The sequence below is a fragment of the Tasmannia lanceolata genome, unplaced genomic scaffold (genome assembly GCF_043159265.1).
Source record: "Tasmannia lanceolata isolate RefF3 unplaced genomic scaffold, GAP_Taslan_0.1 ptg000037l, whole genome shotgun sequence".
In the NCBI taxonomy this organism is placed as follows: domain Eukaryota; kingdom Viridiplantae; phylum Streptophyta; class Magnoliopsida; order Canellales; family Winteraceae; genus Tasmannia; species Tasmannia lanceolata.
This window is the reverse complement of record NW_027518714.1, coordinates 23,219,354-23,336,710: the sequence shown is the minus strand read 5'-3', so window position 1 is coordinate 23,336,710 and position 117,357 is coordinate 23,219,354. Positions and strand designations below refer to the sequence as shown.

Sequence of the window (117,357 nt, the reverse complement as noted above, 5' to 3'; positions counted from 1 at the left end):
CTTCATCTTTACAAGAAAAAAGCATGCACTATTTACAAGCATCATTCAAGCAAAAATTATGTGCTTTTATAGCTAATTTTTTATTAGGTAAAATATAGCGGATTAAAATGCAAAGTATTCAATATATAGTTATAAAAAATATCTATAAGGTATTTAATAGGTATAGAGAAATTTGCATATGTGAGTTATATAATAGCTATAGAGAAATGTAGGGCCTCTTTTGATGGCTCTAAAATTAGTTTTTATGGACAAATCAGATGATTTTAATTTAATCATATTTGCAAATAGGACATTAAGGCCCTTTAGAAGCCATTAACTAATTTATTTCTAGGACAATAGTAAAACAATAATTTACAAATAATTAAATTTATTGGACTGCAAAATTAAAGTGCATCCTAGCAAAAACCTTGGAGCAACAACGCCCCATTGATCCATTACACTCATTTGGGACATCCTTGCGGCAAGAGCACCCTTCACTTTAGCATTCGCTCATATTTAACTTCAAAACCATTTGCTCTGACAAACCGACAAGCCGTTCTGCTCGTGTGTATGTGGGCAAGAGCATGGTTTTAAATTTCGGCCGAAATCCGATCAAAATCGAAACCTAAATGTTGCGAAACCAAAATTGCCAAAATTTACCAAATTTTGGTCGAAATTTCGGCAAAATTTTTGATAAAATATTAATTTTTTATTTCTTTACAAAATTTTAGCCCAAAAACTGACATTTGAGCGCTTCTTCCAAATTTCGGGATTTCGGTGAGGACAGAAATTATACCCGAAACTGAAATTTAAAACCTTAGGCAGGAGATATAGTGAAAATGGTTCACTGCTTGAGGATAAATTCACTTCCTTTAACGTTGTTCTTTGCCTTTAAAACTTACGAATAACTGGGATTTTATCCCTCAGAGAGGGGCAAATATCATGCCCCTAATAGATTTTGTGTACAATGAAAGCATCCAAGAAATTTTACGAAAACAAATTTGTAAGCATTTTTTAAACAGTAGTGCCACCTATGGAATGAATTAAGAGCATTAAATAAAAAAACTTAAATCATATATGGGGTGACATCTTTTTCCTTTATAAGAGGGCCGGGCTGCAAAATTACTTTTACGAAATTGTCTAGATGCTTTCAAAGCAATTACGTAGAATCAATTTTGCTGCCTCCTCAGCCCCTCGTTTTAGGAGATAAGTGCCACCCATGGAAAATGAAGCACTTACATATCATTTTTTTGAAGTCATCCAAAAAGGCCCTAAAACTTAGTATATAGAGAAGAATAATGATATGGTAACCGAGTTGGGAACCAAGAATAGAACCGAACCGATAGTCTCTTCACGAGTTAACAAGGACTTCCTCTTGTTGTTATTTTGTTTTCTCAAAATGGCAAAACTAACCCTCCCTGAGTCAAAATTAGATAAGTTTCAAGTCCAATAATCGGCTGGGGGCCTCACAATCGGTTGTAACAATCGCCTAAGCCTTGTTGCACGTATGGATTTGTTCGGTTCAACCGCACTCTTTCAAGATAGACTAGTAAGACGAGCTTATCTTGATGAAAAAAAACGACCAAACGACCATGACTTGCTTCTATCGTGGCATGGATGCTTAGTCATCAATATTATCTGATGATGGGCCACCCCATGGAGACCTAGTAAGCACAACTCCGAAATTTATAAAATATTTAATAGCTTATGAAAACTTACATTAACGAGATCTACATGACCTATGAGGGCCATGAGGCCATGCCTAAGTTCACCCGTTAAATAGATATAAGGTAATTTATAGCTATAGAGATATTATAGGCAAGAAATAGCAGTTAAAAATAGGAAAATGATTTATTTTTCCTTTTCTTTTTAACTTGGACAGCCCCCTCTAGTGTAAAAGAGTAGTCATGAATACACTAGAGGGGATGTCCCAAGTGACAAAAAGGGGCGAATATTTCATGTCGTGATGATACAATTGTAATGTTTTGAATAGCGTTAGTATGTACAGCCCTTAACCAAACCTTATAGTTGTTCCATCCTAGCAGTCATACTATGCATGTACACCTATCATTCCAAAGAGAAGGTGATCAATGCAAACCAAAGCCGAGGTGGAACATCCCAAAAAGATACAACAGTTCTTAGCCTAATTGTGCCTTTTGATTTAAATTTTCAGTTCACAATGAAATGAAACTTGAGGATATGATTAAATGCATAAGTAAAATAATTTTCTGTTGGGCCATGGGGTCAATAGAGGAACCCTGAAAGTTTAAGTGAGAGAAAATAGAGGAACCAACTGTTGGATTAGAATCTTGTTAAGAGCCGCCAACAAGAGAGAGAAGTGACTCTTTTAGCTTAATGTTTTGAATAGCGTTAGTATGTACAGCCCTTAACCTCTTCAGCGAGTTTTTTGCTTACGCCTTTGGTTTGATCAAAGTAACGAAGTGCATGGCCCCTCCTTGGTGGTGGCCCATTAGATCAATGATCTTTTCCTTCATCAGTTCATCACAATCTCCACTACCATACTATAAACCTACCATTTATGTCTCAGTTACATTAATAAATTACATGAAACATGTGTTTTATCAAAAATATTAAAATATTACAGGAAGGATTATTTGGGGCTTGTTTGGTTTGAAGGAGAGGCCTTCCTAGATAGAAAGGGCTTTCCTCGGAATTCACATTTACTTTCTTAAAAAAAGTTTTTAACTATTTGGTTTAACAACTATGAAACGAGGAACATGTTACTAGAAAAGTATTTCTCCAATTTAGATGCTTGTAACCTGTGAATGGAATATGAACACATCATTTATACTTATGAATTATGATATAACATGGCTAGTGGTGCTCGTATGTAATAATACTAATGGGAATACTAGAGGGCCTAATATGGCTAAAATACAACGAACCAGACTAGTTATCGATCTACTATTGTGGTTAGATGGAGGGCCATCGTCCAAAAACCAATGGACTCACATATAAAGGAAAGAGTTGTATGTATTATAGTGTCCCGACATAGAGGGCCTAATAGCTGGAAAGACAATGAACTCACATATATGCTAATTAATAATCTACTAGTAGGCTTAGTCCCTTAGGACACTTAGAACGATTGTCATATTATTAGTAAGTGTTCTAAAGATAATACCTCTAAGTTGGACTAATTCAAAGAATAAGCTACCTCTCAAGTATTTCACTCATTGCTTTCTCAAAAGTACTTCCGATGCTCTCTCCACTTGATTAGATGTGTCTTTATTTCTTGTATGTATAACTTGTGTGAAAATGATTTTTAGAAGGGGATATACAAGTTTTGGGGGTGATTTAATGGATAACTCTGGTAATTAACGCTTTTGTTTAGATTCGATAGTTGTAGTTGTCCGACAACCCTCCACAGGTGTTTAGATATGACCTGCTTTGCCAAGGATAACAATACGTTCAGATGATTATATAAGTTGAGGGTCAGCAAGACGCTAATAGTGAAATTCCTTTCTCCGATGGTCCCTAGCAATTCCCATATAGTGCTTATTTTTTTGAAAGGGACATGATATATCCGCCCCTTTTGATCACCAGGAACACCCCATGTCAGTGTATCAGTGACTAAAGAGGGGCTGTTGTACTTATGTCAGAAGAATTCAATGCACCTGATTGCCACAAACACTGACAGGGGGTGTTCCTAGTGATCAAAAGGGGCGGATATATCACTTCCCTTTTCGAAATCCATGTGTGTCCCAAAAATGTGTTTGTGACCCTTCCATAGGGGGTGGGAAATTTTTTAATGGAGATACCCTCATAAGGCCACAATCTTAAATTTACAATGAGGAATGTGGCACCATGCTGCAACCCAGTCCTCCCTGCCTAGTCAAAATTTATATGGGGGTCTCAATAGTGTGTTGTGACACTACCTAAATTGATGAGGGTCACAACATTGTGCTGCAAGCCTCCTAAACTGGTAGAAACCCAAAGGGGGATCACAACATTGTTTTGCGACAGTCCCATCTGTTGGTGCCGAAATCCGCTCTCGTCGACGTGCTCTGATAGAGTTTTGATCCATGCTCATCCTGAGCTCAAAGAACATGCTTTAGAGGTCCCGAAGTTTGGACACCGGGAGGACACTCCGACACTCAAGTCAGAAATCGGCAACAACCAGGAAATCCAAACAATGGAGAAGCAGAGTAACAATACTAGTGGATCTTAGATACATACCTTCGCTTTGCGTGTGGAGGTCCTTTTATAGAGGTGGAATCCTAGGCAGCTTAGTGTGGACCCCGATCCTGAGAGATAGGTGGGGGACGGGCCCCCTACGGCCTCTGGATCAACCACAATGTGAAGGAGAGCTCTACTAAGGAACTCTCGAAACGGATGCCACCCTCATAGCATAGCGCGAGTGGCGATAAATGAGATACCTCTTGATCCAAGGATAAATCCTCAAACCAAGACGTACCTAAAACAATCTCAGAGTCGCCATCCATGGATAGGCCATGGAACCCTAAATACAAATATGCTCTGTATACCATGGATAACCAGAAATATATATGGGCTCGTGCCTGGTTAAGAATGGAGAAGGTCCGAAGAGCACCTCCAATTCGTCCGAGTGCAAGCACTTGGTCTTTTATGCCATTTATTATTAACCTTGAAGAGTTTTGGGCGAAAATCATGTAAAATAGGAACAAATATCCCCGAGTGGACGTCTCCCTAAACATGCATGACCCGGGAATAAAATGATAAGCACACACATGATAAATGAAAGAAGTGTCGCCTAATCACAACTAGGTTATAAGTGACATACCTAACTGGTGTCTAAGTTCTGGTGGACAAACACACCCATGCTACAGCTAAAGGTATAAGGTCTGTACAGGAAAGTAAGAAAACACAACAAAATATACAACACAACTCGACATCACATACAATACAACAAGACAAATCCATAAACTTTAAACGTACTCCTCGACTCTTGGATGGTCTGAAGTTCATTCAAGCCGCCTACGTATCCCCGCCTCCACGATAATAAGAGTCACGTAGTTCTTCACGCCTATTCTAAGCTATGATGCCTAAAACATCTAGACCTCTATCCTAGATTCGACCTAAAAGATCGGACTAGTTATTAAAGCTTCTTGTGTGATTATTTAAATTCCAGTGGATTGTGGATTTTAGGACACCCTATATGCCCTAACTAAATGCAGGTTAGCCCTGAGCTAATGCAGGTGGTTCCTACAACCTATGTGTAACTAGGTTGTGTGTCCTAAGAAAAATAATGGGATCAATAACGCATCTTAGATCTAGTCATCAGTCGGCGATGTGAATCACCAACTGACTGGACGGAGGCGTAACAAACTCCTAAGTAGGACAAACTCTTAACTCTAAAACAAGCACACAACAAACAAACAACATATCAAGGACAAACCCCTTACTCTAAAAACTCTCTATCTAGGACAAACTCCTAACTCAAGAGGAAGAGCTTTTCAAAAACACGTTTTATTAAAGATTTTAGTATTTTTAAAAAGGTTAAAATGATTTATTTACAAAATTTGAGATGTTTTTTATAAAAGTTTGACTGAACTTGGGATAAGGATCCCAAGCTACCTATGTACCTCGTGGAAGAGGATCAAGCTAACATAATTCGGAATCAAACTTTCTTAACTACTACTAATGACTTTTAAAAGTTTCAATTTCTGATGTTTTTAAATTTCAAGTTTTCGAACGTTTTTGGATTTTGAATTTCAATATTTTTGGACCTTTAAATGTTTTCACCCTTAAAAGAAACACGCAAGCATAACCACAAACTAGGGCAAAGTCCTAAAGCAAAAGGAAAAACCCCAAACAAGCAACTAGCGTCTCAAAGAGACGATCCACAACAAGTAAACTAGCGTCCCAAGAACAGTGAAAATGATCTAAGATCCCAAGCAGGTAAGCTCTAATAAAACTAAGATAGTCCCTAACAAAGAAGAGCGACGCAAGATCCCAAGCAGGTAAGCTTTAATAAGACTGAGATAGTCCCTAACAAAGAAGAGCGACGGCAACACTAAGGAGAAACTCCTAACTAATAATACTAAAGAAGGGGTGCAAATGAGCCAGAGACTCTCTAATATCGCTACCAAAGATGGGGCTAGTGAGATTGGGCAAGTCTCCTAGACACAAAGGTGGGCTCCAAGTAACCTTATCATTGTCCTTGCAATGAATAAAAGGGGGCAAGTTATTTTACAGACCAAGTCGGTCTTTAACCTAAAAGGAGGTGTTCTACTTGAGACTTGGATAGTCTTCTATGGGTTGACTCACTAATGAGACAAAGCTTGTCTCCAAAAGATTTTGACTTTTCTGCTGAGACATAGCTTGTCTCCCTAAGGGTTGGCTTCTGCTAGCGCTATCATTGCCCTTGCAATTAATAAGTAGGCTTATAGGCAACTAACAGACCAAGTTGGTCTCCAACTAGTAGGGGGTACAAGTTGGGGTACAACTTATAGAGGGTTTTATAAACAAGACAAAGCATGCCTCCTATAAGTGACTTTCTAGTGTGTTCAAGGTAAGCTCCCTAAGGGATAGGCTCAAAATTACAAGGCTTGTCTTCAAATGAGAACTGTCTTAATGAGATAGAGTGTGTCTCCTAAATGTTACTCACTAATGAGACCACAATGATCTCCTAAATGGATGACTCTAGATGACTCTTTCATGACCCTTGCAATGAGGGAAAGATTCTATCTAAAGGTATCTAAAAGACTTGGAAAGTCTACTAAATAAAGAGGGGAGCACTACTTGGACTGAGCAAGTCCCCTAAGGATGGGCTTGGGCTAACGCCTTCATCGCCCTCTTATTAGGCATTTTTACTCAGATTTTGACAAAAGTTTGCAGGGACATTCCTGGGATCCTAACCTACCTTAGAGTACAATATGGGACTCTAAAACATTCATTTGACAGGTTTTCTAATCAAACGAAGTTATTGGGGTTTGGTCAAAATGGGGTGTCTACACTTAGGAAGCTAAGCCTTTCTTGGAGAGTTTCCAATTGGCCGACTTCCCTAAGAACTCAGTTTTCATATTTAGCCTGAGTTTCCTCACGGTACCCGGTTCCTTATTAAACCCCTAAGTTTTTAGGAAGGTTACCATGCTAGGTCCGGTCTTTCCTTAGGGCACTTTCGCTTATTGGAGGGATGGATTTTACCCCACTGTCGCAAATTGATGAGGGTCACAACATTGTGCTGCAAGCCTCCCAAACTGGTAGAAACCCAAAGGGGGGATCACAACATTGTCTTGCGACAGTCCCATGTGTTGGTGTCGAAATCCGCTCCGGTCAACGTGCTCTAATAGAGTTTTGATCCATGCTCGTCCTGATCTCAAAGAACATGCGTTAGAGGTCCCGAAGTTTGGACACCGGGAGGACACTCCGACACTCAAGTCAGAAATCTGCAACCAGGAAATCCAAACAATGGAGAAGCAGAGCAATAATACTAGTGGATCTTAGATACATACCTTCACTTTGAGTGTGGAAGTCCTTTTATAGAGGTGGAATCCTAGGCAACTTAGGATGCTTTGGCTTTCTTGGAGACTTTCCAATTGGCTGACTTCCCTAAGAAGTATGTTTCCACGTTTAGCCCGAGTTTCCTCACGGTACTCAGTTCCTTATTAAACCCCCAAGTTTTTAGGAAGGTTACCATGCTAGGTCCGGTCTTTCCCTAGGACACTTTCGCTTATTGGAGGGATAGATCTTACCCCAAACATATGCCCCCCCCCCCCCCCAAAGACTTCCTGGTACCGATCCTGGGCTGAGGATGTAGTTTCTGGGATCAGGGAATTATTCTCGTCCTTGTGCCGAACCGCCGGCTTTAGTGGGAGCCAAACTCACATGCTTGCATCTTGACCAAGCTTTCTAAAGCTCAGTAGGAGTCTGCTTAGATTGTGGCTCGAAGAGAATCCATATAGGTATGAATCTCGGTCCGACACCCTTGTTTGATATGAACTCTGGGAAAGGTCGGCGCTTACTTGTCAAAGCTCGGCTGAGTCGTAGACTTAATGAAATTTCAAATTTTTTGGTGGGAAGATGAACAATCATCCTCGCTTGGCATACAAACAATCACATCCTTGGGAGATGGAACGACGCTTCCCTCATTAATGACAGGAGTTCCGTTTGTAATGTTGTCATGATGGGCATGGGTGCCGTTCTCGCGGTCCATTCAATGCATGCCACATGGAGAGGGTCCCATATTACAAAGCGACGGGGCTGCTCCCCGTGCAGGCTCATCCCTCTTCTTTTTAAGATGGCTCTCCCTATTATTTCTCTACATTTCAAGGCTTTTAGAGAGAGGAAAAGTTCCAGTGTCCCCCTTCCTTTATCTAGCGATTTTCATTCTTCTCTTGTGACCCTTTCCATTCCTGGCTACTTCTTTCGTCTCTGGTGAATGTCTTTCCTTCTTCTTCCAATGAGTTCTTTTGTTTCCAGTGAACGCATGGCAACCAAAGTTCCCTAGAGTCTCATGTTCCTCTTTCTTCGACCTTTCCCTATTCCAGTAATTTCCCCCTCTTCCTCCATCTTCTTTTCCTTTTGTTTCTGCTTTTCCGGAATGCGGGTGCCACAGATTCTCAAAATCCAATAGATATGGATTTCGAGATGGAGATTAAACCCCCTCCATCATCTCTGATTAATCTGGTAGAGAGTGAGGAGGATGGGATGGAAATGAATGATGACAGAGCAGATGGAGATGGTGAGGAAAGGAACATAGAGTACAGAAGTCTGGGGAGGATTCAGAATCCACCCAAAGTGGTTCCGGTTCTCAACCTCCAACTTTAGTTTTGTCATCTGGGCCTAGACAATACGTTTGGTATGATTCACGGAGAGATTAGTAGAAGGCTTGGTAGGTGAGTGCTTCATGCCCCTGACTTAATGTCCGAGCCTTTAGTAGAGTCCGTAAATAATGAGGATCATATTCTGCTCGGGCTGAATGTGCTCCGATAGAGTTTCGATCTGTGCTCGTCCTACGCTCAAGGAACATGTGTTAGAGGTCCCTGAGTTTGGACTCCGGGAGGACACTCTGACGCTCAAGTCATAAATTGGCAACAAGAAAGGAATCCAAACAGAAGAGAAGCAGAGTGACAAGTACTCGTGGATCTTAGATACACACCTTTGAGTGTGGAGGTCCCTTTATAGAGGCGGAGTCCTGGGCAGCTTAGGAAGTTTGCCTCTCTCTGAGACTTTCCAACTGGCCAACTTCCCTAAGAAGTCGATTTCCATGTTTAGCCCGAGTTTCATGGGACTCGATTTCTAATTTAAACCTCTAAGTTTTTAGGAAGGTTACCGTGCTAGGTTCGGTCTTTCCCCTAGGGCAGTTTCCTTTTAACTTGGGGTTACCATGATTGGAGATGGAGAGAACTTTTTGCCCTTGTTCCTTAAGAGGAAAGTTTGCTCCCCTAAGTCCAGTGTGAGGGCCACATGTCGGGCACTTATTGGAGGGACGGATTTTACCCCTAACATGATGGGATCCCCCACAAGGATGAAACCCAAGTGCGGATTTGCACAAAAGTGTAGATCCCTCCACAAGGAAAACCCCATTGGGTATCCTCCATAGGAACCCATGTGGGGATCCCCATGGATGAAAACCCATGTCGAGATCCCTCACATCTTCGAAACTTATTCCATTGGTATTCAAGCTTAGGCCCTATTTGGATTCCAAGAAAAACATTTCTGATAGAAACTTTTTTATCAAGAAATTATTTTCTTTCCACGATTTAGAGGTAAATGATACGATTATGGTTAATTCAGAGGGATATGATAATAAATTGAAGTTCCCGCTCTAAAAAGTAGCATAGGGTTGTTTCAATTTGTCTTTTTAGTGTGTCAAAAAAAAAAAGAAGGAAATTTTAGAAAAAATCCGTTTCCAAAAAATTCTTGCAGTCCAAATAGGGCCCGGGGAAATTTTAGTATGGATTTTTCACTATTAGAAATGCTTCAATATATTTTTCCATACTTGGATATTTGTCCCAATGAGATTTTTCCCATACTTAGTAATAATTTAGTGTGATTTTCCACATTTTACCATTTTTGACCAGTTAAGGTTGTATCAATGCAGCTTTCTAAACTAAGGGCATATCTCCAGCATGGATATCTGTTAGCCCAAGGTTCCCCATGAGTAATGACCTTTTTCTTGTTGTTTTGATGCTAGCAAACCCAAATTGATTAGTCTTCATGGACTAATGTGTTGTCTTGTAGTATTGTGCCATAGACAAGAATTTCACACATCAGTCCAAAGTCAACACATCTAGCACGGTACAACGCAATGCATGTGCTTGAGGATCAACATGCAACGATGAACCAAGTGAGCTTTCAAGCAATAGAAACATCATCCTTGGAAGATGTTCACTCACTCCTTGTCTCTCCAAGGATGGCCTTGGAAGAATCAGGGGGGAAATAAAATCTATCACCCCCTTTTTATATATTATGGATCGCCTCAAGAAGAAGCAGGAAACAGTGCAACTCTTCACATTACGAGCGTCGGCGGACGTGTCGCACCACGCTAACGGCCAACGCCATGTATAACCTTATTACCTCGAAATGGCATGTCGCTATAATTACAACCGCAACGGTTCATGAAACCAAGCGCCGAAAAATTCCTATATGCGACAATTGGATAAACGAAGCATGACAATTATTACACTTGCATAACTGCTTCAACCTCGAGAACTTAACTGCCTATATTCAATCGATAGGACAAAGGGTCCCCCCACCCACTTGAGAAAAGATTGACAGGACTCTAACCAACCAAAACTCCAACCACCGAACAAAGTGAGCCACTTTGAGAATCGATAATGGAATAAGCCCCGAATAGGACTGCCAAGGATAGAGTGTCCCAAGAGCCGTCCCAAAAGTCGAGCATCCCAGACAATCTTTGATGACCGACCGACCCAATGCCACCCGATAATGCCTTGACCGAGCACTCATCAATGACTTGTCCGAGAACCCGAGCGCCTAACCAAGCACCTCCTTCGTAAGCCTAAAGTAATATTGACTCAACATGTAAGCTCCCAACTACTTCCTCGGTCCGTTCAGGCCTGAGGCGGTGGGGGGAACATGTTGGGGGCAAAATCAAGCATCAATCGTGTGATAACACCTGGCTCTAGTACCACGAAGACTCCTGATCAAGTGCCGCCATGCGGCCGAGGCCGTGGGGGAAACATGTTGGGGGAAAAATCAGGCATCAATCGCGTGATAACACCTAGCTCTAGTCCCACGAAGACTCCCGGTCGAGTGCCGCCACGTGACATGATAAAAGAGGGTCCTCGGCAGATCTCTGAGTCCTCGGCCAGCACAACTCCTCTGCAAGCACATCTCCTAGAGACCACGCACTGCCGCGCCGCCGAGTAGGCCGCTGCCCCATGCCATTAGGGGTGTCGACGGATCCACTTCGGATCGGATCCACCTATGTCACAGTCACGATCCATTCAAATTCCTTATCGGTCGGGTCGGATTCGGATTGTTCTTCGGATCCTACTTTCCACGTCACGATCACGATCCATTTTAATTCGAACAGTCCGTCGGAGTGTCCTATTATGTCCCACTAAGCTAAGTACACAATTAATTTTTTTTCTAAAAAAGAGTTAGAATGCCAGTCCACTCTTAGTGTGTCTATATGCATTTTCTTCAAATAAATTAAAATTTGTATATGTTTAATCTTTGAGTGAAATAATGCTTGTAAACAATAAAATTAGGGAAATGATTTCAGCTCAACTATGTTTTGATACATGCGCTCATGTATCTTGTATTTTAGCCTTTAATTGTCATGTAAATTCTTTTTGGGAACCGTAAAAACCCTTTTACAACTCTTTAAATACTAAAAGACAAGAAACATGAGCGTCTTGTATCAAAACATGTTTGTGTTGAAATCATTTCCCTAAAATTAATCTAAATTATATATATGAATATAATGTATAATTATTATCAAAGAATACGATGTATAACTATTATCAAAGAATATGATGTGTAACAATAACATTCAGTAATATCAAAATGATGAACTAATAGTATATTCATGACAGCATATATGTTCAATAGACTAGCATAATGAAAGTATAATGGAGGTGCTGCTATCTTGAGGATTATAGAGCAGTGGCCGGGACTTAGAAGAGGTGGTGGAAGTGGCGTATGGGGGGAGATGGTGGAGGGGATCGGTGGCCAGAGGAGGAGCTCTAAATTTCTTCTTATCCTCTCCTCTCTCTTCTTGAAATATCACAGCAAAAGAAAAAAAAAACCCTAAAACACGAGAGGCGAGGAGTCGCTTTTCAGTCATGAAATCGCACTCCACTTAATTAATTAGAGGTTTTGATGAAAATACCCTTCATAGAATTATTAACATTATGAAAATTTGGAGGGCATTTTGGTAAAATAGTTCGGATCGTGACTATCCAATGGATATCTTTTGCAAGCCCATATCCAATCCAAAATTTTCGGATCCCACATTTGATGATCCATAATAGGCCCATGGATCCTATTGATATGTTTAGTTCCTGTTCATTAACGTTCGGATTCCGAGGATCCATCGGACCGTCTGGATCCATTGACACCCCTACATGCCATTGCCAGTCAAGTCAATGCCAGGCCGTGTCAGTGCCAATCACGCCATTGCCATGCTGCCCTTGGGACTATGCTGTCCCATCGCAAATCATGCCATCAACATGCAACGCCTGGGTTGTCATGCAGTGCCAATACGGATACTGATGCCAGCTATCACCCTAGCGAGCCACCATCACTGCCCCACGAGTCATAGAACCTCTTTTTATAAAAGGGGAAACCCACACTCCAATCTAGATGTTCAAATACTTCAATCCAAGTACATAAGCCGACCCCTACACTCGGACTCTTGAGTACTGTTCTTTCCTTGCGCTTAGCTCCATTCGTTGCCTCATTTGACCTGAGTGTTGATGGTTTCCTCTGAGTTCCTACTCTGGGCATTTCTAACCGACTTCTTTCTTTGACTGGAAATCACCCATCCGACCACTTCTTTTCCTCAACTAGACCAAAAATGGAGCCATATTACACTTGGTCATGTTTGGGCTGCAATCGATATGTAGAAGTCTAACAATAGCTTGGCTCGATCTGGACTCCTTTTATAGAAGTCTTACAATAGCCCCGGATCTATCAAGGTTTATTTAGGATCATTTCGACTAATGAGATTAGAAGGCTAACCCTTCTCTCCATTTTTCACATTATTTAGGGCGAGAAGAGACCGTTTTTACTGATTTTGAAGCTTTTTTGCGCTCTCCCTCCGTCTAAGCTCTCCAATTTACACTGCTGAAGGAATAAGAAAACATAGAAATTAGGGTTTCAAAAACTGTAATTTAGGGTTTTGAGCCTTCGAACTAGAGGATTTTCTTGGCTAAAATTAGGATTTTCTCTGCTAAAGCCTGCAAATTTAGGGTTTCATTCTTGCTTTCATTAAAAAATTCTCCCTAATCACATAGACCCAGATGGGAAAAAAACTACTAAACCCTAATTCCTATATGTAAACTCTTATTCTTTGTATTTTGACGAAGAAGATGAGCAGCAATTGAGAGGAAAAAGATCATAGGCGAACCGGCCTCTAGAGCAGTTCTTGTTTTTTCATTTTTTCGCGGAAACCAGAGGTCATCTCTCTCTCTCTCTCTCTCTCTCTCTCTCTCACACACACACACACACACACACACACACACACATGAATTGAGTTTTCTCTTATTTTCAGTGTAAATGTTGCGGATTGCAAATATTTTCTCTTCCTGATGTTTTGATAACGTTCCTGTGCATAATTCAATCCCTATGTAGATTCTCCAGTCCCTGTAACAACTTCTTATGTGTATATCATTATAACCTATCTAACAATAATGCTCAAACAAACATCAGTCTCTTGCCATTCAAAAATAAAAATTATAATCAGTATTGTAGAATGCCTATTCCCATATTTTTTGAAGGACAACAATGAATTTCATCCTCTAGGAAGGAGCCACACGTCCCGGGCAGGGATGATATGGATACACCTGAAACAAATTCAAGCAGATTGTTTAATGTGATTTCCATCTTTTTTTTTTTGAAAAGTAATGTGATTTCCATCTTAGTCTTCCCCAAATATCTCTGTGTATGAAAAACAAAGCACGTTGTTAGATAAACAAAAGCAACATTGGCACTTAGAGTTTTAAACGCAGAAGAATGATAGGTATCTCTCACAACAGTCTTATGATGAGAGGGATTCTTAAGAAGTTTGAATTCTTCATCAAGCTCCTGAGCATAAGCCTACACGAGAAATTTGACAAAATCAGGCTGGCTATGGGGATTTAAGAGAATAAAAAATCCATTTCATCAACAATTAATTTTGAATAATTATAACTCAGAGATGTATGGAATATGTGGTGGATTAGAATTTAGATATAAGTCAATCAATGATCAAGCAAGAAAATTTAAAACAAGCAAGGAGTGCAATGACAGGAGAATAGAATATGGTTCTCACTTGGGCTTTCTCTCCTTGGAAACTTTTTTCAAGGCAATCAAAACCTGCAAAAGATGACGACAATACGATGAAAGAAGAAAGTAGAAAGAGAATTCAGAAACCACATATTCTCTTCTTTAATTCTTAGAAGTTGCTTTGCAAATCTTTTTTTTTTAAATCTTCAATGCTTTGTATTTTGGGTAATTTTGCTGCATGTTAATTGCACACCGTAAAAAAAGAGGTATGAAAGGAAAAAGAAAAGAAGAAAAAACAGTCAAGGGAAGGAGTGATATGTATCTTCTTTTTTTATGTCCCAAGTCTTTTGTAGATACATTACATAGAACTTCTCTTATTCATTGTCTTGGGATTTTATGAAATTGTGATAGTATTTATGTTATGGTAAAAAATGTAGCAAATAAGAACTATGATATATAACAGTTTAGCAAGTATTGTGTTTTTTGTCACAGCGAAACGTCATTTTGCTTAAAAAAAAAAAAAAAAACTGATTCCTGGACGTGAGTTTTCCGAACGCTATATATTTTTTGAATGATATGAATTTGTATTTAAATGGAGAAAAATGCGACCAAAAAGGCCATGAGTACAAAAGAATATAAAAGAAACTATACAAGAACAAGCCAATAGATGACCGCGACCGCAGCTTGGTGCATTTCAAGGGGGCCAAAAGTAAGAAACCTCAATGCTTTCCTCTGAAACATCTTCCCTTGCCATTCTATCCACTTCCCTATTAGCTGACATTTTTACGTGAGAGTAAGAGATCTTCAATTTCCCCACCTTATCTTGAATTTTGTCAAACCATTGCGCAAATCTCCAAGGGATAGGAGACTTGCCTTTAGCCACTTGATAACATTGAGGGAGTCTCCTTCTATCGACACCATATTAAGAAGGTTGGGATGGGATCTATTAACCAGATTCCCTGAAGGACTGCCCTCACCTCTGCTTCATTAGAGCCCGTAACCCCTGTTGGGTTCCGAACGCTATTATTTTGCTAAGAACACTCAAAAATGCATTCTGATTCTTGATTTCAGAATGAATAAAGAGAATCGTTGTTGAACACAACCTTTCTATCACTTCGGAGAATCCTATTTGGGTAGAGCTGCTCTGATATTCTGCCCCCGCCACTATTCCTCCAACCAGCCCTGTCCAGCGCAACCTGCGGAAAATTGTCTTGCTGATCATCTGAAACCGCCAGAAAGGTCATCTCTCTCTCTCTCTCTCTCTCTCTCTCTCTCTCTCTCTCGTCACGCTCTCTCTATCTTTATCTCTGTTTCTCGGTTCTGTCTTTGGTGTACACGGTTTGAGTCTCTAATGACGCCCTAATGAATAGCCGTTCCTGTTGCTGCAATCCCATCCCATCCCCAATCCTCTACATTCTCTCTCTTCTCTTCTGTATAGGGTTCACCATTTCCATTTCCATCTTCATCGATGTTTGCATTTTTCTTCAAGGCCTTGATGAACTTCCCTTCTCCAAGAAAGCCTCTATCTTAGTTGCAGATTTCCGGTCGAGTTCCATAGGAGGCCATTCCTCTCTAGTTAATCTGATTGATCCCGTACTACAGAAACAGGTTTTTCAATGTCTGTTAGTGTCAATCTGCTCTTTGATCTATCAACCATAAGTCGGGAAAACATAAATCTTGTTAGGGTTTTTGGAGTCTGTTTCTTGCATGATTGGTAGTAGTTGTTGAACGCTTCTATTATGGAATTGCTTTGGATTTTTGTGCATCTTTCGTTTCATGAATGTCTGTTGTTTCCATTAGCTCTGGTTATGATTTGGGGTTGGATTCTGAATTCGTTTCAGGAACAATTGAATATATCTGTTTATTTTTTATTTTGATATTTTGGAGACTTCAATTCCATTTTTTTCTGTATCTGTAACCTGTTTTCTTCATTAATCGGTTTAAATGGAATTCTTTGAAGATAAACGATTGTAGAAACTGAGGGGTTACCTCTCTGAAATCTAGAAGCAGAAGGAATTTGTCGTGGAATGCATAGTGACATGTTAAGTAGATTCGTTGCGATATTTGGATCTTTGTAGACTATTTTTTTATTTGGATCATGTAATTTGCACATTTGATTGCAAAGTGTTCTGTTTGTACTTAAATAGCTGCACAGAGTGGAGAATTTAGGTACTATTTCTTCCATATTTGAAATTTAGGACTGCTGAATCTGTGATTCTATAGACTAAGTTCCACATAAAATTATGCTTGGGTAGAAATTAATCAAATTATCTCCTTGAGAGTCCAGGTAGGAATTATTTTCAAACTTAAGGGCTACAACGAGCCTAACAATGTGTTTTGTCTTAGTATATAGACTTTTTTACACCCAAAAACATGCTTCCTTCCATGACATATACCACTTAATTTGTTTTTGCTCCAAAATTTGGGCTTCTTTTTGGCCCAAAATTTAGCTTCCAATTAAGAGCATGAACTTACCCAAAATTTAGCCTGTTTCTACCGAATCTACCCTGATATCGGGGTTGTTTTTGCTTAAAATTTTAGCTCCGTTTCTGCTTAGACTATGTCTTGAACTTGCTCAAAATTTAGCTTGGTTTTTGCCCAAATTTCATGCTTGAGCTTGATCAAATTCGAGCTTAATTTTCTTCTTGATGACAGCACAGATTTTCGGCTAGCTTTTGCCGAACTTTTAGCTTGATTTCAATACAAAATTTTGGGACAGATACTTCACAGTTTTCACTTGATTTTTGCCCAACTTTTACCTTTTTAAAACTGCCAAATTTCGGGTGTAAGCCTGTCCATATTTCGCTTTTGAAAGTGGGCCCAGATTTTAGCTTGCATTGAACCAGTTGTTCAAATCAGTTTTCACTTTGATGGATTCGATCCACATATACCCCCCCTCAAAAAAAAATCCAGAATCCTTTTTTCTTGTCACTGCCAAATGTCATTTCTGCTAAAAAGTAGTGATTCTGTTTCTAGGAGCACTCAAAAAACATATTCTGTTTCTTGATTCCAGAATGTGAATCTAGAGAATGGTTGCTGAACGCAACTTGAGTCTATTGGGTTAGTTAACGCCAGTGTTTAAAAAATCGGATGCGGTCGAGTACTCGGTTAACGCGGTCATCATTTGGGAGGGTCAAAGGAGTTTTTATTGACTCTCCCCCTAAACAACATACCCAGGAGGTTGTTCCATATACACTTCCTCAGTAAGATCGCCATGTAGGATGGTATTTTTCACATCCAACTGATAGAGTGGCCAACCACCACGATTAACTGCAATAGAAATCAACACTCGTACGGAGGGTATTTTCGCAATTGGAGAGAAAGTCTCCTGGTAATCAGCACCAAATGTCTGAGTGTAACCTTTAGCAACAAGTCTTGCTTTGAGACACTCAATGGTCCCATCAGGTTGATATTTAATATCAAATACCCAACATTTAATAGCAAATACCTAACGATAGCCAACGGCCTCTGCGCCATAAGTTAAGGGAACTAGATGCCATGTGCTATTTGAGTGTAGGGCATCCATCTCAGCGCATTGCAGCCTTCCAGCCAGGATGAGCCAACACCTCTGTAACTGATTTTGGAATAGAAAAGGAAGAAACACTGGGAACAAAAGATCGAAATTTGGGTGAAAGAAGACTATAAGATACAAATTGTGAAATTGGATGAGCAGTCATACGAGAACGAGTATGACTTGCAATTGGAGAGTCAGAGAGAATAATAGGATTACCTGCACCTTGATGATTATCAGACATAGAAGGAGAGTTGGCTTGTGGAGGAGATTGAGGCTGAAATACTTGCCTAGGACCACGACTGTACACTTTCGTCACTGGCAAAGCAAAAACTTCCATAGAATCTATCACAGGTTCTGCTGATGAAAAATTCGTGATAGGGTTGGCGGAAGAGGACCCAGAAGTAGGGGTAATAACATCAGGTTTGGGCAGAGGGAAAAGTAAACTTGGCGGCTCAGCCGCAGTAACCTAAGAATTAGAGAAATAAGGAGTATCCTCAAAGAATGAAACATCAGCCGAAATAAACGTTTTGCGCAGGCGAGGACTATAACATTTGTATCCTTTTTGAGTTCGAGAGTAACCCAAAAAGATACATTTCTCAGAATGAGGGTCCAACTTATCCAGTCCCAGAGCTAACTTGTGAACAAAGCAAGTACAGCCAAACACACGAGGTAGTAAAGGGAAAGGATTACCGAGAGGATATAGGACAGAGAAGGGGGTCTGACCAGAAAGTATGGAAGATGACAGACGATTCCCTAGAAAACATGCCGTGAATACGACATCACCCCAATAGACCTTCGGTACTCGCATTTGAAATATAAGCATGGTTTCAAATTTCGGCCAAAATCCGAAATTTCGGATTTCGGTGGGGACTGGAAGAACCTAAATTTGCCGAAATTTCGGATTTCAGTGGGGACCGAAACCGAAATTTGCCGAAATTTCGAAGTTCGGCCTTTACCAGGCAGAAATTTTGGTCATTTCGGTCTGAAATTTCGAGAAAATGTCTTTTTTTATAAAAAAAATATTGTTACAAAATTTCGGTTTGCAATTTCGAACTAAAGTACCAAATTTCAGCCCGAAATCTGAAATTTTGGATATCGGGGGGGGGGGGGGGGGGGGGGGGGCGGGGTTCCAAATTGGTACCGAAACCGAAGTTTAAAACCTTGAATATAAATGTGCGAGTCATATCTTAAAGGTACCTGATTTTACGCTCGGCAACCCCATTTTGCTGCGAATAATAGGCACAAGAGGACTGATGAATAACACCGCGAGAGTGAAGGAACTGTGTGAAACCACTACTATGAGAACAGTACTCATGGGCATTATCAGTGCGTAAATAAGAGATAGAATATTTAAACTGATTTTTAATTTCAAAATAAAAACTACGGAAGGCATTAAACACATTAGAACGTTCTTTGAGAAGAAATAACCATGTAGTACGAGAAAAATCATCAACAAATATAACAAAATAACGATAACCATATAAAGAAGTAGTTCGTGCAGGTCCCCATACATCAGAATGAATAAGTTCAAACGGTCTGGACGACCATCGACCACCACGCGAAGGAAAAGACACTCGATGGTGCTTTTCCAACTCACAAAACTCATATGAAAACGTCTCAATAGACTTAGTAATAAAAGGAGATTTTCGTAATTTGTCTGCAGGAGGATGACCCAGAAGACAATGCCACTGATAAGTGTCGACAGAAGTGCGAAGTGCAACGCCAGTAGGTACGGAGTCTAGGTAATATAATCCTCCTATCTCGCGGCCTAAGCCAATCCTCGTCCCAGTCTTCAGATCATGAAAAGTGCAATAAGACGGAAATAATGAAACAGAGCACATCAAAGATTGTGTCAGGTGACGCCCAGATAATAGGTTAACTGGACAAGACGAAACATAAAGGACAGAGGATAATGAAAAATTACTAGAGAGAGGCACCACACTGACCCCCGAGACTAGTGATGTGGTCCCATCTGCTAATGCAACAGTACGAGGCGCAGTAGAAGGTGCGGACTGGAAAGAGGCAAGAAGTTGTAGATTACCAGTCATATGATGCGACACCCCTGAATCAATAAGCCAGGATTCAGAGGATGGACGAAAGAAAACAAGACGAGCTACCTGGCTGGGCAAAGGTGGCAGTAGGCTGCTTGCCTCTATCACGTAGGTGCACAAGGTCCTCATATTCATCACGGCTGACTACCATCTGGTCATAAGGCAGTACATGGGCAGGAGTAGCAAGAGCAGAACCAAAGCCGTAAGATGTAGCAACCGAAGCAGTAGGCCTCGAAGGTCGAAGCTCTGGGTGCAAGTCATAATAGTAATCAATGTTGTGTCCCTCCAACCTACAGTGAGTACAAAAGCGAGACCCACGACCATGACCAGTCCAAGAGTCTTGACCACGACCTCGTCCAGGAACATCGCGACCACGGCCACGACCCCAACTACCACGACCACCACGGCTAGATCCATGGCCATGATCAGTACCATAAGAGGTAACAAGGCAAGAGCTATCAAGAGTAGCATTTGTTGTCGGAGGAGCCCTCATACGCTGAACATGAGAAAATGTCTCCTGAAGTGATGGTAGGCTACCAGAACCAAAAACCTACTGAAGGAACTGCAAGAAATCTGGCCCTAAAGAATCCAGATATCGAACAACGTGCCACTCCTCCTGGCGGCGCTTAAGAACAACTGAATTGACAGTAAAAGGCATAAGCACATCTAACTGCTAGCAAAGAGCCTGATACGAAGTGAAATGCTCAGAAAGAGACAGGTCACCACGCTGAAATCCTAACCAGTTAGAGAACAGATCACACAATCGGGTGACATTATCAGCACCAGAATATAAGGTTGCAACATACTCCCAAACTTCCCTGGATGAGTCAAGAAACATCATATTTGCTGCAACCTGAGAATCCATACAACTCCAGAGAATGGATCTTACCACATCATCTTTCTGTTCCCATCTCTCAAAGGTGGGATCCTTGGCGGCTGGAGGAGCACTGTCTAGAAATCGTACTTTACCACGACCAAGTAGGTAAGTAAGTACGGCGTGCCTCCAAGGAGGATAATTCTTCCCCTCCAGTCTAATCGAGGTCATCTGTAAAGGGGCCTCCGCATGAGAATAGCTAGGTGTGGAAGAAGAAGAAGCCCCATCGATTTTCAAGGAAGTCATTGACGACAAGGATGTCTCAGAGGGTTCCATAAACAGTTACTGAATGGGATAAACGGCGAATAACAAAAGGAAAAAAAACTGAATCAAGGTCAACCAAGTCACCAACCACCACGTAACAGGCCACCACAAATATAACCGAATCACAACCCCAAGAAACTACCGGCACCAACATAAAGAGCCTACAACCACGGAGCGTCTCAAAAAAAAGAAAAGAAAAAGAAACGACAAACACAATCCACCAAGAAACAACCACAATCACGAAGCAACCAACCATCAATTCGCCAACAACACTACTAACAATCAAACCATCAATACCACCACCAACCATCAATCACGACAAATCAATCCGAAAGAACAATCAACCCACGCACCATTCACAGAAACCACCAATATCATCAAAACAACAGGGCTCATGAAGAGCATCAATCAACAATCACAATATACCAATAATCACCACCAACAAACAACCATTAATATCACCACGAATACGACGAAACCCCCAAACTACCAAGAAACAAGCAAGAATTCACTATCCGTCTACACTGTAGTCATAAAAGGGTCTGGGTGGAGATTGTGGGTGGAAAAAATAAACGAACACGACTCAGAAGGGTCGTGGGTAGAAAAAAGAAACTAACACGACTCAGAAGGGTCGTTGGTGGAGAAAAGAAATGAACACAACTCAGACAGAGGGGTTGTGAGAGGGAGGAAAGGGACGGATGGGGTGTGTACGATAGATGTGGGGGCTTGGGGTATACGGTTGGGGCTTGAAGGTATACGACAAGGGAGGGGGGGGGGGGTACGGCAAGGGTATACGACATAGAGAGGGTCGTAGGGGTATACAGCATGGGAGGATGGATTGGCGGCAGATAAGAGTGTTATTACTAAGGGGAGGGATATACGGCAAAATGGGAGGGGTATACGGCATAGATAGGAGATGGGGGTTGCTGTAGCAACACTGGAAAGAGGATGGGGTCTACGACGTCTCAGGGAGGATGGGGTTTAGATTAGATTAGGGTCAGGTTAGGGTTAGGACTTAGGACTGATTAAGGTTAGGACTGATTAGGGTTAGGGTTGATTAGATTAGGGCTGATTAGGGTGAAGGAACAAGAAAAGAAAAGTAGAAAAGAGGAAAGAAGATGTGTTGATCTACCATGGCTTTAATACCATGTTAGATAACTGCATGGAGAATGGAGAATGGAGAAGAAGAAGTAGTGAAGAAAGATAGGGGTTTCCGTGAGAGAAGAGAGTCATTAGTTCTCTCTAACTCACGCCCCAATTATCTTTATACTTAATAATAAGAAAGTTACAGAAATAACCCTATTCATCTAACAGTTATATTTCATCTCAGGAGAAAGATTTCCCATTGTTTAGCCGGAAAGATATGTGGCCATGAAAGAGGAATTAAGTGGAGCAGATTTGTCTAGAAGAAAAACAAAAATTGTGTTTACATTATGGTTTGAGAGAGCGACAATTGCTTTTTATATTTAGGGAAACTTACATTTACACCCCCTCTAGTTTCTGACACATACACTTCTACCCCTGTGGTTCTAAACGTGACAAGTACACCCCCTCCGTCAACAGTCCGTCAGTTTAACCTGACGGAAAGACTGAAACTAACCATGGTTAATATTCTGAGGACAGAAATACCTTCATTTGCAGAGGGATTAGGGTTACATCATTTCCCGCAGCCACCGTCGCCCCTCCGGCCACCGCCTTCGTCGCCACCTTCGGCCACCGCCGCCGTCGCTATCTCTGGCCACCGCCATCACCTCCACCACAGACAATCGAACCCCACCCCATGGCTACATCAAACCCACATTTCAAGAAAAAAACTTTGATAAAAACAAAAAATAAAGCCCTAAAACATTAGGGTTTTTGTGCAAATCATTATAATGATGTGAATGAAGACAAATGAAACTCCTAAATGGAGGGTTTATGTCGATAAATCAACAAGAGTTTGAATCAAACCCCAATTTTTCAGTTTTCAAGTATGAAAACCCTAATTTTCAGTTGGGGAAGATGAGGGCATTTTGGTCTTTTTCGCCTCGCCGTCTGCTCCGTCACCTTAAAAAAACCCAATGGGACCACAGGGGGTGTACTTGTCACGTTTAGAACAATAGGGGTAGAAGTGTATGTGTCAGAAACTAGAGGGGGTGTAAATGTAATTTTCCCTTATATTTATTGATGAGATTCGGGATAAGGGATATGGTTACATGGGGGGAGGTGTTAGGCACCCCTCATGCCCGGGAGAACCCTGTCTCTTGACTTGAATTGGCATATTTATAACTTTAGCAAAATTGTTTTTAGCACTCTTTTTACGATTAAGCTTATTCCCATGTTGGGATTTTAAACAGAAAGGAGGAAAGAAGATGGGAAAAAGGAGGAGAATGGTCGATCCTCAACTGTACCATAAAGAGGGATTCGCATACACAATAGGATAGGCGGATCTGTATGTTATGTGCTAGTTGTGTATTATTCTTTCGTCATGCCATATATTTGATCTTCTATAGATATATTTTCCCAATTTCTCTCACATTTCCTATACTTTTTTACTAAGTTTTTAAGGACAGAAGGAGAAGAAAAGGCTTATTTTTTAATGTTGCGCCCCACATCCATCAGTCTTTTTGTTCCCTCTTTCCTTTCTATTCTAGTGGGAAACTATAAAATTTTGGTACGAAGCTGAGATTTTTCAGCGGCAAGGTACTCTAATTTCTATCGAAGTATCGATGTAAGTTGTAAACGCTGGAGAGAGGGTGATTGGTGAGGGATTTCAAGAGGTTGCAACAAGATCTGCCGTTGGGGATAAACAATGCACTACAAGATAATAATTATCATGTTATGTATTGCTGTAATTTTGGGTAATTTTTATGTCTTCACTTTTTATGTTTATTTTTTGGTTAAATGGCCTTCCTGTTCTTTCAAATGTTGGGTTATTTTTGTTTTGTTGAAATATTAATTTTTATGGGTTTGTTTTGGTTTTGATTTGCATATCCGATGATACCTTTTGGGTTGGAGGTGAGCAGATTCTGCCTCTTGAGTTTCTATTATTTTTATTCGTTTTTTTTTTGTGTATTTTAGAGATTGGTTTTTTGTTGTTTGTGATGGTGTATTTTGTTAGGTTGTTGGATTAGAAGTTTGTGATGGGTTTTAGTTGTTTTTTGTTGTTTTTTTTGCTATGAATGCTATGTTTTAGGCATTCATTTTGCCTTATAAGATTAGAATGGGTTTTGGATTTCTTTTTTATGATTGTAAATGTTTTTTTTCTTTTATCTAACTAGTTATGGGTTTTGTGTCTCTTTTTTTTTAAGCTTTGAAGATGCATTTTTTGCTTTTCTTTGTTAATATTGGAGTGGGCATTGTTTTTTTTTTTTTTTGAATGGTTAGATATCATTAATGGAAGAAACAAATATACATTAATAGAAGAAAAAAATATACGAAGCTGACCTAGGAGGATGACTAAAAGAAATGAAAAGAGAACAAACAAAAGAACACTAAGGGGGGGGGAGAAAATCGAATAGCTCGAGCTCTTGCTTCCCTGCACCTTCCCTAGCAAGCTTTGTCCGCCTCCTCATTTGCAGATATTTTTACGTGCTCAAAACTTACATTCGCCGCTCCAATACGATCCCTAATCTCATCCGTCCAACTCCTAAATCTCCAAGGGACTGACTTTTTACCTTGCAGCCATCCGATGACGTTAAGTGAATCTCCCTCCACTATATGCTTAGCCAAGTCAATTGACTCCCTAGCCTAATGCCTTGCAAAGCTGCCCTGATTTCTGCCTCATTAGAGTCTGCAAAACCAATGGGGCCTGAAAAGGCCCACAACGTGACCCCGCCTCGTGTTTCTAAGAAGGCCACCAATCCCAAAAGGTCCAGGCTTGCCAAGGCTAGAACCATCAAAATTAATTTAAAGAAAGCCTCGTGGAGAGAGGAGGGGGGGCATTTGGGGACCACTCTTATAAACTCGCTTACGACTAGAACATACCTCCCTCCAACCATACCATAGATCATGAGCTGAAACAAACTTAAAGCTAGGGAGGGACCTAGCCCAAGCAGTGGTCAACGTGATTGCTAGAGGAAGTTAGGGTTGGCAACAGGGTGGGGCGTGGCCGGATGTTGCATTCCCCGTCCCCGCCGGAAGGAAGATTCCTTGTCCCCGCTTCGGGGATGGGGGGAATCCCCATCCCCGCCCCGCACAAAAATCCCTGCCTCAAAAAATGCTTTTTAACGCCCATGAAGAAGAAAAGACCAGCCATGTTTTTGCACTTATCAAAATATAGTAGTGCCAATATCACTAACCTAAAAGAAATGTTTATTGTTCACAAAAAACACTAAAACAGTACTAAAATAAGAGGGTATTCATAATGTCTCGCATATTGAAATGGGGCGGGGCGAGCCCATCCCCATCCCATCCCCACCCCGTCCCCCCCTTCAGGGGAATTTTTATATCCCATCCCTGTCCCCGCTGAGATCGGGGAATCTCTGCCCCCGAGTGGGGCGGGGCGGATCCCCATTTTCATGGGTGAAATTGCCAGCCCTAGAGGAAGTATGATGAGGGTTTTTCTTCACCCCCTTGAACCAGTGTTGCATGGATTCAGATTCGTGTGTCGGGATCCGACACGGATTCAAGGTGTCAGATTCGGCAAACCCCCAAAAGTAGGATTCAGATTCGATAATTGTAAATAAAATAAAATTTTTAAAATTAAAAAATTAAATATATGTATATATTCATGAAAAATTCCAGGGTTGAGGCGAGTTTTGTATTAAGAGAGTGGAAGGAGGAAGGGGTTAGAGGGTCGAGGCGCTATGTTTTTATCTATGATTTGTGGACACGGACACAGGTGTCGCATGTCGACACGGACACTGAGTGTCCGACACGGCAACCCTTCAAAATCTAGAAATGGGGACACGGCTACATACATATATATCAAAAATCAGTGCCAACACTAAAATTATGAATTTAAGAGGAAGGATACTAAAAGAGGGTTTTGAAGATCGAATTCGCTAGCTAGAAAGTGGTGGAGAAGTCTGTGTGACGTGGCAATTCACACATATGGCTTGATGGGGCCCACAAATATGGCACTTTTTGTTGGATTTGATTCAATTGAGACCATTGGGCAGTGTGAAGGAAAGGAAGGGGGAATAGTGAAGGCACTCTCGGCCGGTAGTAGATGAAGAATTTGAAAGGGAAATGAAATAGTTATTCAGCCTGGTGGCAGCGCATGGAAGTGTGGACCTCACTGTAGCGGTTGACTCAGAAGATCACTTCTTTTCGTTTTTACTAGCCTAGGAGTATGCTTCTGGCCACCCTCAATTGATTCCATGTAATGCAAGTAGGGACCCCTGGTCCCCAATGTAATCTTCATAGTATTAATGAAACTGTCAATTTTCAAAAGAAAAAAAAAAAAAAAAAAACTAAAAGAGGGTTTTCCTTCTAGGAAAAAAACCATAGAAAATAGGTATTAAAAAAATATAATAATTTTCTTTTGCACTCATATTCCAATATATTAAATCTAGGGAAATGGTATCAGGACACCCATATTTTGATATTTCCACAAACCCAGCCGTCTTTTCTTCTTTAATTGTCTTGTGAGAGCTTTTGGGAAATGTAAATAACCTTTTGACAACACTTTAAATACTAAAAGACAAGATGGTCTATGAAAATATCAAAATATGGTTGTGCTGTGATTTCACTAGTCTTTAAATACTAAAAGACAAGATGGTCTGTGAAAATATCAAAATATGTTTGTGCTGATTTCTTGTCCCTGAACATAGTGTCGAATTGAATCTAATGACTGTCATCCTTGTTCCTCCACGAAAGTGTAAATACTTCCTTGAAAGGTACTATCCTCACTTTGATGTATTCATGTTTGACAGATGCTATCTGTCAGGTGCTGTCTGTCAGGTAACAGATAACCTGTCACCTCATAAGTCTACATTTAACAATAAATGAAATATAAAAAGAAACCCTCTTATCTGTATTTCACAGTAAATAAAATTTAAAAAGTTATAAAGACGAATGCTTTTCACATTAAATAAATAAAGTGTAAGATGTATTGACAGCTGGTCCCATCACATCATATCTCTTCTTTTCACAGTAAAAAGTTAAAAGAAGTTTACAGTGAATAAAATGTACAATGACAGAGACAAGCCTGGCACACAGTATATTAAAAAGTTAAAAGACACAATGTAAATTAAAAAGTTGCAGAGAAAAGCCACGGAAAATTCAGTGGACATGTCTGAATGCGTGTCGACACAGTGTCGACACGGGTCTAGACTAAAAAACCGACGTGTCCATGAATCATAGGTTTTTATTAAAAGAGTACAGGTTGTGCTTTCATATAAAAAAAGTTAGGAAGAAAACACGTTTAAAGGGAAAATATGCAGGATTCGCATCTTAAAAGAGACAAAGATCAATCAAATTCAACCGAAAAAAACAGGATTCGTGAGGGACACGGGCACATGGCTACGACAAGAATTCGGGTGTGTCCCACGTGAATCAATGTCCGATTCGTTTGTAGAGATGTGTTGACATGGATTCGGCATAGGTGGGCAAAGAATCCATGCAACATAGCCTTGAACACTCGAGCATTTCTTTCCTTCCATAACTACCATATCATGGTCAACAAAGAGCTTCCCATGATGAGGGATTTTTTTGTTTATGGTTGTGAAATTTCATTTCTAGATTGACCATACCATGGTCAACAAAGCAGGAGTAAATGCTAAATTAGAGTTATGGAGAACTACCTTGGAGTCTAAAGGTTTTAAACTGAGTAGGACTAAGACAGAATACATGGAATGCAACTTTAGCAATGTAAGGAGGTGGGACGAGGATGTAGTAAATATGACTGGACATGAGGTACCTAAGAGGGATATCTTTCGCTATCATGGTTCAATTCTACATAAGGAAGGAGAGATGGAAGAGGATGTTAACCATAGAATAAGAGCAGGTTGGTTGAAGTGGAAGCTTGCAACAGGAGTTCTGTGCGACCTTAAAACCCCTACCAAGTTGAAGGGAAAGTTTTATAAGACAGCTGTGAGGCCAGCCATGTTGTATGGCTTAGAATTGGGCCACCAAGAAGCAGCATGTGCATAAGATGAGTGTAGCGGAGATGCGAATGCTTAGATGGATGTGCGGGCCACACAAGGTTAGATAGAATTAAAAATGAAGACATTCGTAAAAAGGTGGGGGTGGCACCAATTGAGGAGAAGATGAGAGAGTACCGCTTTAGATGGTTTGACATATCCAACGTAGGCCTTTGGATGCTCCGGTGAGAAGAGACGACTTGTGCCAAATTGAGGGAGTAAAAAGAGGTAGGGGTAGACCGAAAATAACTTGGGTAGAAACAGTGAGGAAAGACTTGATAGCTAGGAACATAACAAAGAACATAACCTTGGATATGATAGAATGGAAGAAAATGATCCACGTAGAAGAATCCAAATAGAACCAGGACTAGAGCCGGGTAGATTCCATTTACCTTCTTGATGAATTTTTTTCTAAAGGATTCATTTAGCCGACCCCAACTAGCTTGGGACAAAGGCTTTGTTGAGTTGAGTTGAGTTGTGAAATTCCATTTCTATCAATGGGTTGTTAGATTGGAAATGCATGATGGTTTTGCACTTTTGGTTGTAGAGCTGAGGATATTTAGTTAATATTTTACGGTTCAGTTAGGTCTTGTTTTGTCAATAGGGTATGATAAATCAGTTTATTTTTTTCCCTGGATTTTTATCCGGTTTGTTTTAAGTATGCTCTTTGGTCTTGGCATAATCTGCAGACAGTGATCATGGATTTAGAGGGCGGCCCAGTGCACCAGGCTCCCATCATTGCGGGGTCTGGAGAGTGTTAGTGATCATGGATTTAGAGAAATGTTAAAATTCTTGTGTTTATACCTGAGGCATGCGTACATTCTTCTCAAAGAGTGATGACGCATATATTCCAGAACTGCAGTTAACTTTTTTTTTTTTTTTTGAAATGAATTACTGCAGTTAACACAGAATTCATTTTTGACACATCCAAATGTTATTTTGCTGAAAAGATGGGAAAATTGATTCAATTCTATTGTTAGGAGTGGTCAAAAAATTCATTTTGATTCTTGATTCCATGCGGAGAATCAAGAGAATTGTTACCGAACGCAGCCTAAGCAACAACTTCCTCCTCTCTCGAGCTTAAACCGTAAGTTTATTCCATTTGTGATTATGTATTTTTTTATATGTTTTTCTTACTTGTCGTTTGTATTGACCATCTTGTTCTCTGGGGTGTTTCCCATCTCTTTTCTCTAATAAATCTTCCCATCATTAAAAAGATGGAAGTTCATGCTCTCTCCCTGATGGGGTCCATCCTAGGGCCCGCATTTTAGTTTTTAAGTGATCTTTAAGTCCCATAAGTTATAGGAGGGGTACCACGGTCTTTTCGTACCTATGTCACTTGTTTCTTTGAGTTATGAGGATTCTAAATAGGCCTCACACATTTTCTATGGGAATTCTAGGCGGGGAGAGTTTTATGTCATTAGAGGATATTTTAGTCCAAAAGTGTCGAGGTTTTGTTTAGAGTTTAGAACTTTTCAGTTCCCTTCCTTTTCTTGTATATCGTAAGCTTTATGGCACTTTTCTTTCAGATATGATGGAATGAGTGAATGAATGAAAACGGTTCTTCTTTACTACTTTGTAAAATTGTGGGTGTGAATCCTTCATCCTCAAGGTGCGATGCCTAATCATTCCTAAGGTGTGAAGCCTCAGGATTGCTAGTGTGATTCTATCATAATCTTCTTAACATTTGGTGAGATGCCAAGGGGAACTCTTGGTGGGATGCCTTGTGATAAGTAGCTTGTTTCCCTTGCAATCTATATTTTTTTTCTCCTTTTTCTTTGTCTCTTCCATACAAATAATCTGTCTGAGAACCGAAAATATTCCTTTCCCTCACATAAAATTCAAAACCATATTTCTTCTTCTTTTTTTACCCATCTCATCTCAGCTTAGACGATGCGTCCCTTAATCTTTCCCAAAAACCTTGCTTACACCTTAGCTACGCCTTCAACTTCCCGGCACATGTATACATTTTCTCAGCATATGTCTGCAACATTCTAAACCTACCTGAAACCTAGTAGAAATGTTATTTTCAATCTAATCATACATTTTAAGATCCAAGACCATAATTTTTACCCATTCATTTCTCCTCTATTCTCAGACATATTTTTCCATATTCCTAAATCATCTAGATATTTTAACCATTCTTTTCTTCCCTATTCTCAAACATATTTTTCCATATTCCTAAATCATTTAGATTTTTTACTCATTCCCTATTCTCAAACATATTTTCCCATATTCCTGAATCATCCAGATTTCTCAAAATTTTTTGGAACTCAAACGTCTTCAAGAACTTGCTCTAAACTCCTCAATCCATGCTTAAAATCAGCATACATAATCCCTTCTATAGATTCACCCTACATTAGATTTGGCATCAGAGCAAAGTATTGGTCATTTCATCGATCGTCCTTCTTTAGATTTGGTAGCAAAGCTCGGGTTGGAATCATGTCGTCTAAATGCAGTCCCGATCGAATAGTTGAGTTATTGGAAAACTTAAACTCCAAATTTTAAGGGTTGCTGTTCCACCTAGATTGCGTGCATCACTCACCAAGATTTTCATGTACCTCTTCTAGCCTTGAAGACTCCATGGGTTGCACATAGTCAGGAAGAGGCATTAGCCCCTTAAAAACTGCATGAGAATTAGAAGGGCGACAATTGTTATCCAACACGCCTAGAAGAGGCTAATCGTTTGGCACACTCAACAGGAAGTGCTTACACGACAACTAAAGAAAGAGTGGCAGATCCAAGAAGATACTTCTGTTGATATTCTTTTAACGGAGTCACCAATCTTAGTATGTATACCTCTTTCAAAGTTTTAATATTTAATTGTGAACGTGCGACTGAACATATACAGACCTAATAAAACAGAAGACCTGAGTTTCTTTCTGCGTATGCTGATGCGTTATAAGAAATACATCGAAAGCGCTCCAGGGTTCTGTCAAGTGTCTACACCTTTAAAAAAAACAAGGACTGAATTATACATTTGGGTTGTATTCATAGGGGCTTCATGACATAAAGGTGGACGATTTTTAGCAATGCTGGGAAGCTATTTTAATTATTATCTTTAAATGTTAATGTAGCTGTTGAGAAGGTGGTTGAATCTTAACATCCAATTGACTCTAAAAAAAAAATTGTTTGCTCATCTATAGGATGTCTGAGTCTAGTGGGGGCTGGTGGGTTTAAAAGAGAGAACTTGGGAGAGTAGAATGGGCTACTATGGAGTCTAGAGGACTTAGTAAAAGATTCTAAGAAAGAGATTTTGGTATTAAAAGCAAGAGATGCAACTAACTTTGCCAGATTTCAGGAGCCATTTCTTCATTGAACATGATGTGCCAAATGTGATTAGCTGGAATATGAGAGGAAAGATCTGGCCTTGTAGGTTAACCTTTCCCACTGAGGAGATTGTTGTCCTTTATAAGCTTGTTGATTTCTCTCATCATCCTGTTCTGAATTGTTATTGACATGTAGTGGTGTTAGTGTTTTAGTGGCTGTGTTGTAATTTCTTGTAGTTTCAATTTTGATGGGGTCGTATACTTTATTAGTAATCATTTGTAGTGTTGTCTGCATGAAGGACGAATGCCAGATAACCATTCAAAAGATGGTTACAGCTCTCGTCTACTCTGTAAAAACCTCATAAAGTTTTTTTATAGGGTGGGACTATTCCTACGGATGCGCGCAATCACCCGTAAACTACGCTCGCCGGGTAAGCCCCAGGGGATTTGAACTCGCGTTACTGGGGAGCATACCCATGACTTTAAGCCAAAGAGCCACAGCCGTACGGGTTAAACCTCCTAAAGTTCTCTAATGGAAGTGTTGAATATATGATTATCTTTGTATTTGTGAAGTAAACTTTGTAAAGTCAACCACGAGAATCGATCCCAGAACCTGATGATATATTTTGTTCATGACTGCATTTTTACGGGATATTGTTAACTGATTTTTCACGCCTTATTTATGTACCTTCTTTCGGGTAGATTTCTTTTGACATTTTCTGACCTTATTTTATTTTTCTAGTCTTGGTGATGGACTTTTCCCGTGAGGATGCTAAAACATTATGGTCACAAATTCAGCATGAAGAGAATCTACTCAAAATAAAAAGGGGGTTAGTGAATTTGTACTCTTTCATTCTCTAGTTTCTTTATGTTATACTTGTTATACTTGCTTTTCATATTCCATACTCCATTAGTTGGATTGACCCTTCACTTGCCTTCATTTTTTACAATGATTGATGTGGAATGAGATCCACTGAGGAGGAAATGCTATAAACTAAAACATGGTTTATCTCCCTTCTTTCATTACTTTAAAAATTTAATTGCTATCTTAGAACTATTCAAAGATGAGTAACCTACTAATCTATAAACAATTAAACCACCCTTATAAACATCATGAAATTTTAAAATTGACCTTTGAAACAAAACTGAATATAACCTTTTTCTTTGGGGGATGAAGTTTTGTCTTAGTGGGTGTCTTATCATTGATCTTAGTTGGTGTATCCATCCGTAAATGCATCAATGTTTTTTTTTTTCCGGAATGGTTGCAAATTTCATTCAAATGAAATGGAAGGCTGAGACAATCCACCAAGTGATACAGAGATAAAGAAAGAATACAATAAAAAAATATATAATCTGGTTACGGAGGGAGAAAATCAAACCACTCTACCTACACCATCCCTAGCTAACCTATCCGCTTCTCTGTTAGCCGATCTTCTAAGGTATGTGAAGCCGATGGACACACTTACACTTAAACGACACAAAAAGAGCAAGGCAAGGACATAATCAGATGTATGGCCTCTATTCTTCTACACGGCTGCAATTATTACAATCTAGGACTAGAAACTTGATGTTTGGATGTCTGAGTGTAGTCTTTTTTTCATGTGGTGCTGCGTGGTGGGTTTTTTTAGGGGGGGGGGAAGAGAATTTAAAAAGGTACTTTGTTTAGCATAGATTAGTGATGGCTTCCTCTTGAGAGAGGCAGTGTCAAAATCCCAACCACATACTGTTCTTTTTTGTAATATGATAAAACTAAGAAATTACTAATGAAAAATAAAACTAATAAGGAAACTATGGTTTTGTCATTGGTAAAAAGTATGTTATTGATGTTTTATTGACCATTAGATATTTGATTTCTCATGTATTTGTGCAGTGCCATATGGGTTACATTGATACGTGCTTTGGTGATTATATTTTTGAGTTAAAAACTGGTTAACAGATGGGATTCAGATAAAGATCTTATTTCCTTTCTGTCTGAAACCTTGGCGGGGATCTAAACTACAATTTCATCATAGAGATCCAATGAAAAACAAAGGAAAAATAGAAATTTTTTGTTTTTTAACGGTCTGGGGAATGGAAACTGAATTACCTTTTGGTTCTCCACGAAAAGAACCTTCTTTTTTTGTTGAAGAGATGAAATATAACCAAGGTATATCTTTTTGATCAGAGGTTGAATCGATCATCATCAGAAGAATTAGGCCAAAAATTAGGATACATTCTGGGAAAATGAAACTTCCATGGAAGAGAAGCAAATGAAACGCTTTCAACTTCAACCGATATGCCCTTAGGCACGGCCATACATAACATAGAAATCACACTTGGAAAGGGTGGACAATTAGCTAGAGCAGCAGGTGCTGTAGCGAAACTGATTGCAAAAGAGGGTAAATCGGCCACATTAAGATTACCATCTGGGGAGGTCCGTTTGATATACAAAAACTGCTTAGCAACAATCTACCAAAAAATGAGCCTGCGTGGCTGTTCTCTCGTGCAGAAGTCAGCTGTGAAATGGCTCTCTGCTAAATTGCCTAGCAAATCCCCCCTCCCCACCCACCCCCGCACACATATAATCTCTCTCTCTCTCTCTCTCTCTCTATATATATATATATATATATATATATATATGGGGAGTTGCTAGGGACTTTTGCAGAAAGGCATTTTGCGGCTGGCTGTTTCATGAGAGAGCAGCCACACAAGCTCACTTTTCAGCAGACTTTGTCTTATTCATTTGTTACATCAGAGGTGGCTGCTCTCATGCAAAGCCAGCCGCGAGATGCCTTTCCGTTAAAGTCTCCGGCAAATCTCATACACACATACATTCATATTGAGTGAATGGTTATTTTGATAAATCAAAAAAGAAAAGAAAAAGGAAAATGCAAGACTCAAAGTTAGGGTGCAACAGGAAAAAAAAAGGAACTGCAAAAGGGGCTTAAATTCCAAGAAATCACCTGCTTAAGAAACACCTGCTTAAGAAGCACCAAAGATACGAGATGGGAGGGGGAGAGTTGGAGCAAAGCTTGAGCTCTACTTGTTAGTGTTTGTTGCAAGAGCACAAACCATGAACTCAACTACAGCTATAAACTTCTCAACTCAACTCAACAAAGCCTTTGTCCCAAATTAGTTGGGATGCGCTAAATGAATCCTTTAGAAAAATTTCATGAAGAAGGTGAAAGGAATCTACCGGCTCAAATTGACTAAGTCTAATCCTGGCCCTAGTTGGGTTCGTGTACGTGGATCATTTTCTTTCATTCTCTCCTATCCAAGGCCACGTTCTCTGTTATATTCCTAGCCATCAAGTCTTTCCTCACTGTTTCTACGTAAGTCATTTTCGGTCTCGGTCTCCCCCTACCTCTTTTTACTCCATCAACTTGGCACGAGTCACTTCTTCACTGGAGCATCCAAAGGCCTACTTTGGATATGTCCAAACCATCTTAAGCGTTGCTCTCTTATCTTCTCCTCAATTGGTGCCACCCCCACCTTTTTACGAATGTCTTCACATTAGTATTTTATATGAAGGCCGTGTTACTGCGTCCAATGCTTTTAATTTTTATGCTTTGTTTAGAATTTCACCTTAGACCTTGTTACAGTTTGAGAGCCATTTGAAAGTTGGCATCTCATGTGCCAACAACAATTCCTGCTGAATATTATGCTACATGGGCTGCTTTGTGACTCTAATTTAGCACTTACAGGACCGTTTTCTTATGTAACTATATTTTTTAAGCTAATTTATATGCCATTCAAAAAAAAAGAAAGAAAGAAAGAAAACTATATGTCATGCATGTGATTTGAAACAATAGTTACCAAGCTTTGGGAAATTTCAGGCCTTTGTGGCATTTTATGAGTTGTAAATCAGATTATCTTTTTCGGCTCACAGAGAAGTTTGAATGAATTCTGTGCAGGTGGTTGTTGGCATTGCCCAGAATACCAAAGCCAAACACTACTAAAATGCAGTTCAAAACTCCAAAGTTATTGAAGAATGTGTAAGTAGATGCATTCTTTTCGTAACTATTGTTCACATTTTACTGTGTTGAATGTGCCACAGGAAGTTTGTTTCCATGATATGAACCGCTAATGATGTGTTTCAGTCAATTGCTACTAGAATCTGCTGGCGTTTCCCTTGTTGATTGGCAACGAAATTTAAACCGAAACCGAAATTTAAAAATTTCGGCCAAAATTATAAGTTTTTTTGTTCTCAGATGAGGCCGAAAACGAAAATGAAATTTCAAACCCTGATTGGCAGATTACTTGAGAAGTTCCTCTCAATGGGTGAGCAAATTGCATGATTATTCAATTACCTTGTAACTGAAAATGGACTTATGTAAGAGACATGCACAACATTTCTTTCTTACCCATTGAGTTTTTGGAGGCCTATTATGCTCCAACATCATTTGATGCCATACATCATACTGTTTTGTTTGGTCGCAACTAGGGGTGGACATGGTTCCGGTTCGAACCGAGGAACCGAACCGAACCGGCACATATGGTTCGGTTCGGTTCGGTTCGGTTCCATTTCTATATGGTTCGGTTCCGGTTCCGGTTCCGAAATTCGGGAACCGGTGCAAATTCGGTTCGGTTCTGGGTTTGGGATTCCGGAACCGAAAACCGAACCGAGAACCGACCCTCACCTTAAGTCCTTAAGTTCCATACCTCCTCATTTGATAAAATCACCCCACGCCCATTTTAATTCACCCCCTTATAAGTTTTAATTCATGCAGGGGATGGAAATATCATTTCCACGAGATTTTATAGGGTGTGGGGTGTGGCCCTAAAATCTAGTATTTTCAAAAAAGTAATGTACGGCCCACTTCATAGGAATATCCAAACCGTTCATTTGTTGGGACACAACATAAATTGGTTGTGCCCCGGAAATCATCTTCAAGTGAGATTCCATTGATTGACAGTTAGGATCTTCCAATTACCAAGTGTAATTGGAACCGAACCGAGTGTAATTCATGTTGAACAGAATAACCAAGTGTTGGGTTCGGTCCCATGTTGAACAGAATAACCGAGTGTAATTCATTTTTTTTTTTGAAATAGCAACCAAGTGTAATTCATTATTCATATATAAACACTAAACAGGGGTTACAGGGCCATTGGTGAAGGTTGGGTAAACCCAAAACCGAACCGAACCGAACCGATTATATATGGTTCTGGTTCGGTTCGGTTCCATACATATATGGTTCGGTTCTGGTTCCAATTTCAGGGAACCGATTATATATGGTTCGGTTCTGGGTTTAGCCCAAAACCGAACCGAACCGAACCATGTCCACCCCTAGTGGCAACATATTGTGAAGGTTTAGCTTATATCTGAGCGCGGTTTTAAATTTCCACCGAATCAACACGATGCGAACGAATATTTCCGTTTCCATCCCCACTGAAACAAAATTGAAACGACCAAAATGCATAAACCAAAATCATAAGTGGTATGCTATATCCGTATGTATTACATATCATATTTGTATGAATTGAATGCGAAATGTGGTGCATTTATTATGTGTGTGTGTGTGTCTATATATATATATATGAATTATTTGTGAAATTTGGCATGTACTGAATTATCACTAGGCGTTTGATGTTTTTAAACCATTGTGGCTGGTTGTCTTGCTTATGTGATGGTTTCTAAGTATATATTTGTGCTTATTCTAACATTTCCTGGAGTTCTGTCTTTAAATTCTATCAGTTGCATATGTTTCCGTGATTTTACAAGATTTCCATTTTCCACCAAAATTTCCAACCAAAACTGAAATCTAAAACCTTGTATATGAGTAGTGTATTATAAGTTCTAATTGAACTGGCATTCAGCTCGGCAGCTTTTTATGTGGACTGCAGTATTTATTCTTTCAAAGGCTTTGTTGTTAGCTAATGTCATCACTATGTGGACTGTGAATGCATATTGACTTCATTGTATAAAACATTTCAAACTCACTTATAGTGTTAGTATACTATTCGTGTGTGTAATATCTACTTTTGCTAAGGTTTGTTGCCTAGACACCTGTTTAGGCTCAGATTACCCTTGTTGCTGCAATAAATGACACCTTGATAATATATTTTTTTGTAAAAGGCAGCCAAATTTATTAAGAAACTTAACAAGGACCAAGATGGTCAATACAAAGGCAAAAGAACCATTAAGCAAATACAAAGCTATGACAAGTCAAGGGGCATGGAATCATAAGCGCCAAAGATTCCTTAGAAACTCCAACCTTAGCAAGAATATCCGCAACCTCATTAGCGGAGCGCCGCACATGCTGGAAAACTGCTGAAGATGATTTGACACAATCAAGCATTTCATCAAACAGATTGTCAAATCTCTATGGCAGCTTTTCAAGATCATTGAGCTAGCGAATAACATCCATTGAGTCCCCTTCCACCACCACGTTAGTAATGGCTTCTCTTGCTATGAGCCTCAATCCTTGGTCACTGCACACACCTGAGCTTCTGTAGCATCCGCTTCTCCAATGGGTCCTGCAAAAGCCCATACTATCTCCCCTTTCTCATTTCTTAGAACTCCCCCAATCCCAGCTGGCTAGGGTTCCCCAAGCTTGATCTATCAAAGTTGAGTTTCACAAAACCCAGCGCCTGGGGAACCCAGACCTGAACAATCTTTTGCTTTACCTCCACGCTTTTACAAACTTCTCCCCACCTTTCCCACAGATCATAGGCGGAAACAAATTTGAACCGAGGAAGAGATTTGGCCCATGAAATCGTCAATGCAATCACTTTGATAAAGAGGATAGCTGAGCATTTAGAAACTCCTTTGAATACTTTAGCATTTCTTTCCTTCCGTAACACCCAAATGATGCAAGATTTTTTCTTGATAATATTGCAAGATTTTATCTATTTTTTTCTTTTTTCCTTTGTGTATTGTGTCTATATGTGTGTATAGGTAAGGGATTTTGCACACCTTAAATGCAATAACAGCATTATTCTGCACGCCCTAAATGCAATAACAGCATGCCCTAGTTTGTTGTCTTGAAGTCTGACGGACTCGGGCTTTAATATTTGACCAGCCATTATTACTTTAAACATTCAAGAGAAAAATGAATAACAGAGGAGAGAATGAAGAAGGTTCACACATCTTCAGCTGAGAAATTCAAATTTCCAAGAACAAGAACAAATCAACGCTCCAAATCAATAGAGATTTGATACTGACTTGTATTAGAGAACACAAACTGATGGATTCAACCAGTTAACAGTAACAGCCCTTATACATTTATCATAAGGATAGATACTCTCATCCTCGTTGCACTGCAAATCCACCATCTCTTTGCTGAGCAGCATACCAATTTCGTTTATAGATGGTTTCCAACCTACTCTCTTCATTTTCTTTTATATCTATCCTTTTCTTTCTTCTGCAAAACCACCCTCTCTTCTTCTTCCCTACTCCTCTCTATCATGTTGGAAGGAAAAAAATAAAGAACCAAGAAATTTGGACATTAGCAAAGGATAGTAAGCCTAACTCAGGGGTCTAGGAGTCTGAGAGTGAAAAAACCATGTGGGGGTGGGGAAGGAATGGGTATAGGATGACAGTTAGGGAATACTTTAGTCGTCGACCGGCTGACCGCTCACTGGTTCGGGAGAATTTAGATCTCATTCGATGTATCTGTGGTATTAACCTTGATCGGACAACAACTTCCTTTCTAGATCTAGTAGAAAGTGGTTACTCAACCTAAGAGGCTTTTCGCAGTCAAGGTATCTTATCCAGTTGTTGCCGGAGAACTCTAATTTTAGTTAGCCAAGGAGGATTCCGGGGGGATCCCCTAGGTTCCCTCTCATACCCAGACCGCGTTCTTTGGGAAGTCAGGAGGACTTGGACTTGCTGTTAAGAAGATTCGAGTTTAGTAATGGAAGGCCTCGTGGGAGAGCGAATCTTTTAAAACAAAATGAGAGAGACTGGAGATGTATGAAATGCAATTATTGGAACTTTTGCACTCGATTTGTTTGCAGAAAATGCTTTGGGTCGAAAATCGTCCCTAGAGGGGGGTTGTCAAAATCTTGGATCCTAAAGGCTGCTCCCGAGGAGAGTATTCCCCCCGCAGTAGAAGACAAAATCCCTTTGATTTCTATTCCAACAAGTTTGGTAGCTGAAAGGTTGACAATTCTAAAGAGCTGCTTCTTTCTCAAAAAAATATATTCTAAAGAGCTCCTTGGTGGGCTCATTAAGAAATAACTCTTTGCCGGAAGAGGTCTCGAGTTGGGCTAAGAGACAGTGGGCACTTCCTCTTCTCAATAAGCCTTTTTGTATCAGTCCTTCTATGGTTCTTTTTTGTTTTGACTCTTAGGATCAGGCCTTGAACATTTTAAGACGTGGTGGGGATGCGTTGGGCAGGTATCTTTCTCTCTCCAGCCGTGGTTTCCCGCCATCAATACTGGGGAAAGATCAGTGTGGCTCAGGCTATACGACATTCCTTTGCATGCCTGGTCTGAATCCACGGTGGAGGCGTTGGGTCAGCATTTTGGCCAAGTTCTAGAATCTCAAGTGTTTGGCAGTCATGATCATTGTTTAGAATTTGCCCCTGTTAAAGTTTTAACTTCACTTTGGAAATGTCTACCATCTTTCATAAATCTTTAGGTAGATTCCATTATTTACCTGGTGGGAGTTAAGATGGTAGTTGAGGTTTTAATCCCTTTCAATGCCCAACCGGCGATTGGGGTTTCCTCGGATTCAACTCCTGAAATTAAAATTTCCGATGAGATATCGCTGGCTAAGGCCTTATCCGGGGATGGGCCCCTGTCTAAATCCCCTAGGGGTATTCCGGTAATTTCCTTGATGGACCCGTTGAACGGGTCTGTTGAAGAGTTTGAATTTTCCTCTACATCGAGAAAGGCAGGGCCGTCTGTAAAACCTAAAACGAAGCAACCATCATTGATCGGGATGGATGTCAGATCAAGGAAAGGTTCGGGTCAGTCTTCTTTAACAGCTAAATCTTGTACCATTGTGGGAAAAGCCCCTGGAAAGATCTCTCTGAGATCCACTTATGCAGTCGGCTTTAGTGATTAGGGCGGTGAAAATTAAAAATCGATTCTTTAATAGGAACAAAAAGAATAAAGGGAGGTCGAGAGTCCCGGTTATTAACTCCTGTCAAATCGGTGGGGATCGTGTCATCGCTCCAAGGAATATAAATTTAAATCGAGTAGAGCAGGTCAGTCATTTTGTGTGAGGGTTTCAAACCGACTCTCATTTATTAGCCATTAAAGGGGTCTCTCCCTCTTTCAAAGGAGGCTTTTGGGTTGTCACAAAAAAGAAGAATCCAGAAGAAACCTCTTGGCATCCAAGTTTAGACTCTTATTGAAGGATTTTGATAAATCCTCTTCTCCTTTAATGTCGACTGCCTCGCGTTGCTCTCTCGGAAAGAGGAAGGCCGTATCCTTTGAAGTTGTTGATCTCCAATTTCTGAAAGAATTGGATTACAATGAAAAAATGGTGTCTGAAGAGTGTCCCACCTCTAGGGAGATTTCAATGGGGATTTGGAAAAGGCAATGGAAGCAATTCAAGAAGGATGCCCTGGCAAACAAAGAAGAGCTTAAGAAAGTCTCCGGATCGACGAATCCGAAACATGTCTTTGTTCGAATCTACAAACTTCCTTTTTTCAAGGAAGCTTTGGAGGAGGAGAGAAGGGCTTGCCGGCTTCGATGGGAAAAAGAATTGGCGGATGAAATAGAGAGACCTGAAAAACTGATAGCAACCTATTTAGAGGAGTCTCGAGATTCAAGGGGGGCACTTTAGACAAGGAGGTGAGTATGGAGATCTGAAATCGGATGGGTTTGGAGGCCAAAGATAAAAGGAAGGACAAAATGATTGAGGAAGGTGAAGGTGGGGAAGAAAATATTGTTCTCCCATCTGAGGAATTAGACGAGATGCTAGCTATAGGTGATGTTTTTGGGATAGGCTTCGATGATGATCTCGAAGCTACGGAGAAACTTTTCTTATCTATGGCGATCAGAGACTTGAAGGAACGAAGAGAGGCTTGTGAGGAATAGGAGGATGGGAAGATTGGTGAAAAATTGGGGGCCGAGGGTAGTATACCCTAAAGGAAGGGCCATCCGGCCCCGGATGAGAGTTGGTAAGTCTCCGTAGCGAAGTGTTTAGAAAAAAAAGAAAAAAAAAGAGAGACGAAGAAAAAAGAAAAGAGAAAGAGAAAACAATTATCATTTAGAGGAGAATAGAGTCAAGAAAAAAAAGATATTGGAGTTCAATATCTTGATGACTTCAGGAAGTGCGTTAATTGGCCCGAAGTTGATTCCCTTAGGCTTGAGAGTCCTCAGTGTCTTTCGTTTAGGGTTGATTCCTTCCTTAGTCTATTGCCTGAAGATGGTAGTGATTTTCTAAAATTAGTCCGGAGGTTTTAGTTGTTAATTTGGGAGATTCAAAAATTGGGTTATAGGTTTGTTGATGGTAAATCTTCTTGATGATCATCCAAGATAGCCTTAACGTTTAAAATAGCATAGTGAAATACTTGTTTATATCTATAATTACACAATCTATAATAGTCATGGCTTGAGAGACCTTGTCTTTCGCTTAGACTTTCTTGTTTGATTTCTCTAGTCTTGCTATATTTTCTAGGAGGATTACGTCTGATTAGGGCTGCAAATGAACCGAGCCGGCTCACGAACATGTTTGGGTTCGGCTCGTTAAAAGCTCGGCTCGGGCTCGTTCGTTTACTAAACGAGCTGAACCCGAGCCCAAAAATTAGGCTCGCCAAACTAAACGAGCCGAACTTGAGCTTTGTATAGTTTGGCTCGGAAAAGCTCGTGGGCTTTTTAGGCTCGCTTCATAAACAAGCCGAGCCGAGCCAAACTTTAAAGCTTGGATTATGTTTGTTTTTTATATACAAAATAAAAGCATGTGGGTTGTTTACCACAAATGAAGGTTTGGCCGAGTGGTTAAGGTGCTAGATTTAGAGGGGGCTTGGGTTCAAATCCCACAGATGTATGTTTTTATCATTCTTGAGACGAGACGAGCCGAGCTTAAGCCGAGCCGAGCTTTCTTGAATATTTCATGAGCTGAGCCGAGCTTTTTCGAAAACTAAACGAGCCGAGCCGAACACGAGCCTTCTTAAAAACTAAACAAGCCGAGCCCGAACACCCCAAAGCTCGGCTCAGCTCGGCTCGTTTGCAGCCCTACGTCTGATCTAGAGTTTTAAAGCTTCAGAGTGTAAGCTTGGTTTTTGTTATGAGAATTAGTTTATACGCAGTTTCAGAAGCGTACAGATGAAGGTGTATAAAGAATGTTCTGGAAGTTGTAAAGAAAGCATGCTGATGAAAAGAAGAAAGTAGGAGTGTTAGGCTATTTTATTTTGACTTACTTTGCTGTATTTTCAAATTGGTCTCGGGTATGCTCGAGTCAACACTTTTTAATATTTTGTAAAACAGGTTAGGACTCCTGGTCCCGAATGCTATCTTAATATTAATGAAAGGTTTTGCTAACGAGTTCCCTGGGGGCACTTGTTAAGGTGCATTGGGAATGATATTTTACACATCTTTTGATTATGAATTCATAGAAAATGAGTATTTTTATCAAACAGTGTGTAAAATGATTGGAAAATATCATTCCCAATGCACCTTAACGGGTGTCCTTAGGGCACTCGTTAGCAAAACCCTTAATGAAATATATCAACTTTCAAAAAAAAAAAAAAAAAAAGAACCAAGAAATTTTTGCCATCTTTTTTTATTATGATCAACCCTTTATTATTTTTTCTAATTGGATGGTGGAGGATATTCCGATAGGACAAATAAATGGATCTCTCTCTCTATCCCTCTCTCCCCTAAATCATCTTCACCGGCAACACAAGTTTCATGCTAGGGATCCAAACCTATCACTGCACATACACCACAACACCCAACATCACCACCTCATCTCTCTCTCTTATGAAACAAAATGACATGTTTCTCTCGTCTTCCATCTTCTATAGAAGGAGAGAATAGATAAGCATTACTCTCTTCCGTTCCAATCGGATGCAATATAGAGTAGTTTGGTCTGCTGCTGCTCGTACAAACACCGATTTTTCCCGTGGTACACTTCTCCCCACTTCGCTAATTTTGCCTTTTCCCCTTCTTTTATATTTAAAAAAGAATACTGGCTGGGGCAACTAATACCAACACAGCTGGTCGGATGTCACTAGACGACAAATGAGGATGTTTTGCTATTGTGGTTGGACACGTAGATATCAATCCCCTATAAACTGTTTATCATCTAAATATGTGACGTAATACGCATCCAATGTGTCTTCACGAAGTCTAGGTTTTGCAGACTTGTTGTAGTCATATCCACGCTTGTGTTCGTAGTTGAGCATCATAACTCATAGCTGTTAGTCTTCTAATTCTCTTTTGATGGTTGTGTTCAAACTTTGGATGAACTTGTTCATAAATTTCGTCTACTGATAATATTCACAGTTTCTTATTTAGATTGTTACACTTAGTGACTATATTGACAGACTTTGGAATTGGAAGACAAGATAACAGCTTTATGCAGTTCATTATAAGGAGCTATTTAGGTATTGTACAACATCAAAGGGGAAATGTCAACAGTTTCCTTCATGCATAGAAATAATAATAAAGATATGTAAAAGCAACGCATTTAGACTGTTGCTACAACTATCGGAAATAATCATAGAATCTTTTTCTCCAAAATCACCCACCCCCAAGATAGAGACTGAAGAGCCATCTATCTAAACTTGCCAATTAGTGATCCATGCAAATGCTATTCGTGAATATGTTGGCTTTTTTGTGCCTTGCCCTCAATGTGAGAGGCCTATACAAAGTGAGAAACAATTTCAATGTCTCCTTCTTTCATGAAATATTAGATCTAGTTCAATATAATTTGCAATGGTCATAAGAGTACCGTGCTTGTTAGAAATTTGATTAGTGATAGCTTCAATAAGGAGTGACACTAATGTCACAGTGATGGAAGATCGATTAGGGTGCTCTAGATTGTCTTGTGTTATGATTAGATTCTCTGATTTTGAGGACAGGGATGAGCTTCTTGATCTACCATTGGAGCGTGATTTACTTGGGAGAGGAGTGAAATCAAACATCGAATTGACCAGTTCCTTGTTTGCCGACAGTGGACTGCTGGCTTCCTAAGAGCTTTTGAGATAGCCCTTCTGCTTGATCTCACACTCGGATCGTGGGGCCCAACTCCTTGTCGCTTCAAATTAGCATCGTTGGAGGAACCCTCTCTCCCCAACAAACTCTGGAAATGGTGGCCGGAAGCAGAGGGCATGGAACTGACAGATGTAAAGCTTGGTTATAAGCTTAGATGCATAAAATTTAAGCTTAAAAGTCGGGCTAAAGAAACTCTTGGAGAGTTAGACCAAAGGAAGACAAGCATACTGGAAAAGCTCGTCTGTTTGAAGGCATGTATGAAGAGAGAAAACTCAGTCCAGATGAGTCTTTGGAAAGGACCAGACTCCAGGAAGATTACAACCTAATAATTCTATAGGAAGAGCTGAAATGGAGACAAAGATCCTAGGTTGCTTGGATTCAGATTCGTATGTCGGGATCCGACATGGATTCAAGGTGTCGGATTTGGCAAACCCCTAAAAGTAGGATTCGTGGATTCGGTAATTTTTATTAAATAAAATATTTTTCTTACAAAAATTAATATATGTATATGTATTCATGAAAAATTTAAGGGTGGAGGGTCGAGGCGTTAGAGTTTTTATTAAGAGATTCGAAGAAGGGGGGAGGGGGGTTAATGTTCGAGTGGAGGGTCGAGGCGCTAGGGTTTTTATTAAAAGAGTACAGGTTGTGATTTTATATAAAAAAAATAATAATAAGAAAACACATTTAAAGGGAAGATATATAGGATTCATATTTTAAAATAGACAAGGATGTGTCGGATTCGCCCAAAAAAAGGATTCGTTCGGGACACGACTACAACAAGAATCCGGGTATGTCCCACGCGAATCCATGTGCGATTCGTGTGTGTGGAGACGTGTCCACACGGATTCGGCATAAGGAGGCAAAGAATCCATGCAACACAACAAAGATCTATGTCTAAATAAGAAAAGAGATAAGGACACAACATATTTCCATAGCATTGCATGTGCAATAAGAAGAAATTAAAAGAATAAATGCTCTAATGATAAATGGAACAAGAGTGGAAGACCAATAGCCATGTCCTCGGAAGTAATTACATATTTTAAGAACCTATACTTGTTGGAGCGGCGATTTTCACACTAGAAAATATCCTATTTGATCAATTGGATATAGATTCTAAGGTGGGATTAGAAAGACATTTCTCAGAGGAAGAGGTGAAAAGGGCCATTTTTTCCATGGAAAAAGATGAGCCCCCAGACTTTGTGGATTATGCATGGCTTTTTATCAGAATGGTTGGGAATGGATGAAAAAGAACATTATGGACTTGTTCAAAGAATTCCACGAACGTAGAAAATTGAGCAGAAGCACTGGAGCCACATTCATCACCCTCATCCCCAAAAGAGATGGAGCGAAGAGTTTGGCGGATTTCTATTAGTCTAGTTGGAAGTGTCTATAAAATTTTGGGCTAAGTGCTAACAAAACTGCTTCGTGCGGCATTTGGAGGCATTTTCTTCAAAACCCAAAGCGCTTTTATTCAAGGTAGACATTCTTGATGGACCATTGTTTGTAAATGAAAGTATCAAATTTTACCGTCACTCTCTGGAAGCCCGATTTCCGGGGTTGTATATCTTCTAGAGTCCCTGTTCCAGCATTGGATGAGTCTCTTTCGGTTTTGATGGCTTGTCTAGAAGACCAAACTAAATGACTATCTAAATGGTGATGAAAAGCCTATTTTGAGGAAAGCCTTGTGTGAGAGGCTCCTCAGTATGGCATTTTTGTTGGATTCGATTCAATTGAGGCCTTGGGGTAGTGCCGTGGAATATTGGGGGAGCGGTGAGGGCATTTTAGACTGTAAAATTTTGGCAGGGAAGTAGAATAGTTACTCGACATGATGAAAGTGCATGGAAGCATGGTCCTCACTGTAGCGGATGACTTAGTAGATTTTCTTCTTTGCTTTTACCTGGTCTAGGAGTATGCTCCTGGCCATCCTTAATTGATTCTATGTATTGCAGGTTGGGACCTCTGGTCCCCAATGTAGTTTCCACAGTATCAATAAAATTGTCAATTTAAATTTTTTATTTTTTTACCATCACTCTGGCAAATCGGGCATCCGTTGTAAGATAGACATGGAAAAAGCGTAAGATAAAGTGGAATGATGCTGCCTTGAATATATATGATGAGAACAAGTTTTGGGCCCAAGTGGAGAGGTTGGATGACAAGTTGTCTATCGTCAATGTGGTGCTCCTCTATACTCTTAAATGGTACGCCAAAAAGTTTTTTCTAAACCTCCAAGGGTCTTATGCCAAGGAGCCCCTCCATCCCCGTTCTTATTCAGTGTCATATTTGAAACTTTCAGTTAGATGATGGATAGAGCTAGAGTCCAAGGTTTGATCGAAAGCTTTTAGGCTGGAAATCAAACGATAGAATCATCTCATCTCCAATACTATGATGAGATGCTCATTTTCAGTAGCTCGGACATCAACCAGATTAAAAATCTTGAAGCCGTGATAATATGTTTTGAAGCTATATTTGGGGAAAGAGTGAACTACGCCAAATCCATGGTTATGCGAATTGGTTGGGGCTCCAGAGATGGAGGCTAGCGCCAAAGTGCCAGGTTGTAAGACAGGAAAAATCCCAGACACATATTTAGGCCTTCCTCTATGCGTTTGGCAGACCCCCAAAGCATCTGTGGAATCCAGTCATCAAACGAATATAAGGGGAACAAATAGGTTAATTGAGAACCTTCGGAACAAATAGCTTAGTTTGGTGGGTTCCAAAGTATGACCTCTTCTTGCATGTTTCAGTTCTATTGTGTCTCATCCCCATGGTTTGTTTTTTGAATTTGAACAGAAACGCAGTTAAGGTTTTTTCTTCCATCCAAAACAGATGCATTTAGTAACATCAATATAAGGTTTGCAATGGAGGCATTCGATACCTCACTATTCCACTCTCTTTTAAATACATTGTTAGGGAATAAATAGGTTAATTGAGAACCTTCGGAACACCCATTGTCCTCTCAGAAGACTCGGCATGGTCTTGGATCAGAATCATACACAGTTTAGTTTGGTGCCTTCAAAGGTATTGGTTCTTTTAAGTGTAGCTTGCCTGTGCTAAATTAATGAGCCTGTTTGTTTATTTTGATGTAATTCTCTCTTGGTTATAGAATAACTCTCATCAAATTAGTAATGACCAACCTACAACTTTACTTCATGTCTCTCTTTTGGTGTGTCCGATGTCTGTCATCCTTAGAATTGAACATCTTTAAAGAAATTTTCTATGGAATGACAAAGGAAACAATTAGACGTATCATTTGGTAAAATGGTCGGAAGTGTGCAAGCCTTTTAAAGAGGAAGGCCGGGGAATTAGATGTTTAAAAATTATGAATAGAGAATTGTTCCGAAAATGGTTGTGGAAGTATGGTGAAGACACATGCCTTATGTGAAGTTCTATAATAAATGCCAAGTATGCCTCACACTTTGAATGATTGACCCTGATAGATGCTTACAGAATCCATGGGACTATGGTTTGGTGAGACAACATGGAAATTCTAATATTCTTTTTTCTTTTTTGAATGGCAGGAAATTCTAATATTCTTCCAGAAAATATTCAATGAGTGGGAGATGGGGGCAAGTTGAAACCTTGGTTGGATATTTGCTTTGGGAAAACTGTTCAAGGAGGGTTTCCCTTCTCCTTTTAGAGTGGTATAAAGCAAAGATTTCAGTGTGGATGACACTTTCGATAAGCGGATGAGTCAGTGGAATGGAATTTCAACCCTAGAGAGATTTTTTTATATTAGGAACTAGAGACTTTAGCCTCTTTCCTCACAAGAATTAATTTGACTTACATAAAGAGGCAAGGAAATGATAAAGGTTTTGGAGTTGGACATTCACCTGAATATTTACAGTTAAATCCTTTTAAGAGGCCCTTGTTCAAAAATCTGGTACATCGCTAGCCTGGAAGTGTTTAGAAAGTCAAAGCTCCTCTGAGAGTTGACGCTTTCTACCGGCTGTGTATCTTAATGAGATCCTCACGATGGATCATCTTCGTCAATGCAAGAGGCTAATTGTCAATCATTATTCACTTTGTCTTGCTGATGCGGAGCCTGTAGACAATGTCTAGTGTAGCTTCATGTGTAGGTTGTGGTACTTTGTGTTTGGTCTTTTCAATGTCAGTTGGGTCCTCCCTTGTCAAATTGCTTATCTTTTCGAGTCCTGGAGACTTTTCCCTTGGTCTTCTAGAGGTAATATCTTATGAAACTTATTTCTTGCTGCCACTCTATTGTTTGTATGGAAAGAAACGAGTGAGTATTTAACAGGGTATAAAAAAGCTTGCACAATTTACGAAGACAATCTTTTCTGTGACAGTCCGTTGGTCATCCACTTTTCCTGTGTTCTATGGGATATTGGAGTCATCTTTCCACCTGTCTTGGGAAGAGATTAAGTGGAGGAAGGTTTGTGTGGATGGACCCCATCCTAGATGGTGCCCTGCCTCTCCTGGTAGGTTGAAGCTAAACTTTGACGGATTGAGTATCGGCAATCTCGGACCGGCAGGCATCAGAGGTTTAGTAAGGAATGCTTATAGCGAGGTGCTTTGGGACAATCCAGGACCAATTAGGGAAAATGATGTACATGAAGCGGAGGTGGAGGCTTTGTTAGAGTGGATTATACTCGCATTTCAAGCACAACCAGATCAGATAATAAATGATGTAAATGAAGCGGAGGTGGAGGCTTTGTTAGAGTGGATTATACTCGCATTTCAATTACAACCAGATAAGATAATCACTGAAGGCGATTCCCTCAATGTTGTGGTCAAATGGGTGAGAGACCAAATTAATTTTCCTTGGAGGTATGCTGATGCCATAGAGTAGATTTTGGATAAGTTGGAGGGACTTGACGATGAGTTTCAACATGTTTGGCGATCGGCCAATTCGGATGCAGATTTACTAGCTCGATCAGGAGTAGATGGAGGTGATCCAACTTTTTTATCACATACCTACTTGAGGATATCATCTGTATAGTGTACCTTCGACGTGTTTTTTCCTTTGCTTTTCTCTTCTCATTGTATTCTCTTTGACCATCTCGGTCATCAAGCCTTTCTGCCCTTTATTAATAAAATCCTATTGCATTTAAAAAATCACTCTTGATACATTTATACTATCAGTTACTTGAGCATGAATGGTTTGATTGTTGTTTTTGTCGTGTTGATGCAGGTCTTTGCATGAATCATTTTTGAGGGATGATGATGTGAGTTATTTCCTTATTTCTCTTCTAGATAATCTATCTAATGTCTGAAATGTTTAGTTCTGTTTATTTCTTTGTATTTTCTTATTTCTCTTCTAGATAATCTATTTAATGTCTGAAAGCTTTAGTTCATATGCATAGCTTGCTTGGGTGACATATGATTGTAACTATTTAAAACATACATATTTTTTTTTTGGAAGATGACAAATTTTATAACTATTCATAAAGCATTCGGGACCAGTAGTCCCATCCTGCAATACAAAATATTAGTTTGTGCTGGGCTGGGCTGGGCATACCCAGACCCGGTAGAGTGGAAAGAAAGTACATGAACCAACCATTCCTTTCCTTAATTCTACTACATATCATTCTGCAACAAACCCTGGCTCTATACTGGCCCTAACTCATTCCTATAGTCCTTCATCAAATTCTTCTTGTTCACATATAGATAGATACATTCAACATTGAATTAGTCTCTCACCACTCCAGTGTCCTTTATCAGTAATCCGCATGATTGTCAACTTCTACCATTCGTCAATGCAACCCTACGATTGGATTACTAACGCTCCCGCAAAAAACAATAAGAAGCTCGTCATCCCAGCAAAATGCCATCATGGGGCCTATCACCAAACTCACAACAGAAGGTTCTCTATTCCTTCGGACCTTACCTAAAAATTTGAACCGCCACTCTGTACCAAAATTCCAAGGAAACAAGCTAGGTAGAGGATTTCTTTAGTTCCAGGATAAGGCTCACAACCTCAGAGACATATATCTCCTCATGAAGACCCAATGGTGAGATCTCCTCATCAGATGGGGTTTTATCATCTGAAGCTTTCTTTCTGGAGATCATCGCCTCCAATTTTTGAATCCCCACCATCCTGTCCTCCTCCCACTGAAGGCGCATTGAGGACCATTCTTCCTCCAAAATTTTGATGAATATGGGATGCTTATACATAGGAGAATGAGATTCTTTAATATGCCAAAAACTAGTTAGCCTAAACAACATTTCAGGCGACCTTTTAGCTTCCTCCTTAAACAACTTCCAATGCCGTTTAAGGAATCCCTTGTGACTTCTCTCTAAGTGGGCGAAAATTTGGAGGCAAGTTCCTCCTGATAGGCCATCGATTTCAAGGACTTTAAGGCCACCTCCATCTCAAGGAGATCCATCGAAAATTTCCTCTTTTTGCCACTAAGTGGCCTTGAACAAGAGAGGCCGAATTACTTTGGGCGTCCATCTTAGAATTAAGAACCCGAATCCAGAGCAAGCAAGTGTTAAAGAATTTTCAAAATGGCAAAATGATTTTGAAAGAATTAAAGAAATTTAATCAAGAATATTTCAAATATGAAAAACAATTTTAAGACAGGGCCGGTTGACCGGGGGTTCCCGGGCGACCGCGGATTAGTTATTGCAAACTTGAATAATTTCCAGAAAGGTATTGGAGGTCGACTGTGGAAGGTCTGTCGACCGCGGTTCTTTGGATAAAAAAAAATAAAAGGACAGAAACATGCCGGCGGGCGACCGCGGTAGCCCGATCGACTATGGATGTTCGAAAAACTAGCTGTTGGGTCAAAATATACATGGCTATTCACCTCGTTTTTCTAACCTTTCTTCATGTCTTTTGATTCCCAACAGTCATGGATGTTTTTCAAACACAAGGGACACCCTGTGGATGATCCAAGACACTTAAATCACAAATAGTTGTGATCGAATGGTCATTATTCAAACCAATTCAAGAGATGTCTTGAAGGGATGTTTTCCTTTAATGAATAGACATCTAAAACTCTATAAAAAGAGCAGAAATCTGTCTTTTCAAAGATAAGAAAACAGTTATTGCTGTACTTTTCTCTCCCTAGCAATTCCTCATTTTAATTCTCTTAATTTCTAGTTATTTTGTTCATAAAATAGTTCACAAAAACAATTTTCTGCAGAAACAGTTTTAGTGGTTTTCTCATAGGCTTGAAGTTCTGTAAAAGGTATTTTGGGTTTGATTCCGCTTGTGCAAAGCATCATCAAACTTTTGTAGGAGATTCCTACAAGGCTTCATTGTATCTTGGAGGCAATTCGCGGATCCCCTTTGCACACAACTGGTGGGGGCGAAAATTCTCTTAAGGAAAGCGACATTGCGCCATGAAGCATCTCTATTCTCCCATCTCTACATAACTATTATTTCGTACAATCTTAAGACAATTTTACTGGAGATCTTCATGGCACAATCAATGAAGCAAATGACACAAGACTTTGTGAAACTGGAACGTTTCATTGAAGGGAATTTCAAAAAATGGCAGAAGAAAGTTGACTTTATTTTGACCACTCTCAAAGTGGTGTATGTCTTAACTACACCTAAACCGGTGGTTGTGGAAAATGAGACACTCGCCCAAACCCGCAGGAGGAAGTGGGATCAAGAGGATTATCTTTGCAAAGGACACATCCTCAGTGCCATGACCGATGAACTCTTCGACATCAATCAAGGAACGTAATCGGCAAGTGCAGTTTGGACGGCTTTGGAGATGAAATACCTTACTGAGAATCCCGGCGCCAAGACGTTTGTTTTAAGTCATTTTTTAAATTATAAAATGACAGATGATAAGTTGGTAGTGGATCAAATCCATGAGATCCAACATATCATTAGTCAAGTTCATCAACAAGGGGTAAATCTTGATGATTCAGTCGTAATACCCTCAATTATTGACAAATTGCCACCATCTTGGAAAGACTTTAGAAAAAGTCTTAAACATAAAAGGGAGGAGATGTCTCTTGAAGATTTGATTCGAACCCTCCAAGTTGAGGAAGAATCAAGAAGATATTACATCCTCTAAAGTACATGTGGTGGAAAATGTCAATATGGTAAATGCCCCTACTGCTCCTACTACTCAACCTTGGAAAGGTAATCGGAAGAGGAAACCACATCAAGGTAATGGTTCTGAAAAGAACAAGAAGTGCAAAGGCGCTTGTTTCCAGTTTGGCAAAATGTCACTACAAGGAGTGTCGATATAAAAGGTCAAACACTCAACGAAACAAGGATGGAAACAAAGAAAAATTTGTTGCTATGATATCCGAGGCTAATTTCCTCGAAGGTGAAGATGTGTGGTGGATTGACTCGGGCGCATCAAAACATGTTTGCAAAGACAAAAGCGCATTCCCGACTTATGTACCGGTCGCAGATGGGAGTGTTCTCTATATGAGAAACTCATCAACTGCAGAAGTCAAAGGCAAAGGAAAAGTAGAACATGAGTTCACTTCTGGAAAAATCCTCACTCTTACCGACGTATACCATGTACCGGAAATTAGAAGAAATCTTGTTTCTGGTAGCCTTCTGAATAAGAATGGCTTTAAACTTGTATTTGAGCTAATAAGTTTGTACTTTCTTAGGGTGGAACGTTTGTAGGGAAGGGTTATATGTATGAGGGTATGTTTAAGATGAATATCAATAAAGTTAATGTTTCAGTTTACACGGTTGATTCTATTTCATTATGGCATGATAGATTAGGACATGTTAACTTTAGGAAAATGCAAGACATGGTAAAATTAGAGTTAATTCCTAAATGTGATGAAACATGGTAGATAAATGTAAGATATGCATGCAAACTAAGATAACTATAAAACCATTTCCTAGTGTAGAAAGATCTACTTCTTTATTACAATTAATACATAGTGATGTATGTGATTTGCATGAAACTCCAACAAGAGGAGGCAAAAGGTATTTTGTGACATTTATTGATGACATTTCAAAATATTGCCATGTATAACTGTTAGGACATAAAGATGAAATCTTAGATAAGTTTAAGACTTACAAAATAGAAGTAGAAAATCAATGTGAATCTAAGATCAAGTGTATCAAATTTGATAGAGGAGGGCTGGAGGGGGATATCAATTCCCTGAATTTTGTGACAATGAGGGAATAATACATGAGTTTTCGGCCCCTTGTATGCCACAACATAATGATGTTGCTGAAAGAAATAATAGGACTCTCATGAAAATGGTTAATTCCATGCTAGTCAATTCTGGTTTAAATAAGAGATTTTGGGGTGAAGCTTTGTTAACAACATGTCATATTCTGAATAGAATACCAAACAAGAAGACTCATGTAATCCCCTATGAATTATGTTAAAAGAGAAAACCAAACTTAAGTTATCTTAGAGTTTGGGGTTGTAGAGTAATTGTTCAAATACCCAAACCTAAGAAACGAAAGTTAGGTGAAAGAGACATTGAATGCATATTCCTTGGATATGGAAATCATAGTAAAGCCTATAGGTTCTTAGTTATAGAATCCAATGACTTAATAGATATGAATATCATTATAGAATCTAGGGATGCCATCTTCTTTGAAAACAGGTTCTTATCTATTCCTCTATTAATGGATTCAAACCCACCTATAGAGTCTTCATTAGAATCACAAGAGAAAGTAAATGAGGTACCTAATTAAATAAGATGAAGTAAAAGCGATAGAAGAGAAAAAAACATATGGTCCCGACTTTGTTAGGATCAAGAAATAAGGTTTTCTCTTCTACTATGCTAGATCTAAATGTAGAACCTGATCCTAAGACTTATGAAGAAGCCATTAAGTCTCAAGATGCAGCATTTTGGAAAGAGGCTATAAATGATGAAATGGATTCAATCATGGGTAATAAAACTTGAAAATTAGTTGATTTACCACCTGGGTCTAAACCCATAGGTTGTAAGTGGATATTCAAGAAGAAGATGAAAGTAGATGGATCTATAGAAAAGTTTAAGGCAAGGTTAATTGCCAAAGACTTTACACAAAAGTCGGAATAGATTACTTTAATACATATGCTCCAGTTGCTAGGATCTCAACCATTAGAGTCCTAATTGCTCTTGCATCCATATAGAAGCTTCACATTCATCAAATGGATGTTAAAACATCATTCTTGAATGGTGAACTTGATGAAGAAGTATATATGGACCAACTTGAGGGATTTATCTTACCTAGTCAAGAGCATAAAGTATGTAAGTTAAGTCTTTATATGGACTTAAAAAGCCCCTAAACAGTGGCATGAGAGATTTGACAGAGTGTTAGTGTCAAATGGTTTTAAGATACACGAGTATGATAAATGTGTATATAGCAAGTATAAAGGTGGAAAATGTGTCATCATATGTTTATATGTAGATGATATGTTAATCTTTGGTAGTAATATGCAAATTATTACAAGAACCAAAGAGTTTTTATCATTAAGCTTTGATATGAAAGACATGGGTGTTGCAGATGTGATACTAGGTATTAGAATAATAAGGGAAGGTAATAACCTTATTCTTACCCAATCTCATTATATTGAAAAAGTACTAGGGAAATTTGATCACTTTGATTGCACACCGGTTTCTACACCTTTTGATTCAAGTTTATGATTATATCCTAATACTGGTAGGTCTATATCTCAACTAAAGTATGCTAGTGTCATTGGAAGTTTGATGTATTCTATGACATGTACTAGACCAGTTGGAAAACTAAGTAGATTTGCTAGTAATCCTAGTAATGCTCACTGGAATGCTATAAATAGGATATTAAAATATCTAAAAGGTGCTATAGACTATGGATTGTCATATAGTGGGTATCCTTTAGTGTTAGAAGGATACACAGATGCCAGTTGGTTAACTGAGCGAGTTGATCATTCATCAACGAGTGGTTGGATATTCACTCTTGGTGGGGGAGCTATCTCCTGGGCTTCAAAGAAGCAGACTTGCATAACTACGTCCACCATGGAAGTAGAGTTTATTGCATTAGCTTCTTGTTGTAAAGAGGCGGAGTGGCTGAGGAATTTGCTAATAGAAGTTCCTATTTGGCGTAAACCTATGCCATCAATATATGTGCATTGTGATAGTCATGCCACACTATCAAGGGCATATAACCATGTGTACAATAGTAAGTCCAGACATATTGGACTTAGGCATAGTGTTATCAGGCAGTTACTTACTGATGGAGTAGTAACTATAGATTATGTGAGATCAAGCCAGAATCTGGCTGATCCATTAACAAAAGGTCTTGCAAGAGATTTGATGTTGAAGACATCAATGGGGATGGGTCTAAAGCTAATAACCAATGGTCACCAATGATGGAAACTCAACTCAACACTTGAAGAGACATCAAGTCTTGAGTTCAATGAGCCCAAGTACATCATATGGAGTGACTGTAAGCACTATAATATATATTATTATCATCCCAAGGTAAAGTGCTTGGTACCTGTAATGTTTTCAAGGGTAAGGATGAGCAAATGGGCTCTTAATAGACTTATAACATGGTGTTAGAGTGTTTTAGTTATAGGGACACTCTTAATAAGTCTACCTATGTAAGTGTGGAAGTGGTGCCGCTTCCTATGGGACTTGGCTAGTCTCAAGAGCACTCATGAAACCGAGATACAGACATACGGCCAATACATGTGTTGGCCATTAGAAACTACCTATAAAGACAAAGTTTTATGTGTGAAGATGTATCAGGTTAGCCGAATAGAATAGCTAATTCAAAGATACGTCTACTATGCAATTCTGGCTAACTTTGATGTGTCATCACTAAGTGAAGGTTCAAATCGTAAGATACCTTCATTTATGCATAAAATTTCCAAGCCAAATGAGAAAAATATTTTCATTTTGAAAATGATGGGGGATTGTTAGAGAATTTTCAAAATGGCAAAATGGTTTTGAAAGAATTACATGAATTTTATGAAGAATATTTCAAATATGAAAAACAATTTTAAGACAGGACTGGTCGACCAGACCAGGGGTTCCTGGGCGACTGCGGATTGGTTACTGCAAACTTGAATAATATCTAGAAAGGTATCGGAGGTTGACCGTAGTTCTTTGGATCGAGAAAAATAAAAGGACAGAAACATGCCGGCGGGCGACTGCGATAGCCTGGTTGACCGCGGATGTTCGAAAAACTAGCCGTTGGGTCGAAATATACATGGCTATTCACTTCATTTTTCAAACCTTTCTTCATGTCTTTTGATTCCCAACAGTCATGGATGTTTTTCAAACACAAGGGACACCCTGTGGATGATCCAAGACACTTAAATCACAAATTGTTGTGATCGAATGGTCATTATTCAAACCAATTCCAGAGATGTCTTGAAGGGATGTTTCCCTTTAATGAATAGACATCTAAAACTCTATAAAAAGAGCAGAAATCTGTCTTTTCAAAGATAAGGAAACATTTATTGTTGTACTTTTCTCTTTCTAGCAATTCCTCATTTTAATTCTCTCAATTTCTAGTTATTTTGTTCATAAAACAGTACACAAGAACTATTTTCTGCAGAAACAGTTTTAGTGGTTTTCTCAAAGGCTTGAAGTTCTGTAAAAGGTGATTTGGGTTTGATTCCGCTTGTGCAAAGCGTCATCAAACATTTGTAGGAGATTCCTACAAGGCTTCATTGTATCTTGGAGGCAATTCGCGGATCCCCTTTGCACACAACTGGTGGGGGCGAAAATTGTTTTAAGGAAAGCGACATCGCGCCTTGAAGCATCTCTATTCTCCCATCTCTACATAACTATTATTTCCTACAGCAAGGAGAGGAAAAACCAGAGAAAATGAACCGCCTCGAAATGAGCTTTCCAAAACCGCCTCAGGCTGAATATTAAGGGCCCAGATAACCACATTATAAAATTTCCCGCTATCATGAGGTACCATTAAATGCGCCGAAGCGGCGGCTTCCAAAACTACATTAATTCTTTCAAAAAAAAGATTATCCCCACTACTCTTATGCTACCCTCCAATCCTAGAAGAGCAGATACTCTTAACAAACTACAATCGTCATTACCTTTAAGGGATTGCTTATTAGCAAAACCGCCAAAACCAAGGATATTATTATCTTGGAATTTCCGCACGAGAATAGACAACTATTGAAACATCAGTTAAATCAAGCAAATCTATTCAATCTACTATCGTATCCGTAATGCAACCAACATACGTCATCTTTTGAGACGACCGCAAGAAAAGCTCCCAGAAATACTAGAACCTATCCGCTGAAAACAATACAGAGAACCTACCCCTAAGCCAAAAAGGCCACGTGTTCAGAAGGGGAGGCTTTTAGGAATCCGGACCATATGTCCAAAATCTTGATTAACCCCGACTTTGGAAAGGTCTACACTCAAACCTTTGGTCAGAGGTAAGTCAAAACCATGCTTTGGAAAACTTAGATTGGGGCCCATATGTCCTTTCAGGAATGGCATGGGAAGGGGGGCCAGCGATTTTCCACCGCTCCTCTCTGAGGATTTGAAATTTGAATGCAGAGGGTGGGTCCCCACAGAACCTCGGGAGAAGTAATCTGGTTCTCAGAGGGAGCCACCGACGGCCTACTCACTGGGGGGATATCCGCCAGGAGGGAGGCCTCACACAAATTGTCCCAATTAGACAGATGGAATCCTGAATTGAGACTCCAACCGTGTAACAATGGCCAGAAACCCATAGTTTCACGGGCGAAGAAATCAGCTTTCATCTAGGGGCTTTGATCTTAGCTGATACAAAGCTCATACACTGGTTATGGATTCCTTCCATTTTCACCTCCACTACTTGTCCAAAGAGGTTTCCCAAGGCTTCAACCGTTGATGTAGCCCACACATGTAAAGGAATGCCAAAAACATTAATCCATAAGGTCTCACACCCCTGGATATAATCTGGAGACCAAAGGGAGAGAGAAGATAAGGAGTCTCCCCTAGCCACAGCCCCTAAAGTCAAAACCCTCGAGGCCACCTCCCCCGAGTCGAAAATAAAGAGGACTTCATCCTTAGAGAGCAACCAAGGACAAGGGAGGGTTGGAATATTCCAGGAGTTTTTATCCCACGTCCAAAGATCCTGAAGAGAACCAGACAAGTCCTTCCTTCTGCCCACCAAAACGACCTTGAGAGAATCCATTCTCGTTTTCACCTCCTTTCCAGAATTAGAGAGAGATAGCAACCCATCCTCCCCCAGAGAGGGGGAGGTTGCTCCGAAGTTAGATCAAGGGTCAATATCCGGCGATACCGAACCTCCAGCTGCTGAAGTGGGTGAAGCAGAACACGAATCTTTTTCCTTTCTACCCAGATGACACCAGCGACACCCAGATCTCCGTTTAAATTAACATAGTTGCAGGATGGGCAAAGCCAGTCCCCACACCTCCACCGCTTCTTATTTTTTTCTATTTCTTTTCTTTTTCCGCCACTTTGAATCTCCCCCATAGGACGGTAAATTGCATATGGTGATGCCCTTTTCTTTTGATGGCACCATCGACACCTACGCCTCCATTTGAAGTTGTAATAAGCGCCAAAAGCACAGAACCAGTCCCCATGACGCTGATGTTGAATCTGAACCCCCCCCGTGGGGGGCCCTCTTTCTCTCCACTTCTTTCCCATCCACTCCTTAAAACATACATACTGCAAAACAACTTTTTAACTAGTGTTCCATTTAACTCTTATATTAGGCAGTAAAAGCTCGTACTTTTTTTTTTTTGAAATGGTGTAAAAACTCGTACTTTACATGTTCTTTTTGTTACAAATTAGTAATGTAACTTTCACTAACTAAGAATAACTCATGTACAAAAGTTCCAATGGATTTATGATTGAAGTACCCTTGTGGCACTAGACATGAATACCAAATTTGGATGCAGCTTAAAAGATAAATGCCTAGGGTTGAGACTTTTGCAATCTAACTTTCACTGATTGTAAATAACTCACGTACAAAAGGTCTGAGGGATTTATGATTAAAGTACCCTTCTGGCACTAAACATGAATACTAAAATTGGATATAGCTTAAAAACTAAATGCCTAGGTTTGAGACTTTTCATGTATCTGTCTCCAAGATTAAGTATCTAGAAGTGCCTTCAAAATTCTTTCAAAATTGGATAGTATGGGAATACTAAGAATATATACAAATTGAGAAATGATCCAAAATCCCATCCCCCCCACTCCTCACCCCTCTTTTTTTTTTTTTAAATGATAGCAACAAAATTTCCCCCTTTTTATGTTCTTTGTATGTTACTATCACTGTCATTCTAAGAGAAATACAAACCAACAACGAATTTGTGCATGACTAGACCCTGTTGCCTAAAGCTTCGTAGCATGGACAGAATCCTACTTACCGTTGGCCACCCTATGTTTCTTTTTATTTGAAATTGGCCACCCTAAGTTATTACTCCAGCTGGAACTTTTGATAACGATCCCAGCCATGGTATGTGTTAAAATTCCTGAAAAGGTTATCTCGATGAAAAGAAAGTAGGCAGAGCACTATTGAATTTGGCAATCTTGAACTGTTTTGAAATTACATGGGAACGGTCAGAAAAAATACAGATCAAGAAATGGCCCAAAATTTTCTCCTTATGTTCTTTCCTACACTTCATTCGAAAAAAATACGACCTGTTAAAGTATAAAAGATAAATAACGCCTTTCTTCAACAGCTTAAGCTTTTGGAGAAGTTGGTAAGTTAACATGGTATTAGAGCCAAAGGTCTCAAGTTCAAACCTCCGGGATAGCAAAAATCCACATGCGATGGTCGGCCCAAAGTGGGACCACATGTGCCACGTGTTTGCCAAGTGGGACACACGTGCGGGGGAGTGTTAAAGTATAAAAGATAAATAACGCCTTTCTCCAACAGCTTAAGCTTTTGGAGAAGTTGGTAAGTTAACACGACCCAACAAAGAATCTGCATATGGCTAGACCCTGTTGCCTGAGGCTACATAGCATGGACAATCCCCCTGGTAAGTTCCATTGGATATTGGGCAATGTTCTGAAAATTGCAGCACCAACGTTAAATGGCACAAGAATGGATGCTGCGCGGTTGTGTGGAGGTTAATCTTCTGAAGCCTATCCAAAATCGGATCTTCTTGTGCATCTCAAAGGAAATCGGGGTATGTTCGTTTTGGTCAGTGGAATGAAACTTTTGGTGTTTCAGCCATTTCGGTGTTTCGTTTCGGAAAAGACACTATGACCGGAGCAATTTTTCATAGTTAATTTTTTTTTAAAATCTAAAAAAACAGGAAATTGGTTGAAAAATATAAGAAATCTTAGCAAATTCTTTCTACCTCCATTCATTCTTCTCTTCTTCTTACTCCTATTCTATATTTTTCAAGCATGTAACTGGAGTAGAGCCTATCTGGTCCTGTTTTAAGCCTATTCCTTTCTTCTTGCTTCCATATCTCAGTTTCATCTTTTGGAAATTGTGAAACACTAACTTTCTTTTTGACTGATTTCAAATAGTGAAATCCTAACCGATTCAAAAAAGAAAAAAAATATGAAACCATTGTATGAACCAAATTTAACAAAAAAAACATATGTTATTAGTTAAAAATTTAAAATATTAAATTTACCACAAAAGATCAATAAAAGAAAGAAAATTAATCATGCAAATTACACCTCATTGCTCAAATGTCAAACATAAGTCATCTTGTAGCGGCTGCCGTAAGCTGGATCATCATACTCAATGGAGCGATATCCATCGTCATCACCACTAACATCTCTTGGAACATCATCAGGATTGACATCCTCTTCTTTATCGTCTACAGCAGCAACACAATAGGATCTTCAACATTTTTGCCAATCTAAATCCTCTGTTGTGAAAACAATAGATTCATCATTTGCAACCCAATCCTTCAAACCATCACGGTGCTCTAGACTAATGGGTCGCTAACGATTGATGATTTTTTTGTAAACATCTGATATCAAATTCACCTACTGAAATGAGTTTAAATTTAAACTTAAAATGTGATAATTAAGAAGTGGAACATTAACTAAAAATATTATCCTTTCTTGAAGCTTCATATTGTAATGGACAAACACCAGGTCATCCAATTTCTTGTGCTCCAAGCCTCCAACATATTCAAAACTTTGTAGTTCTGAGTCGATGTTACCAAATTGCATCCACAATGCAACTGTTATAACTAATAGTTAGGCATTTAGCATCATTATTTGTTGAAAGTTTAAATGAAATAGTGGCTTCATAAATAAACAAATTAATTTGGCCAGCGCCGACTTGCTTTAGTTGAAGATTGTCGTCGCCATACCGAAGTATCGTCAAGCCTTGCAATGCTCCCAACTTGAGCAATGATTATGTCCTATGTACCTTCATCAGGTACATAGTTTCATTTCTTCTTTGGTTGAGCTTGTCGGCACCAAATAGTAAAAGAAAAAGAATTCCAGAAAAATGATGGATGTCAACCAAACAGTACAAAAATTCCAAAAAAAGAAATTTGTAGGAAAATGTTATTTTCTGTAATTTTCTTTTCCCTAGATCCAAACACCCCCTTAACAAAGACCCTAGCCATGGTGTGGTAAATTCCTAAAATGGGCACCTCGATGAAAAGAAAATAAGCATGACATTGTTGCCTTTAACTTAGAGTGTTGGGTCTGGTCATCCTGAACTGTTTTCAAATTTGGCCAAAGGCAATTAGTCCCATTTCATACATTTGATATATTTTCTACCACATAATTCTGTCCTGTTCCCTTTTCCAGACAGCCTTTCTACTATAAATTTATCTTTCTATAATGAAATTTACTGAAAGTGATCATGGGATTCCTTTCTTTGTGAGTAATAAATAACTCTGCCTTGATAATCACCATATGATTCACGGGATAGTTTGTTTTATCCAGTATTATGCTACACATGTGCTTGATATATAATTCTAGTTCCTTTCAACTTGGCCTAGTTTTTTTTCTTTGATTGGATGTGTTTAATATTTCTTTGTTTATGAACATAACTCAATTTCTGCTCATTCAGGTTTCATACGAGGCTGTAAGGACATCTGTAGAAAGGTGCTTTGGAACATTCACTGGTAAAAAAGTAGGGCAACATGTGGTTCAGGACTACCTGCGACTCTTTGACATGAATAGAGCGGATACTGATGCTTTCCAGCCGTCCAATATCTTCAATATTGTTTCGTCTTTGCTTGATGATTTGAACAACATTGGGCTTTTCCGACTGGCCAACATTGTCACAGGAAACTCAATTGTATTTGAGAAAACCCGCCCAAGGATGAAAAAAGTCATCAAAGAATATCTTCAAAAGGTGCTCCGAGAATCAAATCACAAAGACTTGATGGAGCTAGTGATGCGGCTATCACGACTTTTCAAGGGCCCAACTAATTTGAGAAAGAATGATGTGAAGCTTCTTACGCATGCCTCTTCATCTCTTCTTTCTTCTGCTAATAAGGTACTGGAGGGACTTGATGACTTATGTATTCTGACTTTGGTTGCTATGCACAGAAAGCTCAGAGGTGTCCCATTTGTCCCTAAAATGCATCTCAGCCGTTCCAACTTGTGTAAAGATCGTTTGGTTGAACAAGTTCGAAACACTTGCTACAGTATGCTTCCAGTGCTCACGGAAGGCGATGAACTCCCTGAACAGTTAGCAAAAGCAATGTCGGTTGCCGGTTTATCTCTCAAGCAAATTGGTGGGCTTTCTGATTTTCCCATACCCCAGTTTCTTCATTTTTCACCTGAAATAGAAGCCTTGCAGAATGATATCATAAAGGCTATTCACACCCTCCCAAAGGTTAAACATTTTGAGCTAAAAGATTTGCAATCGTTACTCGACCCAAAGGCTGAAATTCCAATGAAAAAATTTCGAAGAGCTACAAGGAGATTGTTAGTTAATTGTCTTTTTGAATGTAGTGAAATAGATATTCCGGAGTCATTTTTAGGCGCTATTGCTTTTATCAACAGAAAGTCTCGACGTCAACTTCGTCATAATTTTTCAAAGAATATAATGGAAGAAGAGGTAGAATGTGTACTGAATATTAGCAGTCAACTGAGGCAAATTACATGGGAAATGCTTCCAGACCATAGCATTGTCCAAGACTTTGACCATAGCATTGATCAAGACTTTGCCGATGCATATATGGATGATTTGGTAGGTGATGACAACGGCACCAATGATGACAGAGATCTGGATGATGATAAAAATTGCTTTGATTTCAGATATTTCAACAAACCAGCTTGTGAGGATGCTCAATTTGGTCAGTGTGATGGCCTACAGATTTATGGGTCCCACTCTGGTGACGAAGTTGAAAGTGTGGGGGATTCAAGGCCAGTTGTTTCCCCTCAGCATATCACTACTAATGAAAGCAGCTCTCTCCAGCTTATGGCAACATGTAAAGACTTTAACCATAACTCCATGGATCCTGAATCTAAGCAGATTGCCAGGACTCATCTAAGGCACAACCATTGCTTTGGTTCCTCTCCTTGCGCTGAAGATCTGACAAAATCCTGTTCTAGAACTTCTGAATATGATGGACAGAACAATAGCAAAAACCAATACCTTTTTGTACAAGACATATGTGATGAGGCAAGTTTGGTTGCTCATCAACTCATTGGTCGTTTACTGGAAGGATTTTTGCACATAGAAGGTGTGGATCTAAACTCAAGTACAAGATCATATCTCAGAGGGGGAGCATCCATACCTGAGGATTTGCAAGGTATTGTAAATCTCCTTTTGTTAAAAATTGATTAATTTATTGTATATGTTTGTCTGTAGTAGTAAGAGTGTTTCTCTTATCATTTGCACAAATGACTATATTTTTTTTGGTAGCCACCACACATGGCATGTGTGAATGGTTGTGCGATATTAAAATATGGCTGTGCTGATATCATTTCTCTAAATTTATACTATCTTAAATCTTATTGCTTGGATCAGGAACCGGCATTGTTCCTATGCTGATAATTTATAGTTTAAACTCTTTTTTCTAAGATATAAGAGACTACCTTCGTAGGAAATGTTGTTCAAAGTACATACAGATGGACAACAATGTGGTTCAAGTACACAGGAAATGTTCTTTTATCTCTTCAGTGGAATTTGTTGTGGTGGCAGTAGCAACAACCACAAACTCATGACAGTGGCGACGGTACCAATGGAAGATAATCAAGCAAGACAACAACATCAGACTCCTGCCTGCCAGTTACAGTAGGAGGTCGCTAGGTTTTTTTTTCTTGCTAGACAGATAGGTATAAAACATATTCCACCATAAATATGGGTAGGATAAGGGCAAAGAGTTGTACAATAGAAATGACACGTGATAGGGGGAGGGGGTTACAGACAACCCGTATCTGAAAATTAACACTCTCTAATACCATATATAAAATGTGGTCAACAACAACATTAAGTATTAGAGCGCCGAATCTACACACAGATACACATGTAATATGCATATATTTGCATTCCCATATTTGATAATGGCACTCCTTTCTTCAATTTTCACGTTTATAATTAAGATGTTAACGGCTGTTACAATTCCGAAGAAGCAATAAACACTCAATTAGAAAATTGTTTATCAAAGATATGAATGATATTATTAAAATATGGGAGTGCAGATACACACACATTATCAAGTCACTAGTATTTGACTAGTGACATGGGCTAAAGAAGGTAAAAGCTAATACTTGTGAAATGAGTTTTGAGGCAGATGGGGTTGTCCTTATCACCAAAGTAATTCTTTATTTTATTTATGGGTTTCTAAATGAGTCTTATATAAGGTTTCAAGTCAAGCATTTTCTTTCACTTAAGTCACTTTGAATTAGAATAAAAGATGGCCCACTCTACTCCCACGATCCTATTCATGTCAATGTTCATGACCCTATTCATGTCACTATTCACAGGGTTTTGTAGGAAACCTTAAGTGTGGGTATTTTTGTCAAAAGTAGGGAGTATTCAATTTATAATTTTAAATCTCTTTCTCTCTCTCTCTCTCTCTTTGATTTTGCTATGGATGTTATATTTAAATACAATTTTTTCATCTTTTGCAATAGGAAAGGAATTATTATTATTATTTTTTTTTTTGAGAAAGAAAGGAATTAGGGTTCTGCTGCCTATTTCCCGTCTGGGATTTTCTTGAAGAAAATTGCAAGATACCAAAGATTTGTTCAACATTTTCATTGATTTGATCTATGGTCATAATAAACTTGGACTAGATCTATTTTCGGAGATGATATCAGCACTTCAATGTTTTGATATCCACACTCTCCTTGCTTGTCTTTTAGTATTTAATGGGCTTGTGAGAGTTTTTGGGAACTGTAATAACCTGTTAACAGCACCTTAAATACTAAAAGACAAGCTAGTAGAGCGTGATATCAAAACATTGGAGTGTTGATATCATTTCCCTCTATTTTTTGTCTTGTAATTTTTGTTCTTTTGGATTGGTTACCATAGAAGGTCAGTTGCTGAAATTTTCTGCGATAATTTAAGGGCAGTGATAAATCGACCCCCAAATATCTTAAATTGACACATAGGGGGTCGATTTAAGATAGGGTTAGAGAGAGAGAGAGAGGAGAGAGAAAGACACACAGGGGTTCGATTTAAGATAGGTGGGGGTCGATTTATCACTCTCCTAATTTAACTGCTTAGTTATTTCTTTTGAATGATCCAAATTTTGGCATATCATGTTGAAGTTTGTAAACTAGAGATACATGTTGAGTCTTAGATTTTTATTTCTGTTGTAAGTTGCATCATAAATTGGTATTAGAGCAACAAGAATCAACATTGGATATCCGTTTCTACCAAGAGTTAGATTTCCTTCCATATTGGTCATGCATTATTTGCTATCAGAGCGTCGATCGTAAATTTGTGCTACATTATTTAGGTAATTACTAATTAGGCAAGGTCATTAATATAGGTCTATCATCAGTAAACAAGATTTCTAATTTCTCTATATAGATGTGTGTAAATGTATGTATGTATGTATGTATGTATGTATGTATATGAGTAAACAGTTCCTGCGATCGAGGTCAGATAGCTTATTTGCGCTCGAGTGCAGGAAACATGGTGGGCCCACATTTTTTGGGTGATCCTAAGCATTCATTTGAAAGGTCACATCATGTATGGGGTGTGTACCAAAAATCAGGTCCATTGGATCATCTTAGGGTGTAAATTTGTGGGTGAGAAAATAGATGAGTGTAAATATAATTAGATGAGTGTAAATAGAGAGAAGTTTGATCAGCAAAAGAAGTGAGTGTGGATATCATTTTCTACCCTTCCTCTTATTTTCAGACTTTTCTTTGAATGACATTGGCGCGGCCATTATGCATCACTGATTTTCAAATATGACGTACTAACTGGTAGATAGGACGTATGTATGTATGTATGTATGTATAATGTATGGAAGTCTTTACTTGGTGGATTTGAATGTTGGCTTTGCATGAGTAGGTCATGGATTTCAGTTTTCGTGTTTGGTTGTACAAGTCTTTGTATTTCTTTCATTGAATTTTAGCAATACAATATGCACATTATTGGTTCTTTCTGTATCAACCATAGTGATGATCTCCACAACCATTGCATGTTGACCATATTCCAAACTATGGTTCTGGATAAACATGTTTCAGAGTATAATGATTAAACAAATAAACTATGTATGTTTTCTCATTATCAACAGCTTCTGAAGAAACACTTGCTTCCGCCGAGGAAGATATAGGTCTTATTCTTATTCAAGCTGCCAAAGAGCTAATACCTTCTTTCCCACAATGGTATGTGTTAAATGCTCTATTAGATTGCGTTGGAGTTTACGATACTTTTCGTGTTAATTTTCTTGAAGAGAGATCAACATTTGTTTTTCTTGTGCAGTGGAATTGAAAAAGTTCAGGAGGTGATGGGGTTGTCATAGCTTTCGTGTCAAGGCATCTTCAATTTTAAGTTTGCTTGGAGAGACAGGAAATGTCCAAGATTCCCTTCCATACAATTTAAAAAAAGTCCTGATTATAGATCGTTCTCAGTAAAATGATATGCTAGCTATGCTTTGATCCATTGTCAGAGAACATTGATGGCAGAGGTGGAATCATTGTGGAAGGGTCGGCTGTCATGGTTGGGCATCTTGCTTCCAGGAGGACATGGACTGCCACTTTGGGTATTTATTGGAAATCATCAACATCACAGCTTGTGACAATAGGATCTGAAACAGAAATTTTGTATGGCTATATATATATATATATATGAGGAAACTAAGCTCACCAAACTTATGGTGAGCTAGCTTGCCCAATCACATGGGGGCCCACTTTGTTAGGATGATCCAAACCATTCATTTGAAAGTCCCTTACATAGATGGGGGGTGTACCAAAAATCAGCTCCATAGGATCATCCTAACCCCTCCATTTGTGGAGGACAAAAATGGACAGACCCAAATTTGCCCCATTTTTGTCCTCCACAAATGGAGGGGTTAGGATGATCCTATGGAGCTGATTTTTGGTACACCCCCTATCTATGATAAGGCCTTGCAAATGAATGGTTTGGATCACTCCCCAAAATGTGGGACCCATGTGATTGGGCAAGCTAGCTCACCATAAGTTTGGTGAGCTTAAGGTGAGCTTAAGCTCACCAACAGTTTCCTCATATATATATATATATATATATATATATATATATATGTATGTGTGTGTGTGTGTGTGCGTGTGTGTGTTATAGAAGTTTTAAATATAATATAATATATATATATATATAGAGAGAAAACGGTTCCTACACATATGTGTAGATAAGTTATCTACACACTAGCTTAAAATACAGTGGGGGCCACATTATTTGGGTGATCCAAACCATTCATTTTTAAGGCCCTCACATAGATAGGGTGTCCATAAAAAATCAGATCCATAGGATCATCCTAACCATTCGAACTGTGGAGGCAAAAAATGGACTAATTTGTGAAGGTTTAAAGACATCCATTTTACCTCCACAAATCGTAGGGTTGGGATGATCCTATGGATCTGATTTTTTGTAGACACCCTATCTATGTGAGGGCCTTTAAAACGGATGGCTTGGATCACCCAAACAATGTGGGCCCCCACTGTATTTTAAGCTAGTGTGTAGAGAACTCTCTACACATATGTGTAGGAACCGTTTTCTCATATGTATATATATATATATATATATATATATATATATATATATATATATGAAGAAACTGAACTTATGGTGAGCTAGCTTGCCCAATCACATGGGTCCCACATTTTGGGGAGTGATCCAAACCATTCATTTGCAAGGCCTTATCATAGATAGGGGGTGTACCAAAAATCAGACCCATACTCAGTCTTGTAGCTAAGCTTATCTACTCGGTCGGGTTAAATACAGTGGGGGCCCACATTGTTTGCGTGATCCAAACAATTCATTTGAAAGTCCCTTATCTAGATAGGGTGTCCACAAGAAATCAGACCCATAGGATGATCCTAACCCATCCAACAGTGGAGGGAAAAATGGGCAGATTTGTGGACAAACTGTGTCTGTCCATTTCTTCCCATTTTTCCCTCCACTGTTGGATGGGTTTGGATCATCCTATGGGTCTGATTTTTTGTGGACACCCTATCTAGGTAAGGGACTTTCAAATGAATGGTTTGGATCACCAAAACAATGTGGACCGCCACTGTATTTAACCCGACCGAGTAGATAAGCTTAGCTACAAGACCGAGTAGCAACACCTTTTTGTGTGTGTGTGTGTGTGTGTGTGTGTGTGTGTGTGTATATATATATATATATATATATATATATATATATATATATATAGAGGAAACTGTTGGTGAGCTTAAGCTCACCAAACTTATGGTGAGCTAGCTTCCTCAATCACATGGGTCCCACATTTTGGGGAGTGATCCAAACCATTCATTTGCAAGGCCTTATCATAGATAGGGGGTGTACCAAAAATCAGCTCCATAGGATCATCCTAACCCCTCCATTTGTGGAGGACAAAAATGGGGCAGATTTGTGTCTGTCCATTTTTGTCCTCCACAAATGGAGGGGTTAGGATGATCCCATGAGGAAACTGTTGGTGAGCTTAAGCTCACCAAACTTATGGTGAGCTAGCTTGCCCAATCACATGGGGGCCCACTTTGTTAGGATGATCCAAAGCATTCATTTGAAAGTCCCCTACATAGATGGGGGGTGTACCAAAAATCAGCTCCATGGGATCATCCTAACCCCTTCATTTGTGGAGGACAAAAATGGACATACACAAATCTGCCCCATTTTTGTCCTCCACAAACGGAGGGGTTAGGATGATCCTATGGAGCTGATTTTTGGTACACCCCCTATCTATGATAAGGCCTTGCAAATGAATGGTTTGGATCACTTCCCAAAATGTGGGACCCATGTGAATGGGCAAGCTAGCTCACCATAAGTTTGGTGAGCTTAAGCTCACCAACACTTTCCTCATATATATATATAGGGGAAATGTTTTTTGCACGATACCTCAGATAAGTTATCTGAGCAAGCGCTCAAAAAAACATATGGGCACACATTGTTTGGATGATCCAAAGCATTCATTTGGATAGTCCAAAGATAGATAGTGTGCACAAAAAATCTGGTCCACAAGACTATCCTAACCTTTCGATTTGTGGAGGTTAAAGTGGATGGGTATAAACCTCCACAAATCTGTCCATTTTTAACCTCAAAAAATCAAAGGGTTAGAATTATCCTATGGAGCTGATTTTTTGGGCACACCCTATCTATGTAAGGGCCTATCAAATGAATGCTTTGGATCATCCAAACAATGTGTTATAAAAGTTTTAAATAAGTGGAACCCTGTTTGTTTTGGTTACCAAAGCCGCTAACTGGGAGAACTAGTGTAAGCTTTATCCCTTGCTGATATATATATATATATATATATATATATATATATATATATATAGAGAGAGAGAGAGAGAGAGAGAGAGAGAGAGAGAGAGAGAGAGAGAGAACGGTTCCTACACACTTGTCTAGATAAGTTATCTACACACTAGCTTAAAATATAGTGGGACCCACATTGTTTGGGTGATCCAAGCCATTCATTTTAGGCCCTCACATAGATAGGGTGTCGACAAAAAATCAGATCCATAGGATGATCCCAACCCTACGATTTGTGGAGGTAAAATGGACGTTTTAAAACCTTCACAAATTAGTCCATTTTTTGCCTCCACAGTTCGAATGGTTAGGATGATCCTATGGATCTGATTTTTTGTGGATACCCTATCTATGTGAGGGCCTTAAATATGAATGGTTTGGATCACCCAAATAATGTGGGCCCCCACTATATTTTAAGCTAGTGTGTAGATAACTTATCTACACAAGTGTGTAGGAACCGTTCTCTCATATATATATATATATAACTCCCAATGGGCCCCACCCCCTGTTTCTGTGATCGAGCGCAGAAACCATTCCTCATATGAGAAAAGGGTTTCTGCCCTCGAGCGTAGATAAGCTTATCTGTGCTCGAGCACAGAAACAGGGGATGGGGCCCATTGGGGGGAGGGTGATCCTAAGCATTCATTTTGAAGGCCCCATCATGGATGGGGACCTACCAAAAATCAGCTCCATTAGATCACCATAGGGTGTCCATTTGTGGGGCAAAAAATAGACAGATACTGTTTGCCCACTATCTGCCCGCCCATTTTTTAGGCCCACAAATGGACACCCTAAGGTTATCCAATGGAGCTGATTTTTGGTGGGCACCCTATCCATGAAAGGGCCCATCAAATGAATGCTTTGGATCCCACCCAAAATGTAGGCCCCATCCTGTTTCTGTGCTCGAGCACAGAAACCATTTCCTCATATATATATATATATATATATATATATATATATATATATATATATATATATACTAGTAGAAAACCCTGTGCGATGCACGGGTCAACAAAGAACTGTACGGGCCACATCATAGGTTGACCCAAACCGTCCATGTGATGGAACACAACATCAATAGGTTGTGCCAGATCATTTCCATAGGCTGATCCTAGCCCTCCAATCTATAGAGGTTTCCATAATATGTTGTTCCTCTTAAGGTGCCCAGAATTCGTAAATATTTTTAAAGGTGTGCGGAATTCGTAATATCCTCAAAAAATTACTGAGGAAAAGTAGTTTTTTTGTAATTGTCATATTTCGATACCTCTTGTTTGTAGTCTTTTCCGTAATTGTCATATACAGGTACCCGTTGTCCGTAATTTCCCTCCAAAACTATACTACGTAATGATTATTATTGCTAGCTTCTTTGGGTACTTATTATTGCTAGCCACCTTTCAAGAAATAGTATTTCTGTGCAGTTTTTCACCATGTCTAATAAGACAAATCTCTGAACACATACAATTGCAAAGGATGGGCGAGACGTAGCCTTTGGAGAAGGTGGCTAGCAAATCATGATTTGCTTTTTCAAATAATTCCAATGTAAGCCCAAGGGTTCCCATGGGTTAATCATTCAACTTACCTTCTTGTTTTGATGATAGCAAACTAAATTGATTAGCATTTATGGACTGATGTGTTGCTTTGAGGTGTTGTGTTGGATACAGGAATTTCATGTCATAATCGCCATTACACAACTCTTCACAACACATGGCTTGTGGATCAAGAGACAAAGGAACAAAGAGCTTGCACCTACATTGGAGTCATCACCATTTGGAGATGATCAAGTCAAGAATCTCAATATGAAGATCCCACAAGTTCTTAAGCAAGTGTCAAGAATGAGCTTGGAGTTGAACTAGCCATTGGTGACACCTCATTAGGGGTGCAACTTGGGTCGGGTTGAACCCGAACCCGACGGGTTGAACCCGATTTTTGGGCGGGTTGGGTTGACCAAATTCGGGTTGGGTCCGGGTTGGGATTTGGCAACCCGACCAAAATTCGGGTTGGGTATCAGGCAACCCGACCCAACCCGTAACTCGATAAAGAGTAATACACGTTTTTTACTTTTTGTACTTTGTAGCTTCTGACGTTTTGTTGTTTCTTTCCATCCTTTGCAAATATAATAATAGATACTTATCAAAAACAAAAAGTAAAGGGCTAAAGTCACTAAAGTAAAAACCCTAACCTATAAGAGATCTCAACCGCAAGATTGAAGCATGCAAAAATCGATTGATTGGATGATCTCAACCTTCTTTTTTCTGGACTAAACACCCGCATATCCTTGTGATTGTGATTGTCATGTTTTCCTCGCATCATTTGCAGTTATTTAATATGTGCATGTGTTCTAATAGTGTTTTACTTTTTTTTTCCCTTTGGTTTTGAACTTGGGTGCCATTTCCCTTACTAAATATCTCATCTGAAATGTCTAAACCCGACCCAACTTGCGAATTCGGGTTGGGTCGTTGGGTTGGGTTCGGGTTAGGGAAAAACCAATTTGGGTTGGGTTGGGTTAGGGTTGGAGGTTGAGCTCCTCGGGTTGGGTTGGGTTGGCTTCAACCCGACCTAAGTTGCACCCCTACACCTCATGTACCTCAACATGCATTGAAGATTGGAGGAGAAGTCACATGAGCCATATAAAGTTCAAGATGTTCACTCAAGCCAAAGAAGTCCATAGAAGTGCGAAGGAGCTGATACATTCCAAGAAGACTTATGATATTCATTTTTAGAATGTATTTAAAGTCCTCTTGATTTTATGCTTAAATGCACTTTCAAAAGATTTTCAAATGGTTTTCATACTTAACTTTTTACATCTTTGAAAACCATACACACCCTAAAATGTGTTTGAAAACCTAAGACTTAAGCCCAAAAGCCCCTGATTTTTAAAAGTTAAAAATGTAATTTCACACAGGGCCGGTCGACCGGGCTTTATCGGGTGACCACAAGGAGGAACCTGAAAGTTCAGGACATCTCGAAATTTATCGGGCCGGTCGACCGGGACAATACGGTCGACCGCGGATTGATTTTCTGGAAATCTAGAAAACATCCAGGTTGGGCTTGGCGGACAACTGCAATGGGTCGGTCGACTGCGGATAGGTTTTTGAGCTGAATTTTTTGACCAAACAGGTTAGCCTAGCCGGATGATCGCCATGAGGCCGGTCGACCGTGACGGTAAGAAATTTGAAAATATAAAAGGGCGCCCGATAGGGGCGGGCGACCGCGGTGGCTCGGTCGACCGCGACGGTCGGGCAAACTAGCCGTTGGGGCGTTTTCTGCTTGATTTTTTCAAGCCAGTTATTTACAGTTTTACCCCAAACGGTCATATTTTCAAATACACTATATATACATCATTAAAACCTATCTCAATAAGCTTTTGAGAAAGATAAAATCCCATTTCTCTTTGAGCTTCAACATTCTATTTCAAAAGCAAAAACCTCTTTGATCTTCCATTTCTACATCTTATCAAGAGGCACTCCATAGGGCTTTACATTTGTATTTGAGTGATTGTGAGCTATACAAAGTTGTAATCCGCCTATTAAGAGGCATTGAGTGTTTTTCATATTTTCTTTGTTCTACATTGAGGGTCTTCTCTTCGGCCCGTTAAGAATCGTGAAGACGAGGGTCTCCTCTTCGGCCCGTTAAGAAAGGTGAAGACGGCATATAAGGGTGTGTTCTCTCGCCGAAGGCTTCGTGCAGATGGGCTTCGCTTTGGCCCTTGAGAATGGAAAAGCTTGGTCATGTAATGGCTCATTGAGCCGGCCTTGAAGGAGGATCGAGATAGTGGAACTTGCGCGTGGACGTGAAGAGTGGAGTAGGTCTTGTGATAGACCGAACCACTATAAATCTTGTTTTCATTGTCTCTCTCTCTTCCTTTCCTTCTCTTGCACGTGTGGTAATGGTAATCTCTAACCTAACTTATATTTATGCTTTTGATTGAACAAAGGTTAGTAAATGCACTTGATTGAAATGTTTAAACCCTAAGCATTATAATATTTATTTAAACAAGGGTTAGCTAAATGTGCATGATTAGAAAGTCTAAACCCTAGCTTTTATTGATATACTTATTTGAACAAGGGTTAGACTAATTAGTGCTTAATTAAATGGATTAATTTTTAATCTTCCCTTAATTAAGCCTAAAATTTCTAATTGACCAATTCACCCCCCCTCTTGGCTTGTCACACTTGTATTTCATCAAAAATGTGTAGGATTGAAATTATGTGGCTTTAATGGGTGCCTTTGTTAAAAAGCATAAAGGAGGGGATAGGATTGAAATTATGTGGCTTTAATGGGTGCCTTTGTTAAAAAGCATAAAGGAGGGGGTAGGATTGAAAATATGTGGCTTTAATGGGTGCCTTTGTTAAAAAAATTCAAAAAAAGTGATGTGTAATTCTCATAGAATATTGGGAGAAATTCAAATAATTATCTCCTTTTCTCTTCTGCTATATATATATATATATATATATATATATATAGAGAGAGAGAGAGAGAGAGAGAGAGAGAGAGAGAGGGGAAAGTGTTCCTGCGCTGCAGTGCAGGGAGCTCCTTGCGCTTTAGTGGCTTATAAAGCCTCCCATTGGTCACTTTTTGTGGACCCGCAAAGGTGGATCCGCTATACAAACCAATGGGAGGCTTTATAGGCCACTAAAGCACAGGGAAGCTCCCTGCGCTCCAGTGCAGAAACACTTTTCTCATATATATATATATATATACCCTTCATCCTTCTAGCATTGGTTCCATAACCTTCACCCTCTCTCTGATAGTGGTTTTCTCTGTCCTGTTCTCCTGTGCAGAAGAATCTCTGCTATCAAAATCTCTGGTGCTCTAATGCTGATTTTCTCGCCGTCCTGACGAGGAGCAATCTCATTTACACAAGAATATACAGAAACCAGAAGCCAGGTATGGTTGTGAGACCACAGTTTTAAATACATTACACATTATATTCCTGATGGCATTCTGATCAGATTTATTGGCAATCATATTGAAAGTGTGACCAAAATAGACTTGAACAGCTATTTGCTTTCCCAGAACACTTGCTCTGAAATTGAAATTCACAACCTCCTTTTACAACAATTTCATTCGCAATGTTGTGTCTTTGAGCTGGAGACCTGAACCAGTCTTTGGCCTTAAAATCTTGACCTTTCATATTTCAATACATCTTTCGCTCTCTAATTGCTTCGATCCCATATGGTGAAAAAATCAAGTCAATCTTTCAATCGTGACATCCAATAACATGTATTTTCTGAAGTTGAATGTGAACCATTCATTGTACATAGTAATTTTTTATCATCTAATGTTCAGCAACAAAAACTCCACATTATTGGATATTAAGATTGGATGATTTGTGTTTTCTTCCAAAGCAAGGCTTATCAAGTGAATGGTTCAGATCAATCAAAGGCGGAACCCACTATGGTAGAGTGGGCATGCCCGAGGCTGCACCCTAATTAAGCATTCACTGTTTATATAAACTTTGAAGGGCCATTTGGATATGCGGATTTCGCTTGTAATTGGTTTTGGATGACAAAAATCCTGGATTTTACAATCCACTAACTTGGATTTTGGGCAAAAATTCTTGGTTTCAGAAATCTCTATCCCATCTATAGATTTCTATAATCAGGATGGAAAAAACTCATGGGTCAGTTTTCTCTCTCGCTTGATGCAAGCTCGGTCTTCCCTCTTGCTTCACATCCAAGCTCGATGCCGAACATGTATTCATCTCTCTCTCTCTCTCTCTCTCTCTCTCCATTTTTCCTCGATTTCTACTTATACCATTCTCTCTCTCCCTCGCTCCTCGGAATCCCTTTGAGAAGCTTCCCCAAAATTGCTAATCTCAAGCCTCTTTGGCCCGATTAGATTTTCGGGTGTCATTGCGAATTTGGACAATCTAAGTCCTTGATTTGGAGTTTTTAGCACCACCTTGTTTTCATTTTCTTCCTTTGATTCATTTGAATTGAAATTGGCTTATTCTATTTCACGTTCCAAACTTAACTGCTCTTCGTAGTTGAAAACCCGAATCTGATCATACTTTGAGGGTTCGAGTTATTGTAAATTTGTATTCTGATTGTTAGTGGTAAATGACTAGAATAGTGGAATTTTTTACGGTAAATTAGAATAATGGATCCTCTCTCTTATTTACTTATTTTTTATTATTTCAGGTTGAAGATTGGCTGTTTTGGTGAAGCTTAAATTATCTAACTACAGCTGATGAGTCAAAACATAACACATCTTGGTCTGGTTTTGTTTAAATAGGTGATTTTGTTTGCAGTTTCTGACTTCTGAAAAGGAGATAGTAGTTTCAATGATCTATCTCCTGTTTAGATTATGGTTATGGACAATTACTGTAGAGGCTGTTTTTTTTTCTTTTACAGTCTAGGCTAGTTTATTGGTTCCAGTTTTCGAACACCAATTATACCGTGACAACTAAAATCCCACCTGTATGAGTTTCAATTCCGCTTCTCAAAAAGTGAGCTGCTATTGGGTCAAATATCAAGGATGGGATGATGATTACATGTTTGTACGCCCTTTCACCATATAATTTACTCCTCTTTAAAGATTGAAAAAGCTGGATTCTGTCTCCAGTTTCATGATCTTTTTGTTTGGTTTCCATTTTCTTAAAATTGGTTGTTTCTTGTAGTTTCTGACCTTCGATTACAGTTGCAAGTGGAATACCTTGATGAGATGAAAATCCTATTGTCTATTATAAATGATTAAAAACTGGAATCTATCTCCCATTTCATGATTTTTGCTTAAGTTTCATGACGAACAATGAATGTTTAATGACGTTTCAAGTCTCTAACCATACATGATTAGTAGAACACCATAATCATTGTTTGATGGTATTCATAAATTAAACTGTAAATCCAAAATCGGTGCCTTTTGGGACTAACATATTTTAAAATCCTGGATTTAACAATAAGGCTTTCTTCAATCCTAGATTTGAAGAAATCCAGGATTTTAAAATTATGCTATCCAATATCTTAGTCAAGTCATGATACCTTTGGAATTTCGATAATTTATAAAAAGGAATAGATATTTGTGGGCCTTTCTTTCAATGGAGGTGCATAATTTCATAACTAATATCCACAAAATGTATAAAAAATACATGCCAAATAAAAATCGATGAGTTAAACCAATAAGCGGTAAAAATTTCAGATTAAATCGGTAAAAAGTTTGTCAAAGTTAATTTTTCTATGGAACATGATTTTTGCTCTTTTTTTTCTTGTCTCTCCCAGGGGAATATAATTTAATGTAGTGCAGTGGTGATGACAATTGACAACTAAAAGAAAACTAGAGTGGCAGTGAGAATGAAATATAGTAAAATGTTTAAAGTGAAAAAAGCTGTAAGAAGCCAATTACAAAAGAAAGACAAGGTGAGTTAGTGCAATTATCAAAACATTGTGGCTGCGTACATCTAGCCCTCTCCAGACTCCGCAATGACGGGAGCCTCATGCACTCTGCGCCCTTTTTTTGTGGTGCCAATATCAGTAACCTAAAATAAATCTATCAGCACCACAGCAGTGGCATACAACCTCGGACCAAAGGGCCGGCCCCGTCACCTTTCAGAAGATTGGGAGGGGGGTATCCCCGTTGGCAACATCCACTGTAGTAGTTGCGGGAAAAAAAAGAAATAACAGGAATTCACTTTCTTAAAAATACCAAAATGGTAATAGGAATTTCGAAGGCATCCTATTTCTCTTCCTCTTGATCCTGACCATTCATTTAAGTCCAGTAAAAATGGACCCACTTTCCTTTGTTTCTCTTCCTCAGCAAAGATCATGCCCATTCAATCTTTATAAGCAAAACTACTAGGAAAAAATATATTTTCCAGCCCATTTTCAGGCATTTCTAACCCTGGTTGTCATTCCTGAAAATGAAGTCATTTCCATTAAAAGAAAAGGTGGCGGAAACCCACGCATCTTTTGTCAAATAAAAAAAGGGAAATGAAATCAACACAAACATGTTTTGATACAAGACCTCATGTTTCTTGTCTTTAGTATTTAAAGAGCTGTAAAAGGGTTTTTACAGTCACCAAAAAGGACTTACTAACAATTAAATGCTAAGAGACAAGATACATGAGCGTCTTGTATCAAAACATAGCTATGCTGAAATAGTTTCCCATGAAAAAAAACAGAAACAAATGGAGTTAATGCTTGGAAACGGGTGAAAATATCATTTCCCTGATGATTCTAAATTACTAGATAAACAAGTAAAACTGAAGTCTCATCCACAACCTACATTTCAACTTGATTTGAGCAGCAACCCCATTTCTATCCCATGTCATGCCTCCTTATCCTCACCCTCTAATTCTGCCTTCACTAAACCATACATAAGGTTTCCCTCAATGCATGTGTCACCACGATGGTTTTAAATTTCGGTTTCGGTATGCATTTCAGCCCTCATCGACTTCGAAATTTCGGCGAAATCCGGTACACCATTAAAAACAATATTTTTTTAAATACCAAATTTTGGGAAAATACTATATAATTAAAAAATTAGAGATTTTTAGGTTGACTTTCGTTAAATTTCAGACGAAATATTTAAAAAACGAAATTTCAGACGAAATCATGTTACCATTTCGCTTGTTGGCCATTTCCGTTTCGGTGCTGACCGAAATCCGCAGTCGAAATTTAAAACCATGGTCACTACAAACTCACCTTTCCTCAGTGCCCTTTATCGTATTCTCACCCTTTCTTCTTGGCTCAATAAGTTTAACTGGTTACATAATATGGCTCAATTTTTGGGCAACAGCAAGGCCACAAGGACAACTGGAATTGCTAGAAACCACCACATGAAAGCCAAGAAGGAAAGCGTAAACACCATGTGGGACCCACGCCCGTTTGTTTAGAATTGACGTGCAATGAAACAAGCAATAGAAGGTTTCAAACTATTGCTCTTCTAACCAAGGTTTAAAATTTCGGTTTCGGAAACCGTTTCGGACCCCACCAAATCCGAAATTTCTGTCCGAAATTTGGTAATTTGGTTCCAAATTCCGGACCGAAATTTTGTAACACTTTTTTTTTAAATAAATAATGTCACTAAACCGAAATTTTGGCGAAAAATTGAATTTCGGAAATTTTCGGTTTCAGTCCCCACCGGTATCCGAAATTTTAAACCATGCTTCTAACTGAAACGTCAAGTGTTACTTTAAAAACAGCCATACATAAAAATATATGTTCCTTTTCAAATCCCATGAACTTCTTAGTTTCTAAATCAGTAAAAAATGTCTACAAACAAAGGGGCTGCCCACTTTCTAGAGATGGAAAAATTCATGAACCACACCCTTGACAATATAGGTACAACATCCTCTTGTCATGCTAACCTCAAAATCATTCGGATTTCTTCGACCTGTGGCAAATAGCTCAGTAGCGATCATATCGGTCATATCGCCTGCAACAAAAAAGATATATATAAATATAAATAAGGCATGGAAAAACATACCAAAAGCACAAGAGCCACACATTAGGAATCATAAATGAACACTAAAACCATCTATTTGTATTCTGTCAACAAAGTTGAAACACCTATACACCTTAAAAATATAAAAACGTTTGAATAAACGCATGAAAAATGCATGAGACAGCCAACAAAATGGAGTGTCTTGGATGGGGAGGAGAAGTGATCCAGTGTTCTTGCTTGTTGTTCTTTTGAATAATATTCAAAAGAGATTCATGTGGAATGATAGAGAGAAGGATCGTGAATAATCCACATGATATGGATTCATGTGGTAAATTCTCAGCTGATGCGCAAGGATACACAGTTAAGTTGTTGGACACCAACATGGAGGAGAAATTTTCTGGAGTCGGAAATAGAATCTGTGGCTTTGCTGGAGGTCCTAGGAAATAACTTTGTGAGGGAGCACAACACTGATCTAAGGATATGGACTCAAAAAGCTAATGGTGAGTTCTTTGTTAATTCAATGTACTTGGAATTGATACGACGGGTGCAAGGGGTAAAAAGTGCAATTTTGTGGTTTAAATTTCTATTTTTTTAACAGCACGGCGAGATATTTTGCTACCCATCTACCCCTAATTCAAAAGAAATCAGAGGATACAGAATATTTGTAGCATAAGTTCAAATGTAGAAGAAACAGTAACCCACATGCCCGTTCATTGTCCTATAGCAGCAGAGATTTGGGACTACATTTTCTCTCTGTCTGGGTGCTCCATTGGGTGAAACTGAAATATATACTCATTTATAGCAGCATGGAAAGTGCCAGTATGCACAGCAAGAAGAAGAATATTGTGGTGCCTGTCTTTCTGGATGATATGGACGGAAAGGAATGAAGGAATTTTGCCATTCAAAAACAAAAGACGGAATGAGGAAATTTTCAGAAGAAACTCCAGCATAGAAGTGCTGAAGAAGGAGATAGATAGAGGGGCTTTGATCCATCAATGGTAAGGATAAAGTGGAAATTTATAATTCTAATTCTTGTTCCTAGACTTAAGATCGTCCCTAGGTGGAAGCCTCCTCTGATGAGAAGTGCCAAGATGACACGCTTCTAATGCATATAGGAAATGCCTTCAAAACGTGAGAGAAATTCAGTAGTATGTTTTTGTTTTTATTTTAGTTTTTTTTATCTGACTATGCTGATTTTTCATTTTAATTTCTATTTCCATAACTTTCCCTGTATTTTTGTGTGTTCATAGATTTGGAATTTGTTTTGTTTTTTTTTTTAAGAATTAGATTTGGAATTTGTTAATTTCAAATTTCTACAAGACTTTACTTATAAATGCATTCATTATAATTTTCTTTATTTTTATTTAGATTAGAGGTACATAGAGACATGGTTTAAAATTTCGGTTTCGGTAACCGTTTCGGACCCCGCCGAAAACTGAAATTTTGGCCGAAATTTTGTAACACTTTTTTTTAAAAATAAATAATGGCATTTAATCGAAATTTCAGACCGAAATTACCGAAATTTGGTAAATGGCGAAAAATGAAATTTCGGAAAATTTCGGTTTCGGAGTTAGCAAAACGCCGTTTAATACGGTGTTTAAAACGCTAATGCTTATTAAAACGGTGAATATAAGAGGAAAACGATTTAAACGCATTTTAAACGTTTAAAACGTGCTTTTTCATTTTTCCAAGTTTACCCCTGTACCTTTTCTAATTGACAAAACCGACATGAGCGCTAAACCGTTTTCGTTTTCTTCCCGTGCGAGATAATGAAACCCTTCTTTTCTTCCGTCTGTTTCTTAGGGCTTCAGTGAAATAGATAAAGGCTTCCCCATCAGTAGTGTCATAACTCATAACACAACTTGCAGATAAAAGGGCAAAATTAGCTTCAGCTGAACCATTAGCAGCAATCTATTCAGATTCTAGAGACTAAATCAAACCATTGGGCCTATTGTAGTTTCCTGATTTTGCTCACGCCGAGTTCCCCAACTAATTTAGTATTGAATCGTCCATCCATTTTGTTCCGGTACCCGTAAACTGCAAGCTCTGTTAGCCAAGCCCAAAATCTCTATAGATAACACAATTTTTACATCACCTGAAATCCACCGAACCATTTAAACCTATCTGGATTTAAAAAATATTTCTGAAAAAAAAGTTCTTTGAATTTTTTTCCTTTGAACGATTCAGAGGGACACATTCGAAGAGCTCTCCACAGGCAACACATAATCGCACATGGCAGGGGTCTAGGGCTTCTGCCAGTTAAATCAAAGAGCAACACAAATCTGTTTTACATATCAGAACAGGTTATAAAATAAACATACCAAAAAAAACTGAAAAGAGGAAAGAGAATACTAGCACACTGTTACATGTACTGAAATATGTTACGCACATATATGTGTGGTAAGAACCGTTTTTTTAATCCCTTTTTTTAAAATCAAAACGAATTAAACACGTTTTATTCATTGAACGTTTTTTTGGCGTTTCCGTTTTTTTGACCTTTTTTTTACTACGTTTATTTGATCCAATGCCGTATTAAACTCGAATTTTTCCCGTCCCGTATTTTTGCCGTATCACGTTTTGCTAACTATGGTCCCCACCGAAATTTAAAAGAGAAAAGGGTTCCTGACGTTAACCTCATATAGCTTATATGAGGTGGCGCTCACAAAACATAAGGGGCTCACATTGTTAGGATGATCCAAAGCATTCATTTGAAAGGCCCCATCATAGATAGGGTGTGTACAAAAAATCAGCTCCATTGGATCATCCTAAACCATCCAAAAGTGGAGGGCAAAATGGATAGACAATTTTTACCCATAAATCTGCCCATTTTTGCCTCCACTTTTGACGGGGATAGGATGATCCAATGGAGCTGATTTTTGGTACACACCCTATCTATGATGGGGCCTTGCAAATGAATGGTTTGGATCATCCAAACAAAGTGGGCGCATTATGTTTTGTGAGCGCCACCTCATATAAACTTATATGAGGTTAACCTCAGGAACTCTATTTTCAATTTAAAAACCATGCATATAGATGGTTTATGTATGTTCTTTACACATTTTATTTTTTCAGTAAATAGTTTTACTTAGTAAATAGATTAGATGTACATATAGATCATTTTATTTTTTTCATTATTTTTATTTTTATTTTCGATTTTTTTGGTTTGATTTCTGCAAAACGTTTCAAGTACATTTCTCACATGTATCCTGAGCTTTTCCCATGTGTTTCCCACACGTTTCACATATGTTTCCCATGCATTTCCAAAATTCTCTCGTTTCACATATGTTTCCCATGCATTTCCAAATCTCTCCAACAACTATGGCTTCTCATTGCATTATTTAATGCACTAGGGAGAATTCCTTAGAGAATTTTCGCATACATTGCAATTTTCGCATACATTGCCCTCTAGCACTGTGGCTATGGGGTTTCTTTCTTACCATTATGACATTCACTTGGGTCATGTCAAACTCAACAACAGAATTAAGTGAGACTTGGACTTTTACCAACTAGGAAATGAGTCCTTGAAAGTTGAATTTTCTGGCCACCATCTGGATCATCATGGAGACGGCTTCTTTGATTTCCTCCTTTGAGAAAAGGTCGTTCGAGCCTTGTCGTGGTCACCTAGTTCAATTCCCCAAAGTGTACATTTTCTGGATTAGGAAGGCACCTCTCCGCCGAGGAATGCATCTTTTCAAAAAAGGAGACAACTTCCGGAGGAATGATTGTCTTAACACTTTAGGGCAATGGATTCTATCACAATCTTCTAGCAGATATGATCTCAGTCTCCACTTCAGTTTTTCCTGTAAGATGATTGGATTATACTCTTCACGAGTTGGAAACTCTCTGATGACTCTTCCAAGGTGAGTGGTCTTTCTTCATTGATGCCCTGTTGAGATTAGTTAAGATTAAGGCATTTTTTTGAATGCTAAAGAGACAGGGGTGCAACACGAGGACTTATCAGAGGCCACTACACACCATGTAGGGTGCAAAGCAACACGAGGACTTCTCTGACCATTATACCAAACACCTCTTTGCCCAAGTTTTTAGTTTGGACTTTACGAATCTAAGTTTATGTCCTAGTCTAACACGGATGGGCCCAAACCCCCTGCTTCGCCCCACCATGACCTAAGTTTGTCGACCAACAAAGGCTCCTCGATCCATACCAGTTCGAATTGCAATGGGAAGCAACCCCACAGACTCAAATTATGATCTGGTTTTGTAAGTGTAATTTGGATAGTTCTTAGAAACGCTATACCCCAAAGAGGGCATATAAAAATCGATTGATTCGCCTCCAGGAACATATTCATGCTTGAAAAGAATCTTGAAACCCAGTGATGTGATCCCCATCACCCAACTCTTTCCCCCAGTAGCTGTGTGACATTAAAATCCCATCCATACATAAAGGGGTATCCAAATGTCTATAGTGGAGATAAGTTTGATCCAAATGGATTCACGAAGAGAACTGTCTGGGGGCTTGCTGAAAAGGCTCAAATCGAATCATCCTTGACCCTTCTCTTAACCAAAACCTAGTAGGATCCAATGATTCCTTCCTCTGAAGACAGCGTAGCCTCGTTCCATGCAACAAGAATTCCCACAGGTGCTCTCCTAGAATCAAGAGCAATGAAATAAAATTTTTGCAAGCAACTGAGGTCTCTAAGATCTAAAGATCATAAATCCTTCTTTGACTCTTTAGGAAGATAGAGGGTTTATTTCTTGATAACACCTGCTTCACATAGGCTCTTTTAGTTTGAGAAGTCCAGCCCTCGAACATTCCAGACAAGAATCTTGAGTAGCTGTGTGTATCACAGCCCCCTAACGGAATTGCTACAATTTCTAGATATGGCTCCTGACGCCTTACTTCCAAGGCGTCCTTCATAGTTCACATTGAATTCTAATTTGTCAGCTCCTTATTCCTACTATACCACTCTTCGTCCATTTTGTAGGAGAGAATCTCTTTAAGTCCTGCAACTCAGCTGAGAGGAAGAAAACCCTAGCCTCCTCCAAACTGGCAAACGACAAACCCATCAGTTTGCTCATTGCAAACATAGGTTTTTCAACCAACGCTTTTAATGCCTCAAGCTTACTAAGCGCACGGACCATACTCAAGCTTCGGATCGATGTCCTCAGAAGCTAGGAGTACGCGCACGTTAACCGACGAGAACACCGAAAAAACCTAATTCAGCTCCGCGTAGGATAGCCGAAGTACAGTCGAGCAATCAACATGATAAAGCAACGTTTTGGTCTAAAAAAAGAAGAAGAAAACTTCCCGAAAAACCCAAGTGCTCTCTAAAAAAGAAATGGAATACCTCTTCAAGAAGAAAGATATTTTAAAAAGAAAAAGAAAAATGCTTGATGCAGAAGTAGAAGCTGAAAAAGAGACGAAAAAGAATAAAAATAATAATGAAGGGCTTATCTGTGAGTTTCCCAACCATTTTTGAATAAGCAGGAGACTCAACACTTGGTGGTTCCAGATCCAACAGCCACTTGGCTTCAACAACAAAACATTCCCCCAAAGGAGCCTCATCAGTACACATCCTATAAAGGTGATCAGAAAGCCTAGGAGATGAAGCCGGACTACCGAGTGAGTTGGGTGAAGACAGGAAAATTTTCAGCTATACCAACTTAGAGTTGGTTCCTCTAATTCTTCCAAGGAATGAATAGTATCCTTAAGGTCATTGTCATCTAAGAGTTGAATGAATCAGAAATTGGGAAAATCAAGGAAGCAAACTAAAGGCTATCGGTAGAAGAGAGTGATGAACCATCAACGAAAAATCTCTAAAAGTTGTCCAGCCTGAACCTATGTGACAAGTATCAGCGAGAAATTGAATATCTCGTGAAAAAATCTGCCAAAAATGACATGCTTCAAGCCAGCAGCAGATTTCAAAACATCTGGTGCCGAATGCTCAGTGCTCTTTGAAAGTGAGAGCTCCAACCTAAGAATGCCATCTTCGATCGAGAGGATAGAAAAAAAATCCGAACAGTGGATTCACAATCTCTTATGTATATGACAAACTGAAACATTGAGGTACCCCTGCATAATGAGCAAGCCCGGGCCGAATTTCGAAGGAGAGGCAACATGTGTCCACTTCTTCCTTTGACAACCAGCAAGATTTAAAATTTGACTTTGGAAATTTCTTTGAGAAAATGACCAAGAAAAAGGGCTTTGATATGACAATGACCTGTCAAGGGGGGAGACTTGGAAATGACTAATGTAAAGTCTTTTGGACGAGAATGCCCCTCACTCTACGTTTTTCTCTTTCCCTCTCCCTCTCTCTCTCTCCCCCTATCAAATCAAATTACAGGTATGATGATTACTTTCAACTGTTGTATTTTTTAAATTTGAGAAACCCAAGGCACTTTACAGTATACACCCACCCACCTCTCTCTCTCTCTCTCTCTCTCTCTCTCTCCGGCGGTCTTCTCCGGCACTCTCGCCGGTCCTCTCTCTCCCCGCCGCCGGCACAAAAGAGGTCGGTACCCCTCTCACTGTGACTTAATTTTTTTGAAATGGTTTTTTTTTTTTTTTTTTGAAATAGCCTCACTGTGACTTTCTCCTTCACTTTTGTCAAAGATCAATGGTTTAAATCAATAATTTCTGAAACATTAATGGTTTAAACCACTAAGTTTTGGAAAAAATGGTTTAAATCAATAATTGTGAGAAATCATTTTTTAAAACCCTTAATATATCGAAAATCAGTTGTAATTTTCCAAAGATCATTGGTTTAAACCAATAGTTTCTTAGAAATTTATTTTTAAACCCATAATATGCATGGTTTAAACCACAAATTTTTAGAAAATCAATTGAAAAATTCCTAATTTCTGCAAAATCAATGGTTTAAACTTACAGTTTGTAACAAGTTATTGATTTAAACCACTAAGTTTTGAACTATTAATGGTTTAAACCAATACTTTGGGTGAAATATCTGCTTTAGAACATTGTTAAACAATTAATGGTTTAGACCAACAATTGATAACAAATTATTGGTTTAAACCCACGTATTTTGTAAATCTGTTGATAAAGACCTACATTTTCACAGATCAATGGTTTAAACTTATAAGTTCACAGACATTATTGGTTGAAACCCCTAAATTGGGAGAAATCATTGGTTTAAACCCATAATATTTCTGAAACCACTTAAGAAAACTTCTGATTTTTAAAAAATCAATGGTTTAAAACCTATAGTTTCTAACACATTATTAGTTTAAACCCCTACAGTTTGAGAAATAAATAGTTTGAAGCAATAATTTGTTAAAGATCAATGATTTAAACCACTAAAGTTTGAAAAATCAATGGTTTAAACCAATAATGTGTGAGATGTCATTGGTTTAAACCCCTAATATTTTAGAACTCAGTTGAGAAAATCCCTAATGTTTCAAATATCAATGGTTTAAATCAATAATTTCTCACAGATTATTGGTTTACACCCCTAAAGTTTGAACAATCAATTGTTTAAACCAATAATGTGTGAGATATCATTGGTTTAAACCACTAATATTTTAGAACTCAGTTGAGAAAACCTCTAATTTTTCAAATATCAATTGTTTAAATCAATAATTTCTCACAGATTATTGGTTTACACCCCACAATCAATTGTTTAAACCAATAATGTGTGAGATATCGCTGGTTTAAACCACTAATATTTTAGAACTCAGTTGAGAAAACCTCTAATTTTTCAAATATCAATGGTTTAAATCAATAATTTCTCACAGATTATTGGTTTACACCCCACAATCAATTGTTTAAACCAATAATGTGTGAGATATCATTGGTTTAAACCCCTAATATTTTCGAACTCAGTTGAGAAAACCCCTAATGTTTTAAATATCAATGGTTTAAATCAATAATTGGTCACACATTAATGGTTTAACCAATATTTGTGAGAAATCATTGTTTAAAACTCCTAATATATTTAAAATAAGTTGTAATGTTTCAAGGATCAGTGGTTTAAATGAATAGTTTCTCAGAAATTATTGGTTTAAACCCATAAACTGTTGAAAATCAATCGTTTAAACCAATAATTGTTAAGAAATCATTCGTTCAAACCCTGAGTATTTGGGAAATCAATTGAGAGAACCCTTAAATGGTGTGGGTAGGGTTTAGGAGAGAAATGTAGGGTTTGCTAAGGAAGAAGAGGATCGAGGATGGAGGGAGGATGGATGGTGGATTTAGGGAAAAAAAAACAAAAACAAAGGAGGTTTTTGAGATGGAGGAGAAAAAGGGAGAAAGAAATTAAAATGAGAAAAACGAGTCGGTCCAGACATTATGCGCGCCTGGGCCGACTCTCGGAATTCCGAAAAAAGAATTCGAAATTCTGACACCATTTTTTTTGCGTAATTGGGTTACTGCGGAATTCCGAGAGAACAACTCGAAATTCCGCGCACAGGATTCTTAGAATTTCGCGAAATTCTGCAGTAAGATATTCGTCTGTTGGTGTTTTGTATATGGCTACTGCGGAATTTCGACAAATTTTTTGGAATTCCGCATAATTTTTTTTTAGTGTTGATATTTTTCAAAAAGAATTGCGGAATTCCGAAGCTTTTCTCGGAATTCCGGGTTCGGAATTACGAGAATTTCGTCGGAATTCCGCAGTAGTGTTCGGACGTTGCTTTTTTTTTTTAAGTTTCCCCAACTGAGTCTAGGTTCAAAACTGATTATTGGCCACAAATTTACTTTTATAAGTTCGACTGAAGTAATCAACTTTCAGCTTACATTGGATCTCAAAATCTTAAACAAATTTATAGAGTACAAACCATCATTCATGTATTTGATAAGATCTACATATAGAACAACAGAGATGTTTTCGTGTTGGATGTTGTAGACACCCCATTTTGACCGTACCCTAAACCCTCCAATTTTATGCAAAACCCCATCAAATCAATGAGCTAGGGTCCCAAATTTCACCCTAGGCCAGCTTAGAGTCCCACCAAGGTCTCTGTAAAATTTCGTCGAATTCCGAGCGTGTTTGTCTAGCGAACGAGCCAAGATAGGTGTCGTAGGGCAAATTCAAAAGGGGGGTGAATTATCCTAGATGGGGCAGTCCAAAGTAATGGAGGGGGTGCGAATTTGGCATTTTTTATATAAAGCCCGTTTTTCGTTACAAACAAGGGGGGATTTCATTTTTTCTAAAAAAAAAATTCGCAGAGAGGAGAAAACCCACCGATCCCCAAGATCCGAAACCCTAGCTCCCATTCTTCTTCTTCGATCAATCCAACTGGATTTCGGCTAATCTTCGGTATAGAGAGAGAGAGATCTAAAGCTATTGGAGCATAAGTAGAGAGATAAAGAGGAGAAAAGGGGCAAAAATTAGGTTTTTCTTGTTGATTTATCATCTTCTTCGAGTAGATCCGATGGATTTTCAACAGATCTGAGATCTGGAAGAGAGGAGAGATCTCATTTTCGAGATCTCATTTTCTAGAGAGAGAGAGAGAGAGAGAGAGAAAGAGAGAAAAGAGCATAAGTTACGGCTTCCTTCTCCGTTCATCTTCTTCGATGGGATTGCCGGAGGTCCGGCCTGAATCGTTACCGGATTTTCATTCTTAGAACCTTAGTTCATCTTCTAATACTTGTTTTCATTAGATTCACCTCTTGTTATACATCTTCAAACCCTAGATCCAACCCTTCCTTGGTAAACCTAACCCTAGCCTTTTCCCTCTTTCGATCTTCTTCTACGGCCAATCCGCCTGAGCTCCGGCTGGCATATTTGTTCACAATTCCTCTCTTTGATCTCTTGTATCAATTGTCAAGCCACTATGTGGATTAGAAACCCTAAGCATTGAAGCATTTTTCCTTTTAGAAACTCATTTTAAACTTCGAAACCCTAGATTTGAACCAAGAAACCTCATATCTGATTCTTCTTATGCAAGTGTTGCTGTTTTGGATGATAGATCTAGGTTCAAAAGCATCAAATCCGTTTCAGTTACAAGTGCTTCGTCTTCTGTCGAGAATCGTTACTGGCGATGAGGTCTTTTGACAGCGGATCATTTCAGAAAGAGGGGTGATTTACATTCATTTGGGGTTGATTCATTCAGACCCTTGTTCTATTAATTTCTCAAAGGATCGGAAGCTGTTAGATTCATGATTCATCAGAAACCCTAGTTCTTCTCAAGCTTTATCCCTCCGGTCAAGCTCCGATTGAGCTCCGATGAGCTCGGGCCAGATCTGCCATCGGTAGATCTTCTCGGATTTCGGCAATTCTCGGAGGATTCGGTCAATTCCTTCAACTGTACTTATCATCCCGTTGAAGACTGATTCCATCGAAGAGGTAAGTATCATTTTACTCCACTCTTGCAAGTCAATTACAATTTCAGCCCCTGTTTGAGACGGCCCTTTGTTTCACCCCTGCTAGGAACCTGGGAATTTTTCCTCATTTGGTTTATTCTGTGAATGGTTAAGTTCATCTTTCCCTTTGATTATCCTTTAAATGGCCAAATAGGGTTGTTATCAATAAGGTTGTGGGTATTGGATTAGTCATTTTTTTTAGAGGAGTTGATAGAACTTTAAGGTTAATGAAATGTAATGGTTCTATTTGGTGATCGAGTGATAGAATACAATTCCCAACTGATCATGTGCTCCGAGTTCTCATTTTACTTCACTATTTTCCATCCTTTGCAGGTTTTGATATGATTTGACAAATGATTTCTTCTATTAAGCTTTGTCATATCATGACAGTTGCCTTGCTATATCATGATTTTTCCACTTAGTCTGTGTGAATTGCTCTATGTCCCTATGTGTTGAATGATTCTGTGTTCATAGTTCCTTTGATTATTTTTCCATATGAGATGTCATACCTAGTAGTAGATATTTTTTTTTATGCTTTAATACTGAGCTGATGTTTACATTGTCGAGTTCACATAATGAAGTGTCATTCATTTTTTTACACAAGTGCCTGTACAAATGGACTTTTATGGTTAGATAGACTTTGATACATGAAGGTATATACTCAATAATTGTGATCTTTGTTTAGATAAAAACACTTAGCCGCTGTCCTATAGATTTACACATTGGTAACAGCTCTTCATTGGTTTAATTTTTCACTGATCTACATGGTTCATACACTTGTTCAGTTTCTCATTGGTTCTATGTTTGATGATACACTTGTTTCTATAGTTCAGTACTAGTTCAGGTTTTTATTGACCCAGCACATGATAATATACTGATTTTCATGGTTTGTACATTCGTTCAATTTTTATTGGGTTTACACTTGAATAATACATCGATTGTCATAGTCTTTTTCCATAGGAGATCTTGTAATTAATCGGGCACTAATAGGTAAGCTTTAAATGAATAAAAATGATATTCTACCGATTAAATTTCATTAGTTTTGTGGACCTTAACTTGGAACAGATTTTTATTGTTTTAATATATAATGAGGCGAGCCTTTTGAAAATCATGATGTATTGAAAAGTAGATTACACTCTATCGTTTTGTATCCCAATAGTAAGTTTTTTTTTAGATAAAAGATTCATTTCAATCAGGTTTTATAGTGTTTTGTCTCATTAAGGGCGATGAAGGAGTTATCCTAAGCCCATCTTTTAGGGAGACCTACTTGGTCCATGCAGTATCCCTCTTCCTTTTGTCTTTTATAGAGATAACCTCAAGTCATTACACCCTTCCATTCATCGCATAGGCGATGAAGGCGTTAGCCCAAGCCCATCATCAGGGGACTTGCTCAGTCCAAGTAGCACTCCCCTCTTCTTTTCAAAAGACTTGACCAGTCTTTTATATGTGTATCTCTTAGACATTGGTCTTCTAACATTGCAAGGGCAACGAAAGAGTTATCTAAAGCCCTCTTAGGAGACAAGCTATGTCTCGTACAGAAATGTCTTACCTCTTTAAGAGACAGGCTTTGTCTCATTAGTGAGTCGCACGTAGGAGGCTTGCTTAGCCTCATCATTAGAAACTCCCTTTTTTGAAGACCAACTTGGTCTGGTAGTTGTCCTAATCCTTTCATCATTGCACAGGCAATGATAAGGATACTTGGAATCCCGTTTCTCTTTTAGGAGACTTGCCCAGTCTCACTAACACCCTCTTTTATCTCTTTTCTTTAGAAGACTTGCCTAGTCTTTTAGACCTTTGGTTCCTTTTTTCATTGCATGGGCAATGAAAGAGTTCTCTAGAGTCCCTGTTTAGGGAGACAAGCTATGTCTTATGCAGAGAAAATCATTTTTCTTTGTCTTGATAAATATATAAAAAAACTGAATAAAGAGTACTTTGAAATAAAATTTGAGAAGATTTCGATAAGGATTTCCAAAATTAAGCCTATAGTCCAGTATTTATAAATTTAATACTTCTCTTTCATACTAAGCTTTGAGTTAGGGTTCGAAGACGGTAATAAATGGATTGTTCAGGTGAGATTATCTCAAAGCTTATTATACTCATTCCTTTTTATTTAAATAAATTGTTTAATAGGAAGAAGGAGATCAGATGACTACTCTATTCGATATTATCGACATGAGTACTGTCTGATTTCAAGGCGGGATATAGAAATATTATCATGTGTATATGATATCAGATGATTACTTTAGCATCATCTGATTTCATCCCCATATTAGGGTGGTGTTTGTGGTTGGGCATAGAAGTGTTTGATATTGTTTTGTTTTACTTTATTAGGCTATCCAGCGGCTGGTCTGGACTAATTAATGTTGTTTATCATTTTATGATTGCTATATATTTTTTTTATTGAAAATTCTTCTTTGCTTAGCACTTGATTTATTTTTATAAGAATAGAATGGAATTTGCGATTATCTGGTAGCCTTTTCTTCTCTCTTTGATAGACTAACACAGTCTTATAGATTTATGTTAATTTTCTTTAGATACTAGAATCCCCTCTCATTGCAAGGGCTATGAAGGAGTCATCCCGAGCCCATTATTTTAGAGGACTTGCATAGTCCTAGTAATGTTTTCCCTTCTAATCTTTTCTTCATTTTATGAGACTGTTTAAGTCTTTCAGGTTTCTTTCCTTTGTCATTTCAAGCCCATCTCTAGGGGGACTTGCACAGTCCAAATAGCATTCCATTTTATCAAAAGACTTGCCTAGTCTTTTAGATCCAAATCTTTGGAGACAGGCATTGTCTCATTAATGAATCAACCTAAGTCAACCCCTAGGAGACTACCTCTAGTCTCACAGGTCTTAAACCCTCTTCTAGTCGAAGACCAACTTGGTCTGTCAGTTATCTCATTTTCTTATCATTGTTTAGGCAATGATAAGGTTACTTGGAGCCCATCCTTGTGCTTAGGAGACTTGCCCAGTCTTGCTAGCATTTTTCTCTATCCTACCTCTGTGTCTAAGAGACTTACCCAGTCTCATTCTCTCGCTAAACCTCCTCTTTGTGCGTCGTTTGGTTTTGGGAGAACACCCTACTCGGCTTGGCAGCATACCCCTACTCTTATGGGTATTGGGTTGCACATTTGTTGCACCCTAGGGCTAGGCAGCTGTCCGGCCCGGCTGGGTGTTTTACCTTGGCCAAATATGCACAGGGTCTCTTTTTCCTTATTACTTGTGAGCTTTATCTTGGTTTGATAGTCCACTAGCATAGGAATCCGTCCTTAGTCTAGAGAGTCAGTCCTCTTGTTCAGGAATCAAATTCTATCATCATAGGGGTTAGGATTCCATCCAACCTCTCATCAAATCATGTGATTTTTATCCACTCTTGCAAGGCATAGAATGCTGTCCAACCCTTGCAGAGTCATGTTTCTGTTTTTTTTTCCCCGCAAAGCATAGGATGCTGTCCAACCTTTGCGGGATATCGAGAGTCTATCCTCCTCTTGTGATGATAGGATTTTGTTCTCTGGTGTCAAAAACAACAAAAACATCTAAAAAACACTTGAAAATTCAAAAACATTTCAAAAACACTTGAAAATTCAAAAGCATCTGAAAAACCAAAAATCTCAAAAATTTTGAGTCATTAGGAGAGTAGTTAGGAAAATCTGTTTCCGAACTACGTTGGCTTGATCCTCTTCCACGAGGTACGTAGTGCAGCTTGGGATCCACATCCCAGGTCCAGCCAAACCTTTAAAAATAAACATTTCAAACATTCCCAAAAATACAAAAAAAAACTTCAAAACCTTTTTCAAAAGGATCTTCCCCTAGAGTTAGGAGTCTGTCTTAGATATTTAGGGTGTTTTAGAGTTGGAGTTGGTCCTGATTTGTATTGATGTGGTGTGTCCTGTCGTGTGAGTGTCCCTAGAGTTAGGAGGCCTCGAGTCGATCGGTTAGACATTTAGTCGAACCGATGGCTAGACTAGGAAGCATATAGTCAGCCCATAGTTTTCATTAGGTTGCACAGCCTAGATATACATAGAATGTAGGACCCACCTGCATTAGCTTAAGGCTAAACAACTTGCATTAGTTAGGGCATATAGAGTCCTAAAAATTACAATTCATTCGAACTTAAGCAATCATACAAAAAGCTTTAAAAATCAGTCGAGTCTAGTGGAATCGAGTCTAGGATAGCGGTTCTAGATGGTTAGGCATCGTAGTTAGAATAGGGCATCGAACTACGTTGACTCCGATTCTTCCCGAGGCCGGGATACGTAGAGCAGCTGGGATGGACGGCCATCTTGGTCCGAGTCAGGTCGCATTAGAGTTAGGACTCATTTTGTCCAGTCATGTATAGAATTGAATTGTGTTGTGTGTTTTGCTGTGTTTTCTTACTTTCATGTATAGATCTTATACCTTTAGCTGTAGCATGCATGTGTTTGCACACCAGAACTCAGACACCAATTAGGTATGACACTCATAACCTAGTTATTCTTAGGCGACACTTATTTCATTTCTTTTAGGTGTGCTTATTAATCATCTCCGAGACATGCATGATTAGATAGATGTCTTCTCAGAGATATTCGTTCCCATTTCATATGGCTTTCGCCCAAAACTCTTCAAAATTATTAAGTAAATGGCATAAGAGACCAGGTATTTGCACTTGGGCGGAGAGGTGCTCTTTAGACCTTCGGAATTCGTAACCAGGCACGAACCTTCTTTTATATCTCTGGTTATCCGTTGCAACAGAGCATAGTATGGGATCCTTGACCCACTTCCTTGGATGGCGACTCTTCTTTGTTTAAGGTACGCCTCGAATCTGGGCTAGTCCCCGAATCGAGAGGTATCTCACCTTTGTATCGCCACTCATGCTGTGAGAGGCACATTCTTTCGAGAGTTCCCTGGTAGAGCTCTCCATTCACGTGGATGATCCACTGAGACTTAGCGCGTGGGGCACATCCCCTGCCTCTCTCTCGGATCGGGGTCCACCAATGAGCGGCGATGTCAAGTGAGATACCTCTCGATTTGGGGACCAGCCCGGATTCGAGACGCACCTTAAACAAAGAAAGAGTCGCCATCCAAGGAAGTAGGCCCTGGATCCCATGCTATGCTCTGTCGCAACAGATAACCAGAGATATAAAAGGTCCGTGCCTGATGACGAATGGGGAAGGGGTTAGGTGCCCCCAATTCGCCCAAGTGCGAGCACCTGGTCTCTTATGCCATTTATTATTAACTTTGAAGAATTTTGGGCGAAAATCATGTGAAATGGGAACGAAGATCCCCGAGATAACGTCTAGCTAATCATGCATGTCTCGGAGATGAATAAGAAGCACACACAAAAAAGATGAATGACATGCCACCTAAGAATAGCTAGGTTATGAGTGTCATGCCTGATTGGTGCCTAAGTTCTGGTGGACAAACACATGCATGCTACAGCTAAGAGTATAGGATCTGTACATGAAAGTACGAAAACACAGCAAAACACACAACACAACACGATTCCACACGACAAACCCTAAACTCTAATGCGATAATTGACTCCGACCAAGATGGCCATCCATCTTAGCTGCACTACGTATCCCGGCCTCGGGAAGAATCAGAGCCAACGTAGTTCGGCGACCTATGCTAAACTACAATGCATAACCTTCTAGGACCGCTATCCTAGACTCGATCAACTAGACCTGACTAGTTTTTAAAGCTTCTTGCACCATTACTTAAGTTCGAGTGAATGGTAATTTTTAGGACTCCCTATATGCCCTAACTAATGCAAGTGGACCCTACACCCTATGTGTGACTAGGTTGTGCGTCCTAAGGAAAACCATGGGCTCTCTAAGCGCGTCCTAGTCTAGCCATCGGCTTGACTAAGTGTCTAGCCGACCACGACTCGAGGCCTCCTAACTCTGAGGACACTCACACGACCAGACATGACAAATCCACAAAATCAGGACATACTCCTAACTCTAAGACACCCCAAATGCCTAGGACAGACTCCTAACTCTATGGGAAGATCTTTGAAAAAAATAGTTTGCAAGGTTATTTTGAAGAATTTTTGTATTTTGAGAAGACTTGAAAGGTCTTGAAGCTTATGGAAGTTTTTGAAGTTGTGAAAGATATTTGCAAAAAAAGGTGACTGAACTCAGGATGCCAGCAGCACGCCTGAGCTGCCTACGTACCCCTCAGCTAGGGATCAAGCCATCCGTAGTTCGGACTAAAATTTCCTAACTACTCCTAATGACTCGTGATTTTTGAGATTTTTGATTTTTCAGATGTTTTTGATTTTTTCGACACAACAACCCTATCATCATAAGGGGAGGACAGACTCCTGATATCCCCACAAAGGTTGGACAACATCCTATGCTTTGCGGGGGGAAATGAACAGAATCACGACTCTGCAAGGGTTGGACAGCATCCTATACCTTGCAGGAGCGGATGAAAATCACATGACTTGATGAGGGGATGGACAGAATCCTAACCCCTATGATGATAGGACAGACTCCTGAAAGACTGAAGGACTGACTCCTATGCTGAAGACTGACTCCTAGTGCACAACCCTAAGAGGGGAGTGCTAATGGGATTAGGTTAGTCTCCTAAAAGGAAAGGAGATAAGAAGGAGCGATGAGAGAAAGCCTGTCTCCAAAAGGGGTTTGATTTTTCTGAGACACATATTGTCTCCTAAAAGAGGGTTCTAGATAACTCCTTCATCGCCTTTGCGAAGAAAGATATAGTGAGGGCAACTACCAGTCCAAGTTAACTTTCAATGAATAACATAAGCTAACCAACCACATGAAAGACAGGTGATCTATGTATCCTAGTGATTGGGACGGGAATATGGACAAATATTTGAATGAATCAAGTACAAGAAGCAAGTACTTGAGTCACTGCACTGATAATGACGCACCCGCATATATACTATGCTTATCCACTTTTAGTCATTCTGAATTTAAAGAAAATTATCATTCTTTTCAAACATTTGCTGACAACAACATCAACTGAATTGGAAGAAGGCAAATCGTATTACAAAACAACTAACATTTAGACATGGGCAGCCATTTAATTAATTAAAAAAAATGAAATAAAAACATTTATCAGGCAAATCCAATTGATGCTATATAATCATCATGACACTATTTCTCATAAAAGATAACGACAATTCAAGATCACAAACATTTGGACAAACAAAATCAAGACTCAAATCACGCTTTGGAATACGGTCAGTACTCATAACCAAATAGATGAGAAAATAACAAAACTCAAACAAGGAAGAGACAAAATTCAGAGATAAAGATTAAACAGGGGAACTTACCTCTGAAAAAAAAATTGAAATTTCATTTTAATACAAGCAACCCAAATTGATGGCATTAAAGCAAATCACAGACTTAACATCATTAGGGTCCATTCGGTTACCGAAAGGATTTTGATTTCGATTTCTCACATTCATAGCCCTTTTATGCTGCAATTTGAATTTGGATCGAATACTTGGATTTCCAAATGTGCCTTGTAAACAAGTGATCAGAAACACACAGATCCAGCATTTTACTCCTTTGTCTTCCCTCAACAGGAGCTGGTGGATCTAATCACTTTGTGTTCACAACTCAATTCCAAACCCAAATACACCATAAACGCATCCAAATGGGCCTTCCTAGTAAATATAATTTCTATTTAGATCATAATCTGAGAAGATTACCTGAGCTGCTGGGTGGAGATGGGCTGCGGCAACGGCAATAGCGAGCAGCGGCGGAAGTGGCGGCAAATGGAGGCAATTAGAAAGGGGTTTGAGGGAGGAGATGAAAGATGGTCCAATCGAGAGTGTAGGGGGCGAGATTGCTATGGGAGGCGGTTCGAGATGGTGGAGGTGATGAAAGATGCGGAGACGGCCAGTGGAAATGGTGGCCGTAGGGTGGGCAGCAAACCCCTCTCTCTTCCCCTCTTCTCTCTCTCTTTCACATATATATGTTATACATATATTTTTTTTTCTCTACAAGAACTCTTCTAAATTTTTTTTCTCAAACTCCTTCCTCTCCCTCTGCAACTCCCTCTCTTCCCTTTTTTTTTTGCAGTGGAACAAATAGGGTGGAATCAAATGGGAAGAGATCAAATGGGTGTGATAGTGGGCAATGGGCAATGGGAAAACGAAATGGGTTTGAGCAGAGATGGTGGTTGGTCGGAGATAGGGCCGGATTCCGGCACAGCTTGTCAGAGAAGAGGGTGAAGGCGGAAGGAGGGTTTGATGGGGGGAGGTGGAGAGGAAAAGGGTGGCTGGCCGGAGTAGGATGGGCGGCTGGCCGGAGTTGGTCGGAGATGGGTGGAGAAGAAATCTGCAGAAATGTGGAAAATAGTGGAAAGGGGCAAAATGGGTTTTGGAATGGGGTGAGAGACTTGGGGTTTAATGGGGGTTGGGAGAAGCAATGAGGTGGAGGAGAGGGCTTGGGTGGGGTTCGGTGGCCGGCCGGAGTTGGGTGGGTTGTGGAGAGGCTTGGTGGAGGATGGGTTTCGGTTTTGGAGGTACAAAAGAAAGGGTTTCGGTTTTGGGGTTTGGAGGAAGGTGAAGGTGGAGATGGAGGAGGATTTTCGAAGGGTTGGGTGGTGGTGGAGCTGGAGGTGGAGGATGGTGGAGGTGGGTGGAGGATGGTGGATAGGTTTCGGTTTTTTTCTTTTTTTGGGTGTAGAAAAGGGGGTTTCGGTTTTGGTGGGGTTCGGTGGTGGAGAAAAGAAGAAGAAGAAGAAGAAGAAAGCAAGGTGGAGGGGGATAGGCTTGCCGGAGAAGATGGTGGTGACTGTGTTTTTGTTTTTTTTGTTTTGTTTTGGGTTTTGTTGGCCGATGGTGGTGGGCTTAGTGGAGGATGGGTTTCAGTAGTGGTTTAATGGAGGTTGGGGATGGCAGAAGATGGTTTTTTTTTTTTTTCTTTTGAGGTGGGTTTGATGGGGGTTTGGTAAAAACCGAATGGGTTTTGAGTAGAGAGGGGTTTGGATGTTAGGGGTTAGAGAGGAAGAAGAAGGTGGTGTGGATGGAGGCTTACCGGATTCCGGCAAGCTCGCCGGAGAAGAAGGAGAAGAGAAAGGAAATGGGGAGAATGAGGTGGGAGATGGAGGTGGATTTTTTATTTTTTTTTGGAAACCCTAGTTCGACGCATATATGAGGAAAAGATCAAAATTTTTCTCCCCCCTATCCTCCTTGGACAACTGCCCCTAGTATATTCTTTGACGATTTTTAACCCCAAAAGGGGGGGGCTGATTGGAAAACAAGGGTAGAAATTTTCTTCTCTTCAAACGATCTTGACCATTTGATTTGATCCAAGGGCCATTAGGGTTTGCTTACACCCTAAGTATTGTTGGAATTCCAACATTGCCCCTCTAAGGATGGCAAATCACCATTTTGCCAAACAAAATATCTTGTCCTTTTTGGAAAAAGGGGAGGATATCCACACAACCATGCTTTGATAATTCACCCTACCACAACCCAGCTTTGATTATCGCACATACTTCGCCTGTCTTATTCTTCATTTTTCGCCCGATTGTCCTGAAATTTTGCAGGGGGATTCTCGAGAATACTAACAACCTCCTGGGGAATTTGTACCCAGGAATATGCGCCATAAGATGCTCAAAGACTCAGGCCTTCAGGAATTTGGGAATTTCGTTGGATTTTTGAAGTTCTTATTTAATTTTTGGGAATTTAGGGCCTTGTCAAAATGGGGTGTCTACAGATGCCCCTCTTTCGCAGAGTGTGCTTGTCGCACGGAAGCCAAAGCCGAGCAGACAACACATTTTGACTGGCCCAAGATTTCAAACGGAAGGGATGCAAGGGGGGGTGACGAGATGGATCGACGAGACAGATTCTCATCGAGAAGGAATGATAAGATGGATTGACGAGACAGATTCTCGAAAAGAAAACCGAGATGGACTCTCAAGGGATAGTAAGACAGACTCTCACTAATTGCAGAATGGGAATAATTAGACAGCCTCTAATTAACCCACTCAGGGATTTGGAGATTATAAAGCGGAATGATTAGACAGCATCATGATCAAACCTGATTTAAGATCTGAGAAGACAGCATCTTGACAGATCAACAAAGCGGAATGATTAGACAGCATCATGATCAAACCTGAATTATGATCTGAGAAGACAGTATCTTGACAGACCAACAAAACAGAATGATTAGACAGCATCATGATCATTCCTAAATTGGGATCTGAGAGGACAACATCTTGACAGATGAACAAAGCGGAATGATTAGACAGCATCATGATCAAACCTAAATTGGGATCTGAGAAGACAACATCTTGACAGATGAACAAAGCAGAATGATTAGACAGCATCATGATCAAACCTAAATTAGGATCTGAGAAGACAGCATCTTGACAGATGAACAAAGCGGAATGATTAGACAGCATCATGATCAAACCTAAATTGGGATCTGAGAAGACAGCATCTTGACAGATGAACAAAGCGGAATGATTAGACAGCATCATGATCAAACCTAAATTGGGATCTGAGAAGACAACATCTTGACAGATGAACAAAGTGGAATGATTAGACAGCATCATGATCATTCCTAAATTAGGATCTGAGAAGACAGCATCTTGACAGATGAACAAAGCGGAATGATTAGACAGCATCATGATCATTCCTAAATTGGGATCTGAGAAGACAACATCTTGACAGATGAATAAAGCGGAATGATTAGACAGCATCATGATCATACCTAAATTGGGATCTGAGAAGACAGCATCTTGACAGATGAACAAAGCGGAATGATTAGACAGTTATCATGATCACACCAAAATTAGGATCTGAGAAGATAGCATCTTGACAGATGAACAAAGCGGAATGATTAGACAGTTATCATGATCACACCGAAATTAGGATCTGAGAAGACAGCATCTTGACAGATGAACAAAGCGGAATGATTAGACAGCATCATGATCACACCGAAATTAGGATCTGAGAAGACAGCATCTTGACAGATGAACAAAGCGGAATAATTAGACAGTTATCATGATCATTCCTAAATTGGGATCTGAGAAGACAGCATCTTGACAGATGAACAAAGCGAAATGATTAGACAGCATCATGATCATTCCTAAATTGGGATCTGAGAAGACAACATCTTGACAGATCAAAAAAAGCAGAATGATTAGACAATCATCATGATCACTCCCCATATTGAAAATTTGATTTGAAAAATGCGTTCAAGTTTTCTCAAATCCTGATTCGTTAAAACTGATATCTCAAACATCAATGCATGCTAGGTATCTTTTATGGTCTGACTTTTATCAGGACATAAAAGATGCCCCTAGTATAATTTCGCTTCCAGTTCAGGAGTCTTAACAGAACTCGAACGGATTCAAGCTTTCTTTTATGAAATTTGGGGTTACAAAGATTTTGAAGGTACAAGAGACTGACTCTTGCTGAAAGGTTTACCACTTTTATGCCAATAGCAGGGCTCCGGGCCTCAAAGGCTTTCAAAATGCACACGAGAGTGATTCTGTCTAAAACACTTTCAATTTTCTACCAGCTGTCAGAATTTCAGGTTAAAATGGTTTTCAACTTCCAAGCAGACTGATGCTGCTTGACATATCTTCAACCCCCTGCCTACTGCAGGAATTTCAAATGGGCCTGAGAGCTTGCCGCGCTTCTAGACCATGTATAGGTCATTTCGCCTTCTGGAGATGCGACCTTATTTTCTGGTACCCGTTACCCCAGCTTTTGAAATGATACTGGACCAAACAGGTCATTTTGGGACACACCTGACTCGACTAAGTACATGACTTTGACTTGACAAAGAATGACCTCGACAACTGCTTGACAAAGGACCCTTGGTGAGTACACGACCGAGTTACAAGACTGACTTTCAGGAAAGACTGAATCTGCTTCTTAATTTGATAATTGTTTTAAGATGGTACAGCTTACCACTCTTGGAACTCTTTGAATACCGCGTTTTAAGGTGATTTCGCCTCTTTTTGGTATTTAGTCATGGTTATTATACCCTTTGGATTGCTCGGTTTTAACCCCTAGCTTAGGGGAATATCAAAGGAAGCCTTGTTGGCACTATTCAGACCTTGAAGGGATGCCGATACAGGTATGAAGGTCTTGCTAGCTTCTAAAATTTAGTCCTTTACGAGAAGTCACTGCCATGACCAGGTTGCCCTTTTGGGTTTTCAATCTAGAAGACCGCTTGCCTTAATTTTTGCCTGGACTGCCTGCCCTTGCAGGTTTTCCGTCCAGCAGGCTCCGCACCCTAATTTTTGCCTAAGCCGCCCTTTCGGGTTTTCAACTTAGCGGGTGAATGACCCTAACTTTTGCCTAGACCGCCCTTTCGGGTTTTCAGCCTAGCAGGTCTAAGACTCCATTATTCTTTTATTTCTTTTTCTGTTTCTCCACAAACCTTTGCCTTATCACACCAGGAGGACTTCTAAGTGGGTTAGGGTTTGAAAGAATTGGATCAGGGTGCTTGCATTGATTGGACCGAATCTGGACCCGTCCAGATAGCCTACGTACCTCCAAAGAGTGAGGATCAGGTCCGCGTAGTTCGCCCATTGGGGTCTTTGGGTTGAGATTGTTTTGATTTGACTTCTTTTTTTTCTTTTTGAAAGTTCTCTCTTTTTTTTTCTTTTCAACAGCTTTGAAAGATTTGATCGAACCCGACGTTGTCAGGTTGCCTACGTACCCTGTGGAAAGCGATCAGGTAATGGCGTAGTTCAGGCGTTGCATCTTTTATGGCGTAGGTCATAAAAGATGCCCCTGGTTTGAGGGTGACAAAGAAATTTTGATTTTGCTTATTGGCTCAAAGGGTTTGCAAACGGTCTTTGACTTTTCTCTTTTGTTTTTCAATTGGATTTTTGGATTTGAAGCTTAGATGGACCAAGGACGGCCTTTGGTGTCTTAGGCATAATACTTTTTAAGTTGATCAAGGTTTGTGGGTTCTGTTAGTTTTTCACCATTTTGATCAAGGAGTCTGACGGCTTTTCCAGGCAGGACTTCATCGACAATGTAAGGACCCGACCGGTTTGGTCTGAACTTCCCTCAGGGATCATGGACCGGTGCCCTGTAGGATTTCAAAACGAGGTCACCTTTCTGGAGATCTCTGATCTTCACCTTCTTGTTAAAGGCTTTCTCAATTCGACGTTGATATCCCTGGACATGATACAGAGCTCTGAGCCTCTTCTCATCAATCATCTGCAACTCCTGATACCGGGCCCTTGCCCATTCTGATTCTGGCAAACCAGCTTCCATCATTACCCTTAACGAAGGAATTCTCAGCTCAACTGGTAGGACTGCTTCCATCCCATACACTAGTGAATATGGCGTAGCTCCCGTAGAGGCCCTGATCGACGTTCTGTAAGCCCACAAAGCATATGGTAGCTTATTTGACCAGTCCCTGTACGTCTCTGTCATCTTGCTGATGATGGTTTTGATGTTCTTGTTTGCAGCTTCGACGGCTCCATTTGTCTGGGGCCTGTATGGTGAGGACTTGTGATGCTTAATCTTGAACTTCTCACATAGGCGTACCACTTCTTTCTTGAAGTGCGATCCATTGTCTGAGATCAGCTCATGCGGTACCCCATATCTGCAGATGATGTTCGCTCGAATGAATTTGGCAACTGAGGCTGAAGTCAGCGATGCGAAGGATGCGGCTTCGATCCACTTGGTGAAGTAATCGATGGCTACCAGGATGTACTCATGCCCACTTGAAGATTTCGGAAACACCTTTCCAATGATATCGATTCCCCAGACTGAAAACGGCCATGGCGAAGTCAGAGAATGTAACTCAGAAGGCGGCACATGAATGAGGTTGGCATAAACCTGACATTTATGACACTTCTTCACGAACACAAAGCAGTCAGCTTCCATGGTTGGCCAGTAGTACCCAAGTCTCAGGATCTTTCTCGACAGCATCTTCCTGTTCATGTGAGGCCCACAGACTCCTTCATGCGTCTGCTCTATGAGATTAGCTGCTCGATCTTCATCTACACAAAGAAGCTGGATTCCATCAAATGACCTCCTGAAGAGCTCATTGCCGCAGATAATGAAGTTACCCGCCAACTTCTGGAGAGACCTCCGCTCTTTTCCTGATGCTTCAGGGGGGTGCCCTTGGCCTAGAATGAGATTCTTTATATCAGTGTACCATGGCTTTCCATCTGGACATCGGGCTGCTATCTCTATAGCGTTCACATACGCTGGAGCCCATTGTAACCGCACCGCTAGAGGCTGAACTTCCATTGATGTAGAGATATCTAACATTGAGGCTAGTGTAGCCAAAGCGTCCGCGAAATGATTTCTTGTCCTCGACAGATGAGTGAATGTAACATTCTTGAATCTCTTGACCAGGGAATCCAGATGCGTGTGATACGGGATCAATCTATCTTCTTTCGTTTTCCATTGACCATTGATCTGACAAATGATCAAGATTGAGTCCCCGAAAACATCTATCTCTTGAATATGTAAAGCCAAGGCTGCTTCGAGACCAGCAATGCAAGCCTCATATTCGGCCTCATTGTTGGTACACTTGAACTGCAATTTGATGGATACGGGGATGTACTCTTTCTTCGGAGATATCAACACTGCCCCAACCCCTTGACCTCGGTTGTTCACAGCACCATCGAAATACATCAACCACCTGGTGCTTGGGACCTCATCTTCTATAGTCATGATCTCTTCATCAGGGAAATCTGCCGTCAGAACTGTATTCTCATCCACAGGCGCATCAGCCAACTGCTCAGCTATCACACGCCCTTTAACTGATTTCTAGGTTACATAGGCAATATCAAATTCAGACAATAGCAGCAACCATCTGGATGTTTTCCCGGTGAGGGCGGGCTTCTCGAACAAGTACTTCAACGGATCCATCCGTGAGAGTAAGAGAACCTTGTTTGATAGCAGGTAATGCCTAAGCCTCTGAGTTGCCCAAACCAGTGCCAGACAAGTCTTTTCCAAGATAGAATATTTGATTTCGTACTCCAGCATCTTCTTGCTGATGTAGTAGATAGGCTTTTCTTTCTTCGACTCAGGGTCTTGCTGGGCTAACATGCAACCCATAACTGTGTCGGTGACAGATAGGTACAGCAACAGTGGCTGGTCCGGAATAACTGGTGACAAGACAGGAGGCAGAGTTAAACATTGCTTGACTTTCTCAAATGCTTCCTGACAATCATCATTCCACTTCTTTGGAGAATTTTTCTTCAGCAGCTTGAAGATGGGTTCACACGTCATTGTCAACTGTTTTATGAACCTTCTTAGGTACTGAACCTTTCCCAGAAAACTACGGATCTGCTTTTCGGTCCTCGGCGGCTCCATCTCTTGGATTGCTTTGATCTTTTGAGGATCTACCTCGATTCCTCTTTCGCTAACCATGAACCCCAACAACTTCCCTGAAGTAACCCCGAAAACACACTTGCTCGGGTTCAAGCGAAGCTTATACTTCCGGATCCTTTCGAAGAACTTCCTCAGGACTACGGCATGCTCAGGTCGAGTCTTAGATTTAACAATCATGTCATTGACGTAAACTTCGACCTCTTTGTGAATCATGTCATGCAATAAGGTGGTAGCCGCCCTTTGATAGGTTGCCCCAGCATTCTTCAGCCCAAACGGCATCACTCTGTAGCAATACGTTCCCCATGGAGTGGTGAACGCAGTTTTTATCATGTCCTCAGGGGCCATCTTGATCTGATTATATCCAGAAAACCCATCCATAAAGGATAACAAAGCATAACCAGCTGTATTATCTACCAGGAGATCAATGCTCGGCAAAGGAAAGTCATCCTTGGGACTCGCCCTGTTTAAATCTCTGAAATCCACGCACATTCTGACCTTTCCGTCCTTCTTGGGCACCGATACTATGTTAGCCAACCATTCCGGATATTCAACCACTTGAATGAAGCCCGCATCTAACAGCTTCTTGACTTCATCATGGACTTTCAATTCCCATTCTGGTTTTAATTTTCGAAGTTTTTGCTTTTTGGGCTTGGCACCTGGGATTAGGGGAAGACGATGCTGGACAATGTCTTCGCTTAACCCTGGCATGTCATCATAGGACCAAGCAAAAACTTCTTTGTATTCCTTAAGCAAAGTGATTAATTCTTCTCGCTCCTCCGGGGATAACGTTTTGCCAATCCGTATTTCCCGGATTAAGGTTTCATCACCAATGTTGACGGTTTCAATTTCTTCTTCAAGTGGTTTAGCTCGACGCTGCTCTTCCTGAGTAATCATGTGTTTGATCTCAGGGGGAGTTTCGTTGGCATCCTCATAAGAGGGGGAGTTTTGATCATTGTTATTAGTTTTATCAATTTGAGAAGCAGAAATAGAGACAGGAAGATACTGAAACGAGTCTTTCATTTCATTCATAGAATCAAAATTTACATCATTGATCAATTGGCCCACAACAGGCTTTACAGTATGCTCAAAAGAAAAGTTTGTATCGTCAACTGAAATGTTGACACCTGACTCAACTGGACTGTGTATAGACTTTGTGGTATATGTGGTATATTCTATAACAGACTCATCTTTATAGACAGCATCTATACCGGAGGACTCGCCATCTACATCAGGAATGTCTAAGCTTCCTAAGGTACCTGCATCCAAAGAATTGTTAGAAATAACAGACTTTATATTCGACTCGAAAACAGACACATATTCAGAAACTTTAGACTCTTTTGGAGGACTATGACCATACTGAAGAACTAAATGAGGAATGACTTGAGAGGTCCAGTTATCAAGGGGTACCTCAGCTGGGGTAATTCGGCCCTTAGGGTTCAAGATGTGCGCATCTTCTCCGATCATGGTAATGACCGGTGCCTCGACCTCGAAGAGGGAGTCTAGAAGGCGCGGCTCTAAGTTCTCCGCCCAATCAGATTCCTGTTTTTCGACAGCTGTAATCTGCCCATGGAAGTACTCATCCGGCAATTCATCAGCGAAGAAGATTTCAAAACCTGGCAGCTCTTTCCCAGACTCATCCAACCACGGCTCGGGGAAACCACAGAACGGGCGATCAGCTCCTTCTTTCCTGTACCTACCATTCATCAACAGACTGAACGGTCCCATAGGCAGCTCTAGGCCCCGACGACGCAGCTCTGCCCACTTCAGCATGTACTGCTTCCTTTCCCTGATTTCCTTTCGAGTGGGTTCATATCCTAACCCAAACAGATTGTTCGTGACCTTCAGCTCCGGCCACTCAGTTAAACCCTGCAGATTTCTCCCTAGACCAGTTCCAGGAATATACCCATATTTGCGCATTATCCGTGCTACCTGTGCATTTGCACTGGACATAAACAGAATTTCTTCTCTCATAGCTTCTTCCATAGTAATGGTCGAAACTTCAAGCGAAAACCCAGTCAGACTGACATCTATGGTGCTTGAACCAATCTGCTCTTCGGATATCTGTCCAACCTCTGGTTCTGGGTCCCCTCTAACTGTGATAATTCTATTATTCTTGATGAACTTGAGCTTCTGATGGACAGTGGAAGGAACCACTCCGACTTTGTGAAGCCAAGGTCGGCCGAGAAGGAGAAAGAAGGAGGTCTTGATATCCAGAACTTGGAATTCTATGTCAAACATTTCACCTCCAATCTCGATTTTGGTGACCAAAGTTCCAATGACATCCCTTCTGGTCCCATTGTAAGCCAGTATCCCCTGCTCTGACGGAATATAGTCATTTGGCCCAAACCCCAAGGCAGTAGCGGTGCTCAAAGGACACACATTCAAAGCTGACCCGTTGTCAACCAAAACCTCCGGCACTTTCTTCTTATTGCACACGACGGTAATTCTGAGAGATTTCGTATGATTCTTACCCTCTGGAGTCAGATCTTCATCAGAAAAAGACACGGTCATAGCTGCTCTGGACATAGATACGAGTCCAACCAGTTCATCAGGGGTTATATCAACGGACACCTGCGCTGTATTCAATTCACGAAGTATAACCTGACGGTGCTTAGGAGATGACATCAACAGACCCCAGATGGAAACATTAGCTTGGGTCTTCCTAAGCTGCTTCAACAGAATGTCTTCATCTTCTCCAGGACTCAACCTCTGATTCTGGTTTTCAACTGCTCTAGCAATCTCAGTAGGATTCTCTGCTCTCAACTCAGGAGGCTTAAAGACACGTCCACCACGGGTAACATGGCGAACTTCATCACAGGGATCGTTCAACAGTAGCAAATCTTCATCCTCAAGCTTAAGGACATATGGGACTTCGCTTTTCTCTTCCTCCCCTTCGAATCTGAGGACATACGGACATCCAGAGGATTCCCCAACTTCTTGCGCAGAGGACAAGACATAAGGCTCTTCGCATTTTACTTCTTCATCATCGGATTCCCATCTCAAGATATACGGCTCATCAGAAATAACGGCACATATACGGGAATGATCCAGAACAACTTCTTCAGTAAGAATGGCATAAACATTTGGAGGAGGCATAGCATGCGTTGGCAATGGATTCCTGGTGACATTAGGAAGAGCTTCCACCGCGATTTCTTTTGCCTCGATCTTATCCTGGATCTTATGCCTTAGTGCCATACATCTGTCAGTCAAATGCCCAACACTCTGGTGATATTCACAGTACTGATCTTTTCTCCAATATTTCGGGAGAGGATTTGGGGCTTCCCGGGGTTCTAGTAGAGTGATCTTCTTGTCCCTCAACAGCTTTTTGAGAGCCACAGATAGGGAATAGGGTAAATGAGTGAATTGTCTGGGCTCATTTCTCTCCGGACGAACTCCTCCGGGACCTTCTCTTCTAACTGCCCGAGGAGTATTCACATTGTTAACTTCCTTCGGAGGCGCCATAGGCCTTTTTCCCTCTCTGATATCTGAAGTGGAGGTCCTAGTTCTCAGGCCGCCCTTAGCCAATATATCTTCGATTCTCGTCCCAGTCTTGATCAAGTGATCAAAGTCATTGAAGTACTGGATTGAAATATGAGGAAAGTAAAAAGGAGAAAGATTCTTGACAGCAATCTTGATAAGATCTTCATCTGGTAACTTGTGGGTCATTTGTGCTGCCTTTCTCCTCCATCGTCGAATGAAGGAAGTAAAGGTCTCATTGGGTCCCTGCTTCAGCGATTTCAAGTCCCTTTTTGTCACGTCAATCCCCTCTTCCATGGAGAATTGCTGGACAAACTTGTTAGCTACACCTTCAAGGGTCCGGACCTCTTCTGGCTTCAGATGCAGAAACCACTTCTTGGCTGTACCGGTTAAAGTTCTAGGGAACACCAGAGCAATCTGCTCTGGGGACAAACCGTGCTGGTGCAACAGAGGAATGACAGACTTGAGATGGCTACGAGGGCACCCCATTCCGTCGTATTTGTCAAAGTCTGGCATTTTGAACTTGGATGGAAGCACGACCCCTGGAGCTATCATGAATTCAGACATATCCAACTTCTCGGGACCTTGACACTTCATGGTTTCCATATCCCGGGTCAGCTTCTCAATTTGGTCAGCCAATCCCTGCGCTTTATCAGGATTTCCCAGGTTAGGAAGACAGTTCTCTTCTGCGTATTGGCCCTCATCAAAGTCTTCAAATTCAGGCAATACAGCTGGCCTGGGAGAAACAAGAGGGACGGAAGCTAAAACTGGAGGCTGTTGATGGGCCGGGTCTTTAGAGGTAGAAAGACGATCATTTTTCAAGAGAGCTATATCATCCTTCATGGCACTCAACTGAAGAAGGATAGCCTTCATCATCTCATTCGTATCGGGACTGTTGTTTCCGGTCCCTTCCATTGATTCAGATGCAAGTGGAATGGGCGAAAGAATTTCTGGAAGACCAAGGAGAAGCGGCGCAGGAGAAGTTAAGGATTCTGGGGAAGAAGAATATCTACTCAGCCTGGAATCTAAAGACTGACGGGACCAGGCCGATTTGGAATTGACTTTCTTGGGAGCGATGATGTCCAGTTAAGACTCCTGAATGGAGGTTAATAAGTTAGATTGCACATTTGATAATTGAGATGGAATACTTCACACAAATTCGAGACGAGAGAAATAGAGAAGAACACATTTTCATTGATCGCAAATCAAACAGCAGTTACGATTGATAAAACATGTCACTTTTAATTACAAGTAAATGAAACCCAGTGAGTATAATGAAATTTGAAATTAAAATGACAATTGTATGAAAATGACAATCGCATGACAATTGTATGAAAAAGGTCCTCAATGCTCCGCGAGCCGAGCTCTCTTTCCCGCAGGCTCTTCTGGTAACTCTTTCCGTTGGACTTTAGATGATATAGCAAATCTCTTATATGTCACCTTGTTTCCCCAAGCAGCTACAATAGACTTTATGAGATCGAGAGTAAGCTTTTCGCAAGGAGGAGGGGTTACAAATCCGAGAGGACATGGATTTCCCGTGATCTGGTAAAGCAAACGAGTGGGAGCATAAAATGTTGACTTTTCCAAACCCATAAGATACACAAATGGATGCGGGTAGGTGCTAGTGATAACGTGTAAGCATGAATGACTCACCCAGTGAAATTGATCCTTCTCCACATGCTGTAACCAATTACACCACTCATCAATGGATTGCGGTTGGTTGACCATTGGTTGCCAGGATGGGGAATTTTTCAAGGTATACTTATCGCGGCTTTTTGGCTGGAGGATAGTGAGTTTTTCACAAAGCCATACGTATAACAATTTGGCACACCCATAGAAACTATTCTGAACCTTTTGATGGTCAATCCGGTCTAGTCCAGAAAAGGTTTCTGCCAGCATAATAGGAACAGGATTCCTCCCTTTGTTAATTTGGTCTACTACACCAAGCAGAGCTAACGGGGCGGCACGGGAGTCTCCGCGAATGACATGACGCGCAAGGACTCCAAAGATTAAGGCATTACGCCGACAAGTCTGAAAATGAGAGTTAGCAGGGTCAATGCTCTTTGAAAAAAGTTTAGTGAGATCATAAACTTCCACGTATGTGCCCTTGAAACAAGGTAGAGCATCAACAGTATCATTTTTGAATAGTCCACAGAAGAGGGAATGGGAGTCCATGCTTGAGGGTCGAATCCAAAGTCCTTCAGGTGGAATTTCTAACAGGGCGCACCAATCTTCAAAGATTGGACAGAATTCGAAAGGACCAAATCGAAAAACATGAAGGGTGTGATCCCAGAATTTTGCAGCTGCTTGGAGAAATTTCTAATTCACGTCGGATACGCTCAAATGATTGAATGTGCTTATAAATCGATCAACCATGCTCCTTTCACACTCACGCGGGAGAGCTTTGGTAGCCTCACTAATCCAATCCTTCAATACATTATTTGACATGGTTAAACCTAACATAGAGATAGGATAAGATTATTAGAAAATGAAGATAACCTGGTATAAATAAATGACAAGGATAAATTTAAAGATTCATCGCATGGGAAGGATACAATTGATGACACAAGATTTTTCATCACTGATCAAGGATGATCAGTAAATCAGAAAGGTAGACCATGGCCACAGAATGACAGAAGTAGGTCATAGACCAGATCTAAATCTGATGATGGATACCAACAACTATTCGATCAATATGATGAAAAATGATAGATCATGGTTATAAAGACAGCAGACAAGCCATCAACCAGATCTAAGACACCACGAGTAGACAAGTAAGGATCTAATCCTACTGAGTAATATATACATAAGCTGAATTTACGATACAACCAAAGAATGGATACATAACCAAAGGGTAGTAAAAAAAAAAATAATATTTTGTGACCACGAGAACGACCTGTACAGGCCACTAACCCAGTGAAACCCAAGGGGGATGCAAATACAACTGATCAAACCAGAAGTTCTCACTAAAAATGGGTTCTAAGCTAAATTGGGGCTATACATGGGAATCGAGACTAGGAAAACTGACTCTGAAGAATAGCAGTCATGCTTAAAAAATATTTTACGAAAAAATGAACAGCATAACGGCTAGACAAGAGAGTCAAGGTAAGGTAAACTCATGATTTTTCTAGCTCTAAGAAATAGCGGTCATGCTCGAAATGTTCCGGACAAAATTCGGCAGCATAACGGCACTAGACAAGAAAGTAAGGTGAACTCAGGATTTTCCTAACTCTAAGAAATAACGGTCATGCTCAAAAGGTTCTGGATAAAATCCGACAGCATAACAGCTATACAAAGGATTCACAAAGGATTCCCACAGCCCTACTAAAGGGTATGTAAATGGGAAGAATAGTAGTACAGGACTCTCAGTAAGAATGCTACTACTCAACTGACAGTAATAAGATAAGCTCACAATCGGTAAACAAAACGTGATCACAAGAGAAAGATAATCTAATGAATGACTGACTGCAGATGGGAATGTATGACAACGGAGCAACTCCTATAATCAAATGATCAAAGGACAAATCATGGCCAAGGTAATGGCGATCATGAGCTACTGAGTAGATCTAGATCTAAGTAAGGAACGGGTATCACCGATTGAAATAAATAAGGAACTCTAACTAAGAGGAAAACCCTAATATACATAATCAGTATATATAGGTATATACACATATACATATATCCTAACCAGGGGCACCAGCCCTAAACCTAATCTAGCGGAGTCAAGGAAGTCTCGACTCAAGACAGACTGATGAGTGTACTAGGACCGTGCTGTAGCCATGTAAAATGAGCTACCCTAGTCTGCAAATGGGACAAAGCTCCTAACTCTAAGCTTTACATGTGTAAGCAACACATGTTCGACCCTCATATGAATGCAATATACTTATATAAACATGTGTACTTCCTGATTGGATTTCACTAAGTCAATAAGTATATACATAATATATAAAACAAAGTAGGGCTCCGGACTCAATCTATCGGGTACTATGCTTATGAACCATACTTAATATGTATAACTCAAGTGCACCGAGTGTTATACATAGTATGCTTCATTGCTCATCGGCTGCTGTAAACACAAGTGCACCGAGTGTTTACGGCTGCAGCGCTGGCGCATAGCTTGGAAATAGATTCAACAACACCATCAGGGTGTAATGACATCCCAGTCAGGCACGCATTGAATCTATCCCGTGGAGCCAATAATGAAAAACAAATAAAAAACAATGAAAGGAATAAAAAATATGATAATGCATGATGTGTAGTGTGTGAATCCCTTGTTTTAATTACGCACCTATCTGGTGCCCCTGGATTTCTAACGATAAAGTTCCCATTTAACTTGGTTTTGACCCAAATTTCTTCAAAATTAATTAAAATGGCATTTTTACAGAGTTAGGCAATGTTTCAAAAATTCCCCAGCAGAGTCGCCAGTCTGTGGACCCCGATCAGAGAGAGGCGGGGGGACGTGCCCCCACGCAAGTCTCAAGATCATCCACGTGAAGGAGAGCTCCACCAAGGAACTCTCGAAAGAGTGCCCCTCACAGCATGAGCGGCGATGTAAAGTGTGTTTACTTTACTGCTTTGATTGCTTAGCTATAGTGTTTATTCATTCGTCTTAGCTTGATTATCTGTCTAAACTTAGATATTTGCTTTCCTTATCTCATTATATCTGTCATTATCTGCTTAGCTGTAGCTATGCATGCGATTATTTATTGCTTTCTTAGATGTGATGAGTTAGGATTAGATGCGATGAGTTAGGATTTGGATGTTCACTTTCTTTGCCCATCCCCGGGTCATGCATGCTTAGATAGACGTTTTCTCGGGGATGATTGTTCTCATTTCACATGATTTTGCCCAAAACTCTTCAAAGTTAATAATAAATGGCATAAGAGACCAGGTGCTTGCACTTGGGCGAATTGGGGGCGCCTAACCCCTTCCCCATTCGTCATCAGGCACGGACCTTTTGTATCTCTGGTTATCTGTTGCGACAGAGCACAGCATGGGATCCAGGGCCTACTTCCTTGGATGGCGACTCTTTCTTTGTTTAAGGTGCGTCTCGAATCCGGGCAAGTCCCCGAATCGAGAGGTATCTCACTTGACATCGCCGCTCATGCTGTGAGGGGCACTCTTTCGAGAGTTCCTTGGTGGAGCTCTCCTTCACGTGGATGATCCTGAGACTCGCGTGGGGGCACGTCCCCCCGCCTCTCTCGAATCGGGGTCCACAGACTGGCGACTCTGCTGGGGATTTTAGGGCCTTGTCAAAATCGAGAGGTATCCCCAGCAGAGTCGCCAGCCTGTGGAGCCCGATCCGAGAGAGGCGGCGGTGTGACGTGCCCCCACGCGCTAAGTCTCTGGATCATCCACGTGAATGGAGAGCTCTACCAAGGAACTCTCGAAAGAAGAAATGCCTCTCACAGCATGAGTGGTGATATAAGGTGAGATACCTCTCGATTCGGGGACTAGCCCAGATTCGAGGCGTACCTTAAACAAAGAAGAGTCGCCATCCAAGGAAGTGGGCCAAGGATCCCATACTATGCTCTGTTGCAACGGATAACCAGAGATTATAAAAAGAGGGTTCGTGCCTGGTTACGAATTTGGAAGGTCTAAAGAGCACCTCATCCGCCCAAGTGCAAGCACCTGGTCTCTTATGCCATTTACTTAATAATTTTGAAGAGTTTTGGGCGAAAGTCATATGAAATGGGAACATATATCTCTGAGAAGACGTCTACCTAATCATGCATGTCTCAGAGATGAAAATTAAACACATACACAAAATAAATGAAAGATGTGTCACCTAAGCAAAACTAGGTTATAAGTGACATGCCTAATGGGTGTCTAAGTTCTGGTGTGCAAACACATGCATGCTACAGCTAAATGTATAGGATCTGTACATGAAAGTAAGAAAACACAGCAAAAACATACAACACAAATCAACTCTATACCTGACTGGACAAAATGAGTCCTAACTCTAATGCGACCTGACTCGGACCAAGACAGTCGTCCATCCCAGCTGCTCTACGTATCCCGGCCTCGGGAAGAATTGGAGTCAACGTAGTTCGATGACCTATTCTAAACTACGATGCCTAACCATCTAGAACCGCTATCCTATACTCGATCCACTAAACTTGACTGATTTTTAAAGCTTTTTGTACGATTGCTTAAATTCAAGTGAATTGTAATTTTTAGGACTCTCTATATGCCCTAACTAATGCAAGTTGTTTAGCCTTAAGCTAATGCAGGTGGACCATACATCCTATGTGTATCTAGGCTATGCAACCTAATGAAAACCATGGGCTGACTATATGCTTCCTAGTCTAGCCATCAGTTCGACTAAATGTCTAACCGATCGACTCGAGGCCTCCTAACTCTAGGGACACTCACACGACAGGACACACCGTATCAATACAAATCAGGACAGACTCCTAACTCTAAAACACCCAAAATATCCAGGACAGACTCCTAACTCTAGGGAAAGATCTTTTTGGAAAGGTTTTGAATAATTTTTGTATTTTTGAAATGTTTGAAATGTTTATTTTTAAAGGTTTGGCTGGACCTGGGATGTGTATCCCAAGCTGCACTACGTACCCCGTGGAAAGGGATCAAGCCAACGTAGTTCGGAATTGATTTTCCTAACTACTCTGAAAGACTCAAGATTTTTAAGGTTTTTGGTTTTTGGAATGTTTTTGATGTTTTTGACACGAGAGGACTGAATCCTATCATCATAAGGGGAGGACAGACTCCTGATATCCCGCAAAGGTTGGACAGCATCCTATGCTTTGCGGGGGAATGAACAGAAACACGACTCTGCAAGGGTTGGACAGCATCCTATACCTTGCAAGAGCGGATAGAAGAACATGATCTGATGAAAGGTTGGATAAAATCCTAACCCCTATGATGATAGAATTTGATTCATGAACAAGAGGACTGACTCTCTAGACTAAGGACGGATTCCTATGCTAGTGGACTATCAAACCAAAATAAAGCTCACAAGTAATAAGGAAAAAAAAGACCCTGTGCATATTTGGCAAAGGAAAAATACCCAGCCGGGCCGGACAGCTACCTAGCCCTAGGGTGCAACAAATGTGCAACCCAATACCCATAAGGGTAGGGGTATGTTGCCAAGCCGAGTAAGGTGTTCTCCCAAAACTAAACGACGCACAAAGAGGAGGTTTAGCAAGAGAATGAGACTGGGTAAGTCTCTTAGACACAGAGGTAGGATAGAGAAAAATGCTAGCAAGACTGGGCAAGTCTCCTAAGCACAAGGATAGGCTCCAAGTAACCTTATCATTGCCTAAACAATGATAAGAAAATGAGATAACTGACAGACCAAGTTGGTCTTCGACTAGAAGAGGGTTTAAGACCTGTGAGACTAGAGGTAGTCTCCTAGGGGTTGACTCAGGTTGATTCATTAATGAGACAATGCCTGTCTCCAAAGATTTGGATCTAAAAGACTGGGCAAGTTTTTTGAGAAAATGGAATGCTATTTGGACTGTGCAAGTCCCCCTAGAGATGGGCTTGAAATGACAAAGGAAAGAAACCTGAAAGACTTAAACAGTCTCATAAAATGAAGAAAAGATTAGAAAGGAAAACATTACTAGGACTATGCAAGTCCTCTAAAATAATGGGCTCGGGATGACTCCTTCATAGCCCTTGCAATGAGAGGGGATTCTAGTATCTAAAGAAAAATAACAGAAATCTATAAGACTGTGTTAGTCTATCAAAGAGAGAAGAAAAGGCTACCAGATAATCGCAAATTCAATTCTATTCTTATAAAAATAAATCAAGTGCTAAGCAAAGAAGAATTTTCAATAAAAAAAAAATCTATAGCAATCATAAAATGATAAACAACATTAATTAGTCCAGACCAGCCGTTGGATAGCTTAATAAAGTAAAAGAAAACAATATCAAACACTTATATGCCCAACCACAAACACCACCCCAATATGGGGATGAAATCAGATGATGCTAAAGTAATCATCTGATGTCATATACACATGATAATATTTCTATATCCCGCCTTGAAATCAGACAGTACTCATGTTGATAATATCGAATAGAGTAGTCATCTGATCTCCTTCTTCCTATTAAACAATTTATTTAAATAAAAAGGAATGAGTATAATAAGCTTTGAGATAATCTCACCTGAACAATCCATTTATTACCGTCTTCGAACCCTAACTCAAAGCTTAGTATGAAAGAGAAGTATTAAATTTCCAACAGATTATAGAAACACATTAAATGATATTTTCAATTTGTACAAATTTTAATACAATCAGGGCAGAATGGTCATGAGTACAAATAAATAAATAAAAAATCAAACAAAGCATGTTGGAGCAGCTAGAATAAGGCAAACATGAAAGTATTTAACACGCCACAACTCAGCCATACATGTACAGGGTTGATTTCCAACATTCATGAACTGGTGGCAACTCACATTTAAGAATGACTTATAATTCAAGCATGCATGGGATCAAATTGCATAGAACCAAGAAGAGAATTGAAATGTATAAGAACCGGTGGTCACCAGCCTTATTATGAATTATGCTCTGGAAATTTCTGAAATCATATACTCCTTATGTTCCTTTTTGGGACTTCACAAAGAAAACTATCATATAATTTCAAGATGAGAGCAATACATTCTTATCCAAAGAGGTTTCAAACATTCAATGAGAAGTCATTGTCAAAATAAAGGAGAAATGTATTCACTGGACT

General features: G+C 39.8%; 1 protein-coding gene across 5 annotated transcripts; it reads left to right on the top strand.

Annotated features, from left to right (window-relative positions):
- Nucleotides 1-12,794: 12,794 nt before the first annotated feature.
- Nucleotides 12,795-76,796, top strand: LOC143860173 (DNA double-strand break repair protein). 5 transcript variants are annotated; one of them, XM_077370728.1, is made up of 9 exons: nt 12,799-13,571; nt 32,161-32,248; nt 35,312-35,392; nt 49,660-49,693; nt 62,377-64,072; nt 67,019-67,109; nt 67,207-67,486; nt 75,003-75,108; nt 76,365-76,796. In XM_077370728.1, exons 2-7 carry the CDS (start codon nt 32,169-32,171, stop codon nt 67,244-67,246), a joined length of 2,022 nt encoding a protein of 673 aa, XP_077226843.1. In that variant the 5' UTR covers nt 12,799-13,571; nt 32,161-32,168; the 3' UTR covers nt 67,247-67,486; nt 75,003-75,108; nt 76,365-76,796. The 5 variants fall into 5 exon arrangements, with proteins under 5 accessions (XP_077226845.1, XP_077226843.1, XP_077226844.1 ...); XM_077370729.1 differs by lacking the exon at nt 12,799-13,571 and adding an exon at nt 14,518-15,618; XM_077370730.1 differs by lacking the exons at nt 67,019-67,109; nt 67,207-67,486 and having other exon boundaries at nt 12,795-13,571.
- The last annotated feature ends 40,561 nt before the right edge of the window (nt 76,797-117,357 follow it).

Bases quoted from the DNA above. Each gene is read 5' to 3' on its own strand.
- LOC143860173 (XM_077370728.1), top strand. From the start codon at position 32,169: ATGGACTTTTCCCGTGAGGATGCTAAAACATTATGGTCACAAATTCAG. The intron at 35,393-49,659 runs GTAAGTAGATGC...GTGTTGATGCAG, and splicing joins CCAAAGTTATTGAAGAATGT to GTCTTTGCATGAATCATTTT. The intron at 64,073-67,018 runs GTATTGTAAATC...CATTATCAACAG, and splicing joins CATACCTGAGGATTTGCAAG to CTTCTGAAGAAACACTTGCT.